General features: G+C 52.9%; 5 protein-coding genes across 24 annotated transcripts; 2 read left to right on the top strand and 3 right to left on the bottom strand.

Annotated features, from left to right (window-relative positions):
- Positions 1–1453: 1453 nt before the first annotated feature.
- Positions 1454–59238, bottom strand: CATSPERD (cation channel sperm associated auxiliary subunit delta). Of its 6 annotated transcripts, none has more exons than XM_024238103.3 (22): positions 58768–58938; positions 54709–54763; positions 52206–52282; positions 49613–49685; positions 47047–47161; positions 43800–43867; positions 41067–41180; positions 36203–36286; positions 34649–34799; positions 32460–32555; positions 31535–31617; positions 28231–28407; positions 25808–25921; positions 22217–22306; positions 21001–21059; positions 16919–16997; positions 14077–14129; positions 11919–11993; positions 9112–9240; positions 7252–7429; positions 3864–4021; positions 1454–1812 (listed from the first exon to the last, which is right to left on the bottom strand). In XM_024238103.3, the coding sequence occupies exons 1-22, from the start codon at positions 58932–58934 to the stop codon at positions 1512–1514; spliced, it is 2496 nt and encodes an 831-aa protein (XP_024093871.3). In that variant the 5' UTR covers positions 58935–58938; the 3' UTR covers positions 1454–1511. The 6 variants fall into 6 exon arrangements, 5 of the variants coding, with proteins under 5 accessions (XP_024093871.3, XP_054395398.2, XP_054395399.2 ...); XR_008516356.2 differs by lacking the exon at positions 1454–1812 and adding an exon at positions 6429–6501 and having other exon boundaries at positions 3956–4021; positions 58768–59238; XM_054539423.2 differs by lacking the exon at positions 9112–9240 and having other exon boundaries at positions 58768–58936.
- A 167-nt stretch (positions 59239–59405) lies between these two features.
- Positions 59406–85103, top strand: LONP1 (lon peptidase 1, mitochondrial). Its single transcript, XM_024238102.3, has 18 exons — positions 59406–59871; positions 65198–65286; positions 66235–66354; positions 67491–67722; positions 70183–70244; positions 70780–70909; positions 71465–71548; positions 72620–72840; positions 75944–76082; positions 77681–77859; positions 80177–80264; positions 80576–80698; positions 80777–80893; positions 82069–82209; positions 82374–82539; positions 83173–83390; positions 83480–83644; positions 84729–85103. Exons 1-18 carry the CDS (start codon positions 59443–59445, stop codon positions 84903–84905), a joined length of 2880 nt encoding a protein of 959 aa, XP_024093870.3. The 5' UTR covers positions 59406–59442; the 3' UTR covers positions 84906–85103.
- A 167-nt stretch (positions 85104–85270) lies between these two features.
- RPL36 (ribosomal protein L36) lies at positions 85271–86520 on the bottom strand. Its single transcript, NM_001132141.1, is given in 4 exon segments — positions 85271–85403; positions 85482–85616; positions 86199–86293; positions 86472–86520. Coding segments are annotated over 3 exon segments (318 nt in total). The 5' UTR covers positions 86292–86293; positions 86472–86520; the 3' UTR covers positions 85271–85313.
- Positions 86521–88126: 1606 nt separating this feature from the next.
- Positions 88127–95589, bottom strand: HSD11B1L (hydroxysteroid 11-beta dehydrogenase 1 like). 13 transcript variants are annotated; one of them, XR_008516357.2, is made up of 9 exons: positions 95357–95574; positions 91749–91835; positions 91541–91671; positions 90131–90242; positions 89667–89758; positions 89277–89370; positions 88984–89149; positions 88521–88899; positions 88127–88428 (listed from the first exon to the last, which is right to left on the bottom strand). XR_008516357.2 is itself a non-coding variant. In XM_002828498.6 (8 exons), exons 2-8 carry the CDS (start codon positions 91819–91821, stop codon positions 88704–88706), a joined length of 864 nt encoding a protein of 287 aa, XP_002828544.2. In that variant the 5' UTR covers positions 91822–91835; positions 95357–95574; the 3' UTR covers positions 88127–88703. The 13 variants fall into 13 exon arrangements, 11 of the variants coding, with proteins under 11 accessions (XP_002828544.2, XP_054395402.2, XP_063575938.1 ...); XM_002828498.6 differs by having other exon boundaries at positions 88127–88899; XM_054539427.2 differs by having other exon boundaries at positions 88127–88899; positions 91749–91873; positions 95357–95492.
- MICOS13 (mitochondrial contact site and cristae organizing system subunit 13) lies at positions 95543–98238 on the top strand. 3 transcript variants are annotated; one of them, XM_054539436.2, is made up of 5 exons: positions 95633–96181; positions 96661–96792; positions 96893–97070; positions 97259–97310; positions 98012–98238. In XM_054539436.2, the coding sequence occupies exons 1-5, from the start codon at positions 96153–96155 to the stop codon at positions 98107–98109; spliced, it is 489 nt and encodes a 162-aa protein (XP_054395411.1). In that variant the 5' UTR covers positions 95633–96152; the 3' UTR covers positions 98110–98238. The 3 variants fall into 3 exon arrangements, with proteins under 3 accessions (XP_002828545.1, XP_054395411.1, XP_054395412.1); XM_002828499.6 differs by lacking the exon at positions 96661–96792 and having other exon boundaries at positions 95543–96181; XM_054539437.2 differs by lacking the exon at positions 97259–97310 and having other exon boundaries at positions 95683–96181.
- The last annotated feature ends 8805 nt before the right edge of the window (positions 98239–107043 follow it).

The following is a 107043-nucleotide window of genomic DNA, read 5'->3' as shown; positions in this document are numbered from 1 at the left end:
AATATATTTATATATGTATTTTTAATATATATTTATATATGTATTTTTAATATATATTTTATATATGTATTTTTTAATATATATATATTTTTTAACCAAAGAGTAATCAGAAGTCATGAGACTGACCAAATTTTCACTTAAAATGAGATGGCTGACCCTGGTGCAGTGGCTCACCAAGAATCCCAGCACTTTGGGAGGCTGAGGCAGGAGGATCGCTTGAGCTCAGGAGTTCGAGACCAGCCTGGGCAATATGTCAAAACCCCATCTCTACAAAAAAAAAAAAAAAAAAGGTAAAAAAAAAAATTACCCAGGCATGCTGGTGTGGACTTGTAGTCCCAGCTACTTGGGAGACTGAGGTGGGAGGATCACTTGAGCCCAGGAGGCAGAGGTTGCAGTGAGCCAAAATCACATCACTGCACTCCAGGCTGGACAAAGGAGCAAGAATCTGTCTCAAAAAAAAAAAAAAAAAAAAAGGTGGGGGGGGTGGGGCGGGTGCAGTGGCTCACGCCTGTATAATCCCAGCACTTTGGAAGGCCGAGGCGGGCAGATCATGAGGTCAGGAGTTTGAGACCAGCCTGGCCAACATGGTGAAACCCTGCCTTTACCAAAAACACAAAAATTAGCCAGGCATGGTAGCAGGCGTCTGTAATCGCAGCCACTCAGGAGGCTGAGGCAGGAGAGTTGCTTGAATCAGAGGCAGAGGTTGCAGTGAGCTGAGATCACACCGCTGCACTCCGGCCTGGGCAACAGAGCGAGACTCCATCTCAAAAAAAAAAAAAAAAAAAAAGAGAGAGAGATGGCTAACTCTAGTGCACTGGCCCATCCATAATCCCAGTACTTTGAGAGGCTGAGGCAAGAGGATTGCTTGAGTCCAGGAGTTCGAGACCAACCTGGGCAACAAAGTGAGACCGTGTCTCTACAAAAACTAAAAGTAAAATTAGCCATGTGTGGTGGTGGTTCCTGTAGTCCCAGCTACTCAGGAGGCTGAGGAGGGAGGATCACTTAAGCCTGGGAGTTTGAGGCTGCAGTGAGCTGTGATCACACCACCGCACTCTCAGCCTGGGCAACACAACGAGACCACACTGATACTAAAAAAAAAAAAAAAAAAAAAAAAAAAAACAGGCCAGGCATGGTGGCTCATGCCTGTAATCCCAGCACTTTGGGAGGCCGAGCCGGGCGGATCATGAAGGTCAGGAGATCGAGACCATCCTGGCTAACATGATGAAACCCTGTCTCTACTAAAAATGCAAAAAAACTAGCTGGGCGTGGTGGCGGGCCCCTGTAGTCCCAGCTACTTGGGAGGCTGAGGCAGGAGAATGGCGTGAACCCCAGAGGCGAAGGTTGCAGTGAGCCGAGATCGCGCCACTGCACTCCAGCCTGGGCGACAGAGCGAGACTCCGTTTCAAAAACAAACAAACAAAAAACAAAAAAATGGTGAATACATACCGCTTCCTGCTATGTTACATTATACTTTATTTGAAGACAAGGGGTCGGGACCCTGTGGACCGGCCTCAGTGGTCAGACCTGCCTCCGTGAGGAGTGCGGTGGCGTCCCAGGGGCTCTGTGCCTGCCCTGGCTGTGGCTGGGGCCCTGAACTGGCAGACCGTCTTGCATCTCCTACACAGCTGTGCTGCAAACGTCTTGATCCTGAGGCTGCGTGCTGTGCGTAGCAGCTTGGGGGTCTTGTAGGCCAGCCAAACAGACCCCAGGATGCTGGAGATGATCAGTAGGATGACGACTCCAGCAGAGACCAGCTGCACAGGGAATGCTCCATACACGTAGATGCTAAAGATGGTCTCCAGTTGACAGTAGCTGTGGGGGGGAGGCAGGGAGAGGCTGTTGGGCGTTGCCTTTGGGGGACTTCGCCTTAACTCTGGCAAAGGTGTTCAGACCCACAGGAGGGAGAACCAGGCCCACAGCAGTGACCGGGTATACCCACTTCTGTTTCCATTCACTGTGCCTTTTTTTTTTTTTTTTTTTTGAGTCGGAGTCTCTCTCTGTCGCCCAGGCTGGAGTGCAGTGGCACGATCTCGGCTCACTGCAACCTCCGCCTCCTGAATTCAAGCAATTCTCCTGCCTCAGCCTCCCAAGTATCTGGGATTACAGGCACCTGCCAACCATGCCTCGCTAATTTTTGTATTTTTAGTAGAGATGGGGTTTCACCCTTGGCCAGGCTGGTCTCAAACTCCTGACCTCAAGTGATCCGCCCGCCTCTGCCTCCCAAAATGCTGGGATTACAGGTGTGAGCCACTGCACCTGGCCCACTTTGACTTTTATGGGTTTTTGTTTTGTTTTGTTTGTATTTTGAGATGGTGGAATCTGGCTCTATTACCCAGGCTGGAGTGCAGTGGTGCAATCTCGGCCCACTACAACCTCTGCCTCCCAGGTTCAAGCGATTCTCCTGCCTCAGCTTCCTGAGTAGCTGGGATTACAGGCGCCCACCATCACACCTGGCTAATTTTTAGTAGAGATGGAGTTTCTCCATGTTGGCCAGGCTTGTCTCGAACTTCTGACTTCAAGTGATCCACCTGTCCCGGCCTCCCAAAGTGTTGGGATTACAGGCGTAAGCCATTGTGCCAGGCCGACTTTTATGGGTTCTGAGTTGGCCATCCTCTCTGTGCCCTCTGGCAGCTGTCACCAGGATCCCTATTCTCCCCCAATGCCCAAGCTCTGGCTAGAGAAGGTGGAAGGGGCAAATTAACTAAATGCTCCATCAACAGCGGGGAAGTGGTGGATGACAGTGGAGGCTAGGTCAGGGCAGGAAAGGTTCAGGGGTGTCACAGAACCCACGGCAGGGAGGGGGACAGTGCAGGTCACGTGGTGCAGGGAGCACGTGTGGCACGGGAGAGTCCCATACCTGTCTCCTGTCTCAGGTGGACATCCTCACCCTACCCAGTGCCTTCCACCTGCTGCTACCACCCCAGAGCTAATCCTCCTAGTCTGGGGCCTCTAGAGAAGGCAGGACCTCCACGTGTTTTTTTTTTCAGGGGATGAACTTTCATCCTTCTGGAGAGGACAGGTGATGAGTGACAATGACTTCCAGTAGGGGTGAGGATATGAGGAAGATTCCACCTGGTGTCCCCCTTCCAAAGGAACACACTGATCCACATGGCATGGCTTCGATATAGCTTTATAATCTCCTCAGCACCTGTCAGTGCTAAATATTTAACAACTGGCTCTCAGAGGGGAAAGGCCTCCTGGGTAGTGTCTGCCAATTCTTGTGGTGTAAATATTTCCGCTGTGGCTGATTGGAAGCCACTGACATGAAATTGACTGGTGTAAGATTCCTGAAATTTTTTTTTTTTTTTTTTTTTTTTTGGAGATGGAGTCTCGCTCTGTTACCCAGGCTAGCAGCCAGTGAGTGGCACAATCTCAGCTCACAGCAACCTCTGCTTCCCAGGTTCAAGCGATTCTCCTGCCTCAGCCTCCCGAGTAGCTGAGATTAAAGGCACCTGCCACCACGCCCGGCTAATTTTTCTATTTTTAGTAGAGACGGGGTTTCACCATGTTGGCCAGGCTGGAGATTCCTGAATATTTGAGAGTCTACTCCTGGTGAGCAAGTTTGAGCCAGCTCTGGCCCGCAGCCATCAGCACACCCTACCCATGGGGAGTAGGAGAGGGCGACTCGGGTGTGCCAGGGCAGCGGTGCGGCCTCCGGTCACTGCTGTGACTCTGAAATGAGTATTTGTTTCACATGGGAACAAATGTCACCCAGAACTTAAAACATCACTTGTCCTGGGGACGGCCTGGGCCGTTGGGGGAATTCAGGTTTAGCCAGGACCTGCATGTCCCCCGAAACATGGGTGACCTGCCCCCAAGGGCACCAGGCGTCCCCTGTCGTAGGGGCAGATGAGCCCACTCACCTGTAGTACGGATCCACAATGGAAATGTAGAAGACATAGAAGCCGTTGTTGTGGCCGAAAATGATCTGGTTTGCTGTCCGGCCGCCCAGGATCTGATACTGGACATCTGGCCACCTCAAAGGGGCATTGTTGTTGGGGTCGTGGCAGCTCACATAGTTCTGTGGGGGGACAGAGACGTGCCCACTGGCCCTGGGGCCTGGGGAGGGGGCCCTGAGCCTCCCTCCTCCTTGTGGAGGCCCTGCACCCACCCCAGTCCTCATTAGGCACGCATGGATGGGACTCTGGGGCCAAGTGCCCATGGTGTGGGCAGGTGCATGCTCCCTGCAGAGGAGAGTGGATGGAGGCTGCTCAGCCTCCATCTCACCTGCCTCTGTTGGAGGCCGAAAGATTGCGGGTCATGATCAGCTCAGTATACCACTGGAGGCTATATGAGTAAACAGCAAACTTTCTCATAAAAGCAGAATGTTGGCAAACTGACAAACTGCGTCTGCCGCCCAGAAGGAATGCTGAGGGCAGTCACGAGCCAGGCACAGTGTTTCTTGTTATTAGGTACATCTGAAGCCTATTAGTAATAATATGAACCTGTGATCAATTAAGCAGCTGACCAATCGTTACCTCCTCCTCCCTGCTCTTTTTTTTTTTTTTTTTTTTCTTTGAGATGGAGTTTCACTCTGTTGCCCAGGCTGGAGTGCAGTGGGGCAATCTCGGCTCACTGCAAGCTCCGTCTCCCGGGTTCATGAGATTCTCCTGCCTCAGCCTCCCGAGTAGCTGGGACTACAGGTGCCGGCCACCACAGCCAGCAAATTTTTTTTTTTTTTTTTTTTTTTTTTTTTTGTATTTTTAGTAGAGACGGGGTTTCACCATGTAAGCCAGGATGGTCTCAATCTCCTGACCTTGTGATCCGCCCACCTCAGCCTCCCAAAGTGCTGGGATTACAGGCGTGGCCACCGCACCTGGCCCCGCCCTGCTGTTTCTACTCAATAAATACAAAGGTCTGTGGAAGCTTGAGGGACTACCTTTACTTGCTAGAAGCAGGGAGCTCTCTTCTTCCCCATGCTTCTTCCTTAAAACAGTTTCTTTTGTCTTAAGTTTTCATTTCTACATCCGTTCCCCCTTCGTTCAGTCTTGTAATGAAGGTCTCAAGTAGTAACAGTAGTAACTGTTGTAGTGACCGTCTCAAGTAGTAACTGTGGCAGTCTGCCACATGCCTCCTTTCAGGCCTTCCTGGGCTGTGGAGGCTGGAGGTTTAATAACTCAGCCAGGGTGAGAGTCAGGCGCTGCCAATGACTTTTTGATTTTGAGACATTGTCTTCCGCTGTCCCCCAGGCTGGAGTGCAGTGGCGTGATCTGGGCTCACTGCAACCTCTACCTCCCAGGTTCAAGCAATTCTCCTGCCTCAGCTTTCCAAGTAGCTGGGACTACAGGTGGGTACCATCATGCCCTGCTAATTTTTGTACTTTTAGTAGAGACAGGGTTTCACCATGTTGGTCAGGCTGGTCTCTAATTCCTGACCTCAAGTGATCCATCCACCTCGGCCTCCCAAAGTGCTGGGATTACAGGCGTGAGCCACAGTACCTGGCCACTCTTTATATATTTATTTTTAAATTTTATTTTATGTTATTTTTTTGAGAAACAGCCTCCCTCTGTTGCCCAGGCCGGAGTGCAGTGGTGCAGTTTCGGCTCATTGCAACCTTCACCTCCTGGGTTCAAGCAATTCTCTTGCCTCAACCTCCCCAGCAGCTGGGATTACAGGTGTGCACCACTATGCCCAGGTAATTTTTGTATTTTTAGTAGAGATGGGGTTTTGCCATGTTAAGCTGGTCTTGAACTCCTGTCCTCAAGTGATCTGCCCACCTTGGCCTCCCAAAGTGCTGGGATTACAGGCGTGAGCCACCGTGCCTGGCCAGGAAAACTTCATGTTCTACAAAAGCAGCCACTCACCACAGCTGATGGAAAACAAATAGTGATGGGGCCATCTCCTAAATGCACTCGTGCAATTTGCAATGAGACAGCCCATATGAAGAATGCATATAGAAATACCAACAGAGCCGGCCGGGCGCGGTGGCTCACGCCTATAATCCCAGCACTTTGGGAGGCCGAGGCGGGCGGATCACGAGGTCAGGAGTTTAAGACCAGCCTGGCCAACATGGTGAAACCCCGTCTCTACTAAAAATACAAAAATTAACCGGGCATGGTGGCAGGTGCTTGTAAGTCCGGCTACTCAGGAGGCTGAGGCAAGAGAATCGCTTGAACTCGGGAGGTGGAGGTTGCAGTGAGCTGAGATTGCGCCACTGCACTCCAGACTGGGGGACACAGTGAGGCTCCGTCTCAAAAAAAAAAAAAAAAAAAAGCAAATGCAAAAAAAGAGCCATGACACCATCTGCTGGTGGCTTTGCTGCATGCACTGCATTCCTGATACAAAACATTTTGTCCCGGGAAGATACACGTGAACTGATGCAATCTCTCCCTTGTAGGAACAGGACATCACACTCTCATTTATCGGTCGTGCATGCACCAACTCGTATTATAGAAATACACACTGAGGCTGAGCGTGGTGACTCGTACCTATAATCCATGGGAGGATCGCTTCAGCCCAGGAGTTCAAAGCCAGCCTGTGTTACATACTGAAGCCCTGTCTCTACAAAAAAAAAAAAAAAAGATACAAAAATTAGCCAGGCGTGGTGGCGCACACCTGTAGTCCCAGCTAATTGGGAGGCTGAGGTGGGAGGATCACTTGAGGCTTGAGTCTTCATTGAGCTGAAATTGTACCACTGCACTCCAGCCCGGGAGACAGAGTGAGACCCTGCCTAAAAGAGATACAAATAAAACAGATGCACACTGAGTAGGACAGCCTGGGAATTCCATCCATCCCTCAGTAGCAAGCATTGGGATGGTCCCAGGCATTTCTCATCATCAGCAAAGCCCCCTGAACACGTTGGTGCCTGCATTTCCCGTCCTTCGGTCAGTTCCTTAAATCTTCAAAGGCCTTGTACACCCCTAAAAGGAATTACAGTTCCCGCTAGATCCCCTCAAGGACCTTTGAGTCTTTTGCAGTCGTGAGCTCTGCTCACTGCAACCTCTGCCTCCCAGGCTCGATGATTCTCCTGAGTAGCTGGGAGTACAGGTGTCTGCCACCATGCCCAGCTGATTTTTGTATTTTTAGTACAGACGGGGTTTCACCATGTTAGCCAGGCTGGTCTCAAACTCCTGACCTCATGATCCGCCCACCTTGGCCTCCCAAAGTGCTGGGATTACAGGTGTGAGCCACCACGCCCGCCCAAGTCTTTTATTCCATACTCAGTTCCATGGCCACACGGTATCCTCACGCACTCTCCCACCCCCTGGTGGGCTGCTGATTCTTCTGGAAATGATCCTAGGGTCCTGTTACCTCTCTGTTCCAGAAGAAGGGCCCCCCGAATTCCTTTATCATGGTGCTCCAGTTCTGCGGCTGGGAGGTGCACATGGCCGACTGGGCTGTCAGGGAATAGGAGTACGAGAACTGCCCGTTCACCTCCAGTAACACAAACTCGGCGTCGATGACCTCCTGGAAACTGTCTTTTCGCCACCTAGGACACAGGCACGGGACAGGGCTGCGCAGGGAGCACGGACAACCCAGGAAGACCCGGGCCACAGCCACCTGGACGGCTGCAAAACCGCTTGGGGGGTGGGAGGTGACAGAGAGGAAACCAAAGGACGCCTGCCGCTCCCAGGTGAGGATGCCGTGTGTGGGCTGCGGGGAGGCCGGGAGACAGAGCTGGGTGGATGGGGAGATGGGCAGCAGCCAGCACTGAGCATTGATAACGGGGAGGAAGGAAAAGTCTGCTCGGAGCCAGGCGTGGCGGCTCACGCCCGTAATCTCAGCACTTTGGGAGGCTGAGGTGGGAGGATCACGAGGTCAGGAGATCGAGACCATCTTGGCTAACACGGTGAAACCCTGTCTCTACTTAAAAAAAAAAAAAAAAAAAAAATTAGCCAGGCGCAGTGGCAGGCACCTGTAGTCCTAGCTACTCGGGAGGCTGAGGCAGGAGAATGGTGTGAACCCGGGAGGCAGAGTTTGTGGTGAGCCGAGATCGCACCACTGCACTCCAGCCTGGGCGACGGAGCGAGACTCTACCTCAAAAAAAAAAAAAAAAAAAAATTAACCGGGCATTGTGGTATGCAACTGCAGTCCCAGCTACTTGGGAGGCTGAGGCAGGAGGACCACTTGAGCCTGGGAGGGTGAGGCTGCAGTGAACTGTGTTCATGCCACTGCACTCCAGCCTGGGCAACAGAGCAAGACCCCAACACAAAAAAAAAGAAAAAAGGAAAGAGGGAGAGAAAGGAAGGAAACGAAGGAAGGAAGGAAGGGGAGGAAAGGGAAGAAAAGAAAAAGAAAAGCTATATGAGGTCATATGATGTAGGGTGGACCCTGATCTGATAAGACTGGTGTCCTTATAAGAACAGGAAGATGGCCAGGCGTGGTGGCTCACGCCTGTAATCCCAGCACTTTGGGAAGCTGAGGCGGGTGGATCACGAAGTCAGGAGTTCGAGACCAGCCTGACCAACATGGTAAAACCCCATCTCTACTAAAAATACAAAAACTAGCCAGGCATGGTGGCACGCACTTGTAATCCCACATACTTGGGAGGCTGAGGCAGGAGAATCAATTGAACCCAGGAGGCAGAGGTTGCAGTGAGCTGAGATCACACCATTGCACTCCAGCCTGGGTGACAGAGCGGAAAAGAAAAAAAAAAAAAAAAAAAGAACAGGAAGACAGCAGGAGTGCACAGGCATAAAGACCATCGGCCGGGCGCAGTGGCTCACGCCTGTAATTCCAACACTTTGAGAGGCCAAGGCAGGCGGATCATCTGAGGTCAGGAGTCCAAGACCAGCCTGGCCAACATGGTGAAACCGCATCTCTGCTAATTAGCCGGGTGTGGTGGTGGGCACCTGTGGTCCCAGCTACCTGGGAGGCTGAGGTGGGAGGATCGCTTGAGCCCAGGGGACAGAGACTGCAGTGAGCTGAGATCATGCCACTGCACTCCAGCCTAGGCGACAGAGCAAGACCCTGTCTCAAAAAAAGAAAAGGTGTTCCAGGGAGAGGGCCCTGGGGGCCAGTGGGGCTGGGGCAGAAGCACGGTGGGAAACAGTGACCATCATCATTTCGAGGGATCTAGGGAAGCCTGGAGGGCCAGGCTGGTACCCCAGGGCCAGGGAGCATGAGGCCCTGCCACCGTCCCCACCCTGCAGCACCCCCCTGGGGTCTTACAGCTCCACCACGGGCTTCCATGGGGTGTCATAGTAGACGAGGAGAGGACAGCCCAGCTGCTGGTAGGAGTAAAACACGTGCAGGTCCTCGGAGGACTGCTGCCCCTGGAAGCCGGGGTCATAGAATTCCCTTCAAGACACCAAGAAGCAGAGATGGGGAGTCTGTGAGTTCCTGCCCAGTCTGCCAACCCTTCACAGCTGCAGTTTCTTTTTTGCAAATGGGGATCGTCCATGAGAGTGGCTGGAGTTGGCATCTGAGGTGGGCGATTGAGAGCCATGGATCAGATGATACTGGAACTTCCGTTCTAGCTAATTTTTTGGCTGGAGCATGGTAATGCGATCGTGACTCACTGCAACCTCCACCTCCTGGGCCCAAGCAATCCTCCCACCTCAGCCTCCCGAGTGGCTGGGATTACAGGCACGCGCCACCACACGTGGTTAATATTTTAAATTTTTGTAGAGATGAGGTCTTGCTGTGTTGCCCAGGCTGGTCTCAAACTCCTGGCCTCAAGTGATTCCCTCACCTCAGCCTCCCAAAGTGCCAGGATTACAGGTGTAAGCCACCAAGCCCGGCAAAATTTCTGCTCCTTAAATTAGATCAGTGCAAAAGTAATTGAGGTTTTTGCCCCTTTTTTTTGTTTTTTTGAGATGGAGTTTCATTCTTGTTGCCCAGGCTGGAGTGCAGTGGCATGATCTCGGCTCACTGCAACCTCTGCCTCCCGGGTTGAAGAAAGTCTCCCACCTCAGCCTCCTGAGTAGCTGGGACTACAGGCATGTGCCACCACGCCTGGCTAATTTTTGTATTTTTAGTAGAGACGGGGTTTCACCACATTGGCCAGACTGCTGTTGAACTCCTGACCTCAAGTGATCCACCCATCTCGGCCTCCCAAAGTGCTGGGATTACAGGCATGAGCCACCGCACCTGCCCAAAACCGTAATTAATTTTGCACCAACTAATCACCCAGTTTAAGGCATTTTGCAATACAGCCCACATAGACTAAGATGACACTCCCCTCTGTGTCCCCCGCTGGTTCCACAGTCACTGCCCCTTAGCAGCCCAGAAGCACCAGTTTAGGCCTCAGCTCTAAATGGGTAACTGACTCTTGACTTGCATTTGAGGGGTCAGGTCTTACAAATCACATGGAAGTGTGCACTCGCGTGGCAAGGAGCTCCCCCATGCTGGGTGCAATGAAGGGTCTTTTTTTTTTTTTTTTTGAGACAGAGTCTCGCTCTGTCGCCCAGGCTGGAGTGCAGTGGCGCAATCTCGGCTCACTGCAAGCTCCGCCTCCCGGGTTCACGCCATTCTCCTGCCTCAGCCTCCCGAGCAGCTGGGACTACAGGTGCCCACCACCACACCCGGCTAATTTTTTGTATTTTTAGTAGAGACGGGGTTTCACCGTTTTAGCCAGGATGGTCTCGATCTCCTGACCTCGTGATCCGCCCACCTCAGCCTCCCAAAGTGCTGGGATTACAGGCGTGAGCCACCGCGCCCGGCCCGCAATGAGGGATCTTGATATGGTTTGGATATTTGTCCCTTCCAAAGTTCCTGCTGAAACTGGATCCCCAGTGTTGGAGAGGGGGCCTAGTCAGAGGTGTTTAGGCTACAAGGGCAGAGCTGTAAATGGCTTAGAGCCATATTTATGGTACTGAGTGGGTTTTCAATCTCAGCTTCCATGAGAACTGGTTGTTTAAGAGCCTGACACCCCCTCTCCCCATCCCCCCACCCTCTTTTGTGTGTGTGTGTATGTGTGTGTCTCTAGGTTGCCCAGGCTGGTCTCAAACTCCTGGCTTCAAGCAATCCTCCTGCCTCAGCCTTCCAAAGTGTTGGGATTACAGGTGTAAGCCACTGCGCCCAGCCTCCTCCCCACTCTCTCTCTCTCCTTTTTTTTTTTTTTTTTTTTGAGACAGAGTCTTGCTCTGTTGCCCAGTCTGGAGTGTAGTGGCTCAATTTTGGCTGACTGCAACCTCTGCCTCCCAGTTTCAAGCAACTCTCCTGCCTCAGCCTCCCGAGTAGCTGGCATTACAGGAGCCCACCACCATGCCTGGCTAATTTTTGTATTTTTAGTAGAGATGGGGGTTTTGCCATGTTGGCCAGGCTGGTCTCAAACTCCTGAGCTCAAGTGATCCACCTACCTCGGCAGGGATTACAGGCGTGAGCCACCGGGCCCGGCCATAACTCTTTTCTTTATAAATCACCCAGCCTCGGGTAGTCTTTTAAAGCAGCACAAATTGACTGAGGCTCAGACTCTCGTATCGGCGTGGCAGCACATGCTCACTGAGCGGGACAGCATGTGGGACCAGCCAGCTGAGGCAACAGGATCACTTGAGCCCAGGAGGTCGAGGCCGTGGTGAGCTATGATCACATCGCTGCACTCCAGCCTGGGCCACAGGGCCAGACCCTATCTCTTAAAAAAATAATAATAGGCCGGGCGTGGTGGCTCACGCCTGTAATCCCAGCACTTTGGGAGGCTGAGGCGGGTGGATCACGAGATCAGGAGATTGAGACCATCCTGGCTAACACGGTGAAACCCCGTCTCTACTAAAAGTACAAACAAATTGTGGCACGGACGGTCCCAGCTACTCAGGAGGCTGAGGCAGGAGAATGGCGTGAACCCGGGAGGTGGAGCTTGCAGTGAGCCGAGATCGCGCCACTGCACTCCAGCCTGGGCGACAGGCGAGACTCTATCTCAATAATAATAATAATAATAATAATAATAAAAAATAAATAAAATTCCTAATTTGCTCTTGGCTTTTGCAGGCCCAATGGTCGCCTTGGGTGTCAGGCATTGCGGGGGGACACTGGCTTACTTCTCGATGATGAAGCTGTAATTGTCTTGCAGGGTCAAGGGGTCCAGGATGCCCGTGGAACAGGCGGAAACTTTGCTGCAAGCAAAAGTGGACATTGAGCAACTGCATGACCTCACAAAGAACCAAACCATTATGGATGGGACAGAAAGGGAAGGGCTGGGCGTGGTAGCTCAGGCCCAGCACTTTGGGAGCTGAGGTGGGCGGATCACCTGAGGTCAGGAGTTTGAGACCGGCCTGGCCAGCATGAGGAAACCCCGTCTCTACTAAAGATACAAAAAGTTAGTCAGGCGTGTCATCACGCGCCTCTAATTGCAGCTTCTTGGGAGGCTGAGGCAGGAGAATCACTTAAAGCTGGGAGGCGGAGGTTGCAGTGAGCTGAGATCGCGCCACTGCACTCCTGCCTGGGTGACAGAGCAAGACTCTGTCTCAAAAATAAATCAATAAAAATTAAAATAAAATAATAAATAAAAAAGGGAGGGCAGGCCATGCGCTGTGGCTCATGCCTGTAATCCCAACACTTTGGGAGGCCAAGGTGGGTGGATCACAAGGTCAGGAGGTCGAGACCATCCTGGCTAACATGGTGAAACCTCGTCTCTACTAAAAATACAAACAAATTAGCTGGGCGTGGTGGCGGGCGCCTGTAGTCCCAGCTACTCAGGAGGCTGAGGCAGGAGAATGGTGTGAACCCGGGAGGCGGAGCTTGCAGTGAGCCAAGATGGCGCCACTGCACTCCAGCCTGGGCAGCAGAGCGAGACTCCGTCTCAATAATAATAATAATAGTAATAAAGGGAGGGCACACCTTTGTGTCCAATGCATGAGCAGTTGCCAAATGAGCAGATATGGAAAAAAAAAAAAAAAACCCTGAGAGACCCCACCTCTGGGAGGGGCATGGCAGGAAATGGCTCTGCACTTTGCCATTAGAGGTGTAGCTGGTCTGGTTTTTGTTTTTTGTTTTTTGTTTTGTTTTGTTTTGTTTTTGAGACAGAGTCTCGCTCTGTGGTCCAGGCTGGAGTGCAATGGCGTGATCTCGGCTCACTGCAAGCTCCGCCTCCCAGGTTCACGCCATTCTCCTGCCTCAGCCTCCCGAGTAGCTGGGACTACAGGCGCCCGCCACCACGCCCAGCTAATTTTTTGTATTTTTAGTAGAGACGTGGTTTCACCGTGTTAGCCAGGATGGTCTTGATCTCCTGACCTCGTGATCCGCCCACCTGGGCCTCCCAAAGTGCTGAAATTACAGGCGTGAGCCACCATGCCCAGCCACTGGTCTGGCTTTTTTAAAAATTTATTTTAAAAATTGTGTTAGGACAATCGCGGTGGCTCATGCCTGTAATCCCAGCACTTTGGGAGGCTGAGGCGGGCAAATCACTTGAGGTCAGGAGTTGGAGACCAGCCTGGCCAACATGGTGAAACCCCATTTCTACTAAAAATACAAAAATTAGCCAGGTGTGGTAGCGGGCGCCTGTAATCTCAGCTACTCGGGAGGCTGAGGCAGGAGAATCACTTGAACCTGGGAGGCAGAGGTTGCAGTGAGTCGAGATTGTGCCACTGCACTCCAGCCTGGGTGACAGGGCGAGACTCCGTCTCAAAAAAAAAAAAAAAAGTGAATATCACCAGCAGGTGAAGGAGGGGAGGCCAATGTACTGGAAACAAACTTAACCTATTAGGGTGAATCATTTAACTTTTTATTATGGAAATAGTAAATATATACAAAACGAAACAAAATAATGGAAAGTCATCCACCTTAGCATTGTTACCATGTGGCTAATCGTGCCCCATCAACTCCCCTCCTCCCCTCTCCCCACTCCACTCCAATATCAACATACTTACTACTTTTTTTTTTTTTTTTTTTCAAGACAAGAGTCTTGCTGTCTCACCCAGGCTGGAGTGCAGATGCAGTGGCTCAATCTCAGCTCACTGCAGCCTCCACCTCCCAGGTTCAAGTGATCCTCCAGCCTCAGCCTCCCAAGTAGCTGAGATTGCAGGTGCCTGCCACCATGCCTAATTTGTTGTGTTTTTTTTTTTTACAGTAGAGACGGGGTTTTGCCATGTTGGCCAGGCTGGTCTTGAACTCCTGACCTGAAGTGATCTGCCCACCTCGGCCTCCCAAAGTGCTGGGATCACAGGCATGAGCCATGGTTCCCAGCCTCAACATACTTACTTCTGGATGACGATCTTTTTATCCAGGTCACAGCCAACTGAAATCAGTGTCGACTGCAGAGGAGAGAGACAGAAATGCGGACCCAGGTCAGTGAGGGTCACCCAGACACAGTGAACCCTATACAGGGACACACTCCTGTGGGAATGGTTTGGAAACCATGTGGCCTGGATCCCAGTAGCGTGTCCCTGGTTGCCTGGGATGCACTGTAACTGCAGCTGGCCCCGCGGAGCTTAAGCTCTGAGAGCCTGGGGTATGGCTAAACTCCTGGTGTCGCCTGACAAGCTTTTAGTGGCTTCACGGAGACCAGAATTAACTTTTTCTTTTAATTAATTAATTTGTTTTTGAGACGGAGTTTTTGCTCTGTCACCCAGGCTGGAGTGCAGTGGCCCAATCTCGGTTCATTGCAACATCCTCCCCGTGGGTTCAAGCGATTGTCCTGCCTCAGCCTCCCAAGTAGCTGGATTACAGGTGCCTGCCAGCATACCCAGGCTAATTTTTGTATTTTTAGTAGAGACGGGGTTTCACCATGTTGGCCAGGCTGGTCTCCAACTCTTGACCTCAGGTGATCCACCCGCCTGGGCCTCCCAAAGTGCTAGGAATACAGATGTGAGCCACCGTGCCAGGCCCAGAACTAATATATGAGCCCAGCATGATCCTTGGTACACAGAGAGCATGGGGAAAAAAATGCATGCATGCATGCATACATGCATGAATGAATGAATGAATGAATCAATGGCCTAGAATGAATAAATAAAAAGGAGAAGGAAGACAGAGAGTGCAACTGGGGTAACTCTATAGCCTTAGGGACATGCTTCTCAAACTGCAGTGCACGGCACCCTCAGAGTTATACAATGGAGTCTAAAAGCCACAGGACCAACGGACTTTTAGTATTTGAAAACTGTCTTGTATTAAGACAAAACAGTGGCTCACACGTATAATACAAGCACTTTGAGAGGCTGAGGCAGTAGGACTGCTTGAGGCCAGGAGTTAGAGACCAGTCTGGGCAACATAGTGACACCTCGTCTCTATGAAAAATAAAACTTAGCCGGGCGTGGTGGTGCACGCCTGTAATCCCAGCTACTTTGGAGGCTGAGGCAGGAAGATCACTTGAGCCTAGAAGGTTGAGGCTGCAGTGAGCCTTGATTGTGCTACTGTGCTTCAGAAGCCTGGGAGACAGAGTGAGACCCTGTATCTAAAAATAAAAAACAGCCAGGCGCTGTGGCTCACACCTGTAATCCCAGCACTTTGGGAGGCCAAGGCGGGCAAATTGCCTGACGTCAGGAGTTCAAGACCAGCCTGGCCAATGTGGTGAAACCCCATTTCTATTACAAATACTAAAAATTAGCTGGGCGTGGTGGGGCTTGCCTATAATCCCAGCTACTCAGGAGGCTGAAGCAGAATTGCTTGAACCCAGGAGGTGGAGGTTACAGTGAGCCGAGATCGCGCCACTGCACTCCAGCCTGAGCAACAAGAGCAAAACTCCGTCTCAAAAATAAATAAATAAATGGCCGGGCGCGGTGGCTCACTCCTGTAATCCCAGCACTTTGGGAGGCCAAGGAGGGCAGATCACGAGGTCAGGAGATTGAGACCATCCTGGCTAACACAGTGAAACCCCATCTCTACTAAAAATACAAAAAATTAGGCGGGCATGTGGCGGGCACCTGTAGTCCCAGCTACTCGGGAGGCTGAGGGAGGAGAATGGTGTGAACCCGGGAGGCGGAGCTTGCAGTGGGCGGAGATGGCACCACTGCACTCCAGCCTAGGCAACAGAGTGAGACTCCGTCTCAAAAAATAAAAAATAAAAATAAAAATAAAATAAAATAAATAAAGCAAACCAAAAAGCAAGACAAACATGGATTTACCTTAGAACAGAATGCAAGATTCGTATCTTAAAAAAAGAAAAAATTGGCCAGGTGCAGGGGCTCATGCCTGTAATCCCAGCACTTTGGGAGGATGAGGCAGGAGGATCACAAGACCAGGAGTTCAAGACCAGGTCGGGTGCAGTGGCTCATGCCTGTGATCCCAGCACTTTGGGAGGCTGAGGCAGGCAGATCACTTAAGGTCAGGAGTTCAAGACTAGCCTGGTCAACATGGTGAAACCCAGTTTCTTCTAAAAATACAAAAATTAGCTGGGCATGGTGGCGCATGCTTGTAATCCCCACTACTCGGGAGGCTGAGGTTAGGAGAATTGCTTGAATCCGGGAGATGGAGGTTACAGTGAGCTGAGATCGCACCACTGCACTCCAGTCTGGGCGACAGAGCAAGACTCCATGTCAAAAAAAAAAAAAGGAGTTCAAGACCAGCCTGGCCAACATGGTGAAACTCCATCTCTACTGAAAATACAAAAATTGGCCAGGCACAGTGGCTCATGCCTGTAAGCGTGGGAGCTTTGGGAGACTGAGGTGGGCAGATCACCCAAGATCAAAAGTTCAAGACCAGCCTGGCCAACATGGTGACTGCCTGCATTCAACTGCCTCAATCATCCTCTTCCTAAGCCCCTGACACCCCCCATCTTACTTTCTGTCTCTATGAATCTGATGACTCTAGGGACCTCCTAAGAGTGGAATCACACAGGATTTGTCCTTTCGTGCCTGGCTTCTCTCACTGTGTGGGATCTCCTCGAGGTTCATCCATGTGGAAGCACGCATCCATAAATTTTTTTATGCCATGAATGTTTATTTTTATTTTTAATTTTTTTAGTTTTTGAGGCAGAGTTTCACTCTGTTGCACCCAGGTTGGAGTGCAATGGCACTATCTCAGCTCACTGCAACCTCAGGGCCAGCTTCCATGAGTCTTAACACTTACGACACCGAATATGGGACAGCAAAGATTTGGGACCTACCAGTGGCTTGATATCCACACATGAAATTTCCTTGTTTGCTATGTCCACAGTTAAGGTAGACATGGTGGCTCTCTTTAAGCTGCAAGGCAACAGAACCTGTGTTATTAGAGAACAACACCCCTGTAAACGACACAGCTGCATTCCATTCATCCTTCAATCCATTCAGTCATCCATGCATCCATCCATCCATCTCATCCCTCTTTCCATCCATTCATTCCACCCACCCATTCATCCATCCATCCATCCATCCATCCATCCACCCTTCTATCTCTCTACCCATCCACTCATCCATCTACCCATTTATCCATCCATTCCATCCACCCACCCACCCATCCATTCACTCATCCATCTATCCATTTATTCATTCATCCATCCATCCATCCCTCTATGCATCCACCTACCTATCCATCTCTCTATCCATCCAATCATCCATCTACCCATTTATCCATCCATTCCATCCACCCATCCATCCATCCATTCACTCACCCATCTATCCATTTATCCATCCATCCATCCATCTATCTCATCCATCCTTCCATCCATTCATTCCACCCACCCACCTATCCATCCATCCATCCACCCATCCATCTCTCTATCCATCCACTTATCCATCTACCCATTTATTGATCCATTCCATCCACCCACCCATCCATCCATCTATTCACTCATCCATCTAGCCATTTATCCATCCATCCATCCATCCATCCATCCACCCATCCACCCAACCATCCATCCATCCATCCATCCATTTCTCTATCCATCTATCCACTCATCTATCTACCCATTTATCCATCTGATACGGTTTGGTTCTGTGTCCCCACCCAAATCTCATCTCCAATCGTAATCCTCACATGTCAGGGGAGGGACCTGGTGGGAGGTGATTGGATCATGCGGGCAGTTTCTCCCTTGGTGTTCTTGTGATAGTGAATTCTCACAATATCTGGTAGTTTAAAAGTGTATGGGGCTGGCCTCAGTGGCTCATGCCTGTAATCTCAGCACTTTGGGAGGCCAAGGTGGGCAGATCACCTGAGGTAAAGAGTTCAAGACCATCCTGGCCAACATGGCGAAACCGTGTCTCTACTAATGATACAAAAATTAGCCAGGCATGGTGGCGTGTGTCTGTAATCTCAGCTACTTGGGAGGCCGAGGCACAAGAATCACTTGAACTCGGGAAGTGGAGGTTGCAGTGACCGGTAATCACACCACTGCACTCCAGCCTGGGCGACAGAGTGAAACTGTGTCTCAAAAAAAAAAAAAAGTATGGCAGGCCAGGCGCAGTGGCTCTCGCCTGTAATCCCAGCACTTTGGGAGGCCAAGGCGGGCACATTACCTGAGGTCAGGAGTTCAAGACCAGCCTTGCCAATATGGTGAAACCCCATTTCTACTAAAAATACAAAAAAAAAATTACCCGGGCGTGGTGGCACATGCCTGTAGTCCCAGCTACTTGGGAGGCTGAGGCAGGAGAACCGCTTGAACCCGGGAGGTGCAGATTGCAGTGAGCCGAGATCGTGCCATTGCACTCCAGCTTGGGCAACAAGAGTGAAGCTCCGTCTCAGAAAAAAAAAAAAGAATGTATGACAGTTTCTCTCTCTCTCATTCTCTCTCTCTCATATTCTCTCTCTCTCTCTCCTGCCGCCATGAGAAGACATGCCTTGTTTCCCATTCGCCTTCCGCCATGATTGTAAGTTTCCTAATACCCCCAAGTCTTGCTTCCTGTTGAGCCTGAGGAACTGAGTCAATTAAACCTCTTTTCTTTATAAATTACCCAATCTCAGGTAGTTCTGAAAACAGACTAATACACCATCCATCCAGCCATCCATCCATCCATCCATCCATCCATCCATCCATTAATTTCTGAACACTGGTCGGGTGTGGTGGTTCATGCCTGTAATTCTAGCACTTTGGGAGGCTGACGCGGACGGATCACCTGAGGTCAGGAGTTCAAGACCAGCCTGGCTAACATGGTGAAACCTCATCTCTAGTAAAAATACAAAAATTAGCTGGGCGTGGTGGCACATGCCTATAATCCCAGCTACTCGAGAGGCTGAGGCAAGAGAATCACTTGAACCCAGGAGGCAGAGATTGCAGTGAACCGAGATCATGCCACTGCTAAGGCAGGAGAATGGCTTGAACCCAGGCTTGCGGTGAGCCAAGATTATGCCATTGCACTCCAGCCTGGGCCACTAGAGCGAAACTTCGTCTCAAAAAAAAAAAAACAAAACAAACAAACAAAAAAACTTCACAAAACTGACTCAAGAAGCAGTGAAAACTTGATAGAAGGCTTTCAGTCAGCATTCAGAAATTATTTTTTTTTTGAGATGGGGGTCTCGCTCTGTTGCCCAGGGTCAGGGTCTTGCTCTATTGCCCAGGCTGGAGTACAGTGTCATGCCCACAACTTACTACAACCTGAAACTCCTGAGCTCCAGCAATCCTCCTGCCTCAGTCTCCTGAGTTGCTGTGATTATAGGCATGAGCCATCACACTGGGCCCCAAATTTTCCATCTTAACCATTTTAAGTGCACAGTTCATCAATATTAACCACATTCACAGAGTTGTGCAACCATCACCACTATCCATCTCCAGAATTTTCTCATCTTCCCCAACTGAAACTCGGTCCTCATGAAACACTCACTCCCCATCCCCCTCCCCAGCCCCTGGCACCCCCCATCCTACTTTCTGTCTGTGTGACTCAGACCACTCTAGGGACCTCCTAGGATTGGAATCACACAGGATTTGTCCTTTTGTATCCGGCTTATTGCACTGAGCATGTTGTCCTCAAGGTGCATCCAGTCTAGCCTGTACCTTGCGTCAGGATTCCCTTACCTTTTTTTTTTTTGAGAACGAGTTTTGCTGTCACCCAGCATGGAGTTCAGTGGCGCAATCTCGGCTCATTGCAAGCTCTGCCTCTCGGGTTCAAGCGATTCTCCTGCCTCAGCCTCCCGAGTAGCTGAGACTACAGGCGCCTGCCACCATGCCTGGCTAATTTTTGTATTTTTAGTAGAGACAGAGTTTCACCATGTTGGCCAGGCTGGTCTCGATCTCTTGACCTTGTGAGCCGCCCGCCTCAGCCTCCCAAAGTGTTGGGATTACACCCGCCTCAGCCTCCCAAAGTGTTGTGGGCCACGACCCCCGGCCTTTTTTTTTTTTTTTTTTTGAGATGGAGTCTCACTCTGTCACCCAGGCTGGAGTGCAGTGGTACAATCTCAGCTCACTGCAAGCTCTGCCTCCTGGGTTCAAGCGATTCTGCCTCAGCCTCCTGAATACCTGGGATTACAGGTGCATACCACCATGCCTGGCTAATTTTTGTATTTTTAGTAGAGATGGAGTTTCACCGTGTTGGCCAGGCTGGTCTCGAACTCCTGACCTCAGGTGATCTGCCCGCCTTGACCTCCCAGAGTGCTGGGATTACAGGTGTGAGCCACCACGCCCGGCCCAGGACTCCCTTCCTTCTTAAGTCTGAGTCATATTGTGATGTGCGGATGGACCACGCTGTGTTCATCCTTTCATCTGGTGATGGACCAGTGGGTTGATTTTTGCCTTTTGGCTGTTGTGAATCACGCTGCTGTGAGCACAGGTGTGCAAATATCTCCCTGAGTAGCTGGGATTACAGGCGCCCACCACTACACTTGGCTCATTTTTGCTTTTTTTTTTTTTTTTTTTGGAGACAAGTTTCACATTTGTCGCCCAGGCTAGAGTGCAATGGCACGATCTCGGCTCACTGCAACCTCTGTCTCCCGGGTTCAAGCAATTCTCCTGCCTCAGCCTCCCAAGTAGTTGAAATTACAGGTGCCTGCCACTATGCCTAGCTAATTTTTTTGGTATTTTTTAGTAGAGATGGGGTTTCACCGTGTTGGCTAGGCTGGTTTCGAACTACTGACCTCAGGTGATCCACCCACCTCTGCCTCCCAAAGTACTGTGATTCCAGGTGTGAGCCATCGTGCCCGGCTCTTGTAAAGTGTTTTAATTGCCTTGTTTTACTGTTCTGGAGCTGGGGGTCTGATCTCAGCCCTGCTTCTGTTCGCTCCTGCTAAGGGAACCCCTGTAGGCAGCCCAGTCCCCGCCTCTGCCAGGAGACAACATACCTGGAAGTGAAGTTGGAGTCGGTCCTGCCCCAGTGTTGCTGCTGTTTTAGGAAAATATCCTGTGGGGTCAAGAGAGAAAATCCCAAGTATATCTGTGGAACACCATGGGCATCCCCCAACTCAGGATATTGGGAGAGATGGGGTGTTGGAGGGGACGTGGGGGGACGAAACTGGAAGCCGCTTAGCCCCACTCTGTTCCTTTATTTATTTATTTATTTTGAGATGGAGTCTCTCTCTGTCGCCCAGGCTGGAGTCCATTAGCATGATCTTGGCTCACTGCAACCTCCACCTCCCAGGTTCAAGTGATTCTCCTGCCTCATCCTTCCAAGTAGCTGGAACTACAGGTAAGCATTACCATGCCTAGCTAATGTTTGCGTTTTTTTTTTTTTTTTCTTTTTTTTGAGACTGAGTCTCGCTCTGCTGCCCAGGCTGGAGTGCAGTGGCACGATCTTGGCTCACTGCCAGCTCTGCCTCCCGGGTTCATGCCATTCTCCTGCCTCAGCCTCCCGAGTAGCTGGGACTACACGCACCCGCCACCACACCAGGGCAATTTTTTTTTTTTTTTTTTTTTTTTGTATTTTTAGTTGAGATGGGGTTTCACCATGTTGTCCAGGCTGGTCTCAAACTCCTGACCTCAAGTGATCCACCTGCCTTGGCCTCCCAAAGTGCTGGGATTCCGGGCGTGAGCCACTGCGCCCAGCCAAGCCCTGCTCTGTTCTAGTCCCACTGCCTGGGAAAGGCTTCTGGAAGCTCACAGAAACAACGGCCCCAATATGATGGCTCCTATTCCCTTGCTCCCTGAGTTCTGGGGACCCATAGTGAGGAGTGACTGTTTTCCTCACTCACCTGGATGTGATGTGACGAGCCTGGTTAAAGGAGTTTGCTGTCACCAACTTGCGCCTGGTCAGGCCCCTGCCCTGTGGAAACTGCCCCCACTCAATCCTCATGCCTCAGTTTACCCAGCTAACTCAGATCTCCGGCCACCCTCCTCGGGCTGGGTTAGGCTCTTCCCTGTCATGCCATCTGGGTCTCTCCCATGTGACACTTTAATGAGGTCAAGCGTGTGGGTGATGGCTGCCTGATCATCTTCCCACCATGGGGCGCGGCCAGGGGCTATGTACCCTGGAAACTCCTCAGTTTTTATGCTGATAAGGGAAGGAGGAAGAGGGGGCCCCTCAAGGGATAGGCGACAGGGGTTGGTGGGGACGCGGCTCACCAGTTTGTACTTGGTGTTCCCATCTGACGTGTAACCGTTCTCATAGAAGGTGGCCTGGAACCCCAGGGAGTGGGGGTTGCTCACCATCACCTGGGAGTGGGGGAGAGAAGCTCAGGCTGTACGGAACGAGCAGGCAGGCTGGGGTGAGAAACCCCCGCAGTGACCCCAGCACACCTTCAGATGAAAAATCAGGGCTGGGCGTAGTGGCTCATGTCTGTAATCCCAGCGCTTTGGGAGACCAAGGTGAGAAGACTGCTTGAGCCCAGGAGTTCAAGACCAGCCTGGGCAGCACAGCGAGATCCTGTCTCTACAAAAAAAAAAAAAAGTTGGCCAGGCGCAGTGGCTCACGCCTGTACTTCCAGCACTTTGGGAGGCCGAGGCAGGTGGATCACCTGAGGTCAGGAGTTTGAGACCAGCCTGATCAACATGGAGAAACCCCATCTGTACTAAAAATACAAAATGAGCCAGGCATGGTGGTGCATGTCTGTAATCCCAGCTACTCAGGAGCTCGGGGCAAGAGAATCGCTTGAACCCAGGAGGCAAAGGTTGCGGTGAGCTGAGATCACGCCATTGTACTCCAGCCTGGGTAACAAGAGCAAAATTCTGTCTCAAAAAAAAAAAGTTGAAAATGCATTTATTTATTTATTATTTTATTTATTTATTTATTTTTGAGATGGAGTCTCACTCTGTCACCCAGGCTGGAGTGCAGTCCTGCAAACTCGGCTCACTGCAACCTCTGCCTCCTGGGTTCCAGTGATTCTCTTACTTCAGCCTCCCAAGTAGTCGGGATTACAGGCATGCACCAACACACCCAGCTAATTTTTGTATTTTTAGTAGAGATGGGGTTTCACCATACTGACCAGGCTGGTCTCAAACTCCTGACCTCAGATGATATGCCTGTGTCAGCCTCCTAAAGTGCTGGGATTACAGGCGTGAGCCACCGCACCTGGCCTATTTATTTATTTTTATTTTTATTTTTGGAGGCAGTCTTGCTCTGTCACCCAGGCTGCAGTGCAGTGGTGCGATCTCGGCTCACTGCAACCTCTGCCTCCTGGGTTGAAGCAATTCTCATGCGTCAGCCTCCCGAGTAGCTGGGATTCCAAGCACGCTACCACACCCAGCTAATTTTTGTGTTTTTAGTAGAGACGAGATTTCACCATGTTGCACAGGCTGGTCTCAAACTCCCGAGCTTAGGCAATCCACCCACCTTGGCCTCCCAAAATGCTGGGATTACAGGTGTGAGCCACTGTGCCCGGCCTGAAAATGCATTTAATACACCTAACCTACCAAGCATTGGAAGTTAGCCCAGCCTATTTTAAATTGAGAATAAACCAAGCAATACTAAAAGGAGAACAAAACCCACTCGCCCTTCCACCCCTTGGATCACGATGTTGACATTTCAGGGGTCCAGCTTTCCTGAATGTTTGTACAAATAGATAATACATTTGGATGAATTTACCCACCTTTAAGTGTATAATTCAATGGCATTCGGATGATTCACAATATTGTGCAACCATCACTGCCATTTGTTTCCAAAACTTTCTCATCATCCCAAACGGAAACTCTGTCCTTATGAAGCAATAATTTACCTACTTTTAAATTTTTTATTTTTATTTATTTATTTAATTTTTTATTTTTTCTTTGAGACAGAGTCTCACTCTGTCACCCAGGCTGGAGTGCAGTGGCGTGGTCTCAGCTCACTGCAACCTCCACCTCCAGGATTCAAGTGATTCTCCCACCTCAGCCTCCTGAGTAGCTGGGATTACAGGCATGTGCCACCACACCCGGCTAATTTTTGTATTTTTAGTAGAGATGGGGTTTCACTGTGTTGGCCAGGCTGATCTTGAACTCCTGGCCTCAGGCAATCTGCCCACCTTGGCCTCCCAAAGTGCTGGGATTACAGGCGTGAGCTGCCGCGCCTGGACAAATTTTTTATTTTTTTAAGAGATGAGGTTTTACTCTATTACCCAGGCTGGAGTGCAATGGCATGATTATAGTTCACTGCAGCCTCAACCTCCTGGGCTCAAGTGATCCTCCTGCCTCAGCCTCCTGCCTCAGCCCCAAGTAGCTAGGACTACTGGTGCATGCCACTACACCTGGCTAATTTTTATTTTTTTAATTTATTTTTATTTATTTATTGAGACAGAGTTTCACTCTTGTTGCCCAGGCTGGAATGCAATGGCATGATCTCGGCTCGCCGCAACCTCCACCTCCCGGGTTCAAGTGATTCTCCTGCCTCAGCCTCCCGAGTAGCTGGGACTACAGGCATGCGCCACCACACCTGGCTAATAATTTTTATATTTTTTGTACAGACGGAGTCTCACTATGTTGCCCAGGCTAGTCTCGAGCTCCTGGGTTCAAGCTATCTTCCCACCTCAGCCTCCTGAAGTACTGAAATTATGGGCGTGAGCCACCACGCCTGGCCCTCATGTAATTTATTGAATACTATACTAACAGTGAGAAACAGAAAGGTTGTATCAGTACTGGAAGTACAGTTTCTATTGAGTATAATCAGTTTTGTCCCATTGTAAAGTCAAAAAATTGTGGGACCATCTGTGCTTGTAACTAATGTCTAGGCTTAGACACTTGGATTTTGCATCGAGAAACATCCAAGCACTTCCTGCTGGGTGGGGGAAGGCCATAGGGGTCAGGGCTCTTAGCTGCTAGCAAGAGAAGCCAACTCAGGCTGAGTTAAGAAAATGAGGCCAGCACGGTGGCACATGCCTGTAATCCCAGTACTTTGGGAGTCCGAGGTGGGTGGATCACCTGAGGTCAGGAGTTCCAGACCAGTCTGACCAACATGGCGAAACCCCATCTTACTAAAAATACAAAACTTAGCCAGGCATGGTGGCAGGCACCTGTAATCCCAGCTACTTGGGAGGCTGAGGCAGGAGAATGGCTTGAACCCGGGAGGCAGAGGTTGCAGTGAGCCAAGATCGTGCCATTGCACTCCAGCCTGGGCGACAGAGCAAAACTCCATCTCAAAGAAAAGAAAAGAATAGAAAATGAATTTATGGGCAGCTCAGAAGGATGGAGGAGGCACAGAGACAGCACAAGAGCGGCCAGGCGGCCAGCTGGACAGCCACAGCCTCATCACGCCCAGACATGCAGAGGCACGTCGAGGGGGAAGACACATAGAAATGGCTGGGCATGGTGGCTCACGCCTGTAATCCCAGTACTTTGGGAGTCCGAGGTGAGCAGATCACTTGAGACCAGGAGTTCAAGACCAGCCTGACCAACGTGGGGAAACCCCGTCTCCACTAGAAATACAAAATTAGCCAGGCGTGGTGGCACATGCCAGTAATCCCAGCTACTCGGGAGGCTGAGGCAAGAGAATTGCTTGAGCCCGGGAGGTGGAGGCTGCAGTGAGCTGAGATCACGCCACTGCACTCCAGCCTAATGGACAGAGCGAGGTTCTGTCTCGAAAAAAAAAAAAAAAAAAAGACACAGAGACAATTTCTATGCAGAATTGTGAGTGTGTGAGTAGCGTCTCTCCTTGTGGGGGATACCAGGGGATTTCCAGAATCTGGGAGTGGGCACCAGGCATGTGGCTGAGAATCCCAGATAGCAGAAACATCAAGATGTACTTACCAGAGGAATGAGGGATGTGCCTGGCTGGGATATCAACGAAGCAGTCAATTCCAGCTGGCTGTGCATGTCAATGGTATACATCCTGTATATAAATTCTCCTGTCAGAAACTCTACCTAGTTAGAAAGGCAAAGAAGAAAGAGAATCATGCTCCTGTTCCCAGAAAGAAAGGGCAAGGAGGCGGGAAGGAGGAAGGGACCCTCCTGGTGCTGCAGGCTGAATCTCCACTTGTGCCTCTGTCTTCCCCACTGGACTCTGTATTTCCAGAAGGGGCTCGAGATGGGCACAATGCCAGCCCCTCCCTCCTCTCCAGAAGTATCCCCCAACCCTGACATTCGCAGTAATTGCTTCTTTCTGTTCCTTTCTTTTTTTTTTTTTTTTTTTTTTTGAGACAGGGTCTCGCTCTGTCGCCCAGGCTGGAGTGCAGTGGTTTGATCATGGCTCACTGCAGCCTTGACGTCCCAGGATCAAGCAATCCTCTTCCCTCAGCCTCCCAAGTAGCCGGGACTACAGGCGTGCACCACCATGCCCGGCTAATTTAATTTTTTTTTTTTTAATAGAGACAAGGTCTTACTATGTTGCCATGCTGATCCCAAACTTCTGGGCACAAGTGATTCTCCCATCTCGGCCTCCCAAAGTGCTTGGGGTTACAGTTGTGAGCCACTGCGCCTGACCTCTTTCTGTTTCTTTTTTTTTTTTGAGACAGAGTCTGGCTCTGTCGTTCAGGTTGGGGTGCAGTGGCGCGATCTCGGCTCACTGCAAGCTCTGCCTCCCGGGTTCATGCCATTCTCCTGCCTCAGTCTCCCAAGTAGCTGGGACTACAGGCGCCAGCCACCACGCCCACCTAATTTTTTGTATTTTTAGTAGAGACGGGGTTTCACCATGTTAGCCAGGAAGGTCTCGATCTCCTGACCTCGTGATCCGCCCACCTCAGCCTCCCAAAGTGCTGGGATTACAGGCGTGGCCACCGCGCCCGGGCCCTCTTTCTGTTTCTTTAGAGTAGAGCTGCCCTAGTATGCATCTCAAGATCATAACTCAGTCTTGCCCATTCCCCAACACAGGTATGTCTTTTAATCCTCTTTCAATCTACAGGTTTGTTGGCTGGGTTTAGTGGCTCACACCTGTAATCCTGAGGTGTAGAGAATCACTTAAGTTCAGGGGTTTGAGACCAACCTAGACAACACAGGGAGACTCCTGTTTCTACAAAAACTACTTTTTTTTTTTTGACATGGAGTCTCACTCCATCACCCAGGCTGGAGTGCAGTGGCTTGGTTTCGGCTCACTGCAACCTCTGCCTCCCAGGTTCAAGCGATTCTCCTGCCTCAGCCTCCTGAGTAGCTGGGATTACAAGCATGTGCCACCACGCCCATCTAATTTTTGTATTTTTAGTAGAGACGGGGTTTCGCCATGTTGGCCAGGCTGGTCTCGAACCCCTGACCTCAGGTGATCTGCCCGCCTCGGCCTCCCAAAGTGTTAGGATTACAGGCATGAGCCACCATGCCCGGCCCCCTTTTCCTTTCCATGGATTTTGGAAGCCCCCACGCTATTGGGCCTGTAGCATTTGTCAAAATCTGGATTTCCCTGGTGCAGGTGAACCCATTCCTCTGTCTTTTGTATTTCTGGCAAATTTGCAGCTGGATTGATGCTCGCCTCATCAGATTGAGTTTGATCGTGTTGGCAATGGTCAATGGGTGATGTGATTGATCTCTTATTGGTGATGAATACTATCTTGTTGTCTCTTATTTTGTTAATTTCTCTTTTTTTAAATTAGTGTTTTAGAAATGGGGGTCTCATTTTGTCACCCAGGCTGGAGTGCAGTGACTCCATCATAGCTCACTGCAGCCTCGAACTCCTGGGCTCAAGTGATCCCCACACCTCAGCCTCGCAAATAACTGAGAGTACACACCACCACGCCCAACTTATTTATTTATTTACTTTTTTGAGACGAGGTCTCGCTCTGTCACCCAGGCTGGAGTGCAGTGGTGTGATCTCGGCTTATTGCAACCTCTGCCTCCCAGGTTAAAGAGATTCTCATGCTTCAGCACTCGAAGTAGGTGGGATTACAGGCGCCCGCCACCACACCAAGCTAATTTTTGTATTTTTAGTAGAGATGGGGTGTCACCATGTTGGCCAGGCTGGTCTGGAACTCCTGACCTCAAGTGATTCACCTGCCTCAGTCTCCCAAAGACTCAGTCTCCACAGTCTCCCACCGTACCTGGCCAACGCCCAGCTTTTAAAAAAAATTTTTTTGTTTTAGAAATGGGTGTATGTTGCCCAGGCTGGTCTTGAACTCCTGGCCTCAAACAACCCCTCAGCTTCAGCCTCCTGAGCAACTGGGGCTACAGGCGTGCACCCATGCCCAGGTTGAATTTGCCTTTTTAAAAAAATGCATTGAACACTGATCTAAACAGTTAGGATCACATACATTGCACTTCCCAACGTGGAGTTCAGGGTCCATGAGAAGCGCCTGGATATTCACGAGGCACTTCTGGAAATCAAAAGCTGGAAAGGCTGTGTCACGCAGCGGGGTCAGTATTTCCAGAGTCCCTGGGCTCCTGAACATCAGGGCCACCTCTTCTGACCAGATGTATTGGTCTGCAAACTAAGAAGAAAATGATTCCTGAGATCTAATCATTCTAATTGTTTTTCTGGAGGTTTAAATTTTATTTCATGATGCAGATTTTTTTTTTTTTTTGATGGAGTCTCACTCTGTCTCCCAGGCTGGAGTGCAGTGGCGCCATCTCGGCTCACTGCAAGCTCCGCCTCCCGGGTTCACACCATTCTCCTGCCTTAGCCTCCTGAGTAGCTGGGACTACAGGCGCCCACCACCACGCCCGGCTAATTTTTTTTGCTTTGTATTGTTTAGTAGAGACAGGGTTTCACTGTGTTAGCCAGGATGGTCTCGATCTCCTGACCTCGTGATCCGCCCGTCTCAGCCTCCGAAAGTGTTGGCATCACAGGCGTGAGCCACCATGCCCGGCCTTTTTTTTTTTTTTTTTAAGACGGAATCTTGCTCTGTCGCCTAGGCTGGAGTGCAGTGGCGCGATCTCAGCCCACGGCAACCTCCGCCTCCCGGGTTCAAGCGATTCTCCTGAGTCACTGGGATCACAGTCGCACCACCATGCCAGGCTAATTTTTATATTTTTAGTAGAGACGGGTTTCACCATGTTGATCAGGCTGGTCTTGAACTCCTGACCTCGTGATCCACCCGCCTCGGCCTCCCAAAGTGCTGGGATTACAGGCATGAGCCACCACGCCCAGCCATGATGCAGATTTAAAGAAGGTAGAGGGAAGAAAGAAAAAGAAAAGAGAAAAGAAGAGAGAAAGAGAAAGGAAGGAAGAAAGGAAAGGAGGGAGAGAGGGCTGGGGGAGGGAGGAAACACAGTCATAAGGACAACTTGCGATCTAACTTCTCTTCAGCTTCATTCATCCTCTGGTAATTATTATTTTTTTCTTTTTTTGAGATGGAGCCTCACTCTGTCGCCCAGGCTGGAGTGCAGTGGCACGATCTCGGCTCACTGCAACCTCCGCCTCCCGGGTTCAAGCCATTCTCCTGCCTCACGAGTAGCTGGGATTACAGGCATGCACCACCACGCCCAGCTAATTCTCATATTCTTAGTAGAGACGGGGTCTCACTATGTTGCCCATGCTAGTCATGAACTCCTGGAACCAAAGTGCTGGGACTACAGGAAGGAGCTACTGTGCCTGGCCAAAATAATTCTTTTATTTTAAATTTTTGTTAGTTGTATTATTATTATTTTTTTTAAGAAACAGAGTTTCATGCTGTCACCCAGGCTGGAGCACAGTGGTATGATCATAGCTCACTGAAACCTCAACCTCCCTGGCTCAAGTGATCCTCCTGCTTCAGCCTCCCGAGTAGGTGGAACTACAGGTGTGCACCACCACACCCAGCTAATTTTTAAATTTTTTTTCTAGAGACGCGGTCTCCCTATGTTACCCAGTCTGGTCTTGAGTTCCTGGCCTCCAACAGTCCTCTTGCCTTGGCCTCCCAAAGCTCTGGGATCAGAGGAAGGAGGAACTGCGCGTAGCCTAATCCCTATTCACAGATCGTGGATAAGAACCTCTCCCCAGCATACAGCCTGGCCCCATCAGAACGTCAGGGTTAAGGCTCCTAAGAGATGGTTCCTCTGTGCTCCACACCCAAATAATGCATCTTATTCCACTGTCAGGCAACTTCCAGGAATTATAGTGGCTGTAGGCTGTAGTCTAGCTGGAAAAACACTGAAGTAGAAGTCAGTAGACCCGGGGGACTCTTTTGGCTCAGCCACTAACAACTTATGTGGCCTTGGGAAAGAAAGAAGCTGGAGCGACCACGCCTGTAATCCCAGCACTTTGGGAAGCCGAGGTGGGAGGATCACTTGAGCCCAGGAGTTCTAAGGCAGCCTGGACAACATAGCAAGACCCCATCTCTACAAAAAAAAATATTCCAAAAATTATCTAAGTCTGGTGGTGTGCCCCTGTAGTCCCAGCTACTCGGGAGGCTGAAGTGGGAGGATCACCTGAGCCCTGGAGGTCAAGACTGCAGCGAGCCAATATCACGCCACTGCACTCCAGCCTGGTTTTCGAAGTGAGACACTGTCTCAAAAAAGAAAAAAAGAAAAGCTGGAGCTTTTGTTTTCTCATTTGCAAATGGTGGATGATATTGTCTCCTTCACAGAGTTACTGTGAGGTTGGAAATACAATTATTATTATTTTTTTCTTTCCTTTTGGAAATACAATTAGATAGGCACAGTGGCTGGGCACAGTGGCTCACAACTGTAATCCCAGCACTTCGGGAGGCCTAGGCGGGTGGATCACCTGAGGTCAAGAGTTGAAGACCAGCCTGGACAATATGGTGAAACCCTGACTCCACTAAAATTACAAAAGTTAGCCTGGTGTGGTGGCATGCGCCTGTAATCCCAGCTACTCGGGAGGCTGAGGCAGGAGACTTGCTTGAACCCGAGAGGTGGAGGTTGTAGTGAGCCGAGATCACTACATGTGGAATGCCACCATGGCATTCCAGGCTAGGCGACAGAGTGAGACTCCATCTCAAAAAAAAAAAAAAAAAAAAAAAATTAGATAGGCATAATGCACAAGAGGATGTCAGATGACACCTGCGCCACCACTTAGTACCCTTTGAGCCTGGACAGACGACTTAGGTCTCTGTGCCTCAGTTTTTCCATCTGTCAAATAGGGACGATATCAGGAGCCATTCCTAAGATGATGGTCAAGGTTAAGTAATGTAATACACGAAGGTGCCTAGACCAGCACCTATAGTATTTTAAATACTCTTCCCCTTTTAGCTGTTGTTGTTGTTATTATTTTACTAACTGGAGTCATTTCTAGCCTTTGAAAAAAGGTTCAGAAGTTTGTGAACAAGACCATTATTCCTTACTAACTAATTCATTACCCCACTTTCTTTCTTCTTCTTCTTCTTTTTTTTTTTTTTTTTTTGGTTGTTGTTGTTGTTGAGACAGAGTCTTACTCTGCCTTCCAGGTTCAAGCAGTTCTCCTGCCTCAGCCTCCCAAGTAACTGGAATTACAGGTGCCCACCATCATGCCCAGCTAATTTTTGTATTTTTAGCAGAGACAGGGTTTCACCATGTTGGCAAGGCTGGTCTTGAACTCCTGACCTCAGGTGATCCTTCCACCTCGTCCTCCCAAAGTGCTGGGATTACAGGCGTGAGCCACCACGCCCAGCCCATAACCCCAACTTTCTTTTTACCTACTTTGATTATGGAACTTGGCACGATGCCCAGATTGCCATAATACAAATTATCCTCCCGAGTTATAACTGCCAGTTCGTTTTCATCTAGGAAAAACAAAACAAGACAAAACAAAAATTGAAATGCTGGTCATTTCTGTGGACAAAAACATAAGTATGGTCAGGTGCAGTGGCTCACGCCTGTAATTCCAACACTTTGAGAGGCCGAGGCAGGTGGATCACTTGAGGCCAGGAGTTTGAGACCAGCCTGGCCAACATGGTGAATCCTCCTTTCTACTAAAAATACAAAAATGAGCCGGGCACGGTGGTGCGCACCTGTAGTCCCAGCTACTCAGGAGGCTGAGGCAGGAGAATCACTTAACCCGGGAGGCAGAGGTTACACTGAGCAGAGATCACGCCACTGTACTCCAGCCTGGGCAACAAGATTGAAACTCCATCTCAAAAAAAAAAAAAAAAAGAATAATATGACAGCTATTTTCTGGTTATAATCACAAAGTTCATGTGGAAAAGCCAAGCAATATGAAAAAAATATAGAGTTGAAGCTTTTTTTTTTTTTTTCTGGAGTCTCACTCTGTCGCCCAGGCTGGAGTGCAACGGTACGATCTGCTCACTGCAATCTCCACCTCTCGGGTTCCAGTGATTCTCCCTGCCTCAGCCTCCTGAGTAGCTGGGATTAGAGTCGCCCACCACCATGCCCGGCTTATTTTTGTATTTTTAGTAGAGAGGGGGTTTCACCATGTTGGCCAGGCTGGTCTCGAACTCCTGACCTCAGGTGATCCACCCGCCTCGGCCTCCCAAAGTGCTGGAATTACAGGCATGAGCCACCGCGCCCGGCTAATTTCGTGTTTTGGCTGGGTTGGGTCTGGCAGGCCTATGGTTAATAAGCCAGGTCTAAACATTTCTAGGCTACCAGTGGGTTGGCTACGCACTGACAGCAATGCTGTGGATGGTGATCTTGGCTTCAAAAATGGAAGAAAACAAGGTCTGTTCTCCTTTTTTCACCCGGACGGTGTCGACGAGCTGACCTAGGAGGTAACAGGACAGGTGCATGAGGCCCTGTGTACATCCTGGGAAAGGGGATGTCTACTACTGGGACCCCAGCCACCCCTGCCACCACCCAGCCCACCCAGCCAGTGGCTCTTCGATGTTCCTTATAGCTTTTGAGAGGTTCGCTATTCAAAGGAGAATGAATCAAGGAAAATACAGCACTGAAACACAATTTTGTTAAGCATGACAAGGAATATGCTTCGGTTTAAGAAAACCCAACCCTTCTGCCAGGCGCGGGGTTGCACGCCTGTAATCCCAGTACTTTGGGAGGCTGAGGTGGACAGATCACTTGAAGTCAGGAGTTCAAGATCAGCCTGGCCAACATGGCAAAACCTTGTCTCTACTAAAAATACAAAAATTAACTGAGCATGGTTGCATGCACCTGTAATCCCAGCTACTTGGGATACTGAGGCAGGAGAATCGCTTGAACCCAGAGGTGGAGGTTGCAGTGAGCCGAGATCGCGCCACTGTACTCCAGCCTGGGCGACAGAGCCAGACTCCATCTCAAAAAAAAAAAAAAGAAAAAAAAGAAAACCAGATCCCCGTTAATCTTCTCTATAAGCAAGCTCAGAGGGATGGCCATTGAGTTTTTTGTCAACCAGAGGCTTGAACACAACGGAATGTCTTCTAATACAGGTGACCACTATAAGGAATAAAACAGGCTGGGTTTGGTGGCTCTCATCTGTAATCCCAGAACTTTGGGAGACTGAGGTCGGAGGATCGCTTGAGCCCAGGAGTGTGAGACCAGCCCGGGTAACAGAGTGAAACCCCGTCTCTATAAAAAATAAGTTACTTATGCATGGTGGTGCACCTGTAGTCCCAGTTACTGGGAGGCTGAGGCAGGAGGATCACTTCAGCCTGAGAGGTGGAGGCTGCAGTGAGCCACGATTGCACCACTGCACTCCAGTCTCGATGACAGAGTGAAACCGTGTCCCAAAAAAAAAAAAGGGAAACCATTGTGAGGATAAAACAGGCTGAATACAGTGGCTCACAGCTGTAATATCCAGACTTTAGGAGGCCAAGGCAGGAGGATTGCTTGAAGCCAGGAGTTTGAGACCAGCCTGGGCAACACAGAAGGACCCAGTCTCTAAAAAAAACAGAAAAAAATCAGCCAGGCATGGTGGCACATGCCTGTAGCCAGCTACTCGGGAGGCTGAGATGGGAGGATCGTTTGAGCCCAGGGAAGGTGGAGGCTGCAGTGAGCCATGATTGCACCACTGCACTCCAGCCTGGGTGCAGAAGTACAATCAGGACTCAGCACAGCTTCCACCTCCACAGAGTGAGACCCTGTCTCAAAAAAAAAAAAAAAAAAAAAAAAGGAACTTTACTGTACATGAACTAAAGTCTCCCAGGAATACAACCAGTAGCCTTCCCCCATGTTAAAGAAATGTTGGCTGGGCACGGTGGCTCACGCTTGTAATCCCAGCGCTTTTGGGAAGCTGAGGCAGGTGGATTACGAGGTCAGGAGATGGAGACCATCCTGGCTAACATGGTGAAACCCCGTCTCTACTAAAAATACAAAAAAAATTAGCCGGGCGTGGTGGTGGGCGCCTGTAGTCCCAGCTACTAGGGAGGCTGAGGCAGGAGAATGGTGTGAACCCGGGAGGCAGAGCTTGCAGTGGGCCGAGATCGCGCCACTGCACTCCAGCCTGGGCGACAGAGTGAGACTCCATCTCAACAAAACAAAAAAAAAAAAGAAAAAAAGAAATGTTAAATACGAAGCCTCCTGGAACTCTGGAAAAGCAGCCTCAGAGGTGTTTGACTGGCGTTTTTCCCGGATGCGACCTAAAGCTGGCGGAATAAACCTCCAGGACGGAGACTCTTGTCATCGTCACTTATTTCAGTTGTCACTGTCTACCCAGCCCTAAGTATCCCGCAAGCCGGGAAGCTAGGGAGGATGCAGAGAGATCCACTAAGTGATTATGGGCTTGTGGTCCACTCTGAACATGGAAGAGAAAAAATAACCGAGTGGTTGAAGGGTTGCTCCGTCCCCTCCCCTTATCCAGGCTGTACTCGGCCCCTCTGGAGGAGGCCACCGGGCAGCAGCGCCACCCTGGGACCCTGGGCTCACCTGCATTATGGGAAAACAAGAGGCTGTTCTCAAACCACAGGAGCAGGATGCCTCTCTGGCCGGGGGCGATGAGGATGTCGAGAGTCCCGTTATAGTCAAAAGACAGCCCGAAACTCCGGTTGAGGGGGTGGTCTGAGTACTTGAACATGCCCTGGGAGAAAAAGACACCATTCAGCCTCTCCCCAAACCCTACTGTGGAGTCCCACTGAGTCCTAATGAGGGAAGAGGAGTCCGGCTGGCCGGTGCAGGGGAAAGCAAAGAAAGCAAAGAAGCCACAAGTCTGCCTTTCTTTTTTTATTTTTATTACATACAACTTTATTGTTTTGCTAGGGTTACATTTCAGTTTAACCATTGAAAATTTAGTTCTGAATAGAGAATTACTCTAAGTGTCAAATGCACAATGCATTTTGAAGATTTATTTTATTTTATTTTATTTTATTTTTGAGATGGAGTCTGGCTCTGTTGCCCAGGCTGGAGGGCAGTGGCACGATCTCGGCTCACTGCCACCTCCATCTCCCAGGTTCAAGTGATTCTCCTGCCTCAGCCTCCAAAGTAGCTGTGATTACAGGTGCCTGCCACCATGCCGGGCTAATTTTTTCGTGTTTTTAGCAGAGACGGGGTTTCACCATGTTGGCCAGGCTGGTTTCAAACTCTTGACCCCAAGTGATCTGCCCGCCTCGGACTTCCAAAGTGCTAGGATTACAGGCGTGAGCCACCGCACCCGGCCTCATTTTGAAGATGTAGTACAGAAAAATGTAAACTATCTCATCCATGAGTTGTTTATATTGATTAATACTGAAATGGTACTATTGGGCCAGGCGCAGTGGCTCACGCCTGTAATCTCAACACTGGGAGGCCGCCTGGCGGAGGGTGGGGGTTACTTGAGGTCAGGAGTTTGAGACCAGCCTGGCCAATATGGTGAAACCCTGTCACTACTGAAAATACAAAAATTACCTGGGCATGGTGGCAGGCACCTGTAATCCCAGCTATTCAGGAGGCTGAAGCACAAGAATCACTTGAGCCCTGGAGGCAGAGGTTGCAGTGAGCCCAGATTACACCACTGCACTCCAGCCTGGGTGACACAGTGAGAATCAGTCTCACATAAATAAAAAAAGAAAAGATACTATTTTAAAATGCTTAAACAAAAATACATTATTGCATTATTGATGCTGGGCGCCGTGGCTTACACCTGTAATCCCAGGACTTTGGGAGGCCGAGGTGGGTGGATCACTTGAGCTCAAGAGTTCCAGACCAGCCTGGCCAACATGATGAAACCCCATCTCTACTAAAAATACAAAAATTAGCCAGGCGCGGTGGCATGAGCCTGTAGTCCCAGCTACTCGGGAGGCTGAGCAGGAGAATTGCTTGAAGTTGAAAGGTAAGGGTTGCAGTGAGCCGAGATCGTGCCACTGCACTCCGGCCTGTCTGACAGAGTGAGACTCCGTCTCAAAAAAAATTAAATTAATAAATTTTTAAAAATGTGTGAGTTGTAACAAAAACCTGGGTTTGGGCAAAGTTCCTCTGAGTAGTTCTTCCCTCTGCAAAGTTACTTACCTTCCTTTGATTCACTACAAGCATCGCAACCTGTGACAAAGAAAAAAAGTGGAAGATTCCGCCTAAAGACCCAACGATTTCTGCCTATGAAACAAACAGAAAAGACTTCAGATGAATAAATCTTAATACACATGTGTTTGTCGGTTTAACTTCAGATTATCTAATAAGTTACAATGAAGGAAAGTCTTTTTTAGAAAAACAAATAATGCTCTCTGTGGAAATATGGCACTCGACTGGGTGCGGTGGTTCACGCCTGTCATCCCAGCGCTTTGGGAGGCTGAGGCGGGTGGATCACCTGAGGTCAGGAGTTCGAGACCAGCCTGGTCAACATGGTGAAACCCCATCACTACTAAAAATACAAAAATTAGCCAGGCGTGGTGGTAGGCGCCTGTAATCTCAGCTACTCAGGAGGCTGAGGCAGGAGAATCACTTGAACCCGGGAGGCAGAGGTTGCAGTGAGCCGCAATCATGCCACTGCTCTCCAGCCTGGGTGACAGAGTGAGACCTTGTCTCGAAAAGAAAAGAAAAGAAATGTGACACTTGGGGCAAAAACTTGAAAGAAGACAGCTTTGGTTTGGGTGTTTGGAGAAAATGATATGACCCAGACTGCTAGAAGGCTGCCTGAGTCTTTCATTCCTGCCTGGGAGTCCTCATTCCTGATTGTTGGCTGGACAGCACAGTGTCTAGCAGCTGACTTGGAACATGAATCAAGGGCCCCACTGAGAGACAGTGAGACAGATTTCCATAGCCGCCCAGCTGGCTACCTCCCACATCTTGCAGAGATGAGAGAGAGAGAGAGAGACTAAGATTGCTATTTTTTTTCTTTTTTTGAGATGGAGTCTCACTCTGTTGCCCAGGCTGGAGTGCAGTGGCACAGTCTCGGCTCACTGCAACCTCTGTCTCCCGGGTTCAAGCAATCCTCCCTGCCTCCCCATCTCGAGTAGCTGGGACTACAGGCACCTGCCACCATATTTCGCTAATTTTTGTATTTTTTAGTAGAAACGGGGTTTTGCCATGTTGGCCAGGCTGGTCTCGAACTCCTGACCTCAGGTGATCCACCCACCTCGGCCTCCCAAAGTGCTGGGATTACAGCCATCAGCCACAGCGCCTGGCCTTGTTTGTTTTTGAGACAGAGTTACACTCTTGTCGCCCAGGCTGGAGCGCGATGGTGTGATCTCAGCTCACTTCAACCTCCACCTCCTGGGTTCAAGCGATTCTCCTGCCTCAGCCTCCCGAGTAGCTGGGATTACAGGCGCCCACCACCACAACTGGCTAATTTTCTGTATTTTTAGTAGAGATGAGGTTTCACCATCTTGGCCAGGCTGGTCTTGAACTCTTGACCTCGTGATCCACCCGCCTTGGCCTCCCAAAGTGCTGGGATTACAGGCGTGAGCCATCGAGCCCGGCCTCGAGATCCTTAATTTAATCCCACCTGCAAAGTTCCTTTTGCCATGTCAGGAACCATATTCACAGGTTCCAGGAATTAGGATGTGGACACCTTTGGGGGTCTATTATTCTATCTGCCTTCAAGATCCTCCCTCTACCCATCCCATTAGGCAATTATGGGATCCACCTGCCCCTGGAAGGGACTCTAGATCCTGCTCCATCACTCCAACCAGTTTCTTTTCTTTTTCTTTTTTTTTTTTTTTTTTTTTTTTGCAACAAGATATCTCTCCATCCCCCAGGCTAGAGTGCAGTGGTGCGATCATACCCCACTGTAGCGTCAGTCTCCCAGGCTCAAGCAATCCTCCAGCCCCCTGAGTAGCTGGGACCACAGGTACCTACCACCATTCCCAGCTAATTTCTTTTTCAATTTTTTGTAGCTATGGGAGGGTGAGACTCACCATTCTCACCCAGGCTGGTCTTGAACTCCTGAGCTCAAGTGATCCTCCTTCCTCGGCCTCCCAAAATGCTGGGATTACAGGTGAGAGCCACTGTAGCCAGCCATCAATATATACAATTGATAGCAATAGGGGTTGACTCTTGTCCTGGCTATAGCAGTGCTGAGCTCAACTATTCTCTGAGGTAACCTCTTCTCTTGAAATGTCCATGATAAAAACAATTCCACCGCCACACGCACAAACATACATGCACGCACACACACATACACACACACGTACACACACACGCATACACATGTACACGTACACACACGTACACACATACACACACGCGCACGCACACGTACACGTACACACAAAGGCTATTTTAGTAATAATTGGGGATTTTTGTGATGCTAGGTTTCCTTTTTTGTGTTTTTTGTTTGTTCTTTTTTTTTTTTCTTGAGACAGAGTTTCACTCTGTCACCCAGGCTGGAGTGCAGTGGCACGATCTGGGCTTACTGCAACCTCCTCCACCTCCCAAGTTCAAGTGATTCACCTGCCTTAGCCTCCCAAGTAGCTGGGATTACAGGCACGCCAGCCGCCACGCCCAGCTAATTTTTGCATTTTTCAGTAGAGACGGGGTTTCACCAAGTTGGCCAGGCTGGTCTTGAACTCCTGACCTCAAGTGATCCACACGCCCCCCCCCCCCCCACCAGCCTCCCAAAGTGCTAGGATTACAGGCTGAGCCACCGTGCCTGGACAGCGGTCATTTGATTTGAAGGCCACCTGATTTCAATGTGACCTCATCCTAGCTTAACTGATTACATCTGCAAAGACCCTACTTCCAAGTCAGTTTCCTGCTATCGTTTGAATGATGGTTTCCCCTCCAAAATTCATGCTGAAATCCCCAATGTGTTATCAATGTATGGTCTTTGGGATGAGCATCCTTATAAAAGAGCTCTGGGTTGAAGGGAGCACAGTTTGTTGGTTCTTCTGCCTTCTGCGGTATGAGGACGCAGCTTTTGCCCCTCCAGAGGACCCCTCAACATAGGCACCATCTTGGGAGCAGAGTGCAGCCTTCACCAGAAAGCAACCTTGCTGGCATCTTGATCTTGGACTTCCCAACCTCCAGAACCATGACAAGTAAACTTCTGTTCCTTATAAATTACTCGTTCTCAGATATTTTGTTACAGCAGCAAAAATGCCAAAGACAGTTAGAGTCTGAAGTTCCAGGTTGACATAAATTTTGGGGGGACATTGGTTCAACCCACTACAGTTTTCTTATCTGTAAAGTGAGCATGGTGATGAACTTGATGGTACCAATCTTCAGGTGGGCATGTGGATGTGTCATAAATTAATGTTTTGCCTTTACTAGGGCATTAGCTTTTTTTTTCTTTTCTTTTTTTTAAGACAGGGTCTCACTCTGTCGTCCAGACTGCAGTGCAATGGCGTTGTCTCAGCTCACTGCAGCCTCCACATCCCAGGCTCAAACAATCCTCCTGCCTCAGCCTCCCAAGTAGCTGAGACTACAGGCATGCACCACCATGCCCGGCTAATTTTACATTTTTGGTAGAGACAGGGTTTCACCATGTTGCCCAGGCTGGTATTTAACTACTGGACTCAAGCAATCCACCTGCTTCAGCCTCCCAAAGTGCTGGGATTACAAGTGTGAGTCACCATGCCCCTACACAGCTGGGCGCTAGCCTTTTTTTTTTTTTTCTTTGAGACGGAGTTTCTCTGTTGCCCAGGCTGGAGTGCAGTGGCGCAATCTTGGCTCAAGCAACCTCTGCCTCCCGGGTTCAAGCGATTCTCCTGCCTCAGCCTCCCGTGTAGCTGCGATTACAGGCGTCTGCCAACACACCCAGCCAGTTTTTGTATTTTATTTTATTTATTTATTTTTTCTGAGATGGAGTTTCGCTCTTGTTGCCCAGGCTGGAATGCATTGGTGCGATCTCGGCTCACCGCAAACTCGACCTCCTGGGTTCAAGCGATTCTCCTGCCTCAGCCTCCCGAGTAGCTGGGATTACAGGCATGAGCCACCACGCCCAGCTAATTTTGTATTTTTAGTAGAGATGAGGTTTCTCCATGTTGGTCAGGCTGGTCTCAAACTCCCGACCTCAGGTGATCCGCTCACTTCGGCCTCCCAAAGTGCTGGGATTACAGGCGTGAGCCACCACACCCGGCTTATTTTATTTTATTTTATTTTTTTGAGACACTGTTTTGCTCTGTTGCCCAGGCTGGAGTGCAATGGTGTGATCTTGGCTCACCGCAACCTCTGCCTCCCGGGTTCAAGCGATTCTCCTGCCTCAGCCTCCCGAGTAGCTGAGATTACAGGCATGAGCCACCACGCCCAGCCCATTTTGTACTTTTAGTAGAGACGGGGTTTCTCCATGTCGGCCAGGCTGGTCTTGAACTCCCAACCTCAGGTGATCCACCCACCTTGGCCTCCCAAATTGCTCGGATTACATGCATGAGGCACCACACCTGGCCTGTCACTAGCTTTTTATAAGCACTACATAAATGGCATAAATGGTGCCATGATTTTGCCTAACTTAAAACTTCTTGTCTCTAACTCCCTAGACTCCTGAGCTGGCTCCATTGACCTGGAATTTTCCCTAACCTCCCAGCTAGTTGGACTTTTTTTTTTTTAGATGAGGTCTCGCTCTGTCACTCAAGCTGGAGAGCAGAGGTGTGATCACAGTCACTGCAGCCTCAATCTCCCAGACTCCAGTGGCCCTGCCACCTCAGCCTTCCAAGTAGCTAAGACTAAAACACATGCCCCCACACCTGACTAATTTTTTTTTTATTTTTTGTAGCGTTGGGGTCTTGCCATGTTGCCCAGGCCGGTCTTAAACTCCTGGGCTCAAGCTATCCTCCTGCCTCAGCCTCCCAAAGTGCTGGGATTACAGGCATGAGCCACCACCCCTGTCTCAGTTGGACTCTTAGAGAGGAAAAAACCCTCGTGCACCCATTGACAGCAATCACTACAATCACAAGGTACATATATATTTATTTTCACATTCTTACCAAATTTGACATACCTGTCTGTCATAGTGATACTTCCAAAAACTGAATCCCCCAGTATTCGAATAATATATATAAGTCTGGGATATCTGATCTCCCCGGAAATATGCAAAAACCAAATTACTGACATCCTATAAAAAAAAAAAAAAGAAAGAATGAAAGAAAGAAAGATGCCAACAAGTACATTCCTGAACATTTATCCCAGAGAAATGAAAACTCGTGTCTGCACAAAAACCTGGATGTCTGGACGTGACTGTTGGTTGGGGCTGTTTCTGATAGCCAAAAAGTGGATACACGCCAGGCGCGGTGGCTCATGCCTGTAATCCCAGCACTCTGGGAGGCCGAGGCAGGCAGATCACTTGAGGCCAGGAGTTCAAGACCAGCTTGGCCAACATAATGAAACCCCATCTCTCCTAAAAAATACCAAAGTTAGGCTGGGCGTGGTGGCTCACAACTGTAATCCCAGCACTTTGGGAGGCTGAGGCGGGCAAATCATTTGACGCCAGGAGTTCAAGACCAGCCTGACCAACATAATGAAAACCTGTCTCTTCTAAAAAAAAAAACAAAAACAAAAAAACAAAGTTAGGCCAGGCGGGTTGGCTCATGCCTGTAATCCCAGCACTTTGGGAGGCCGAGGTAGACCGAGCACCTGAGGTCGGGGGTTTGAGACCAGCCAGACCAATATGATGAAACCCTGTCTCTACTAAAAATACAAAATTAGCCCGGCGTGGTGGTACATGCCTGTAACCCCAGCTACTCGGGAGGCTGAGACAGGAGAATTGCTTGAACCAAGGAGGTGGAGGTTGCGGTAAGCCAAAATCGTGCCATTGTACTCCAGACTGGGCAACAAGAGGGAAAATCCATCTCAAAAAAAAAAAAATTACCCAGGCCTAGTGATGTGCGCCTGTAACCCCAGCTACTTGGGAGACTGAGGTGGGAGGATATCTTGAGCCCAGGAGTTAGAGACTGCAGTAAGCTATAATTGCAACACTGCACTCCAGCCTGGGGGACAGAGCAAGACCTTGTCTTAAAAAAAAAAAAAAAAAAAAAAAAAGTAGGGCAAGGCATGGTGGCTCACGCCTGTAATCCCAGCACTTTGGGAGGCTGAGGCAGGTGGATCACTTGAGGCCAGGAGTTCGAGACCAGTCTGGCCAACATGGTGAAACCCCATCTGTACTAAAAATTAGCTGGGCGTGGTGGTGTGTACCTGTAGTCCCAACTACTCAGGAGGCTGAGCCAGGGGCATCACTGAAGCCTGGGAGGCGGAGGTTGCAATGAGCCGAGATTGCGCCACTGCAGTCTACCCTGGGTGACAGTCATAGACTGTTTATGTTATTAGTAAGGCTTCCAGGCAACAGTAGGCTATTAGTAATTAAATTTGTTTTTTGGTTTGTTTTTGTTTTGAGACAAGTTCTGGCTCTATTGCCCCAGCCGAGTGCAGTGGCATGATCTCAGCTCACTATAACCTGCGCCTCCTGGGCTCAAGCCATCCTCTCATCCCAGCGACCCGAGTAGCTGGGACTATAGGTGCGCACCACCATACCTAGCTATTTTTTTCTTTTCTTTTTTTTTTTTTTTTTTTTTTTTGTATTTTGAGTAGAGACAAGGTCTCACCATGTTGCCCATACCAGCCTCGAATTTGTGAGCTGGGATTACAGGTGCCTGCCAGCATGCCTGGCTAATTTTTTGTATTTTTAGTAGAGACAGGGTTTCACTATGTTGGCCAGGCTGGTCTTGAACTCCTGACCTTGTGATCTGCCCACCTCAGCATCCCAAACTGCTGGGATTACAGGCATGAACCACCGCGCCTGGCCAGTAATTAAGTTTTGGGGAAGTCGAAAGTTACCTGTGGATTTTCAGCTGTGTGGGGTGGAGGGTGGTACCTCTAACCTATACATTGTTCAAAGGTCAACTATAGATGGATGTATTTATAGTGTCAGCCACTGGATCTGAAAACGTTCCCAAAACCTTTTCCATCTCCCAACTGTGCTCTGAGCCCATGGGAAATAACACTGACCAAGTTCTTGAGACCCAGTCTCAAGCCTTACACTGCCCTTATTTCTTTTTCTTTTTCTTTTTTCTTTTTCCTTTTTTTTTTTTTTTTTTGAGACGGAGTTTCACTCTCGTTGCCCAGGCTAGAGTGTAGTGGTGTGATCTCGGCTCACTGCAGCCTCCGCCTCCCAGGCTCAAGAGATTCTCCTGCCTCAGCCTCCTGAGTAGCTGGGATTACAGGCACACACCACCATGCCTGGCTAATTTTTTGTATTTTTAGTAGAGACAGGGTTTTGCCATGTTGGCCAGGCTGGTCTCGAGCTCCTGGCCTCAGGTGATCCACCCACCTCGGCCTCCCAAAGTGCTAGATTACTACAGGCATGAGCCACCGTGCCCAATCTTTTTTTTTTTTTTTTAAACGGAGTCTCGCTTGTTGCCCAGGCTGGAGTGCAGTGGTGTAATCATGGCTCATTGCAGCCTCCATCTCCTGGGCTCAAGCAATCCTCCTGTTGTGGCTGGGACTACAGGCACATGTCACCACACCAGACTAATTATTTTATTGTTTTGTAGAGATGGGGTTTCACTATGTTGCCCAGGCTGGTCTCAAACTCCTGGGCTTCAGCAATCCTCTTGTCTCCGCCTCCCAAAGTGCTGGGATTACAGGTGTGAGCCACCACACCCAGCCTTTATGTCTACTCATGATTATTTGTGCTCAGAGGAGAGCAAAAAAAAATGAACAATAATACACTTATACTTACCACACAAAACAAACTTCCAGTATAACAACAATTATCACCAGAGACATGTGTAACAGGGTGTTTTATACCTGAAAGGAAAATATAATTTTGAAATGTTTATGAGTTCCCTGAAGTTTGGAGAAAAGTTTTTTGTTTTTTGTTTTGTTTTGTTTTGTTTTTGAGACGGAGTCTTGCTGTCGCCCAGACTGGAGTGCAGTGGCGCGATCCCAGCTCACTGCAAGCTCCGCCTCCCAGGTTCACGCCATTCTCCTGCCTCAGCCTCCCAAGTAGCTGGGACTACAGGCGCCCGCCACCACGCCCGGCTAATTTTTTGTATTTTTAGTAGAGACGGGGTTTCACTGTGTTAGCCAGGATGGTTTCGATCTCCTGACCTCGTGATCCACCCACCTCGGCCTCACAAAGTGCTGGGATTACAGGCGTGAGCCACTGCACCTGGCCTAGAAAAGTTTATTTATTTACTTATTTATTTATTTGAGAGAGAGTCCCCCTGTCGTCCAGGCTGGAGTGCAGTGGTGCAATCTCTGTCATCCAGGCTAGAGTGCAATGGTGGCTCACTGCCACCTTCACCTCCCAGGTTCAAATGATTCTCCTGCCTCAGCCTCTCAAGCTGGAATTACAGGTGCCCACCACCACGCCTGGCTAATTTTTGCATTTTTAGTAGAAACAGCGTTTCACCATGGTGGCCAGGCTGGTCTCAAACTCCTGACCTCAAGAGATCCACCTGCCTCAGCCTCCCAAAGTGCTGGGATTACAGGTGTGAGCCACCGCGCCCGGCCTGGAGAAAAGTTCAGAACAGGGTTTCTCAACCTCAACACTACTGAAATTTGGGAGCAGATGGTTCTCGCTTGCGAGGAGCTTCCTATGCATTGTAGGATGCTTTTTAGCATCTGTATCTCTACCCACCACTCAATGCCAGTAGCACCTTCCTCTAGTCTTGACACCAAAAATGTCTCCAGACATTGCCAAGTGTCCTCTGGGGGACAGAACTGCCCCCAGTTGGCCCGACTCAGTGGTTCACACCTGTAATCCTAGCAGTTTGGGAGGTGGAGGCAGGCGGATCTCCTGAGGTTGGGAGTTCAAGACCAGCCTGGCCAACATGGAGAAACCTCGTCTCTATTAAAAATTCAAAATTAGGCCGGGCACGGTGGCTCATGCCTGTAATCCCAGCATTTTGGGAGGCCGAGGTGGGCAGATCACGAAGTCAGGAGACTGAGACCATCCTGGCTAACATGGTGAAACCCTGTCTCTACTAAAAATACAAAAAATTAGGCGGGCATGGTGGCAGGCGCCTGTAGTCCCAGCTACTCAGGAGGCTGAGGCAAGAGAATGGCATGAACCCGGGAGGCGGAGCTTACAGTGAGCCGAGATCGCGCCACTGCACTCCATCCAGCCTGGGCGACAGAGCAAGACTCTGTCTCAAAAAAAAAAAAATTAGCCAGGCACAGTGGCTCACGCCTATAATCCCGGCACTTTGGGAGGCTGAGGTGAGGGGATCACGAGGTCAATAGATCGAGATCATCCTGGCCAACATGGTGGAACCCCATCTCTACTAAAAACATACAAAAATTAGCTGGGCGTGGTGGCACGCATCTGTAGTCCCAGCTATTCGGGAGGCTGAGACAGGAGGATCACTTGAACCTGGGAGGTGGAGGTTGCAGTGAGCCCAGATTGTGCCACTGCACTCCAGCCTAGTGACAGAGCGAGACTCCGTCAAAAAAAAAAAAAAAAAAAATTAGCTGAGCGTGGTGGCACACGCCTGTAATCCCAGCTACTTGGGAGAGTAAGGCAGGAGAATCGCTTGAACCCGAGAGGCAGAGGGTGCAATGAGCCGAGATCGTGCGATCGCACTCCAGCCTGGGCAACAACAGTGAAACTCCATCTCAAAACAAACAAACAAACAAAAAATTAGCCAGGCGTGGTGGCGGGTGCCTGTGACCCCAGCTACTCAGGAAGCTGAGGCAGGAGAATTGCTTGAACCCAGGAGGCGGAGGTTGCAGTAAGCCAAGACTGGGCCACTGTACTCTAGCCTGGATGACCGAGTGAGACTCTGTCTCCAAAAAAAGAAAAGTAAGTTTTTTTGTAAAGATGGCATTCTGCTCTGTTGCCTAGGGTGGACTTGAACTCCTGGGCTCAAGTGATCCTCTTCTTTTCTAAAGCTAACATTTGCTTCATCTTCACTTTTCACATCTTCTTTCCTCCTGCATCAGAGTCCTCATCTTTCTCCCTCTTCATAAACCTCACCTTCTCTACCGTCCCCTAGCCCTCATGAGAAGTGTGTGGGAGGGACAATGCTCATAATCCAGCTTGGTTACCAGACATCTACTGGTCATCCTCAGTTTTCCCTGGTCCTCCCCTGACACCAATCCATCACCAAGACCCCCTGATGTCCCTCGAGTTTTTTTTTTTTTAGACAGAGTCTCACTCTGTCATCCAGGCTGGGGCGCAGTGGCCCAATCTCAGCTCACTGCAACCTCCACTTCCTGGGCTCAAGGGATCCTCCTGCCTCAGGCTCCAGAGTAAGCTGGGATTACAGGCACACACCACCACACCCAGCTTTTTTTTTTTTTTTTTTTTTTTTTTGAGACACAGTTTTGCTCTTGTTGTCCAGGCTGGAGTGCAGTGGCACAATCTCGGCTCACCGCAACCTCCACCTCCCAGGTTCAAGCGATTCTCCTGCCTCAGCCTCCTGAGTAGCTGAGATTACAGGCATGCACCACCACGCCCAGCTAATTTTGTATTTTTAGTAGAGACGGGGTTTCCCCATGTTGGTCAGGCTGGTCTCGAACTCCTGACCTCAGATGATCCGCCCGCCTCAGCCTCCCAAAGTGCTGGGATTACAGGCGTGAGCCACCGCGCTCAGCCTAATTTTTGTATTTTTAGTAGAGACCGGGTTTCGCCATGTTGGTCAGGCTGGTCTCAAACTCCTGACCTCAGATGATCCGCCTACCGCAGACTCCCAAATTGCTGGGATCACAGGCATGAGCCACCACACCCGGCCAATGCCTCTTGTTTGTTTCAATCAGTCCAAGTAGCTTTTGTGGCTTGTGACTACAGTGCATGATGGGAACACTAGGTTCCCAGTCTATGGATGGGGCCTCAGGCCAATTTTCATTTTGATTGGAAAGGACAAAGTAACGTCCTGGGGCTGACATCCAAGTAGGAGCATCACTTATACTTCCAACACTAATACCCTCTTCTCTCATGTGACAACACTCAAACAAAATTTAAAAATACAAAATGTACATACCTAAAGACATGCTCCAAGAATTATTTTCATAATCATAAATATAGACTTTTTGATCCACTACTAACAGCAATAATGAACCAGCAAAATGTGCTGATGTCACTGCTGGTACGCCGACCTAAAAGTTATCATATGGATGATATCAATGAGAGCATCTTTTCAAACATTGATTCAGAAACACAGACTTCTAGACATGCATTGAAGAAAAAAAAAAAAACATTTATGGATGGGCGCGGTGGCCCTCGCATGTAATCCCAGCACTTGGGGAGGCCATAGCGGGTAGATCACCTGAGGTCAGGAGTTCGAGACCAGCCTGGCCAACATAGTGAAACCCCGTCTCTACTAAAAATACAAAAATTAGCCAGGTGTGGCAGCAGGCACTTGTAATCCCAGCTACTTGAGAGGCTGAGGCAGGAGAATCACTTGATCCTAGGAGGCGGAGGTTGCAGTGAGCTGAGACTGGGTCACCCCAGCCTGGTGACAAGAGCAAAACTCTGGGAAAGAAAGAAAGAAAAGAAATAGAGAAAGAGAGAGAGAAAGAAAGGAGGAAGGAAGGAAGGAAGGGAGGGAGGGAGGGAGGGAGACCTGGCACGGTGGCTTACGCCTGTAATCCCAGCACTTTGGGAGGCCAAGGCAGGTGAATCACCTGAGGTCAGGATTTCAAGACCAGCCTGGCCAAGATAGTGAAACCCTGCCGCTATTAAAAATACAAAAATTAGCTGAGTATGGTGGCAGGTGCCTATAGTCCCAGCTACTCGGGAGGCTGAGGCAGGAGAATTGCTTGAACCCAGGAGGTAGAGGTTGCAGTGAGCCGAGATTGCACCATTGACTACAGCTTGGGCAACAAGGGTGAAACTCTGTCTTGAAAAAAAAAAAGAAAAAGAAAGAAAAGAAAAAAAAACTTTATGGCCGAGCGTGGTGGCTCACGCCTGTAATGCCAACACTTCAGGAAGCCAAGGCAGGCAGATCACTCAAGGTAAAGAGTTCAATACCAGCTGGCCAACATAACAAAACCCCATCTCTACTAAAAATACAAAAAAATTAGCCAGGCATGGTGGTGCCTGCCTGTAATCCCAGTTACTCATGAGGCTGAGGCACGAGAATCGCTTGAACCCAGGAGGCGGAGGTTGCAATGAGCCAAGATTGTGCCACTGCACTCCAGCTTGGGTGACAGAGGGAGACTCCATCTGAAAAAACAAAAACCACAAAATCAAACAAACAAACAAAACAAAACAAAACCTTCTTGGATGACAAAGCCTAAAGTATAAATGATGAATGACTAGCATTAACTGTTAAGTGTCGCTTTTAGGAGAAATATTGGTATGTCGATAATTGACAAAACTTTATTTATTTATTTTGAGATAGACTCTCAAGCTGTCACTTAAGCTGGAGTGAAATGGCACAATCATAGTTCACTGCAACCTCCAGCTCCCGGCTCAAGCAATCTTCCCACCTCAGGCTCCTGAGTTACTGGAACAACAGGCATACACCACCACACCACCACACCCAGCTAATTTTTTTAAATTTCATATAGAGTTGGAGTTTCGTCCTGTTGCCCTGGTGAGTCTTGAACTCCTGGGCTCAAGCAATCTGCCCACCTCAGCCTCTCAAAGTGCTGGGGTTACAGGCATGAACCACCACGTCCAGACCAAAACTTTATTTAGCATAGGTGTCGATGGTATAATTTCTCAAATATTCACTAAGGGTGTGGTTTTCCTGCTTTGGTTTAGGACAATTTCGGGGGCTCTTTTTTTTTTTTTTTCTGGTAGAGACAGGGCTCTCCCTATGTTGCCCAGGCTGGTCTTGAACTCCTGGACTCAAGTGATCCTCCTGTCTTGGCCAATCAACGTGTGGGGATTACAGGCATGAGCCACTGTACCTAAGGGAGGTCTTGAAATTACTGCCTGTAAAGTAAGATACCATCTGACCTATCTATTTTTTATTTATTTATTTATTTATTTTATTATTATTATTTTTTAAGATAGAGTCTCCCTCTGTCACCCAGGCTGGAGTGCAGTGTCTCAATCTCGGGCCACTACAACCTCCACCTCCTGGGTTTGAGCGATTCTCCTGCCTTAGCCTCCCAAGTAGCTGGGGCTACAGGCCTGTGCCACCACGCCCAGCTAATTTTTGTATTTTTAGTAGAGACGGGGTTTCACCATGTTGGCCAGGATCACTCTTGACCTCGTGATCTGCCCGCCTCAGCCTCCCAAAGTGCTGGGATTACAGGCATGAGCCACTGTACCTGACCAAGGGAGGTCTTAAAATTACTGCATGTAAAGTAAAATACCATCCCACCTATCTATTTATAATATAACCAATGTAAGGAAGAGCACCTACATCCACTCTTTTTTCTTTTTCAGGAATAAAAAGCCTATTTTGGTAGTAGGGGCAGAATAAAACCAGCCCTTCTTTAGGCTTAGAAATTGCCCTTAATGTCTTTAAGAGGTACATTGTAAAATAAACCTCTAAACTAACAAAAACAGACCAGTCTGGTATTTCTGAACTGTATTTTCCCCCAAATATTACTTATACTAGCATCCTTCAGATCACTCAGTACAATAAGTACCTGCATTGATGTAGGGATGGTAAATGGAAGGAGACTAGTCTCAAAGTTATCTCTTGTGAAAAAAACTTGTTTCCTGAAATAAACAATAAATAAATTAGGATAACGTCACACAAGGAAAGAAAAAAGACAATAGAGGTACTCTAAAATGTCTCCATTCAAACAAAATTTGTATTGTAACCAGGAGTCATTTAGATATAATTTACTTATTTTGCATAAATAAACTTCTATAGTCCAGGTGTTTGACTTCTAGAAATAATAGTTTAAATGTGTGAATACATCAAATATAAAACTATATAAAATGTACATTGAGTGGCAGGATGGACTTCAGTTTTATAATTTATATGGCTCTAGTTCCACTAAAGTAAATAGTTTTAGACCAGGAATGTGTATATAAGAAATAAACAATTTGTTCCTTCATATGGGAAACTTTTAAATAGGAAAAGGCCATCCATGAACATGGTATATCATTTCATTACCCAGATCTTCTTCCCCAACTCCCCAATAAATTTTATGGTTTTTCAACAGAAAAGAATTACTGAGTTGGCCAGGTGCGGTGGTTCATGCCTGTAATCCCAGCACTTTGGAAGCCAAGGCAGGCAGATCACCTGAGGTCAGGAGTTCGAGACCAGCCTGGCCAACATGTTGAAACCCCATCTCTACTAAAAACACACATAAAAATTAGCCTGGCATGGTGGTGCACACCTGTAATCCCAGCTACTTGGGAGGCTGAGGCAGGAGAATCGCTTGAACCTGGGAGGCAGAGGTTGCAGTGAGCCAAGATCATGCCACTGCATGCCAGCCTGGGCGACAAGAGCGAAACACTGTCTCAAAAAAAAAAAAAAAAAAAAAAAGAATTACTGAGTTAATTCCTATTCCTTTTAAAGTTTTTGTTGCCATCATGAATGGTATTTCTCATAATAGCCTTTAAAAAAAAGAGAGAGAGAGAGAGATGGATGGCCAGGTGTGGTGGCTCATGCCTGTAATCCCAGCACTTTGGGAGGCCCAGAGGGGTGGATCACCTGAGGTCAGGAGTTCCAGACCAGCCTGGCCAGCATGGTAAAAACTCTGTCTTTACTAAAAATACAAAAATTAATCGGGCGTGGTGGTGCACACCTGTAGTCCCAGCTACTTAGGAGGCTGAGGCAGAAGAATTGCTGGAACCCAGGAGGTGGAGGTTGCAGTGAGCCAAGATTGCGCCGCCACTGCACTGCAGCCTAGGCGACAGAACAAGACTCCGTCACAAAAAAAAAAGAGAGAGAGAGAGATAGGTCTTGCTATGTTATCCAGGCTGGTTTTCAACTCCTGGGCTCAAGGGATCCTCCTGCCTCAGCCTCCCAGCCATAATTATGTTTTATAATTGGTCATGGCTGATTTATAAAAGAGCTGTTGATGACAGAGATGGTCTCTGTCATCCAGACAGGGTACAATGGTGTGCTCATGGCTCACTGCACCCTCGAACTCCTGTGCTCAAGTAAACCTCCTACCTCAGCCTCCCAAGTAGCTGGGACTACAGGTGCACATTGCCACCCCCAGCTAATTTTCTTTTTCTTTCTTTTCTTGTTTTTTTTTTTTTTTTGAGACAGAGTCTCGCTCTGTCACCAGGCTGGAGTGCAGTGGTGCGATCTCAGCTCACTGCAACCTCCAACTCCCGGGTTCAAGTGATTCTCCTGCCTCAGCCTCCTGAGTAGCTGGGACTACAGGCAGGCGCCATCACGCCCAGCTAATTTTTGTATTTTTAGTAGAGACGGGATTTCACCATGTTGGCCAGGCTGGTCTCGATCTCTTGACCTCGTGGTCCCCCCACCTCGGCCTCCCAAAGTGCTGGGATTACAGAGGTGAGCCACTGTGCCTGGCCCACCCCCAGCTAATTTTCTGTTTTTTTGTTTTGTTTTGTTTTGTAGATACTGGGATCTTGCTATATTCCCAGGCTGGTCTTGAATTCCTAGTTTCCAGCGATCCTCCAGTGATCCTCCTGCCTTGGCCTCCCAAAGTGCTGGTACTATAGGCATGAGTCACTGCACCTGGCCTCCGGTCCCCTTTTTGATGCTGCCAGACTGATGTCTTGAATACAAAGAGGAGTCATGCAGCCCCACATCCTCCACTACCCTCAGGGTGAGGGTAAGCATCTTGGCATGGTGGACATACCTGGTTTCCTAACCTGCTACCCTTACGAACTCACGTGCATGCTGGGCATGGTGTTTTTATTCCTTTGAATGCTCTGCTCTAAGCCCATACACATCTGGTTGCTCCCACCATCCCAGTGAACTCCTATTCATCCTTCAAAACCCAGTTTTGTCATCGACTCCCCAGTGGAAACTTCCTAGGCATTTTTTCCTGAGGCATCCCAACAGTGCTTATACCAAGCATCTTTGACAGGTGGTACCACACTATACTGCAGTTGTTTTAGTTACTGGCTGATCTCCTTCATCTCCCTTCCTCCAATTCCAGCCCCTGACTATGGACTCCCTACAGGCCAGCAACTAGCAACACAGGGCAGAGCCGTCTTCTTTACTGTTTGTTGAACGAATGAATGAGGGCAAATCTAAAGATTTAATTTAAAAGGAAGGTAACAGTACATAAAATTGCCGCTTACCCTAGATATAGTGCTATATTTTTCTCGCAAGGATGTTTAATCAAGCGCGTTGTTGTAGATTGAAAATACAGGCGGTCCTAGAGAGATAATCACAAAATCTTAATAATATCAATAACCATAAACAGCTGATAGAAATAATTTTTTTTTTTTGAGACAGAGTCTCGCTCTGTCGCCCAGGCTGGAGTGCAGTTGCACGATCTTGGCTCACTGCAAGCTCCACATCCCAGGTTCATGCCATTCTCCTGCCTCAGCCTCCCGAGTAGCTGGGAATACAGGCGCCTGCCACCACGCCCGGCTGATTTTTTCTATTTTTTTAGTAGAGACACGGTTTCACCATGTTAGCCAGGATGGTCTCAATCTCCTGACCTTGTGATCCACCTGCCTTGGCCTCCCAAAGTGCTGGGATTACAGGTGTGAGCCACCGCGTCCTGCCAGAAATAATTTTTAATACTCACCATTATCAACATAAAGAGTGAAATCTGAATTAGGTAGGTGGAATGTACCAATGTCATTTTCCTGTTTTGACCTTGTACTATGATCATGTCAGATATGACTGCTGGGGGAAGCTGGTGGAAGGGCTTGGGAGTTCCCTGTACTGTTTTTGCAACTTGCTGCAAATCTATAATTATGTCCAAATAAACAGTTTTTTTTTAATTCACAGGGTGGGCCAGGTGCAGTGGCTCACATCTGTAATCCCAATACTTTGGGAGGCTGTGGCAGGAGGATTTCTTGAGGCCAGGAGTTCGAGACCAGCCTGAGCAGCACAGCAAGACCACATCTCTACAAAAAAATATAAAAATTAGCTGGGCATTGTAGTGCATGCCTGTAGTCCCAACTACTGGGGAGCCTAAGGCAGGAGGATGGCTTGAGCCCAGGAGTTTTAGGCTGCAGTGAGCTATGATCTCAGCACTGCCCTACATCCTAGGCAACAAAGAGAGACCCTGTCCCTAAAAGAAATGATAATTTAAAAATTAAAAAAATTCAGGCCAAACGCAGTGGTTCACCCCTGTAATCCCAGCACTTTGGGAGGCTGATGTGGGCAAATCATGAGGTCAGGAGGGAGTTCGAGACCAGCAAGGCCAACATGGTGAAACCCCGTCTCTACTAAAAATACAAAAATTAGATGGGTGCGGTGGCGCGTGCCTGTAATCTCAGCTACTTGGGAGGCTGAGGCAGGAGAATGGCTTAAATCCGGGAGGAGAAGGTTGCAGTGAGCCGAGATTGCGCCACTGCACTCCAGCCTGGGCGACAGAGCAAGACTCCGTCTCAAAAAAAAAAAAAAAAATTAACAGGGTAATTATTCATATCACATCTCTTACCTATACATGTTACTATTTGTTTACAGTTGATTAGTTATTTGAAAGGCCAGAGAATGATGAATATTAACATGTTAGAAACCAGTCACTTGAAGATTGTTTCAAAATGCTGACACCATTTTGAAATTATGCATTTTTTTTTTTTTTTGAGACAGAGTCTTGCTCTGTCACCCCAGACTGGAGTACAGTGGCGTGATCTTGGTTCACTGCAACCTCTGCCTCCTGGGTTCAAGCAATTCTCCTGACTCAGCCTCCCGAGTAGCTGGGATTACAGGCGTGCGCCACCGTGCCTGGCTAATTTCTGTATTTCTAGTAGAGACGGGGTTTCACCATATTGGCCAGGCTGGTCTTGAACTCCTGACCTCAGGGATCTGCCCGCCTCGGCCTCCCAAAGTGCTGGGATTACAGGCATAAGCCACCTCGCCTGGCCAAAATTATGCAATTTTGTCAATAGGAAACGAATTTGAACTGACAGAATATTTTTTCTTCATGTATTTTAAGCATGAAATAAACTGACATTTCCTGTGACATTATATGAGGTAAACAAAGCAACACGGTTTGCTTCTACTGTTACTATGCATTTTAAAATCTCCTATCAAGGCTGGCCACGGTGGTGAACATCTGTAATCCCAGCACTTTGGGAGGCTGAGGCAGGTAGGTTACTTAAGTCCAGGAGCTCGAGACCAGCCTGGGCAACATGGCAAAACCTCGTCTCTACAAAAATACAAAAATTAGCTGGGCATGGTGGCGCACACCTGTAATCCCAGCTACTTGGGAGGGTAAGGCACGAGAATCGCTTGACCCGGGGAGGCAGAGGTTGCGGTGAGCTGAGATCGCGCCACTGCACTCCAACCTGGGCAACAGAGCAAGACCCTGTCTCAAAAAATAAAACCTCCTATCTGAGAGAGAAGTAAACAGAACACTCGATAAAAACTCAGACCATCTTAGTTCTATTCCCACTTCTTCCTCTTGGCGTTGTTCAGATGACTTGATCTCTCTAAACTTGTTTCTCAGTGAAATGGGAAAGATTAATCCCTATTTCAAAGGGGAAAGAATTGTAAAGACTGAATAAAGTAATGATCTCAAATGCTTGACAACACCGGCACCCAAGAAATACCAGGAAGTGTTACCTCTGATCCTGTACTTAGATAAAAGTGAAGGATGAATTTAAGTGTGGAGCCACATACCCCTTGAACGTCCTGTGTGACATTAAACACTTTTCCTGTCCTCACTGTGCGAGCACTAGAAGTGACAAGAAAGACCATCTGTCAATTTTTATTGAATATTCAGCATGAATCCTCCTACTCAGCCACCTCAGGGTTAACCCTAAAGTATCTGTTCTTTTTTTGTGGGGACGGAGTCTCACTCTATCGCCCAGGCTGGAGTGCAGTGGCACGATCTCGGCTCACTGCAACCTCTGCCTCCCAGATTCAAGTGATTCTCCTGCCTCAGCCTCCCGAGTAGCTGGGACTACAGGCGTGCACCACAACGCCCGGCTAATTTTTTATATTTTTAGTAGAGATAGGGTTTCACCATATTGGCCAGGCTGGTCCTGAACTCCTGACCTCGTGATCTGCCTGCCTTGGCCTCCCGAAGTGTTGGGATTACAGGTGTGCGCAACTGCGCCCGGCCAAGTATCTGTTCTTGATGCTTTTCGAGTTATAGGAGGCCCTAGAAAATTAGATGAGGCTGGGCGTGGTGGCTCATGTCTTTAATCCCAGCACTTTGGGAGGCCGAGGCAGGTGGATCACTTGAGGTGAGCAGTTCAAGACCAACCTGGCCAACCTGGTGAAACCCCATCTCTACTGAAAATAGGAAAATTAGAGCCAGGTGCGGTGGCTCACACCTGTAATCCCAGCACTTTGGGAGGTCAAGGTGGGTGGATCAGCTGAGGTCAGGAGTTTGAGATCAGCCTGGCCAACATGCTGAAATCTCGTCTTTACTGAAAATACAAAAAGTTAGGCAAGGTGGCTCACACCTGTAATCCCAGCACTTTGGGAGGCCGAGGCAGGTGGATCACCTGAGGTTGGGAGTTCGAGACCAGCCTGAGCAACATAGAGAAACCCTGTCCCTACTAAATATACAAAATTAGTCTGTAATATACAAAATTAGCATGTGATAGCGCATGCTTGTAGTTCCAGCTACTCAGGAGGCTGAGGCAGGAGAATCGCTTGAACCTGGGAGGTGGAGGTTACGGTGAGCCGAGATTGCGCCATTGCACTCCAGCCCGGGCAACAAGAGTGAAACTCCATCTCAAAAAAACAAAAAAACAAAAAAAAACAGTCTGGGTGTGGTGGCTCACGCCTGTAATCCCAGCACTTTGGGAGGCCGAGGCGGGCAGATCACAAAGTCAGGAGATCGAGACCATCCTTGCTAACACGGTGAAACCCCGTCTCTACTAAAAATACAAAAAAATTAGCTGGGCGTGGTGGCGGCACCTGTAGTCCCAGCTACTCAGGAGGCTGAGGCAGGAGAATGGCGTGAACCCCGAAGGTGGAGCTTGCAGTGAGCCGAGATTGTGCCACTGCACTCCAGCCTCAGCAACAGAGCGAGACTCCACCTCAAAAAAAAAAAAAAAAAAAAAAAAAGATTAGCTGGGCAGGGTGGCGGGCGCCTGTTATCCCAGATACTCAGGAGGCTGAGGGCTGAGGCACTAGAATCGCTTGAACCTGGGAGGCGGAGGTTGCAGTGAGTTGAGCTCTTGCCACACTGCACTCCAGCCTGGGCGACAGAGCAAGCCTCTGTCTCAAAAAATAAAAAGAAATTTGTATGAAACTCCTCTCCCAGAAACAGACATAAGTACACACAAAATGTAGAAATGATTTCTGAGAATTTTTTTCTTTTTTTGAGACAGAATCTTGCTCTGTCGCCCAGGCTGGAGGGCAGTGGCGCAATCTCAGCTCACTGCAAGCTCCACCTCCCGGGTTCACGCCATTCTCCTGCCTCAGCCTCCCGAGTAGCTGGGACTACAGGCGCCTGCCACCACACCGGCTAATTGTTTGTATTTTTAGTAGAGATGGGGTTTCACTGTGTCAGCCAGGATGGTCTCGATCTCCTGACCTTGCGATCCGCCCGCCTCGGCCTCCCGAAGTGCTGGGATTATAGGCATGAGCCACCACGCCCGGCCAAGAATTTCTAAAGGCTCCTTCACAGACCCCAGTTGAGGAAGATTATGAAGTCCTGAAACAAGGTATTCGGGGCTCCTTAAGGGAGTGTGTGGTGACTGGAAGGATGGTATAGTTTACAGCAGAGGTGCTCAATCTTGAATATGCATCAAAATCACCGGGGTTGTGGGGGGATGGGGGGGTCTTGATAAACCCCGTTTGCTGGGTCCCACTGCCAAGTCCCCGACTCAGTAGGTCCAGGGAACTGCATTTCTAACCAATTATAATAAATTCCCAGATGATCTTGATGCTGCTGGTCCAGGGACCATTCTTTGAGAGCCTGTGTGGGGAAATGAGAGAACTGGATATAACCCACCTTTTCAGACCTCAAGACAAATCCTATTAGTAAATTTCACTGGAAAATGTTTCTCCTACTTACTAGCTATGTGTTGTTAGGCAAGTGTGTCTTTAATTTTCCTAAGTATGCTTTCATATCTATAAAATAAGGGTATTGGCCAGGCGCGGTGGCTCACACCTGTAATCCCAGCACGTTGGGAGGCCAAGGCAGGTGAATCACGAGGTCAGGAGTTCGAGACCAACCTGGGCAACATGGTGGAACCCTGTCTCTACTAAAAACACAAAAAAATTAGCTGCACGTGGTGGCAGACGCCCCTAATCCCAACTACTCTGGAGGCTGAGGCAGGACAATTGCTTGAACTTGAGAGGCGGAGGTTGCAGTGAGCCGAGACCGTGACATTGTACTCCAGCCTGGGCGACAAGAAAAAGACTCCATCTCAAACAAATAAAATAAAATAAAATAAGGGTATGGCTGGGCGTGGGTGGCTCACGCCTGTAATCCCAACACTTTGGGAGGCTGAAGGATCACTGGAGCCTAGGAGTTCAAGACCGGCCTGGGCAGAACAGTGAGACCCCATCTCTTTTTTTTTTTCCTTTGAGACAGAGTCTCCCTTTGTCACCCAGGCTGGACTGCGATCTCGGCTCACTGCAACCTCCACCTGCCGGATTCAAGCGATTTTTCTGCCTCAGCCTCCCAAGTAGTTGGGATTACAGGCACCTGCCACCAAGCCCGGCTAACTTTTGTATTTTTAGTAGAGACAGGGTTTCATCATGTTGGCCAGGCTGGTCTGGAACTCCTGACCTCAAGTGAGTGATCTGCCCACCTCCACCTCTCAAAGTGCTGGGATTACAGGCGTGAGCCACTGCGCCCAGCCAGTGAGACCCCATCTGTACAAAAAATAATAATAAATAAAATAAAATAAAATAAGGTTAAGTAATCATTACGAATCTTCCTGTAAACATCAAATGAGGCCATACACCCTAAGAATACAGCTCACAGGTCCCTACTGAATGTGACAGTTTAGTCCAGATGGGATTTCCCTGAGGGCAGGAACGGAGTTTCAGCAACTGGTCCCCATGGCAGGTTGGAGTATCCACTAACCTAACATTTACTGAAATTTCAAAATGTGCTGGGTAAGGCTGGGCGCGGCGGCTCACGCCTGCAATCCCAGCACTTTGGGAGGCGGGGGTTGCAGTGAGCAGAGATCGCGCCACTGCACTCCACCCTGGGCAACAGAGCAAAAACTCCGGCTCCAAAAAGAAAAAGAACTGGGAGGGCTAGGCCGGGCGTGGTGGCTCACGCCTGTAATCCCAGCACTTTGGGAGGCCAAGGCAGGCGGATCACGAGGTCAGGAGATCAGGAACATCCTGGCTAATACGGTGAAACCCCCGTCTCTACTAAAAATACAAAAAAAAAAATTAGCCGGGCGTGGTGGCGGGCGCCTGTAATCCCAGCTACTCGGGAGGCTGAGGCAGCAGAATGGCGTGAATCCAGGAGGCGGAGCTTGCAGTGAGCCGAGATCGTGCCACTGCACTCCAGCCTGGGCGACAGAGCGAGACTCCATCTCAAAAAAAAAAAAAAAAAAAAAAAAAAGAGGTGGGAGAGCTTAATATCGGGCTGGGAGGATGGGGTGGAGTAGGGTGAGCGAGGAGTCAAGTTCGATTCCTAAAAAGAGTAAAAGAGGAGCCTCAGAGAGGTTGGGGAGCAGGCCTCGGCTCCAAGATGAACCAGCACTCTCCCGACCCCCGGCAGCACCCCAGCCCCAGGAGTCCTGGCAGCCCCACCGGCAGAGCTGAGCTGTGACCAGCGGTCGGAGCCACATGGTCACAGCCGCCACCAGCATCAACATCAGCATCGACTTGGGCTTCCGCCGCCACCACTGCCCCTCAACCGCCACGGGGAGTCGCTGCACAATCCGAGTACGTGCAGACTGAAGCCTGCGCATGCGCATCAATGAGTCCGGGGAGCGGGCCTCCGCGCACTGCAGCCCCGCGCTCCGCCTGAACCTTGAGCATGCGCAGACAAATCCCGGGAAGCCCGAATCCGCGCACCCCAAAGTGCGCTCAGAACCTGAGTATGCGCACCCGGCCACCCGTGGCCAGTTTAGAGTCTGAGCATGCGCATGTCGTCCGCGCGCCTAAGAGTGTGCACAGGCTGCTCATGAGTTCCTAAACGTTGCTTTTGCAAGACTACCAATATTTCCTACGGGCGCTGGCGCGTGCCCACACCCTTCCACGTGACCGGAAAAGGCCTTCAGCGCTTAAAGTGGGAGACCGGAAGAGGCGGAGAAGATCCGATGCTCGAACTCCGCCCCCTCTTCTCCGGGTAGGCCCCGCTCCCTGAAGCGGCTGTTTCGGGCCACGCCCCCATCGGGTACCGAGGCACGCGCCAGGCGTCACGTGCGTTTTGCGGCTAGCGGAAATGACGCGAGTTGTGTGAGCCGCCAGTATGGCCGGGCTATGGCGGCGAGCACTGGCTACGTGCGACTGTGGGGAGCGGCGCGGTGCTGGGCGCTGCGCCGGCCGATGCTGGCCGCCGCCGGGGGGCGGGTCCCCACTGCAGCCGGAGCGTGGTTGCTCCGAGGCCAGCGGACCTGCGACGCCTCTCCTCCTTGGGCACTGTGGGGCCGAGGCCCGGCAATTGGGGGCCAATGGCGGGGGTTTTGGGAAGCGAGCAGCCGCGGCGGAGGCGCATTCTCGGGGGGCGAGGACGCCTCCGAGGGCGGCGCGGAGGAAGGAGCCGGGGGCGCGGGGGGCAACGCGGGCGGCGGGGAAGGCCCGGTCATAACGGCGCTCACGCCCATGACGATCCCCGATGTGTTCCCGCACCTGCCGCTCATCGCCATCACCCGCAACCCGGTGTTCCCGCGCTTTATCAAGATCATCGAGGTAATGGGAGTCCCCGCCTCGGCCTCAGGTTTCCCACCTCTGCAAGCAGCGGCCTGCACCGTGGGATCACTTGAGCGCCCTCGTGTTTCATGTTTTTCAGACATGAAGTTTCTCGAAGGGTGCAGTTCGAATCGTTGTTTGCTCACCACTAGCTTGGGAACCTTGAGCCAAAGTCCCCTCCCTTTCGTATTTCTTAGGATCCGTTAGATGAGAGGAGTTGAACCCGATGAGCCTAGGATTATCCACTTAGAACCCTGGTCATAGAAATCCGGGGCCGGGAGGGACCTGAGTAGTGTTACGGCGCTGTTAGTTTTCTGCTTACTTGGCACGAGTTTTGTAATACCTCCTCGCCCCAGGCGCTCTGCCGTCTGGTTACGAGCCTCACTGGGATCAGAATTCATTCCTTTCTTAGACAAATACTTCTTGATTGCTCATTATTTGCCAGAGAGTGTTCTAGGTTCTGGGGATATGGCAGTGATCAAAACAGACAAAAATTTCTGCCTTTGAAGCTACTCTGGTAGCTGAGGTGGAAGGATTGCTCGAACCCTGGAGTCCAGCCTGGTCAACATGGCGAGACCCTGTCTCTTAAAAAAAAAAAAAAATCTGCCTTGGAGCTTACATTCTGGCAAGATGAGATAGGCAGTAAAGATGTTTAGTAACGATATTGTATTAGAAGGCAATAATTACGAGAAATAGTAGAGCATGGATGGGACAGGAGGCTTAGGAGGGTGGGAAGAGGTGGGTTATTCAGTGTGTTCTTGACCTCCTACCACGTAGCAAGTGCTGAGAATACTGTAGAGAACAAGTTATTTCGGTGGTAGAAATTAGATCATTTCAGACTAAGAGCCTTGGGGGTGGGGAGGGAGCAGGATGATGTAATAGAAAGCAGTGAGTGTAAGGAACTTGAGCTTTTAGAGTAGGAAGGCCCCAAAAGCCTTCTCCCCCAGCTCCCCTTCCCTTAAAAAAAAACTACTGATGTGGAAAGTGGGAACTATGGGAAGGTTATCTCTTAACTGGCGGAGCAAGGTCATGCAGTGAGTCAGCCTCTGCGCTCACCCTCCAGACTCTTCTAAACAAATCTCAAGGATCTGTTGGGAAGGGAAAGGCCATTTCAGAGGGGCAGCAGCCAGTAGAGAGGGGTCAGAGGGAGCTTCTCCAACGCTGCTCCCAGATTTTTTTTTTTTTTTTTGAAGCCAAGTTGCACTCTGTCATCTGGGCTAAAGTGCAGTGGCGCGATTTCAGCTCACTGCAACTCCGCCTCCCGGGTTCAAGTGATTCTCCTGCCTCAGCCCCCTGAGTAGCTGGGATTACAGGCGCAGGCCACCATGCCTGGCTAATTTTTCTATTTTTAGAAGAGATAGGGTTTCACCATGTTGCCCACGCTGGTCTCGAACTCTTGACCTCAAGTGATTCACCCACCTCAGCCTCCCAAAATGCTGGGATTGCAGGTGTGAATCACTGCGCCTGGCCCCAAGGCCTTTCCTTGATGTTGAGTAGTGGTTACCGATGCAGGCCCCAGAGTAAGACCCTGTGGGGTCCTATCCTAGCTCCATAACCTTCAGCAAGTTATTCCTTTGGCTTCCATCTTCTCATCTGTGACCTGGACATACTAGTGTCTTATTAGAGTTGTTGTGGGACTTAAATGAGGCCATGTGGGCTGGGCACGGTGTCTCACATGTGTAATCCCAGCAGTTTGGCAGGCTGAGACAGGAGCATAATTTGAAACCAGTATGGTCAACATAGAACCTGTCTCTACAAAAAAAAAAAAAAGAAAGCAAGAAAAGCTGGGCACAGTGGTGTGCACCTGTCTTCCCAGCTACTTGGAAGGCTGAGGCAGGAGGATCAGTTGAAACTGGGAGATCAAGGCTGCAGTGAGCCATGGTGTCACCACTGCACTGCAGCCTGGGCAACAGAATGAGGCCCTGCCTCAGCAATAACGTGATGCTGTTTCCTCTTTGGTGTACTTCTGACATTTCAGGACTCTGCCCCAGAGGCCTTTTTCCCATCCTTGACTTCACCCCTGGCAGTTCTCTTTACCCTCCCAGGTTTCTGGGCCCAGGATGGTGTTCATCAGGCCTGGTCCCCTCAGTTCTGCAGAGTGACAGATGTCCCTTGCTCCCGGTGCCTGAGCAGAGAGATGATTCTTCTAAGAGTTCAGACTGCCCACGTGGAGCTAGCCAGGAGGGTTAAATGAGTGGCTGCGGATAGTATTTGGGAGACTGGCAGGTGGTTCTCATTGTATTTCTGGTTGATGATGCGTTGTAAGTCATGAAAGTGGATCCTGCCAAGGCCAGGAGGCAGATGCCAAGGATGCAGCTATCAGCTGTTGGCAGAGGGGAAATTGGGGGGCAACTTCTTTGGGACCCAATAAATGTTTCTGAAATTGTTAGCAAAGCTTGATTTACTCTTCAGTTTGTGCTTGACTTGTCTGGCCAACTTGCTCTAGAAGCTTCTCTCCTATTAGGACCTTTTGAGTATAGAACAATGGCTCTTAATTTTTGGTGGGTATTAAAGAATAAATCATAAGTGTTAGAAGTAATAGTTTCTTTTAAAAACCAACTTCGTGGGCCGGGCGCGGTGGCTCATGCCTGTAATCCCAGCACTTTGGGAGGCTGAGGCGGGCGGATTACGAGGTCAGGAGATTGAGACCATACTGGCTAACACGGTGAAACCCCGTCTCTACTAAAAATACAAAAAAATTAGCCAGGAGTGGTGGCGGGTGCCTGTAGTCCCAGCTACTCAGGAGGCTGAGGCAGGAGAATGGTGTGAACCCAGGAGGCGGAGCTTGCAGTGAGCTGAGATCGCTCCACTGCACTCTAGCCTGGGCGACAGAGCAAGACTGTGTCTCAAAAAAAAAAAAAAAAAAAAAATTGCTTCCCTCCTTTGTTCAGGTGTGCTCTGCTCTCTCCATTGTTCCATCTGCGAGGAGCACTCTTTCTTCAGAAAGTAAAATTGTCTTGCTAAGAAAACTTTTTGTCCAAATGCTAATTTTTCCTTGCAGTACAGAGGTACAAGCGTTCTGTCTCTAAACAAACATTTTACTTATAACAGTGGGTCATACCCTCCTGTCAGATGTTATCGACTTTCTTCCCAGAAAAAAAAATTATGTATCTATAGTGTCAGGAATTTCTGGACCACAAGTTAAGAGCCTGTGTTAGGGAGGGAGTCAAAACACTGGCTCTCAAAGGATGGTCGTGGACCAGCAGCATCGGCATCATGTGATGCTCTTTTGTTTGAAATGCAGATTTTTGGACCCACCCTAGAACTGAATCAAAAACTCCAAGGGTGGGGCCCAGCAGTGAGCTGCTTAAAGTCCTTCAGGTCATCCTGGTGCCTGCAAAAGTTTGAGGGCCATTACCATATATATATATATATATTTTTTTTTTTTTACTTTATTATATAATAAAGAATTAAAAAATTCAAAAATAAAATAGAGATGGGGTAACTCACTGTGTTACCCAGGCTGGTCTCAAACTCCTGGGCTCAAGTGATCCTCCCGCCTCAGCCCTGCAAAGTGCTGGGATCACAGGCATGAGCCACCATTACCAGGCCAGCCAGGCCATTACCTTTAATCAAGGTCTGTCCAGTGAATTAACAAAGGCTTGAAAGAAATCAGGTGAGCTCCTTGCGCCTTCAGCTGCTTCCTAGAAGACATCATTAGCCCTGAACCTGCCATTAAGAATGTGCTGTGATACTGGGGGTCTTGATCATTAATGAACAGCATATGATGTGATAAGGAAGTAACTTTCAATGAAAATTGGAGGAACCAGGCATGGTGGCTCATGGCGAAACTCCTTCTCTACTAATAATACAAAAATTAGCGAGTGCAGTGGCGTGCGCTTGTAACCCCAGCTACGTGGTAGAATGAGTTGGGAGAATCGCTTGAACCCGGGAGGTGGAGGTTGCAGTGAGCTGAGATTGCACCAGTGCACTCCAGCCTGGGCAGCAGAGTGAAACTTTTTTTTTTTTTTTTTAATGAGACGGAGTCTCGCTCTGTCGCCCAGGCTGGAGTGCAGTAGCGCCATCTTGGCTCACTGCAAGCTCCGCCTCCCTGGTTCACGCCATTCTCCTGTCTCAGCCTCCCGAGTAGCTGGGGACTACAGGCGCCCGCCACGGCGCCCGGCTAATTTTTGTATTTTTAGTAGAGACGGGGTTTCACCGTGTTAGCCAGGATGGTCTCGATCTCCTGACCTTGTGATCGGCCCACCTCGGCCTCCCAAAGTGCTGGGATTACAGGCGTGAGCCACCGCACCCGGCCTGAAACTTTCCAAAAAAAAAAAAGGAAGTTACCAATCTCTGGAGTGGGTCACATTTGAATTACTTATGTTTATTCTGACATTAATAAAAGCAGAATGGTTTTGATTTTCAAACCAGGACAGTTTGCCCTGGACATCCCCTTTGAAGCTGGATGTTAAATCAATTTCTGGGTTCTGACTATTCGTCTACTTTGAATTTCCTTTGGGAATGGGGAAACCACTAAGAAGAATCCAGCTGGTCAGTTCTGCCTCACTGTATTCACCACCACAGCCTCCTGGCCGCCAGCTTTTTTTTTTTTTTTTTTTGGTTTAGGTGTTCCCAAACCATGTTGATTAGTATCCGGGATCCAATAAGCATGTCCCCAGAGAATAATCTAGACAGCGTTAGAGCTGCTCTGCTATCAAAAAATGTCAGCTACAAAAGCTACCCTGGGAGGCCGGGCGTGGTAGTTTACACCTATAATCTCAGCACTTTGGGAGGCTGAGGCGGGTGGATCACAAGGTCAGGAGTTAAAGACCATCCTGGCCAAGATGGTGAAACCCCATCTCTACTAAAAATAGAAAAAAATCAGCTGGACCTGGTGGTGGGCACCTGTAATCCCAGCTACTCAGGAGGCTGAGGCAGAGAATTGCTTGATCCCAGGAGGCAGAGGTTGCATGGAGCTGAGATTGTGCCACTGCACTCCAGCCTGGGTGACACAGCGAGACTCCGTCTCAAAAAAAAAAAAAAGAAAAGCTACCCTGCACTGCGTTTGGTGGCTAACACCTATAATCCCGGCATTTTGGGAGGCTGAGGTGAGTGGATCACCTGAGGTCAGGAGTTCGAGACCAGCCTGGTCAATATGGTGAAACCCCATCTCTACTAAAAATACAAAAATTAGCCAGGCGTGGTGGTGCACACCTGTAATCCCAGCTACTGGAGAGGCTGAGGCAGGAGAATCCCTTGAACTCAGTGGGTTGCAGTGAGCCAAGATCACGCCAGTACATTCCAGCCAGGGCAACAGAATGAGACTCTGTCTCAAAAAAAAAAATAATCTCTGCATTTCACTTTGGGGTCATTGTCATGCTAGGTTAAAAATAAGAAGTTGGTTGAGCTGCTAAGAAGGAAAGTTCGTCTCGCCCAGCCTTATGTCGGCATCTTTCTAAAGAGAGATGACAGGTAAGTGTGATTTTTCCTTCATTCTCTTGTTGATGTTGCCCTAGAGCCCAGCTCACCACAAGTCCTACTCTGTACTTTGCACCTTTGACCCTTGACCCCAAGGAAACCAGGGAAGACCTCCAGAGTAAAGGCCAGAAGCCACGCAGGCTACCTTTTCGGCCTGGGCTGAGAACTCAGCTTGTAGTACTAAACTTCATGCATTGTTAAGATGTGGGGGAAATTAACTTCAGGGACCCTTAGTGATGAAATGCTCCATGAGGCTACCTGAAAGTTGAGCTAGCTGCTCGGAGATCATGGCTTCACATAGAAATGAGTTCCATGGGCCGGGCGTGGGGTCGCACACCTGTAATCCCAGCACTTTGGGAGGCTGAGGCATGTGGATCACCTGAGGTCAGGAGTTTCAAAGCAGTCTGGCTGACATGGTGAAACCTTGTCTCTACTAAAAATACAAAACATTAGCCAGGTGTGGTGTCAGGCACCTGTAATCCCAGCTACTCAGGAGGCTGAGGAAGGAGAATCGCTTGAACCTGGTAAGTGGAGGTTGCAGTGAGCCGAGATTACACCATTGCTCTCCAGCCTGGGCAATAAGAGCGAAACTCCATCTCAAAAAAAAAAAAAAAAAAAAAAAAAAAAGTTCCATGCATGCATTTGAAGCAGGCTCTGTGATAGGAGCATAGAAGAGACTCATCGAAGTCCCACCTGGACCATGTCTTTGTGGCTGACTTAGCGAGGAGCCACCCACCCGGTCCTGTGACCACTGGGGCAGCCCTGACCTGGCAGAAGCTCCCCTAGGCTCTGGAGCTCCCGTGGGAGCCAAGGAGGCCGCTCTTAGTTTTCAGGACCATTTGGTAGGGGCGTTTCTCTTCTCTCCCTCCTCCCTCTCAGCCGGAGACATCCTGCCTAGCATAAAGCCGTGTTCCAACATTCCTCTGTGCTCTTCTCCCACAGCAATGAGTCGGATGTGGTTGAGAGCCTGGATGAAATCTACCACACGGGGACGTTTGCCCAGATCCATGAGATGCAGGACCTTGGAGACAAGCTGCGCATGATCGTCATGGGACACAGAAGGTGGGTGGCTGGCGGGGGGCAGTGGGGGGTTGGGGCAGAGTAGCACGCGGGAGACCAACCAGGATGCCTCAGGCCCCAGCATCAGCCTCTGCGCTGTCCGTCAGCCCCGCGGCTTTCTCACTAGCACTGAGGCCAGAGCTGGGGGTGATAGTGAGACATGTCACCTCTGGACCCCTCCTGTCTCAGAAAGGGGCGAGCTGCAGGGCCGGGCACGGTGACTCCTGCCTGGAATCCCAGCACTTTGGAATGTCAAGGCAACTGGATTGCTTGAGCCCAGAGTTTGAGTCCAGCCCGGGCAACATAGCGAGATCCCATCTCTGCAAAACATGTAGAAAAATTAGCTGGATGTGGTGGCTCATGCCTGTGGTCCCAGCTACCCAAGAGGCTGAGGTGGGAGGGTCGCTTGAGCCCAGGAGTTTGAGACCAGCCTAGGCAACACGGCAAGACTCTGTTTCTATAAAAAATAAAAAAAAGTTAGACGTGACGGTATGTTCCTGTAGTCCCAGCTACTTGGGAGGCTGAGGCAGGAGGATTGCTTGAGCCCAGGAGGTAGAGGCTGCAGTGAGCTATGATCACACCACTGCACTCCAGCCTGGGCAACAGAACGAGACCCTGAGTTCAGGTGGTGCTGGGTGCTCTGAGGGGAGACGCAGACAGCGTGAGAGGTGGAGGTGGGTAGCTTTAGTGAAGTGCTTGGGGACAGTCTTTGTGATGGTGTCCTTGAAATCGAGACCTGAACGACAGGAGGGAGCCGCTGTGAGCTGAGTCCAGGGCGCAGAGTCTCGGAGACCAGCCTGGGCCCAGCCAAGCTGACACTGTTTTTGACAGGAGGCCCTGGGGCTTGTCACTGCAGCTCATCCACGATGCTTAGGACGGGGACAGTGATGCATTGGCGCGGGATGCAGGGAATGCCTGAATCTGGCTGGAGTCTAAGGGGTGGAGGGGACACTGGTTGGGAGGCCCCGAGAAAGCGGCTCACGTCTCCAGCCTGAGGACCCCATGGCCACCCTGTGGCTCCAGAGGTCTGGGCTCAGCGGGACCCTTGGACCACCTGTACCACCAGGGAGGCCTTAGCTGGGGCCAGGGCAGCTCCCAGCCTCAGCGGCTGATTCACGCCTGCCTTGCTCCTGTGTCAGAGTCCATATCAGCAGACAGCTGGAGGTGGAGCCCGAGGAGCCGGAGGCAGAGAACAAGCACAAGCCCCGCAGGAAGTCGAAGCGGGGCAAGAAGGAGGCGGAGGACGAGCTGAGCGCCAGACACCCGGCGGAGCTGGCGATGGAGCCCACCCCTGAGCTCCCAGCTGAGGTGCTCATGGTGGAGGTAGAGAACGTCGTCCACGAGGACTTCCAGGTCACGGAGGAGGTGAAAGTGAGTCCGTGCGTCACGCAGGGCGGCCGCAGCCGCCTCCCCCACGGGCTCCCTTGAGCCGTTCCTGCAGCCTGTCTGAGGAGTCATCTCCCACCCTGAGCCCCTTAGGAAGGGTCTGGCCTGTCTGGAACTCAATTCTAATGGAACATAGAGGGTGCTTTTCCTCCCAGAGGTCTTCGGAAAACTCTGGGATGGGAGAGGCACAGGAAATTTGCTGGAGCCTGTAGCTGCTCAGGAAGGAGACAGAGTTGGAACCCAGGTCCAGCCCCAGCCCGTGTCCCCTGTGCCAAAGCCTCCAGCGGTTACCAAGACACCTTCCAGCCCTGGCTTCTTCCCACCAAGCCTGGGAGGTTGGTACCAGTGGTTGCAGGACAGGAAACAGCCTGTTGGCCACCCTGATCCCCCAGCCTAGGCTGTCCTGCCTGCCTGGTGGCACAAGGAGCCAGCTTCCGAGGTGGGCAGGCTCTTGGCGGTGCCACCTGCCCTCCCGCTGTAGGGACAATCAGCAAAGCTAACCGAAGGCCCGAAGTGTGTCAGCTCCTTACCTGTGTGCCTGGTGTCATCGGCCTCCTCCCCCGGCTGCTGCAGAGCCTAGGGGGGAAGTGCCGTGAGCAACTGGTGATGTCTGCCATGGGCGCTGGCAGGGGTGGAGAGTCCTGTCCACGGGCCCACCTGGGTTCTTAAGGTCAGCACTTCTATCGTGCCCCGCTACCCACTGCGAGGTTTTTTTTTTCTTTTTTCTTTTTTTGAGACAGAGTCTGGCACTGTCCACCCAGGCTGGAGTGCAATGGAATGATCTCAGCTCACTGCAACCTCCACCTCCCGGGTTCAAGTGATTCTCATGCCTCAGCCTCCCAAGTAACTGGGATTACAGGCACATGCCACCACACCCGGCTAATTTTTGTATTTTTAGTAGAGACGAGGTTTTACCATGTTGGCCAGGCTAGTCTCAAACTCCTGACCTCGGGTGATCCGCCCACCTCAGCCTCCCAAAATGCTGGGATTACAGTCATGAGCCACCGCGCCCGGCCACGTGTGAGTATTGAGCACTTGAAGTAGAGCTGCTGTGGCCAAGGAACAGAAGGGAACATTTTATTGGCTGGGTGCAGTGGCTCATGCCTGTCATCCCAACACTTTTGGAGGCCAAGGAAGGAGGATCACTTGAGCCCTGGAGTTCAAAATCAGCCTGGGCAATATTGAGACCCCTGTCTCTACAAAAAAAATAAAATCCCTGGGCATGGTGGCACACACCAGTGGTCTAACCTGTGGGAGGATTGCTTGAGCCCAGGAGGTTGAGGCTGCAGTGAGCTGTGATCACATCACTGCACTTAGCCTAGGCAACAGAGACCCTGTATCTAAAAATTTAAAAAAAATTCAGGCTGGGTGCGGTGGCTCACGCCTGTAATCCCAGCACTTTGGGAAGCCAAGGTGGGCAGATCACCTGAGGTCAGGAGTTTGAGACCAGCCTGACCAACATGGAGAAACCTCATCTCTACTAAAAATACAAAAAAAACTTAGCCAGGTGTGGTGGCGCATGCCTGTAATCCCAGCTACTCGGGATTACTGAGGCGGGACAATTGCTTGAACCTGGGAGGCAGAGGTTGCGGTGAGCCGAGATCGCACTATTGCATTCCAGCCTGGGCAACAAGAGCAAAACTCTATCTCAAAAAAAAAAAAAAAAAATTCAGACAGCCACCAGCGGCTACACTGTCCTGGGCAGCTCAGCACTGGCGTTCCCAGTGAGAATCTTGCAGCAGAGGGAAGACAGTGACCAAACTTATAAATGTGATTAGAACTGGCAAGACCCCTTGGGGCAGTGAACTTGTTCTCCTTTTTTTTTTTTTTGAGATGGAGCCTCTGTCGCCCAGGCTGGAGTGTAGTGGCGTGATCTCGGCTCACTGCAAGCTCCGCCTCCCAGGTTCACGCCATTCTCCTGCCTCAGCCTCCTGAGTAGCTGGGACTACAGATGCCCGCCACCACGCCCCGCTAATTTTTGTATTTTTTAGTAGAGATGGAGTTTCACTGTGTTAGCCAGGATGGTCTCGATCTCCTGACCTCGTGATCCACCTGCCTCAGCCTCCCAAAGTGCTGGGATTACAGGCATGAGCCACCACGCCCAGCCAAGACTTGGTCTCTTAAAAAAAATAATAAAGGAAAGAAACCACAGTCTCTTTTCTTCCCCCAAGATAGCCTGTCCTAAGGACAAGGCTCTGGGGGGTAAGGAGACAGGGTTTGGTTTTAGTTTTGACTCTCTTGGTCCCGTGTCCCTGCAACTGGTGTGTCCACCAGGGACTGCACTCCTCCATCTCCGAGGCCATCCGTGGCCAGGGCCAGTTGGCGGAGGGGAGGGAGTTGATGGAGCAGCTGGTGGGTGGGGCTCCCAGGGCCACGCCTCCCACCCACCCCACCCCCTGCTGGAGCGCTCTTGGGCCCTGGTGACCCTGCCCCCATACTTGGCAGGCCCTGACCGCCGAGATCGTGAAGACCATCCGGGACATCATTGCCTTGAACCCTCTCTACAGGTGGGCCTCTGTGCGGGTGGCTGGCCAGGCAGGGGCATCTCTGCGGCTCTTTCTGCAACTGGGTGGGTAGGGGCCTTCCTCAGCATCCTCCTGGGAGGAAACCTTGCCTGGGGCAGGGATTCATGGCCCAAGGAGTGGCCTGTGCGGAGGACCCTGTTGCCCACTGGGGCATTGGGGCAGGTGGGAGGCCTGGGGCCGACTCAGCAGGCCCAGTTTCCTTGTGCCCTTCTGCTGAGGCCGGAAGCTGTTGGTGGCATTGGCTGGGGGAGTGGGGAGCAGACTGCTGAGGTGAGGTCACTGCATGCACGGCTCCTGTGGGGGCTGCATGTGGGGATGCCGCGTGCCTTTCCAGTTCAGGACGGGCGGGCCCTGAACTCTGGGGACCAAGCAGCAGAGCTGGCTCCCAGCGAGCACCCCTAGGCCGTGCCCATAGCTACAGCGGACAAGGACCCTGAGGACCAGGTCCCTGTCGGGGGGCTGCAGTGCAGCAGAGCGCGAGGCCCTGGCCACCGAGGCAGCTCCCTTTGTCCCCCAGGGAGTCAGTGCTGCAGATGATGCAGGCTGGCCAGCGGGTAGTGGACAACCCCATCTACCTGAGCGACATGGGCGCTGCGCTCACCGGTGCCGAGTCCCATGAGCTGCAGGACGTCCTGGAAGAGACCAATGTGAGTGCTCCCCACCTCCACAGCCCCCCATGCCTGGCTGCACCCCACCTCCACTATGCTCTGCCCATGCCCGGCTGCCCCCGTTTCTCCTCAGCTCCCCCATGCCTGGCTGCCCTTGTCCCTCCACCGTGCGCCATCCACACCCAGCTGTGTGTCCCTGGCTCTGTTTTTGAGATGACTTCCCGCTGCGTGCCTTGGTCCGCATCCATCCGCCTTTCGGTGGCTTCATAGCCTTCGGTTGGGAGTCACCGTTGCGGGTTCAGTGGGATCATCTGGGCCGTGTACCTGGGGCGTTGCCAGTCTTTTGCTGTTGTAAGCAGCACTCCTGAGAGCGTCCCCATGCACGCAGCTGGAGGGCCTGCGGGGAGGTATCTGTAGGATGCGTTTCCAGCAGGGGATTTGTCAGGCGGAGGGCACGCACACCTCTGTGCTGGGTGCAGTGTGGCCAAGTGCTCCCGGCGACATCTCTCAGAGTGCGCCTTTTCTCCCCACCTCAGCCCTACATGCATAGACGCCGACTTCTGCTCATCCTTTCCGTCCTCCCTGTCTCGGCAGATTCCCAAGCGGCTGTACAAGGCCCTCTCCCTGCTGAAGAAGGAATTTGAACTGAGCAAGCTGCAGCAGCGCCTGGGGCGGGAGGTGAGCCCGTGGCTGAGGCGCAGCCACTCTTGGGGGCCTTCCCGTCGGGCCACGTGACATCAGTCAGGCTCTGGAGCACACGGAGGGACCAGTGGCATCGGCCAGGGCAAGCCGAGAAGGGCTGTCTGGATTTTGAGGGCTTCGTGCCATCATCTGCTCTGTCATCCTGGGCTGTGGAACTCTCTGCGTTGAACAGGGAAGCTTAAAGCTGGTCCCAGTGTAATGAGCCCAGGGTGGAGCAGTCTCAGGACCGTCCCACATTAAGGGAAGAATTCCTCTGCTTTTGTAATCTTGGGGACGGTGTTGGAAATTGGGAAGCAGCCTGGGAAAAGTCAAGATGTTGTTTCTTAAGACCCAGCCATTGAGGCTCGCTGTCATGATTTTCGGCAGATCACAGCCTGCGTGATGGCCAGTCACTTCACGGTCCTAGCATTTTTCAGAACTTTTTACTTAAAACAGGGTCTCAGTCGACTGCCTACGCTGGAGTGCAATGGTGCAATCTCAGCTCACTACAGCCTCCACCTCCGGGGCTCAAGCGATCCTCCCACCTCAGCCTCCCGAGTAGCTGGGATTACAGGCGTGCAACACCACACCGGCTAATTTTTGTATTTTAGTAGAGACAGGGTTTCACCATGTTGGCCAGGCTGGTCTTGAACTGCTGGCCTCAAGTGATCCGCCCGCTTCAGCCTCCCAAAGTGCTGGGATTACAGACTTGAGCCACTGCGCCTGGCCCCATCTCTACAAAAAATTTTAAAATTAGAGCCAGGTCTGATGGCAGGTGCCTGTGGTCCCAGCTACTCAGGAGGCTAAGGCAGGAGGATCACTTGAGCCCAGGAGGTGGACGCTATGGTGAAGTATGATGGTGCCTTGGCACTCTAGCCTGGGCAACAGAGGAAGACCCTATCTCGAAAAAAAAAAAACAAAAAGATGGAACCAAAGGTTTCGTGCCCTGGGTTTCGTTTCTTAGTTCTCTGAGTCCTGGGGGAGCAGAGGGTCCCCATTCGTCTGGGGACACACGCAGTCACCCACCTTCCCGGACCCAGGGCCTGACGGCAGCACCTCACCCCACAGGTGGAGGAGAAGATCAAGCAGACCCACCGCAAGTACCTGCTGCAGGAGCAGCTAAAGATCATCAAGAAGGAGCTGGGCCTGGAGAAGGACGATAAGGATGCCATCGAGGAGAAGTTCCGGGAGCGCCTGAAGGAGCTTGTGGTCCCCAAGCATGTCATGGATGTTGTGGACGAGGAGCTGAGCAAGCTGGGCCTGCTGGACAACCACTCCTCAGAGTTCAAGTGAGTGCCAGGCCCAGGGCGGCCCAGCCCTCAGGGATGACCCCTCCTCAGCCCCCATCTTAGGCAGGCCAGGGGACCCAGCGGGGGGGCCCTGTGGCATCTTCTTGCTGTGGCAGGTGTGGGCTAGGAGGCACCCAGTGAGCATCAGTCCTGTTCCTGGGCAGGACACGTCATCACCATCTCCATTCTACAAGGAAATCGAGGCTGAGGGCTGTTGAGTTGGTGGCCAGGGCCTGTGAGCTGGTAGGTGGTGCCAGGGATTTGAGCCCAAGGACGCCTGGCTCTAAGCCAGGGCTGCTGTTTTTTTTTTTTTTGAGACAGAGTCTTGCTCAGTTGTCCAGACTGGAGTGCAGTGGCACAATCTTGGTTCACTGCAACTTACAGTTCCCGGGTTCAAGCAATTCTCCTGCTTCAGTCCCTCAAGTAGCTGGGACTACAGGCATGCACCACCACACCTGGCTAAATTTTTGTATTTTTAGGAGACATGGGGTTTCCCCATGTTGTTCAGGCTGGTCTCGAACTCCTGACCTCAAATGATCCGGCTGCCTTGACCTGCCAAAGTGCTGGGATTACAGACGTGAGCCACCACGCCTGGCTTTTTTTTTTTAGACAGAGTCCTGCTCTGTCGTCCAGGCTGGAGTGCAGTGGTGCAATGTTGGTTCACTGTAACCTCCACCTTCCAGGTTGAAACGATTCTACTGATTCAGCTTCCTGAGTTGCTGGGATTACAGGCATGTGCCACCACACCCAGCTAATTTTTAGTATGTTTAGTAGAGATGGGGTTTCGCCATGTTGGCCAGGTTGGTCTCAAACTCCTGACCTCAAGTGATCCGCCCACCTTGCCCTCCCAAAGTGCTGAGATTACAGGCACGAGCCACCACGCCTGGCCTAAGCCAGGGCTTCTCGCCAGGACCAGGAGTCCCCATGGCTGTCTTTCCAAGGCTACCCCTGGCTTCTGTTACCCCTTCGAGAGTCAGCCAGGAAGTGACCATGCCTTCCCGCAGCACTGGCCTTGCCCGGGGGCCACTGTCCTGAGCATGCCATGAGGCCGGGTGGCCGCCCCAGGTTTGAGGGCCTCAGGTACCTCTGAGATCCTTTCGGCCATGCCCACGTCCAGCCAGGACAGAACCCACCTGGCCGCTTCCCATGCAGCATGCTCTGTTTTCAGCCCAGGTACCAGTTGTCGCGCCAGGGCAGCTTCTAGGCAGAAGTCCCCGGGGCAGGGCTGGGCAGGCCCTAGGACAGCGCTTAGAGGGAAGGCATGAGTTTCCTTCCTGGCTGCTGGGCCAGGACCCCCACCTCAGATTTGAATGTCACGGTCGCTGGAGTCTCTCCCCCAGGGCCCTGAGAGGCAGTGGTTGCCTGCGAAGGCCGTGGCTTCCCCTCCCAGCACACCCCGACTTCTGTGAGTGGCCTGTGAGCTCCCGTGGCTGCTCCGACGGTGCCACAACTTGGTGCCTTACACAATGCTGAGCCCTGAGATCCCACTGTGGGCCGGGCCCGACCCTCCCAGAGGCTCCCCGGGAGAATCTGTTCCTGCCTTTCCCAGTATCTGGAGGTGCCCGCATCCCTCAGCTCGGGGCCCCTTCCTCCTCCACAGCCACAGCCCAGCCTCTTCCAGTCAGTCTCTCACCTCCCACCTCCAGTCGTGAGGACCCGGTGAGGACCCTGGGCCCCGTGGGTCACCCAGGATGCTCTGTTGTCTCGGGGACCTTCACTCAGCCCCATCTGCAGTTCCCCGCTGCCATGTGAGAGGCCTGTGCTACCACCTCCTATGGGGGAGAATGTACATGTTTTCAGGGTTCTTCTGTCTCCCAGTGAGCGCCTCAGCCGCTCTCGGCTGGTGGACGTACCTGCTCAGACTGGGCCTTGTCCTGCAGAAGCAGATAGTTCCTTCCCCCAGGAGTTGAGTGGGTCTGTAAGGCAGGTTCTGTCCTCAGGTCCTGGGAAATCACGGGGGACAAGCCCTCAGTGCTTGCATGTCACCAAGATGCCTGCAGCAGGCTGCCAGCTGCCTCTCCCACCCAGAACGTTCTCCGCAAAGTGTCACTGCCTATGTCACTTCCACAGTGACTTCATGTGTCCCTAAACTCCAGCATCCGTGTGGCCCAGCTGGCCTGTCCCGGTGCGTCTCGTATGCCAACTTGGTGGCAGTGTGCCCTGACAGTGTCTGCTCATGGGGCCACCTGGCCTTCCTTGGAAGCCGTCCTCTTCCTCTTCCCCTTCCCCAATCCTGCCCTGCGCCCTTGCAGCCCTCACTGACTTGCTCCTGGCCCATAGTGGCTGCTGCTCACAGCTGCACGGCTCCCAGCTTGGGGACCAGTATGGAGTTGCCCTCCCAACCTGCAGCGTCCCTCTCCCGGCAGGGGACCTGGCCTCCATTTCCCCACCTGCCCTGGGTCAGGCCTTGTCCCATTTTCTAAGCCTCGTCCCCTCTGTGGTTCTGCTCACTCAGCCCTGGGCAGAAGCCAGTGCCATCTTGGCTCTCCTGATGAGTCAGCAGTGGACCTCCGGCCATCTCCTCCTTCCTGCGCTGGGTGCTTTGGACAGGGCAGTTTGTAATTTTTTGTTTGTTTTGTTTTGTTTTGAGATGGAGTCTCACTCTGTTGCCCAGGCTGGAGTGCAGTGGCGCAGTCTTGGCTCACTGCAAGCTCCGCCTCTCAGGTTCATGCCATTCTCCTGCCTAAGCCTCCTGAGCAGCTGGAACTACAGGCCTCCGCTGCCACGCCCAGCTAATTTTTTGTATTTTTAGTAGAGACAGGGTTTCACTGTGCTAGCCAGGATGGTCTCGATCTCCTGACCTTGTGATCCGCCTGCCTCGGCCTCCCAAAGTTCTGGGATTACAGGCGTGAGCCACTGTGCCCAGCCTGTAAATTGTTTTATAGAGGTGGGGTCTCGCTGAGTTGCTCAGGCTGGTCTTGAACTCCTGGGCTCAAGTGATCCTCCCACCTGGGCCTCCCAAAGAGCTGGGATTACAAACGTGAGCCACCGCACTCAGCCCCGGACATGGTTTCAAGCCCCTTGCAACCACACAGCCAAGTCCAGCAGAGACACGGTCAGCTCGTGAGCTTCACTCAGCATCTCTCCATCTGTCCCCTGGCAGTGTCACTCGCAACTACCTAGACTGGCTCACATCCATCCCTTGGGGCAAGTACAGCGACGAGAACTTGGACCTGGCACGGGCACAGGCAGTGCTGGAGGAAGACCACTACGGCATGGAGGACGTCAAGAAACGCATCCTGGTGAGCCCAGTGTCTGGCCTGCTGTGGATTTGCATGTGGGTGTCCGGGCCCAGGACTCTGTGTGCTGTGGGTTGAGATTTCAGAGGAGCCCCCTGGTGAATTCGTAGGCGTGGGGGTGCTGGTCGGGGGGATCCCGGCAGAGGGAGCATCCTGCCCCGCCCCCAGGGGCTCAAGGATTTCCCAGGTGGACTGAAGTCATGCCTGATGGGCCGGGCATGGTGGGGCTGCTCGTAGTCCCAGTTACTCAGGAGGCTGAGGCGGGAGGATGACTTGAGCCCAGGAAGTTGAGGCTGTGGTGAGCTGTGATCATGCCAGTGCACATCAGGTTGGGTGACAGAGTGAGACCTCCATCTCTACAAAAAATTTTAAAATTGGGCCTGGGCGCTGTGGTTCATGCCTGTAATCTCAGCATTTTGGGAGGCCGAGGCGTGCAGATCACCTGAGGTCGGGAGTTGAAGACCAGCCTGACCAACATGGAGAAACCCCATCTATACTAAAAATACAAAATTAGTTGGGCGTGGTGGTGCATGCCTGTAATCCCAGCTACTTGGGAGGCTGAGGCAGGAGAATCGCTTGAACCCAGGAGGCAGAGGTTGCAGTGAGCCCAGATCATGCCATTGCACTCCAGCCTGGGCAACAAGAGTGAAACTCCGTCTCAAAAAAGAAAAAAAAAATTTTTAATTAGCCTGGTGTGGTGTTGCGTGTCTGTAGTCCCAGCTACTCGGGAGGCTGAGGTGGGAGGATTGCTTGAGCCCGGGAGGTGGAGGCTTCAGTGAGCTGTGATGCACCACTACACTCCAGCCTGGGCGACAGAGCAAGACCTTGTCTGAAAATTAATTAATTTTAAATTAATTTTTAAAATATCACTCCTGAGACATTAGAAACCAGGCAGGCAGGTGGGAGTCAGAGGTTAAAAAACAGGAGTCAGAGCCTGGGCGCGGTGGCTCACGCCTGTAATCTCAGCACTTTGGGAGGCCGAGGCGGGTGGATTACAAGGTCAGGAGTTCGAGACCAGCGTGACCAACATGGTGAAACCTCGCCTCTACTAAAAATACAAAAAAAGTAGTCGGGCATGGTCACTCGCACCTGTAATCCCAGCTACTCAGGAGGCTGAGGCAGGAGAATTGCTTGAACCCAGGAGGCTGAGGGTGCAGTGAGATGAGATCGCACTAGTACACCCTAGCCTGGGCCACAGAACAAGACTCCATCTCAAAAAAAATAAAAATAAATAAATAAATAAATAGGAGCCAGAGGCACTGGTGGAGGGCAGAGAGTGGACTGCCTCTCTGGGTTGGACCGGAGAGAGTGGAGCATTTGTGGTCTTCAGGGTCCCGGGAACTGCTGAACGGGCCTGGCACTGCCGGGTGGCTGCGGTCTCCTGGCACCTAGTTGTCCTGTTGGTGTTAAATGGAGCCCTTGTCACAGGCTGTACCTCCCCGTAGCCAGTGGCAGCTCTGATGTGCTCAGCCTCCCGGACAATCCTGGTCCCTTCTCGCAGCCCTCAGACGTCTGAAAGGCAGTGTGCAGGTGGCGAGAGTCATGCTCGGGCCCCCGGCTTGCCCAGCTCACGTGCCCACTGAACCTGCCTCTGTCCGCAGGAGTTCATTGCCGTCAGCCAGCTCCGCGGCTCCACCCAGGGCAAGATCCTCTGCTTCTATGGCCCCCCTGGCGTGGGCAAGACCAGCATCGCCCGCTCCATCGCCCGTGCCCTGAACCGAGAGTACTTCCGCTTCAGCGTCGGGGGCATGACTGACGTGGCTGAGATCAAGGGCCACAGGTAGGCCTGGCCGGACAGCTGTCCCCACGCACTCCCCTCAGCTGTGCTGCCGGGCTTCGTCTTCTCCGGTCACCCTTTAACATCTGGTAGAGCAATCCGGGTTGTGGGCAACTGGTTCCACTCATGCTGGAGTAAGTGGAAAGTCCAGCCATGTAGCGGACTTCAGGCCCGGCTGATTCCAGGTGCTCAAACAGCGCTGGCAGGAACCTCCATGGCTTGACCCCTGGGAGAGAGACTTCTCGGGCCGGCCCTCAGCAGACACCCCGGTAGTTCCAGCTCAGGTCCTGCAATGCCCCAGCCAGAGCTGCAGGGCCAGCGTTTGCCGTGCAGATGCTGGTCTATGTGGGCTGTGGCTGATGCCCCAGGACTAGGGGTGGGGTCGGCACCACCCCCCCACCCCGAAGCCTGTGGGCTGGAGTCAGGAGAGACGGTCTCCAGTGAGGATTGGGCTGCGCACACCAGAGAAACCTCGGCGCCTCTGTGGGCTCACTCCTCCCGGCCGGCCTCAGGCCCAGAGCAGGGGCCACAGCCCTCAGCGTTCAGCGCCCTCCCACCCAGCCCTTTGGGTGGACAGCCGGGCACGGCTTTTCTGGGGCTTCCCTCCTCGCTAGCCTCTGTAGACAGCGGTTCTTTGGAGACCGTAGCTTCAGTGGGAGCCGAGTGTGAGGCGTCTGCTGAGTCCACCACCTGTTTCCATCCTGCAAGGCATTCACCTGAGTCTGGGTTTAAAGTGAACATTTCTGGCTTCTCTAAAAACATCCCCAGCTCCGGACCTTCGGGCTGAGGCCTTCCTAGCATCTGCCCGCCCGCTGCAAGGGTGACAGCACGCCGGCCCGCGCCGTGTCCAGTCCCCAGGGGGCGGCCACTCTCACCAGCCGGGAGTTGGGAGGAGCTGGAGGTGGGGCCAGTGCAGCTTTGGGGGTCCCAGATTGACCAGGGGGGTGGGGGCCCGGAGGATGAAGGGGTGGGGGTGTGAGGAGGAGGACAGGGGACCTGTTTTGCAGGCCCTTGGTCTGGGTGGGGGTCTGAGCAGGAAGGAGCAGCTGGGTGAAGGTGGAGGGGTGGGTGTGGGGGGCGCCCAGACCCTGCTGGGCAAGCACTTTGAGGTGGTCCCGAAGCCTCTTGGACCCTGGTTGAGGGATAGCTAGAGGTGCAGGCAAGGCCCACTCACTGCCGGAGGAGAGACCCTGGCGGGGTTCTGAACAAGCCTGAGCCGCCTCTGGCCTTGGGAGGGAGTCACCAGGGAGCGGGGCTGCGGGGAGGGCAGGCTCGGACAGGCGTCTGTGCTGACGTCTCTCTGGGTTCCTGAGACAAGGACAAGGACAGGAGACTGGCTGCGGGGAGATGGATCATTGTTGATGACAGCAGCAAAACCCTCCTTTGCCCCCAACTCTCCAGGGCTCCCACGTTCCTTGGTCAAGGCTCAAGTTCTCACTGCAGCCCACAGGACCCTGCATGACCTGCCCCACCCCCTCCTCTCTCCCCCTCTCCTTCCTCCCCTCCCCTCCTCCTCTACCCCCTTCCCTCTCCATCTCCTCCCTCTTCCCCCTCTCTTCCCTCTCCTCCTCCTCCCTCTGCCTCAGCCTCATGGCCTCCTCACTGTTCTTCTAACACACCAGGCATGGTCCCGTTTCAGGGCCTTTGCACGGGCTGTGTCCTGGGCCTGGACCACGTCTCTCAGACCCTCACGTGGCTCTCTCCTCACCTGCGTTGCTCAGGGCCTCTCCCTAAGACACTCCTTACCCCCCCCCCCGCACACTTAAAGTGTCACACACATCCCAGTGGCATCTCAGTCTTTCCGTCCCTGCCTTCCTGTGTCTTCATCCCACAGATAGAGTCTTCCTCACTGCCTCTCATAGGGCCTGTGATTCTTCTGTCCCTGCCGCGGGCCCAGCCCCTGTGCTGGGGCAGAGCACAGAGCTTGCAGGAAGCCCTCCTGAGAGCCAGTGTTGGCCATGGCTGGTGTCACCCCAGCCCTCGAGGGCTGAGGCATGCTTGGTTTCCCTCAGTGAGGAGTGGGGGCCTTTCTCCAGCGCCTGGCTGGCTTTCACCATGGTGTCAGCTGAGGGATGGGACTAAGGGAGATCTGGCTTTGAATCGGTGACCCCGGAATCTGAGCTGGTGAGTCAGGGCAAGTGACCAGCATGCCTGCAGGTGCCACACGTCCGGCGGCTGCCAGCATTTCCGCCCCCCCGCATCGTGGCCACGTCTTGTGGGGGTCCAGGTGGCCTCTCCCCTGTGGCCCTGGAGGGTGCATGGTGTCGTCGTGGCCGAGCCAGGCTACCAAGTGACCTCTGACCCCGCTGTGCACCTGCAGGCGGACCTACGTGGGCGCCATGCCTGGGAAGATCATCCAATGTCTGAAGAAGACCAAGACGGAGAACCCCCTGATCCTCATCGACGAGGTGGGTGCGGAGAGGCCCGGAGACCCCCTAACCCAGAGCCCCAGGCAGCCCTGACCAGGCAGTGCCGTGTGCAAGATGAAGCCTGGAGCCCTCCAGGTCCCAGGATCCCTGAGTCAACTCAGGGGCCGTCGCCATGACGCTGGCCCTGATGGCACAGACGAGTCCCTCCCACCCACAGCCACGCCCAGCAGGCTGCCCGTCCAAGGCAGGGTATGGGTGCTGCTCTCACTCGGGGCCTCCCCAGCCCCGACCCCGGGGTCTTCCCACTGGGCGGGCTGGCCGGGGGCACCACCTGCTGTCTGCTGCCCCAGGTGGACAAGATCGGCCGAGGCTACCAGGGGGACCCGTCGTCGGCGCTGCTGGAGCTACTGGACCCAGAGCAGAATGCCAACTTCCTGGACCACTACCTGGACGTGCCCGTGGACTTGTCCAAGGTAGGGGGCCCATCCGGGGCCTGGGCTCGGCAGGGAGGGTGAGCGGCCAGTCCCCCAGCACCTTGCCACCGCCCCCAGGTGCTGTTCATCTGCACGGCCAACGTCACGGATACCATCCCTGAGCCGCTGCGAGACCGCATGGAGATGATCAACGTGTCGGGCTACGTGGCCCAGGAGAAGCTGGCCATCGCAGAGGTAAGCCAGCCCCCCCCACTGCTGTCCCCTTCCCGGAGCAGGGGGCGCCCCCCAGAGCCTGCAGAGGCCATGCCTCTGGGAGCTCCCGGGCCCGGGAGAGAGAGGTGGGACCTGCGGCCGAGAGGAGCAGATGGGGCCGTGAGAGAGACACCAGACGCTTGCGAGCAGCTGCAGGTGGCGCGAGCGGGTACAGGATTTAGGGCGTGGGACTGTCCAAAACACCGCCCACCACCGTCAGGCCACACGGCCGCCAGCTGTCAGTGCCACACATTCCGTCTCCCGGGGCCTCCAGGCTGCCCCACGGCGGGGCCCCCACCTGGCCCAGAGTGTAGGGAAGGTTTCTGGCAGCCCAGAAGCAGTGGGGCCTGTGGCTCCCACCCAGAATGAGGCTTGGAGGAGGAGTGGTTTCAGTGAGGAACATGCAGGGTCCCGTATTTCTCATGTGTTTTCTATCTGGAAAGGGGCTGAGTGCATTTCTCCCCTAGGAGCCCTTTGACAGCCAGTGGTGGGCACTGGTCCCTGCCCTTGAGGCCTTCCCAGCATCCTCGTCTCCCCTGGGGGCTTCAATGCCCACTGTTGGGCCCAGCTCCCAGCCTGACTTCCCCAAGGGATGGGCCTGTAGTTCCTGGGGGCAGGACTGGGGGGCATGGGGACCCCTCAGGGCATCAGGAGTGCCCCCCAGTATCAGTGGCAGATGGAGAGTGGCCTGCATGGCTCTGTCTGTCTCACAGATGCCCTCCCCCATGCCATTAGAGCGCAGAACTGTGGCAAGAATTGTGTGGGGCTGTGGGTGAACCTGGAGCCCCCGACCCAGTCCCCTTCCTCATGTGCTGAGGGCAGCAGCCATGTAACCAGTCAGCTACCCTACAGGCCCTGGGTCTGTGTATGGGGCCAGCCCAGGGGCAACCAGGAGGCCTTCTTGGAGGAAGCGGCATCTAAGATGCCACTGGGGGATAGGAAGTGGATCCAAGCAGAGGACGCAGCATGAGCAAAGGCCTGGGGCCTCTGGGCATGGCGGGTGGCAGGGCGGGGTGTCCAGGCCTTGGTTTCATTATCGGGGACCTCGTTCCCAGGCCAGGGTCTGGGGGCCATGGGAGAGGCATTGGCTCCCAGGTTCTGAACTGAGCTGGTGGGCAAGGTCCCTCCAGACCCAACCCTGATGGTCGCCCTTGCAGCGCTACCTGGTGCCCCAGGCCCGCGCCCTGTGTGGACTGGATGAGAGCAAGGCCAAGCTGTCATCGGATGTGCTGACGCTGCTCATCAAGCAGTACTGCCGCGAGAGCGGTGTCCGCAACCTGCAGAAGCAAGTGGAGAAGGTGAGCGGCCGCCCCGCCCTCCTGGCACCTGCCGCCCACCCCACCTTCCTGCGCCCGTCACCCCACCACCCCGCGCCCGTCACCCCACCACCCCGCGCCTGTCACACCACCCCGCGCCCATCACCCCACCACCCCGCACCCATTGTGCTGCCCTGACCGCCCAGGTGTTGCGGAAATCGGCCTACAAGATCGTCAGCGGCGAGGCCGAGTCCGTGGAGGTGACTCCCGAGAACCTGCAGGACTTCGTGGGGAAGCCTGTGTTCACCGTGGAGCGCATGTACGACGTGACACCGCCCGGCGTGGTCATGGGGCTGGCCTGGACCGCAATGGGTGAGCATGGTGGCGGGAGAAGACCCCAAGCCATTCCCATTTCTACCCGAGAACAAGCAGGTCCCACCTTGTACACCTGTGCAGTTGGCCTCAGGTGGCTCTGAATGGCCTCTGGTGGGGGTTGGTGTGCGGGGAGCCCAGGGGGTCTGGGCTGAGGGAGGGGAAGGCTGTGACACACGGGAGTGGCAGCACATCATGAGCCTTATGGATTTGGGTGACACTTTGATAGGCTTACAGGTGGCGACAAGGGATTCCTTAGCATGAGCTCATCCAGACCGGCCTTGGGGCCACCACGCACAAAGGAGGCGAGAGGGCAAAGGGGATGGTGCGGGAGGGGCTGGAGAGGAGCTTGTGTCTCTGGGCAGGGCAGCGGCAGCTGGGCCTTGTAGCCCTGGGCGTGTCCTCTGTGGCTGGCAGCTGCTGCGGGCTGCTCTGTGGGGCGTACAGAGCCAGGAACCCGCAACACAGCAAACGTAGAGGCCAGCGTTGGCTCATGATGGGACACCAGCCCCTGCCCAGGGGCACCAAGATCCTAAGCTCGGGCAGGAGCGGTCAGAGTGGCCCTGAGGGGTGGAGTGAGCGCCGGCCCAGGCTTCGAGGCCTCCTGTATTCACAGCTCCACACCTGTTTCAGGAGGCTCCACGTTGTTTGTGGAGACATCCTTGAGACGTCCACAGGACAAGGACGCCAAGGGTGACAAAGATGGCAGCCTGGAGGTGACAGGCCAGCTGGGGGAGGTGATGAAGGAGAGCGCCCGCATAGCCTACACCTTCGCCAGAGCCTTCCTCATGCAGCACGCCCCTGCCAATGACTACCTGCTGACCTCACACATCCACCTGCATGTGCCCGAGGTGACCGCGCCATCCGCTCCCGCCTGCTCCCGCCCAGTCCCTGGGCCGCTGGCCACCTGCTCACCCACTTTCCCCACATGCCTCTACAGGGCGCCACCCCCAAGGACGGCCCGAGCGCGGGCTGCACCATCGTCACGGCCCTGCTGTCCCTGGCCATGGGCAGGCCTGTCCGGCAGAATCTGGCCATGACTGGCGAAGTCTCCCTCACGGGCAAGATCCTGCCTGTTGGCGGCATCAAGGAGAAGACCATTGCGGTGAGTGTCCTTGTGCCCACCCCACAGCACTGGCAGGGCCCACACCACCATGGGACAGGCCCAGTCCCTGCCATGCAGCTTCTGCCTGGGCCAAGGAGAGGGAAGCCCTGGGCTTTGGACCCAGCTCTCTCTGGCCTGGAGCTGGCCTTAAGCTGACGGCCCTAGCTGCCTTCTCTACAGCAAGTCTTGTGGAGAACATTCTTAGAGCCTCAACTGGCTTCCCCAGTAGGATTCGGGGGGTGGCTCCTGCTTCCTTTCCCAGGCAGCCCAGCGCCAAGGGGGAGAGGCTGGAGATGGGGACGAGGTTTAGGATTGCTGGTGGCGGGGGTGTTTGGAGCCCCCGGCCCAGGGGCTGGCCTCTTCCGAGGGTGCTGAGCAGGTTGGAGCGCCACTGTCCCCACTCTTCCCTCCCATCCCTGCCTGTCCCCAGACTGGACCACACCTGCCATGTGTCTAGCAAGCCTGGTGGAGTCAGTGGTCAAGTGGCTGTGACCACCTTGAACTGGACACCAGGCACAAACTTCCTACATGATAAAATGGTGGGGGCAAATTGGGAAGCTCACTGTCCCTGGAGGCAGTGTGCGGTGACAGTGGGAACTGCTGTCCTTTCAAGGGGCTGTGGTGGGGCTGTGCCTGGCATCTATTCCAGATCTGTGTAGCCTCCAGAAGTGAGGAGGGGTGACGCAGGGCCTGGGGGCAGAGAAGGCCGGGCTGGGATGCAGATGCTCACAGGAACCCTGTTGAGGCCCCAGACACTGTGCCTGACCCCTGAATGTGAGGCCGTGGGTGTGTGGCTCATCCAGAGCCCTGAGACTGCTCCCACTGCACGGCCCGACTTTCTAGATAAGGGAGTGGGGAGGCCCTGGCTCCTGCTTTCAGGCTGTAGAAGCCAAGGCCAGTGGTTTTGCCTTGAGCCTGTTGCCCCGCGGGAGACGGGGATCCTGGTGGGTTTCGGGACTTACTGCTTAGAAACCGGTATCACCGTGTGTCGCCGGTCCCCAGGAAGCCCTTTCGTTCCTGGAGGATAGCACACCTGCCGCCCTCCCACAGGCCCAGGCAGGGCTGACCCTGACTCTGCCCCCAGGCCAAGCGCGCAGGGGTGACGTGCATCGTCCTGCCAGCTGAGAACAAGAAGGACTTCTACGACCTGGCAGCCTTCATCACTGAGGGCCTGGAGGTGCACTTCGTGGAGCACTACCGGGAGATCTTCGACATCGCCTTCCCGGACGAGCAGGCAGAGGCGCTGGCCGTGGAACGGTGACGGCCGCCCCGGGACTGCAGGCGGCGGATGTCAGGCCCTGTCTGGGCCAGAACTGAGCGCTGCAGGGAGCGTCCCCAGACCTGGCAGCGGAGCCACCAAGCAAGCAGCTCGGTCCAGTGACCCAGATCCCAGGGACCTCAATCGGCTTAATCAGAGTGTGGCATAGAAGCTATTTAATGATTAAAGTCATTTCCAGTACGGCGGCCTCCTCACCTGCTGCCCCGGGAAGGGCGGGTGGGCCACGGCTTTTGATTCGCGACTGGCAGCACCCAGAGAGGGTGTGGCTCAGAGCGGGCACCAGACGGTACTGCGGACCCCCGGACACAGCCACACCCACCCACGGACAGCAGCAGAGCCAGGGCTTCTGTCAAGCTGTTCTTTATTTCAGGGAGAGGGCGGGGGAGGGGCTCAGTCCTTTTTGGCAGCAGCTTTCCTCATGGCGGCCAGTACGTTGCTCAGCTCCTCCCGCTTCCTCTTGGCGCGGATGTGCGTCCCCACCTGCCAGGAACGAGGCCGCCATCAGCCCGGCCCCGACTCCCATCCTACCCCGCCCCTCGGCCGGCAGCGCCCACCTACCCTTTTCTTGATAAACTTGAGGGCCCGTTTGTCCTTGGAGACCTTCAGTAACTCCATGGCGCGCCGCTCGTATGGGGCAAAGCCACACACCTCCCGAATCATGTCCCGCACGAACTTGGTGTGTTTGGTCAGACGCTGGGGGGGGAAAGGGGCGGCCGTCAGGGTAGGGGGGATCCCTGCATTCTAGTTAAGCAGCTTCTCCCGCGCTGCCGCGATTCCCCTGGCTACTTCCTCCCCTGTGTGGGTAGCTGTGAGAACCAAAGTACCAACTCCTAGCGCTTTTCACCGCGCCCGGAGCAGCTCCCATCCTCCCTAAGTCCCAGTCTCCGCAACACTGGCAGGACGCACCTGGAGTCTGGGCTGCCTGCTAAATAAAGGAGCCCAATACACTGACACACCTGAAATCTCTCAACCTCGGGTCAGCTCCATGAGCGAACTCCTACTCCTGCGTCAGAACCCCAAATCCGCTGCCCCGCGCCGCTCTCAAGGTGCTCCCTCTGCCCCAGCGTGGATTGCACGGTCAGGGAAAACCCAGATGGGTGTCCGCCTTCGAGCCCCAGGCAGGAAGTCCCACTCCCCCACCCCATCTCCTCCATTCAAGCCCCCCTTAGTTCTGCGCCCGAATGCGCGTTCTTTCAGGTCGAGAGCCTTTGCCCAAACCATGCCCTCCGCCCTCCAAGAAACCCCCAACAACCTCCGCGCGGCCCCCGCACTCACCCCGCGACGGCGGCTGTGCCTGGGCTTGCTCACGTTCTTGGTCACTTTGTGGCCCTTGTTGAGGCCCACGGCCATAGGGTAGCGCAGAGCCATGGCTGCGGACAGCGACGAGGAGAAGGGGCGGAGGTGAGTACCGCCTCGGTTCCCGAGGCCCAGGGCCCCGCGTCCCGGCTCCTTCAGCCTCGCTCGCCACAACCAACCATCCTCCAACCTGCACAGAGGACCCGGGAGTCCGGATGGCGGCGGATCCCGGCAGTGCGGGTACCCACTTACCTGCTGCTCTCCAGAGGCGACCACGGCGGAAGGGCTGGCGCCGCGCGGAACTCTGGGATATCTACTCGGCTCAGGAGGCGCAGGCCAGAGAGGCAAGAACGGCACGCGCTCCCCCTGGCGGCTGGAGTCTTCCCCCCGCGGTTGCGCTGAGCATGCGCGACCGAGCTCCCTGAGCATGCGCGTTTACTCCTGCGAGCCCGAGAGCTGGAGTCGGACCCAGTGGGGGTGGCTATGGCTGCGCTCCTCCCTCTGCCTGTGAAATGAGTTCGAATCCCAACTCCGCCGATTTCGGGCCGACCCTGCATCGACATCACTTCCCAGAATTTCTTCACTTGCAGAACGAGAATAATAATACCAAACTGTGTGAACTGTTAAAACGCCCATTAGGCCGGGCGCGGTGGCTCACGCCTGTAATCTCAGCACTTTGGGAGGCCGAGGCATGTGGATCACAAGGTCAGGAGCTCGAGACCAGCCTAATACGGTGAAACCCCGTCTCTACTAAAAATACAAAAAATTAGCCAGGCGTGCTGGCAGGCACCTGTAGTCCCAGCTACTCGGGAGGCTGAGGCAGGAGAATGGCGTGAACCCAGGAGGCAGAGCTTGCAGTGAGCTGAGATCGTGCCACTGCACTCCACCCTGGGCAACAGAGCGAAACTCCGTTTAAAAAAAAAAAAAAAAGCCCATTAACGAGGGTATTGGTTTTGTTATCAATTAGTCAAGCTCTAGACTAGGTCTGAATACAGCAACGCGTAATAGTGCCTCTTGGGGACATCTGATGTAATTTAGGTGGTGTAGGGACGGGACGCTAAATAACTGAATCGGGTGGCAAAAACACACAAGTTTCCAGTTTTTCTCCTTTAATGCTACTAATATACGAGAGAGTCTCAATTTAGGGCTGCTCTAATTGGGGTTAGCGCTTTCATGTTTTTTCCAGACAGGGTCTTGCTCTGTCGCCCAGGCTAGAGTGCACTGCTGTAATCATAGCTTATTGCAGCCTTGACTTCCAGGGCTCAAGTGATCCTCCTGCCTTAGCCTCCTTAGCTGGGACCACAGGCGCATGCCACCACGCCTGGCTAATTTTTTAATTAAAATATTTGTTTGTGGCCGGGTGCAGTGGCTGACACCTGTAATCCCAGCACTTTGAGAGGCCGAGACAGGGGGATCACCTAAGGCTAGGAGTTCGAGACTAGCCTGGCCGACATGGTAAAACCCCGTCTCTACTAAAAATACAAAAAGTCAGGCGTGGTGACCCACACCTGTAATCTGAACTATTCGGGAGGCTGAGGCACAAGAATCGCTTGAACCCCGGGGGCAGGGGTTGCAGTGAGCCCAGATCGCACCACTGCGCTCCAGCCTGGGCGACAGAGTGAGACTCCGTCAAATAAATAAATAAATAAATAAATAAATAAATAAAGACAGGGTTTCACCATTTTGGCCAGGCTGGTCTCAAACTCCTGACCTCAAGTGATCTGCCCACCTTGACCTCCCAAAGTGCTAGGATTATAGGCGTGAGCCACCGCTCCTGGCCCTCTCAGCCTCCATTTCCCCAGCTGTGAAATGGGACTGAGAGTCAAGGCCCCTGACACACACACCCCCTCCCGCTGCCCGCCGGCTGCTAGCAAATTGGAATTACCAAGGAATTTGAACAACAGATATGCAAGAGAAGAAGAGTTTTTATTCTCAAACAGGAGGCTGGGTCCAGCTCAGAACACACTCTTTCCCTCCTCCTCCAGCTCAGACCCTGCCACCAGTCAGACGAACAGTGTAGACGCCCCTGCAGGTGTGAAGAGTACCAGAGACCCCAGCTAGGGGAAGCTGGCAGGAGTTGGGGGGGTTCCTCCCAGATGGAATGAATGGAAAGAATAAATCAGGGACTTAGAGGCGCAGGCAGGAGATGGAGAGGGGTCCATGGGTGGCTCAAGGGTGGCGTGACCTCTCTCAGCCTCAGTTTCCTCATCTGCAAAATGGAAGCAGTCACGTCATCAATCATGGCCAAACAGGTGAGGCCTTGCAAGTCCCCGACAAAGGCACCTAACACGGGGCACCTGCACCTCTGAAGCTGTGACTGGTTCCAGGTGCCCGTCGTTTTTCTGGGTTTTGCTTTTCTGTCTTGATGACTTCATCTTGGGCTATGGCCACCCTCTCAGGGGTGTCTCTGTGAGTGTTCTGGCTCCAGGGACAGTTGGAGGGAGGAACATTGCCGTCTGGGACTGGAGGGGCACCCCCCGGTGCTCAGGCTGCAGCCGCGGCCGTGACGTTGAGCTCCTGGCGGATAAACCAGGCCCGCGGGCGCGGCAGCCAGCGCCGGAGCAAGCACAGCAGGTGGAAACGCCACGGGTAGAAGACGCCGGCCGCGCGCGTGGCGCCGCCGCGGATTACGGCCAGGGCTGCCTTGGGCCCCGGGGCCGCCTTGACCCTCGTGACTCCCCTGGGGACGGGAGGGCACGGTGGGGACTGCGGCTGGGGCTGGGCCATGGCCCCCAGCCCAGCCCCCAGCTTGTCCGGGCCTCACCTGACTGCCTCGGCGGCGGAGGCGCGGTCTCGGAGGCCCAGGACGCACATGGTGATGGCCACGTTCACGTCCTGCACGTCCAGCTCCCGCCGCAGGGAGCCGAAGAAGCCGTCCAGCGCAAACTTGGCCGCCGAGTAGGGAGTGGAGAACGACGTGGGCACGCGGCCTGGGGGCGCGGACGGCAGCGGCTGAGTGGCTCCCCCTCGTCCGGGAAGCCTTCCCAGACCCTCCAGGCTCACCCGCATCGAGTTCCCCACTCCCCGTCCCGCAGAGCCGGGGCCGGGTGCACGCACCGAGCAGCGAGGACACCACCACCAGGGAGCCTTTGCTGTCCGTCAGGCTGGGCAGCGCCAGCGACGTCAGTTGCACGTAGCTCAGAAAGTTTACCTGCAGGCGGCACTCGCGAGTCACCGGCAGAGGCGGAGCCCAGGGGCAGGGCGGGGCCAGAAACCCAGAGGGTGGGGCCAGGGCCGGGTCAGAGGCGGGGCCAGAAACCCGGAAGGCGGGCCCGAGGGCGGGGTCAAGGCCGGAGCGAGGGCTTGGGCTAGGAGGGGCGTGGCCAGGGCGGGACGGGTGGAGAGCCCGCCCGGGAGAAGGCAGAACCCGGACCGCGAAGGCAACGGACCACCGGTCCCTGAGATAGAGGGGCGGGCCGGGGCCGGGGCCGCGGAGGAGCGGAGCACCTGCATGAGCCAGCGCGTTGCCTGGGGGCTGCGGGCTCGCGTGCCGGCCGGGGCGCCGCCGATGTGGTTCAGCACGAGGTAGTCCAGCCCGCCTGGCCCAGAAACGCCGGTCAGCCCCGGAGGCCCCTCCCCAAGGACACGATCAAACCCCGCCCCCGATCTTAGCTCCACCCAGAGGGCTGGTCCAGTGAGCTCCGCCCCAGGTAACTCCCACTACGATCAAAGACACCCAGCCTTGGCCTTACTCCCTGGATCTAGCAAGGTTTCGTTCCCATTCAATGAGGCCCCGTTCAGAGCTCTTCCCCTAGACGCAATGAGACTCCACCCCGACCACGCCCCCAGTCCTCATACGTCTCCGCCCTGTGACACCTATTACTGTGACCACACCCACAGCCCAATTCTGGTCCTGTCCCTAAGACCTAGGCCACGGTCCAGGACTCCAGGCTTCAGGCCCAGCCCCTCACCCAGCTTGTCCAGCGCAAACTGCACCACGCTCTCGGGCGCCTCAGGGGAGGCCATGTCCGCCGCGATGTAGAAGACCTTGGGGGCGCCCAGCTTCCGGCAGTTCCCTACCACCTGGGGGGGGGCCAGAGCTGCCCGTGGGCCTCTCCTCTACAGCAGCGCTTCCCCCTCCACCGCACCTGCTGGCCATAGGGAGGCCCCCGCCTGAAAACCCCTCCCCTACTCTGAGCCTCGGGCCCCATTCAACGTCATTCCCAAAAATTTACCACTGCTTGGGGGGCGCAAAGTGGAGGCCCGCGGGCCAGAATACTGGCCAATTTGGTGGTTAGTCAATCACCAACATCTAAAACAGGACATTTCACCTACAATTTCCAGATTGCTAGCTTCTCTTGAAATATTGAAAGGTTTTTGCCCAAGAGCCATACCCTTCCTCGAAGTAGCAATGAGCTGCTTGTTGCTAAGAAGTGCCCACCCTTCCCTTCGCGTTTAAGAACCCTGGCTATCAGCACAGGCTTGGACACTCAATACTCTCATTTGTTAAGAAACACTGCGCCTTCTAGTCACCGTCTCACTGCACTGGCACAACATCCTAATCCACGAGAAGGTGGGTTTTTTTGTTTGTTTGAGACAGAGTCTCACTTTGTTGCCCAGGCTGGAGTGCAGTAGTGCGATCTCAGCTCACTGCAACCTCTGCCTCTGGGGTTCAAGTGATTCTCCTGACTCAGCCTCCCACATAGCTGGGACTACATGCTCATGCCACCATGCCCTGCTAATTTTTTTTTTTTTTTTTTTTTTTTTAGACGGAGTATCGCTCTGTCACCCAGGCTGGAGTGTGGTGGCGCGATCTCAGCTCACTGCAACTTCCACCTCCCGGGTTCCAGCAATTCTCCTGCCTCAGCCTCCGCAGTAGCTGGGATTACAGGTGCCTGCCACCACGCCGGCTAATTTTTTATTTTTTATTTTTTATTTTTTTGTATTCTTAGTAGAGACAGGGTTTCACCATGTTGGCCAGACTGCTTTTGAACTCCTGACCTCAAGTGATCCGTCCACCTTGGCCTCCCAAAGTGCTAGGATTACAGGCGTGAGCCACCATGCCCGGCTTAATTTTTGTCTTTTTAGTAGAGACCAGGTTTCGCCATGTTGGCCAGGCTGGTCTTGAACTCCTGACCTCAGGTGATCCACTTGTCTCGGCCTCCCAAAGTGCTGACTACAAGCGTGAGCCACCACGCCTGGCCAGAAAGTGGTTTTATTGTCCCCGTTTTGCAAATGAGGAAACTGAGAGGCTCAGAGAGGTTAGGCGCCTTGCCCAAGGTCACACGGGAAGCCTGGATCATTGCAGGGATTCAAACCCAGGCTCTCTTCCCTCCCCCCACGAGCACCCCCACCATTCATCTAGACATGGGGTGGCTCACCTTCTGCAGGAGAGCCTCAGTGTGGGCAGTGAGCACCAGGTGGGAGCCCAGACGCGCGTAGTGATAGGCCAGCTCCTCACCAACACCAGCGTTGGCCCCTGTCAGCAGCACTCGCGCTCCCTGGAGGCTGGCTGGCCATAGCCGGGGTGGTCACTCTGGGACAGGACAGCTGGCCCAGTTTCTCCCTCCCTCAACCCCAGGTGCTCACCTGGGTCGAAGTTGTCATCCCAATAATAGGCAAAGAACAGGGCCCCCAGCCCTGTGAGGAGAAGCACCTTCATGATCCTCTGTGGGCCTGCAGAGGGACAGGGGACAGAGGTGGCCGGCACAGGCCTGGCCCACAGCCACCCGTGTTTGGTGGGTGTTTGGTGATGCCACCGCCTTGGATCCACACCTTCCTATCCACCTCCACAGCCACCACCTGTCCAGGCCACCAAGGTGGCTCCATGAACCACCACACCTGCACCCTCCCCCTCCACCCTTCTCAGCCCTCTCCATCCACACACCTCGCCTTTCCTGGACTGAAAATCCTTCCTGTTCCAGTTAGAATAAAAAACAGACTCCTTGGTGGCTACAAACACCCTGCGTGGACCTGTCCTCCTTGCTCACTCCGCTCCACTAAAACAGACCCTTCGCTGTTCCTTGAAACCAGCCAGTCACCAGCCTGCCTCAGGGCCTTCGCGTGGGCTGTTCCTACTGCCTAGAATGCTGTTCCCGGATATGACCCAATGGCTTGCTCTCTCACTTCTTTCAAGTCTCAGTGCAAAAGTGACCTCCTTCAGCTGGATGTGGTGGGTCACGCATGGAATCCCAGCACTTTGGGAGGCTGAGGCGGGCAAATCACTTGAGATCAGGAGTTCGAGACCAGCCTGGCCAACATGGTGAAACCCCATCTCTACTAAAAATACAAAAATTAGCCGAGCGCGGTGGCAAGTGCCTGTAATCCCAGCTACTCAGGGGGCTGAGGCACACATGCCTGTAATCCCAGATACTTGGGAGGCTGAGGCAGGAGAATCGCTTGAACCTGGGAGGTGGAAGTTGCAGTGTGCCGAGATTTGCCATTGCACTCCAGCCTGGGCAACAAGAGCGAAACTCCGTATCAAAAAAAAAAAAAAAAAAAGTGACCTCCTTCAAGCGAGGGCCTTTTTTTTTTTTTTAATTTTAATTTTAATTTTAATTTTATTTTTGAGGCAGAGTCTCACTCTGTTGCCCAGGCTGGAGTGCAGTGGTGTGACCATAGCTCACTGCAGCCTGGACCTCTTGGGCTCAAGCAATCCTCTTGCCTCAGCCAACGGAGCAGCTGGGACTACAGGTGGGTGCACCAGCACGCCCAACTAATCATCGTATTTTTTGTAGGGATGGGGTCTCACTATGTTGCCCAGGCTGATTTCGAACTCCTGGGCTCAAGTGATCCTCCTGCCTCAGCCTCCCAAAGTGCTGGGATTACAGGTGTGAGCCACCGTGCCCAGCCCAAGGATCATTTGTTACTCGTTCCACCATCCTTCTCTCCATGTAGACCATCAGCTCCATAAGGGCAGGAAGGAAATGGAAATCTTCTATTTTGTTCACTACTGGGTCTTCAGGGCCCAAAACTGTGCCAGGTACACAGTAGGTGCTCAATAGGTACCAGATTGATCATGGAGTGATATGAGGTACGTGGGAGGCGAGAGGTGAGGAAGCCAATAGACAGCTCGCTCTCTGGAGACACCCAGAAGGAGTTTGACACGTGGGGCTGGGTTGGAGACAGAGGTGCCTGCGTCATCCAGATGAAGATATGATTTCAGCTGTGGGAGCTGATTCACTAACTCCAGGGAGAAGGTGAAAGGGAGAAACAGTCCAGGGTTTTTTTTTTTTTTTTTTTGAGACTGAGTTTCACTCTTGTTGCCCAGGCTGGGATTACACTTTGTAATCCCAGCATTTTGGGAGGCCAAGGTGGGCGGATCACTTGAGGTTGGGAGTTCGAGACCAGCCTGACCAACATGGAGAAACTCGGTCTCTACTAAAAATACTAAATTAGCCGGGCATGGTGGCACATGCCTGTGATCCCAGCCAATGGAGCAGCTAGGACTACAGGTGGGTGCATCAGCATGCCCAACTAATCATCGTATTTTTTGTAGAGATGGGGTCTCCTGCTGAGGCAGGAGAATTGCTTGAACCCAGGGAGGCGGAGGTTGCAGTGAGCTGAGATCGCCCCACTGCATTCCAGCCTGGGCAACAGAGTGAGACTCTGTCTAAAAAAAAAAAAAAAAAAGTCAATGGGACAAGGGGAAGGGGACTTCCAGAACCAGGAAGCTGAGACAGACCAGATGGAGGGGATCATGGAGGAGTCCCTAAATCTCCCATCTGTAGGTCCAGCCCTAGGTTCTTTGCCTCTGCTGTCCTCTGGGTGTCTCCTCTTGACAACCTCCGGGTCCCTTAGAACCAGCAGGACCCAATCCAGGCTCAGCATGTCACCCCATACCTGCTTCTCTTCCCAGCTCACCGTCACAGAAATAGCCCCACTGTCCCCTGTCCCTAAATGGGAGACCCAGGTATTGTCCTCACCTCCTTTTATCCTTTCACCCCCATGAGCTCATGGTTTTCAGATCTTATCAGTTCTCCCTCTCCAGTCTCTCCCCAGCTGTCCCTTCCTCTCTCTCTCCAGGACTCCCAGATTGTCACCTCCCTCCTAGACCCTACCCCGGGCCTGACCACCCCCATCTTTCCTTTGACCTCCCTTCCATCTCCCATTTGGTCTGCCCCACCTCCACACTGGCTTCCTCATGTCCGCACTCATTCCCTCCCTGCCTCTTCTGTCAATGCAGCCAAAGGCGTCTGTGTCAAAAGCAACATGGCCATGGCCCTTCCTGCTCCAAACTCTCTCAGGGTTCCCCACTGCAACTGATGGAAACCAGGCTCCTCACTGCACCCCATGAGGCCCTGCAGGAATAGCCCCTGACTACCTGTCTATCCTCTCCCACAGCCCCATCTATGAATCGTTCAGTTCTCAAAATAATGAACTCCTCACCTTCCCCAGACACACCAGGCATGCCCACAGGAAGAAACGAGCTTCCACCTTTTCGCCTTCCAGGGACAGCCCATGAAGCCTCTCTGCTCATCCCTCTTTCCACCCCCAGCTCTACACTGACTGCAGCAACTCGGCAGGGGGAAGTGGGACCAGATGGACAGACAGGTGGACGGATGGGTTGGATGGATGAATGGATGGATGGACAGATGCATGTATGGATGCATAGATAGAAGGATGGATGGGTGGATGGATGGATGACGGACGGACAGATGTATGGGTGGATAGAGGGATGAGTGGATGGATGTATGAATGGATAAATGGGGGGAACACATAAATGGATGGAAGGATGGATGTATGGACGGACGGATGCATGGATGTATGGACGGATGGATGAGTGGATGGCCAGATAAATCGATGGATGGGTGGACAGATGGATGAGTGGAAGGATGGGGGGAGCAGATGGATGAACGGATGGGTGAGTGGATGGGCGGACAGATGGATGAACGCATGGGTGGATGGATGGGGAGTCAGATGGATGAACGGAAGTGTGGATGGATAGATGGAAGGATGGATGGGTGGATGGCCAGATGGATAGACGGGTGGGGGGCAGATGGATGGATGGAAGGATGGACGTATGGACGGATGGATGGGCAGATGAACGGTTGAAGCAGCCCGGCCGAAATGCGGGAGAAATGGAGGGGAGTCTCTGCACAACGCATTGGCCCCTTCTTGACCTCAGCGGGCCTTATCTTCCCCTCTGAACAAAGCGAGCGTGTGACCCTCTGCACACCCCTAAACAGTGCACTCACCCACTCAGGCCTCAGTTTCCCCCCACTGTCCAGCGGGGGTGGAGTCCCGGCCTGGGAGCCACGCGAACGCCCCCACGGTCCTCTCTTCTCGGCCGCCTCCTGCCGGGTCCCCGACCGCACCCCCTCCGGTAGCGCACGGGTCACGTGACTCGAAGCCCACCTCCTCCCGGGGAGGGGCCGGGCCTCGGGGACCCAGCGCCGGAGCGTCGCCGGGCAACAGTCCCCGCCTGGTCTCCACCTGCCAGCAGGGGCCCGGCCCCGCCCCCTGGGCGGACGCCCCGCCTCCGAATCGATCACGTGAGGGGGCCGCCGCTCTCGAACAATCCCGCCCTCTCGTTGCCGTGACAACCGCCTTCTGGGCACACTCTTCCTAAGTCCGGGCCCTTGGTCCCCCGCGCGGGCGCGGGTGGATCTCTCGGGCTCTGACTTCTTTTCGGGTCACCTTCAGGCTTCAGCCAGGCACCTGACGCCTCTTTCCCCTCACGGTGCCAGAGCAGGCCCGGGCCGGGCCGAACTACATTTCCCAGGAGGCTCCGCGGCCAGGTGCAAACAGCGCCGTACTGACTACATTTCCCAGACAGCCTTGCGGCGGCCCGGGCCTTAAAGCGTCCATTTCCCAGCGGCCCTCCGCTGCGAGACCGCAGCCCTTCTGTGGAGTCTCAGAGCCGCAAGACACTACGACTCCCAGGGGACCTTGCGTCGGGCAAGAAAGACTACACCTCCCAGAGGCCTCTGCGGCGCCGCGACAGGAAGCGGCGGGCGAGTCGAGTGTCCTTGCGCGTGGATCCGAGCGACCATGGTGGCCCGGGTGTGGTCGCTGATGAGGTGCGTGGGGGCGCCGGAGGAGACCCGAGTCCCCGAAAAAGTCCCTTTTTGTGGGCATCCCTGTCTCCAGTCTGGTCCCGATCTGCTCTTCTCTTCCCGTAGAGTCACTTCCCCTTCGTCCCCCGCCTATGGGCCAGATAGGGAAACTGAGGCTTCAGCGGGGTGGGGCTTCCCGAGGTCGCCAATCCCCTCCCTCCTGCTTCCCAGCGAGTCCTTGGCGTTCCGTTCGCGGTGTCAGCCTCCGCCTCCGAGCCTCAGGTGTCTTTTCTGTGAAGTGGGAATGCCAGTGAATCCTGCCGCTGGCGTGGATGAGAAGTGAATGCGTGCTCGGAGCTGCGAGTGACAGCGGGCAGGAGGCGCCCAGGGACACTTGGTTTCTCCAGGGCTAGAAGGCTTCTAGAAGGTCAAGATCTTACGTCTTCACTGTCCCTGCTTACTGTGGGACTTTGAGTGACCCACTCTCCCCCTCTGGGTTTCAGTTTATCAGTTAAAGTGGCGTCCAGCCGCCCTGCCTTGCACGTTGTAAAACGAGTGCTGTATATAATAGAGGTCTGGGTCGACGGTGCTACAGGGTCGACGGTGCTACACTACAGAGTGTCACCCTGTGGACGGTGAGCCCTCAGGAGGGTCTCACTCTCCCCATGGGCCTTGGCCCCTGAGGGTGGCGGTCAGTGTCCGCTGAGCTTCTGCTCCTCCCGTCCCTGCCCGCAGGTTCCTCATCAAGGGAAGTGTGGCTGGGGGCGCCGTCTACCTGGTGTACGACCAGGAGCTGCTGGGGCCCAGCGACAAGAGCCAGGCAGCCCTACAGAAGGCTGGGGAGGTGGTGCCCCCCGCCATGTACCAGTTCAGCCAGTACGTGTGTCAGCAGACAGGCCTGCAGATACCCCAGGTACTACGAGCTGGGAGCGAGGCCAGGGCTTGGTAGGTGGTCAGCTCTGAGGGGTCCCTCCAGCCCTGCACGATGTTGTCCTCCATATTGATGCTGGCCTGATTCTCCGGCCTGTCCTCCTCCCTCCACCTCTGGGGATGGGCTGCTGAGCCTTTTCACCAGTTCTTTCTGCCCATCTCTTTTCCCAGCTCCCAGCCCCTCCAAAGATTTACTTTCCCATCCGTGACTCTTGGAATGCAGGTAAGGCACCCAGTTTCTTTGCTTGGAGGGAGACACCCCACTCTAGCCCCTCTCCCCACTTCCTGGCCATTCCTTTCTGTCCATACCCCTTCCTGCCCGACACGTGTCTCTTAGGGATCTAAAAGGGAAAGGAGGCGGAGCACAGTGGCTCACGCCTGTAATCCCAGCACTTTGGGAGGCTGAGGTGGGCGGATCATCTGAAGTCAGGAGTTCCAGACCAGCCTGGGCAACATGGTGAAACCCCATCTCTACTAAAAATACAAAAATTAACCGTGCGTGGTGGTGCGCGCCTGTAATCCCAGCTGCTACTTGAGAGGCTGAGGCAGGAGAATTGCTTGAACCCAGGAGGCAGAGGTTGCAGTGAGCCGAGGTTGCACCACTGCACTCCAGCCTGGGAGACAGGGTGAGACTCCCTCTCAAAAAAATAAAATACAAAAATTAGCCTGGTATGGTGGCGCACTTGTAGTCCCAGCTACTTAGGAGGCTGAGGCAGGAGAATCGCTTGAACCCAGGAGGCGAAGGTTGCAGTGAGCCGAGATTGCACCACTGCACTCCAGCCTGGGAGACAAGAGTGAGACTCCTTCCCTGCCCCCCCACCCCCCCACCCCCACCGCCCAAAACAAACTCTAGAGTTTCCCAGGGGTTGGAGGCTGGGTGAGGCTGGGAGGGGAGCATCACCAGTGGCCGTCCCTTTCCCACAGGCATCATGACGGTGATGTCAGCTCTGTCGGTGGCCCCCTCCAAGGCCCGCGAGTACTCCAAGGAGGGCTGGGAGTATGTGAAGGCGCGCACCAAGTAGCGAGTCAGCAGGGGCCGCCTGCCCCGGCCAGAATGGGCAGGGCTGCCACTGACCTGAAGACTCTGGACTGGGACCCCACTCCGAGGGCAGCTCCCGGCCTTGCCGGCCCAATAAAGGACTTCAGAAGTGTTCCCTGACCTGTGTGCTGGCCCCAGGGGGCACAGGGTCGGCCTGGTGGTGCCCAGAGCACCGAAGCCTGGGCTTCTGGCTCCTGATGGCTTGTCAGGGCTTGACCTTGACCACAGGCCATAGCTCTCCCCTTTGCCGTCTGCTCTGGTGCAGGGAGTCAGAGGTCAGAGCGGCTGCTCCCGGTGCTTCACAGGCTGTGCTCTAGGGCCGGGAAAGTGCTTTGGCCAAGCCTGGGTTGTGGAGGGTCTTGGTTTTGGAGGGCTGAAACCAGCATAGGGCAGTGGAAGAGCTAGAGTGGACAGAAGTGGGGTCTGCTTCCCTGTGGGACACAGGGCAGGAGCCCCCAGGGCCACTGGTTCCCGCCCTCCTCAGCTCCTGTCCGCAGTCCTGTCCCAGCCCTTCCTTGGCCGGACTCCACCCTCATTCCACCCTCTCCCCGACAACACTAGCGGGGGAATCCTGGCCATTGAAGGAAATCCAGGTGTTTGTTGCCATTCAGAGGGTCTCCCGGACATCCCCTCTTCCCTGGGACGCCTTCCCTGACACCCCTGCCGCACGCTGGCTAGGCTACCTGGCAGCCTGCACGGGTCCCCCGCATCAGGCATGAGCCCTGGGAGGCTCCCAGCACCCAGCCACAGAGGGCGGCCCACAGGTTTGGTGATGGCAAGAGGCCTGTGCCCAGAAACCAGTCTGGCGGCTCCAGACAGATGGGGGTGGTGGGGGGCTGGGGTGGGGCCAGAGTCCTCCGTAGGATGCTGCCCTGGGAGCAGGGAGCAGGCGGGTGATGCTCACCGAGCTGGAACATGGTCCCCGTTCCCAAGAGTTCAGGAGTTTATGTTGCTTGGTGTAGGGGACTGAGCTCAGGAGGGGACAGCTGTTACAGAGGAGAGGAGCAGAGACTAGAGGCTGGGGCATCTCCCCTGCTATTCCACTCAGAGAGGAGAAGCCACTGGCCTGAGCAGGGCGTAGGAGGGGTGTGGCTGGGAGCAGCAGTCTAGTCTGGTGGAAGGGGAGTCCACAGGGCCTGCCCATCCCATTCCCCCCAGGAGCGTGGTCCCGGGGCAGGTCCCTGACATCTGCTGTGCCACTGTCCTTACTGGGCCTTAGCAGTGGTGGGGGCAGGTCTAGGGTGAGGGAGGGATGAGCAGGGCAGGGGAGCATCCCTGACCCTCGGTGCTGCAGGAGGAAGCCGGTGCTCGCCGGAGCACCCACACACCCACTGTCCCCTGACACCATCCACCAAGCCCTTCCCAAAGGTCCAGGAAGGAGCAGACTTCAGGCCCATTTCACAGATGAAGAAACTTGCACAGACAGACAGTTCCGTCTGCCCAGCCTGTCCAGAGCCCAGGCTGTTCACCACAAACCCTCGCGGGGGATGCAGAATTTCCAGTCGCCTTGCACCCAGGCACCCAGCCCCAGCCCCAGCCTGTGAGGACAGGAGGGGTTTGCACTCAGTGCTGTGATGCCATGGCTGGGCCAGGGGGCGTCGGCCCGCTCCAGGAGGCCTCTGCAGCCTCACACCTGTTACCATCACTGTTAGAAGGACTGGATGAGGCCAGTGAGCAGCTGCCTTCTGGCCCCTCCCCTCCATCCAGGCGGCCGGGTCCTGCAGCTCCACGAATGTGGCTTAGTTCTTCCCTGGGGTCACAGGCTTTATCCCATGAGTCAGTCCTCGCCCATCCACTGGCACCTGTGTGCAAGAACGTGCCTGGGGTCAGCGGAGTTGGGGGGCCATGGAAGCGGAGCTCCAGAGAGCAGAGGTGGCTGAGGCAGGTCTAGGGGTGACTTTGGGAAGGCGGGAAGGGGCTGGGGAAACACCTGATCACACCTACAGCCAAGACCACAGAGCAAGGCAAGGCTGGCATATGGCACAGTGCCATTTGACAGCTGGGGTCACTCGATAGCTGGAAGCAGGACGGGCTAGGAACGGAGTCCAGGGAAAGCTAGCCTGTTGCGATGTGGGCTGGGCAGAGCTAGAAGAGAGAGCAGGCGGAGTCCATAGGCGGAGGCCAGCTGGGGCTGGGGCGTGGGGGACACCGAGTGGCTGTCATCAGTGGCTGCCCTTCCTTTCAGCTGTCACCACAGCTGGCCATGGTCCCGCTCCAGCCTTGAGTGCATCTTGCCCGGCCCTGTCCTGGAGTGAGTGCTAACTCGCCATCCCAAGGAGTGGTGGGTGCAGCAGAAATGGAGGTAATTAGCTGGGTGTGGTGGCCTGTGCCTGTAGCCCCGGCTGAGGCAGGAGGATCACTGGGACATTGAGTCTGCAGTGAGCCATGACTCCACCACCGCACTCCAGCCTGGGTGACACAGTGAGACCCTGTCTCTTAATAATAATAATAATAATAAAGCCAAGGTAACCAGGAGCAACGTGAGCCCTGAGGGTCCCCAACCCTGGCTGGGGGGATGCTGGGCTCAGGGTCTCTGTGGTACCAGCCCAGAGCATGTTCAGCCCACCTTTGGCCCCATCCATCCGGTGCCATGTGGGCCAGCGGCAGCCTGGCTTCTTCCTGTGTGGGATGAGGGCTGAGCAGCCAGTTTTAATTAAATCTGAAAGGACAAGGTGACAACCGAAGCAGCTGACAGCCACGCGTCTTCTCATCTAACATGGTCCTGGAAATGAGTTTGCTGTCAGTAGAGATGTAGGATTTTTCTTCTCAGACACTTTGCAAGCCAGGGATCTCCAGCCAGCGACGCCTAGCCTGGGCCTCACCTAGCCATGCTGGCACGCCTCAGTCGCCTGTGTTATAGCTTGTACCGGCGCTCCATGGTTCCCGAGCTATTGTACTGCGCCCAAGAAGAATGAGGATACGCTGGACAATGAAGGCTGAGGAGGGAGGAGAAGAATTTTATTGAGTGACTGAACAGCTTTCAGCAGAGGGAGGATACGGGGGGGTGGTTCTCTCCTCCTCGTGTAGCTGGGTCCAGGACATTTTATGGGCTCACAATAGGGGAGGGCAGGCCATAGATAGTATTGGAAAGGGCAACATTCGATTGGTTAAAAGGCATTGTTCAGAAAGATTCAACCAGGAAAGGGTGGGCAAACAGGAACGGAAGTGGGTGGTGGGTTTCCTCTGGGTGGGTTTCCTCCAGGACCAGCAGTCTGGTCTTTCAGCTTTCGGGCTATTTTTGGCTTGAAGGTGGGGTTTCACTGGGACCTGTCCCTATCTGCCTAGACACTTGGCTGTCTCCTGTCACTTTCAGTAGTGATCCCAGTGAACTTGGACTTGAGAGCTGCCTTATGCCTTGGTAGAATTCGGTTTTTGGAGCTGAAGGGAGAGGGAATGCAGTTCTGCGATGGCGCCCTTCATCCCGCAATCCTAAGAGCAGCTCAGTAGCCTCATTTTACAGGTCAGCAAACGGAGGCTCAGAAAACTGCAAGAACTTACCTGGAGGCAGGTGACGACGGTAGAGGCAACAGTGGAAGCCCTGGGCTCTGACCCCTCTGCTGGCCTCTGGCGGCACTGAGGCCACCGGAGGGCTGGTGTCCTTCATCCCCAGGGGTGGTCTCTGGAAGAAGAAAGAGGCAGGCCAAGGGGAGGGGTGGTTTCCTTGAGGCTGAGGCTGAGGCTGGGAGAGAACTTCCAGGCCTCAACCCCCACACCAGCTCTGCATTCCAGGGGCACCAGGTCCCTGCACAGCCTGCCTCACCTCACCTTGCAGGAGAGTAAGACCCTCCCGTCCTCATCCTGGCAGACTCCTCTCCTACACGCTGGGTCACCATGCCCCTGTTCTGAGGCAGAGTTCAGCACCTTTTCTTCGCCTTGGGCACCACAGTTTGCTTTTGTGTGACTTAGCTCAACAGGATGCAGGCTCCCTGAGGGAAGGGACCATGTGTTAATAGTAGGCGTGTTCCCAAAACCGCAGCATAGAGCCTGGGGTATAGAAGATGATTAGTAAGCATGGGCTGGGCGCGGTGGCTCATGCCTGTAATCCCAGCACTTTGAGAGGCCGAGACGGGTGGATCACCTGAGGTCAGGAGTTCCAGACCAGCCTGGCCAACATGGCAGAAGCCCGTCTCTACTAAAAAAATATGAAAATTAGCAGGGCATGATGGCACACGCCTGTAGTCCCAGCTACTGGGGAGGCTGAAGCAGGAGAATCACTTGAGGCGGAGGTTGCAGTGAGCCGAGATTGCGCCACTGCACTCCAGCCTGGGTGACAGAGTAAGACTTTGTCTCAAAACTAAATAATACTACTAATAAGAAGAGGCAGGGCGCAGTGGCTCACGCCTGTAATCCCAGCACTTTGGGAGGCCGAGGCAGGTGGATCACAAGGTCAGGAGATCGAGACCATCCTGGCTAACACGGTGAAACCCCGTCTCTACTAAAAATATGTAAAAGCCAGGCATGGTGGCAGGCACCTGTAGTCCCAGCTACTTGGGAGGGTGAGGTGGGAGAATGTCATGAACCCAGGAGGTGGAGGATGCAGTGAGCCGAGATCGTGCCACTGCACTCCCGCCTGGGCGACAGTGTGAGACTCTGTCTCAAAAAAAAAAAAAAAAAAAAAAAAGAAAAAAATAATAATAAAAAGAAGATGATTAGTAAGCATGGATGAATTAATGGATGAGTATAGTCAATGGCTTGATGGATTAAGGAGTGGATGGGATGAGTGGTTAGATGGGTAGATGCATGCATGGGTGAGTGGGTAGATGGATGATGGGGTAGATGGGTGGGTAGGTGGATTGGGTGGATAGGTGGATGGATGGATGGATGGATGGATGACTGGGTGGGTGGATGAATGGATGGATAGATAGGTGGATGAATGGGGTAGATGGATGGGGTGGGTGAGTGGAAGGATGGATGGATGGATGGATGACTGGGTGGGTGGATGAATGGATGGATAGATAGGTGGATGAATGGGGTAGATGGATGGGGTGGGTGAGTGGAAGGATGGATGGATGGATGGATGACTGGGTGGGTGGATGAATGGTTGGATAGATAGGTGGATGAATGGGGTAGATGGATGGGGTGGGTGAGTGGAAGGATGGATGGATGGATGGGTATGTGGATGGATGGATGGATGGATGGGTGGGTGGTTGGATGATTGGGTGGATGGATGGATAGGTATGCATGGGTTAGATGGAGGATGGATGGATGGGTGGGTGGATGGGTGGGTGGGTGGATAGATGGATGGGTAGGTGGGTAGGTGGATGGACGATGGGTGGTTGGGTGGGTGGATGGTTAGGTAGGTAGATGGATGAATGGGTTAGATGAAGGATGGATGGATGGGGGGGTGGGTAGGTGGGTGGATGGATGGGTGGGTGGGTTGATGGATGGGTGGGTGGGTAGGTAGGTGGGTGGATATTGGATGGGTGGGTGGGTTGGTGGATGGATGGGTGGGTGGATAGATGGGTTGATGGATGGGTGGGTGGGCAGATGGGTGGATGGAGGGTGGGTGGTGGGTGGGTGGGTAGATGGGTGGATGGATGGATGGGTGGATGGGTGGATAGATGGGTGGGTGAATGCATTGGTGGATGGATGTATGAGGACTGGTTTGTCTACTCCACTTACCCACAAAGCACTGGTCCGTCTTGGTTCAGAGAGTCTTGCCAGCGAAGGCCTGCTGTTGGGGAGAGCCTGGCATTGTTGGGCTGGCTGCCACTAGAGGCATGGCCAACAATGAAGACGTTTCCCTGGCTGAGGTGCAGGCCGAAGTGGACACTCATGTGCGTTGCCGTGCTGAAACCAAGGGCAAGGTCTGTCCCTCTGGGACCTGGGCTTCAGCTGCTTCCTGGAGACATGTGTAAGGATGGGGACCAGATTTGGAGGGAAAAGGCTCCTCTTACTGTATAGAACAACCTCAAGAGACCACCAAGTAGCCCATGGCCAGAGACTTTTCACTCCCAGAGTGTTAAAAATACATGGTGCTGTCCCCTGTGGCCATTCCCCTCTTCCCCCAAAGCTTTCTGGCAGTTTCTCCCACAAGCTTGCTCCTGTTGGCCTCAGAGCCTTCAGTGTGTTCCCCCAGCCAGGAAACACCTCCATTCCTTCCGTGGCCAGGGCAACCTGTACCATCAAGCTGCACTTCTTTTTATTGAGACAGAGTCTTGCGCTTCTCCCCCAGGCTGGAGTGCAATGGCGTGATCTTGGCTCACGGCAACCTCCACCTCCTGGGTTCAAGCGATTCTCCTGCCTCAGCCTCCCGAGTATCTGGGATTACAGGTGCGGGCCACCACTCCTGGCTAATTTTTGTATTTTTAGTAGAGATGGGGTTTTACCATGTTGGCCAGGCTGGTCTCAACCTCTTGACCTCAAGTGATCTGCCTGCTTCAGCCTCCTAAAGTGCTGGGATTACAGATGTGAGCCACCACACCTGGCCTTTATTTTTTCGAGATGAAGTTTTGCTCTGTTGCCCAGGCTGGAGTGCAGTGGCATGATCTCGGCTCACTGCAACCTCCGCTTCCCGGGTTCAAGCGATTCTCCTGCCTCAGCCTCCTGAGTAGCTGGGATTACAGGTGCCCACCACTGTGCCTGGCTAATTTTTTCTATTTTTAGTAGAAGCGGGGTTTCACCATATTGGCCAGGGTGGTCTCGAACTCCTGACCTTGTGATCCGCCTGCCTTGGCCTCCCAAAGTGCTGGGATTACAGGTGTGAGCCACTGTGCCTGGCCTAAGCTGCACTTCATAAGCTCACCACATGCATGTGTGCCCGCCTTGAGGGCAGGCACTGATTGGGTCTGTTGTGTGAACACATCTGGTCAGTGCCGGGGACCCTGCTTGAGAGGGGGGCTGTGGAAATGGGAGTTGAATGAATGGGTGGTTCAAAGCTTGGATCTTTTCCACTGCCAGTTGATTGTCCTCACTCGTCAGTTCACCCTGCTAGGCATCAGTTTTCCTGTCTGCAAAATGGGGTTGTACAGCCTCCCGGGGTTATATTGAAGATGGTGGGGAGGAGCAGGTACAGCTCAGTGCCTGGCTGACAGCAGGGCCGAATCCCCGTCCTTCCCTGTGTAGCAGGACAGCAAGGGTGCTACCTGCGCGTTAGAAGTAGAACGTCCCATGCAAATGACTCAAGACTGTGGCCAGGGAGAAGCACTCCGAGGCATCTCTCCTGCCGAGGAGACTGGGCTGCCTGCATTGCCTCGTGCCTGGAATCCTAGCACGTTGGGAGGCCAAGGCAGGCGGATTGCTTGAGCCCGGGAATTCAAGACCAGCCTGGGCATGATGAAACCCCATCTCTACAAAAGATACAAAACTTAGCGGGTGTGGTGTCACCCACCTGTAGTCCCAGCTACTGGGCAGGCTGAGGTGGCAGGATTGCTTGAGCCCGGGAAATGGAGACTGCAGTGAGCTATGATTGCACCACTGCACTCCAACCTGGGTGACAGGAGGAGACTGTCTCACACACACACAAAACTTGTAGCAATTTGTTACAGCGGCCCTAGAGAACTCCATAACTGCCATCGATTCTGATTTCGTAGGTCCATGTAGGTGATGCAGTTAGGGTTTAGAATCATTGCTGTGGGCATTTGGTTCTTACAGGTACGGTGTCCAATCTGTGCCCTTAGTTTTCTCTTCTGTTAACTGGGGCTGATAATGACACCTGGGAGGAATGTATGAGGCCATGTAAAGCAGAGTTAAAAGGGAGTCTGGGCCGGACACAGTGGCTCACGCCTGTAATCCCAGCACTTTGGGAGGCCGAGGCAGGAGGATCATGAGGTCAGGAGATCGAGACCATCCTGGCTAATATGGTGAAACCCCATCTCTACTAAAAATACAAAAAATTAGCTGGGTGTGGTGGTGGGTGCCTGTAATCCCAGCTACTCAGGAGGCTGAGGCAGGAGAATGGCGTGAACCCAGGAGGCGGAGCTTGCAGTGAGCTGAGATCGCGCCCCTGCACTCCAGCCTGGGCGACAGAGCGAGACTCCGTCTCAAAAAAAAAAAAAAGAAAGAAAAAAAAAATGGAGTCTGTAGGGACATGCCCCAGATGTTCACAGGCCTCATCTCTCACTGCTAGTGGAATCTGTCATTTTTTTTTTTTTTTGAGACGAAGTCTTGCTCTGTCACCCAGGCTGGAGTGTGATGGTGCGATCTTGGCTCACTGCAACCTTCACCTCCTGGGTTCAACTGATTATCCTGCCTCAGCCTCCTGAGTAGCTGGGACTAGAAGCGTGCACCACCACACCCAGCTAATTTTTGTATTTTTAGTAGAGCCAGTGTTTCACCATGTTGGCCAGGCTGGTCTCAAAATCCTGACCTCAGGTGATCCACCCACCTTGGCCTCCCCAAGTGCTGGGATTACAGGCGGGAACCACTGCACCCGGCCTGTCATTTATTTCAAAAAATACCCCCTAAAACCCAAAGAAATGGGGTCTTGGTATACTGTCCAGGCTGGACTTTAACTCCTGGCCTTAAGCAGTCTTTCTGCCTTGGCCTCCCAAGTAGCTGGGATTGATTACTGGCATGCACAACTGCATATGGCTCAAAAAACAATGGGGCCAAGTGCGGTGGCTCACACCTGTAATCCCAGCACTTTGGGAGGTCGAGGCAGGCAGATCACCTGAGGTCAGGAGCTTGAGACCAGCCTGCCCAATGTGGTGAAAACCTGTCTTTACTAAAAATGCAAAAATTAGCTGGGCATGGTGGCGGGCGCCTGTAGTCCCAGCTACTCAGGAGGATGAGGTAGGAGAATTGCTTGAACCCAGGAGAGAGAGGTTGCAGTGAGCTAAGATCGCACCACTGCACTCTCCAGCCTGGGAGACAGAGGGAGACTCCGTCTCAAAAACAAAAAAAAAAAGTACAGAGAATGTGAACTGCTTGTGTGTTAAAAAAAAAAAAAAAGGTATGAGGGGAAGGCTGAGAACGT

The sequence above is a fragment of the Pongo abelii genome, chromosome 20 (assembly GCF_028885655.2).
Source record: "Pongo abelii isolate AG06213 chromosome 20, NHGRI_mPonAbe1-v2.0_pri, whole genome shotgun sequence".
NCBI classification, from domain to species: domain Eukaryota; kingdom Metazoa; phylum Chordata; class Mammalia; order Primates; family Hominidae; genus Pongo; species Pongo abelii.
This window is presented reverse-complemented; position numbering and strand designations above follow the sequence as displayed.

Coding starts and splice junctions, on each gene's coding strand:
- LONP1 (XM_024238102.3), top strand. CDS start 59,443: ATGGCGGCGAGCACTGGCTACGTGCGACTGTGGGGAGCGGCGCGGTGC. Junction 65,287..66,234: donor TTTCTAAAGAGAGATGACAG/GTAAGTGTGATT, acceptor CTTCTCCCACAG/CAATGAGTCGGATGTGGTTG. Junction 76,083..77,680: donor ACGTCAAGAAACGCATCCTG/GTGAGCCCAGTG, acceptor CTCTGTCCGCAG/GAGTTCATTGCCGTCAGCCA.
- CATSPERD (XM_024238103.3), bottom strand. CDS start 58,934: ATGCGCATGCGCAGGCTTCAGTCTGCACGTACTCGGATTGTGCAGCGA. Junction 28,408..31,534: donor TGCCAAGTTCCATAATCAAA/GTAGGTAAAAAG, acceptor TTTTCTTCTTAG/TTTGCAGACCAATACATCTG. Junction 16,998..21,000: donor GACTCCAACTTCACTTCCAG/GTATGTTGTCTC, acceptor GTTGCCTTGCAG/CTTAAAGAGAGCCACCATGT.
- HSD11B1L (XM_002828498.6), bottom strand. CDS start 91,821: ATGAAGGTGCTTCTCCTCACAGGGCTGGGGGCCCTGTTCTTTGCCTAT. Junction 89,759..90,130: donor GTTTGCGCTGGACAAGCTGG/GTGAGGGGCTGG, acceptor TTTCTGGGCCAG/GCGGGCTGGACTACCTCGTG. Junction 88,900..88,983: donor TCCGCCGCCGAGGCAGTCAG/GTGAGGCCCGGA, acceptor TCCCGTCCCCAG/GGGAGTCACGAGGGTCAAGG.
- MICOS13 (XM_054539436.2), top strand. CDS start 96,153: ATGGTGGCCCGGGTGTGGTCGCTGATGAG. Junction 96,182..96,660: donor CGGGTGTGGTCGCTGATGAG/GTGCGTGGGGGC, acceptor TCTGGGTTTCAG/TTTATCAGTTAAAGTGGCGT. Junction 96,793..96,892: donor AGAGTGTCACCCTGTGGACG/GTGAGCCCTCAG, acceptor CCCTGCCCGCAG/GTTCCTCATCAAGGGAAGTG.